This window comes from Pipistrellus kuhlii, unplaced genomic scaffold (assembly GCF_014108245.1).
Source record: "Pipistrellus kuhlii isolate mPipKuh1 unplaced genomic scaffold, mPipKuh1.p scaffold_m20_p_21, whole genome shotgun sequence".
NCBI classification, from domain to species: Eukaryota; Metazoa; Chordata; class Mammalia; order Chiroptera; family Vespertilionidae; genus Pipistrellus; species Pipistrellus kuhlii.
The window spans coordinates 14,446,138-14,587,793 of record NW_023425520.1 but is presented as its reverse complement, the minus strand read 5'-3'; the positions used below and the strand labels follow the sequence as shown (position 1 = coordinate 14,587,793).

The 141,656-nt window shown below is 51.3% G+C and overlaps 3 protein-coding genes and 2 long non-coding RNA genes across 12 annotated transcripts; 3 read left to right on the top strand and 2 right to left on the bottom strand.

Moving 5' to 3' along the window:
* Positions 1 to 6,853: 6,853 nt before the first annotated feature.
* Positions 6,854 to 10,394, top strand: FABP2 (fatty acid binding protein 2). Its single transcript, XM_036450054.2, has 4 exons — positions 6,854 to 7,012; positions 8,425 to 8,597; positions 9,334 to 9,441; positions 10,073 to 10,394. The coding sequence occupies exons 1-4, from the start codon at positions 6,946 to 6,948 to the stop codon at positions 10,121 to 10,123; spliced, it is 399 nt and encodes a 132-aa protein (XP_036305947.1). The 5' UTR covers positions 6,854 to 6,945; the 3' UTR covers positions 10,124 to 10,394.
* A 24,288-nt stretch (positions 10,395 to 34,682) lies between these two features.
* Positions 34,683 to 37,306, top strand: LOC118725875. Its single transcript, XR_004990158.2, has 2 exons — positions 34,683 to 34,973; positions 36,001 to 37,306. It is a non-coding gene; the product is annotated as an uncharacterized LOC118725875 (long non-coding RNA).
* Positions 37,307 to 40,350: 3,044 nt separating this feature from the next.
* Positions 40,351 to 87,474, bottom strand: USP53 (ubiquitin specific peptidase 53). 5 transcript variants are annotated; one of them, XM_045586047.1, is made up of 16 exons: positions 87,270 to 87,474; positions 73,331 to 73,988; positions 70,531 to 70,623; positions 68,105 to 68,239; positions 66,321 to 66,434; positions 66,163 to 66,245; positions 63,636 to 63,741; positions 62,913 to 63,059; positions 62,099 to 62,248; positions 55,932 to 56,094; positions 55,194 to 55,346; positions 53,567 to 53,689; positions 51,408 to 52,107; positions 50,415 to 50,491; positions 42,215 to 42,305; positions 40,351 to 41,554 (listed from the first exon to the last, which is right to left on the bottom strand). In XM_045586047.1, the coding sequence occupies exons 2-16, from the start codon at positions 73,472 to 73,474 to the stop codon at positions 40,618 to 40,620; spliced, it is 3,216 nt and encodes a 1,071-aa protein (XP_045442003.1). In that variant the 5' UTR covers positions 73,475 to 73,988; positions 87,270 to 87,474; the 3' UTR covers positions 40,351 to 40,617. The 5 variants fall into 5 exon arrangements, with proteins under 5 accessions (XP_045442003.1, XP_036305945.1, XP_036305943.1 ...); XM_036450052.2 differs by lacking the exons at positions 66,163 to 66,245; positions 66,321 to 66,434; positions 68,105 to 68,239; positions 87,270 to 87,474 and having other exon boundaries at positions 53,567 to 53,685; positions 55,190 to 55,346; positions 73,331 to 73,350; XM_036450050.1 differs by lacking the exons at positions 66,163 to 66,245; positions 68,105 to 68,239; positions 70,531 to 70,623; positions 73,331 to 73,988; positions 87,270 to 87,474 and having other exon boundaries at positions 53,567 to 53,685; positions 55,190 to 55,346; positions 66,321 to 66,437.
* Positions 87,475 to 87,615: 141 nt separating this feature from the next.
* Positions 87,616 to 96,842, top strand: LOC123652900. Its single transcript, XR_006742458.1, has 4 exons — positions 87,616 to 87,697; positions 88,109 to 88,169; positions 91,740 to 91,921; positions 96,714 to 96,842. It is a non-coding gene; the product is annotated as an uncharacterized LOC123652900 (long non-coding RNA).
* A 9,673-nt stretch (positions 96,843 to 106,515) lies between these two features.
* MYOZ2 (myozenin 2) lies at positions 106,516 to 131,800 on the bottom strand. Of its 4 annotated transcripts, XM_036450411.2 has the most exons (7): positions 131,646 to 131,800; positions 131,035 to 131,128; positions 122,521 to 122,678; positions 119,825 to 119,828; positions 119,317 to 119,446; positions 117,238 to 117,421; positions 106,516 to 106,936 (listed from the first exon to the last, which is right to left on the bottom strand). In XM_036450411.2, exons 2-7 carry the CDS (start codon positions 131,116 to 131,118, stop codon positions 106,702 to 106,704), a joined length of 795 nt encoding a protein of 264 aa, XP_036306304.1. In that variant the 5' UTR covers positions 131,119 to 131,128; positions 131,646 to 131,800; the 3' UTR covers positions 106,516 to 106,701. The 4 variants fall into 4 exon arrangements, with proteins under 4 accessions (XP_036306304.1, XP_036306305.1, XP_036306306.1 ...); XM_036450412.2 differs by lacking the exon at positions 119,825 to 119,828 and having other exon boundaries at positions 122,517 to 122,678; XM_036450413.2 differs by lacking the exon at positions 119,825 to 119,828 and having other exon boundaries at positions 122,517 to 122,683; positions 131,043 to 131,128.
* Positions 131,801 to 141,656: the final 9,856 nt, after the last annotated feature.

Genomic DNA, 141,656 nt, shown 5'->3' with positions numbered 1-141,656 from the left:
TATCGGTGGAGCATGACCGCAGTGAGCATTCACGTGTTCTCCTGGCCGTTCTCTGCGGTCAGCCGGTGACAGGGATGCACGCCCACAGGAACCCCGAGTCCCGGGAGTGGAAGCTGGTGGCGGGCAGTGTCCCGAGCAGTCACAGGACCAGCAGGGTCTGCAGCAGCAGGGACAGTGGGGACAGCGGGGATGGCAGGGACGACAAGGATGGAGGGACGGTTGGGTCGGGGGGACGGGGAGATGGGGAGATGGGGGGACGGAGGGAAGGGGGGGTCGGCGAGGATGGCAGAACGAGGCCAGCTGTTCCCGCACAGACAGGTCTGAAGGCCGGCACTGAGCTTCCCTCGCAGAGGGCGCTGGGACAGTGAGGACGGGGTGTGCCTGGCAGGGATGCACCACCTGGACAACAAAATGTGGGGCGTCCCCCAGGCAGTGTCTCTTCTCGACTCACGTTTCCAAATTTCCGTTCAAAACCGTATCCGTTTCCCATGGTGGGGTGACATGACCACAGTGTCTGACTTAGAACAACCACTGCAGCGTCGTGCCTTTCAGATCCAAACCACACCAGCCAGGCCACCAGCTCCTCTGGGGTCCCCTGCCCCGAGCTCCAGGGCCCTGCTCAGCCTGGGCTCCTCCTCCTCCTTCAAGCCTGCAGTGGAAGCTGCAAAGCCAATGTACCTGCCCTGTCCTCTCCCCCTCTCTCCCTCCCCGTCACTCTCCCTTCTCCCTCTTCCTCCCTCCCCTTTCCTCCCACTCCCCCTCCCTCCCCCCTTACCTCCCTCTCCAACTCCTTCTTTCTCCCTCTCCCTCCCTCTCTTCCCCTACCTCCCTCTCCCTCTCCTTCCTTTTCCCTCTGCCTCTCCCTCTCCCTCTCCCTCTCCCTCTCCCTCCCTCTCCCTTTCTCTCACACACACATGCGCGGCCTCTGCTTCCCCCCTCGTGCTCCTTCCCTGTCCCTCCCAGAGGGCCCCGTGGCAGCACCGGGCCCGCCAGGCCATGTGGACATCCTCCCAGTGCAGACGCTCAGCATCACGCTGGAAGCTCCAGCGGCGTGACAGGTGCCGCCCGCTCCTGGACAAGGCTGGGCTGGGGCTGGGCTGTCCCCCCGTCTGTCTTCAGGACCATGAACTTGGACACAGCAGTTGGCACTCATGCCGCCTGCCCTGTTGTAGGCGAGCAGAGAAAGTGTCTGTGAAACAGCGCACCGGCTTTGGAGCTGTGAGGGCCGTGGCCCTGCCCGCAGTGGCGAGGGCGAGAGGGGCTCTCACTGGGTAGGGTCCTGCCGGAAGTTCTGTCCTGGAAGGAACATGGAAGCTCTGCCGTGAGGAGATGAAACGTGACCATTGGAACCACATCCAGATGAATTCAACCCACATCATGTTTGTGTTTGACAAGCCCCTTCAGGTGGGTACCTGGCGCCCACTTCCCAACATGACTCTAAGCTCCCCCCTCTGTTGATCTCAGAGCCGAGGCTCAGCGCCCCCCACCCTGCCCTCTGATCTCAGCCGAGGCTCAGTGCTTCACCGGGGTCACAGGTGCGGGGCCTGAGCCCTCTTTGCTCCGGTCCGTCCGTCCTGTTAGTCACTGACTTCCCGCCTGAGCTCCCAGGCCTCAGCAGCATCAGTGGAAATGCCAGCCCTGGCCCTGCCCCCTGCACCTCAGTGCTCCCATGTGCTCCCTGGAATGAGACAGCTGAGACACTGTCCTCCCTCTCACTGCCCCTCCCCCCCTCAGTTTCCTGGCTTCCCCTCTCTGTCCATGGGCCCTGGGCAGGGCGATGTGATGGCTATCCCAGGGCTTCCTCTCATCTCGGCCTCAGCAGGAGCTTCCCCCTCAGAGCGGCTGCATCCTCCTAACGGACCACGTCCAGGGTGTCCTCCCCTCTCACCACTCCTCACCTCCACAGCACACGGCGCCCAGCGGGCTGAGCTCTGGTCTCTGAGGTGCCACTTCAGGCCACTGATCACTGGAGAGCACACCCCTTCCCAGCGTGCCCACCCCCGGGGCCTGCACACCCCCTCAGCGTGCTGTGCCGGAACACAGTCCTGCCGCCACGGGAGCTGGGACTAGGGATCAGGCAGGTGCTCTCATGGATGATCCTCCATCAACCTCGCCCACAGCACCTCTCCGTCCCAGTCACACTCAGTCACTGTTCTCTCACAGGAGATAAGGCAGGGCTGAGGGAACGCAATGGCGCTAGGACTTCTCCCCAAAGTCTGAGAGGAAATGGGGAAGTGCAGCAGCCTCGGTGGGAGGGGCGCTGGCCAGGGCCACCTTTCTGCCCCAGCCCAGAGCTGCCTTTCTGCCCCAGAGCCTCTTTCCGCCTTCCTATGCTTCTCAGAGGCCCTGAGCAGCTGGGGGCGCGCAGAATGCATGGGTCGTCACCAGACACAAGCATCCCTGGCTGCTCAGTGCCACATATGCAAATCAATCCACCATCTTTGTTGGGTTAATTTCCATGCTCACTCTTGATTGGCTGGTGGGCATTGCAAAGGTACGATCAATTAGGGTGTTACCCTTTTATTAGGTAGATAATTCATTGTTTTCTGATGAGGGTACATTGGATGTTGAATGTTGGGAAAGAATAGGTCAAAACTTGAAAGAAGCTCAGCAGTCCCCCCGCCCCAGGGCCCCAGGGCAGCTGGGGGGATCAGCAGTGGTGACCACAAGGACAGCTGCCACCAGGAGGCTCAATAGTCCCTCCATTAACCTTTTTTTTTTCTCAGAGAGCAGCGGGGCCTGAGGAGCCATTCCCGTTCCCTGTGAGATGAGGCGATGGGTCACTCGGGGCACGAGGCCGACTGCAGAGTCCGCTGTGGGTCCCTCCTCAGGGCAGCCTCCACTGGAGTCCCTGCCTCCTCCCTACAGTCAGACCCCTCCCCCGCTCACAGCTGGGCCTCCCCAGAAACTGTCCCACCCTGAGGGGCCACCTGGCTCAGGGGGGACCCGGACCGACCCGGTCTAAGTGAGAGACACACTGAAGCCCATCCAGTCCCAGATCCCCACCGAGCACAGACCCACAGGGGGCTCCACGGCCCGCCCGTCCCATGTCATCGAACCCCTCACCCAGGGGCCAAAGTGCCGCCAGCGCCTGTGGAGCTATCTCTGACCATCAGCACCAATAACCGCTCTGTGTGTCGTAAACTAAATAGATAATCAATGTTTATTGAGTAGATTACCGGTTTAGTGCACCAGCTTTAAAAAAAAAAAAAAAAAAAAAAAAAACTTTGAAAACAAATTTCAAAAAATTTCCAGAGCCTACCATTATGTGTCTCTCTGTGTCTTTGGCACGAAGTTTGGTTGCTGAGTTTTTTGCTTTCTACCCCCTTGCATGTGCGCACGCACGTGCACGCGCGCGCACATACACACACATACACACACACACACTCACATACACACACACACATACACTCACACACATACACTCATACACACACACACTCACATACACACACATACACTCACACACATACACACACTCATACATACACACACTCACACACACACACACACACACACACACACACACACGATTCTGTCCTGGAAGTGAATGCCTCGTTAGCTTCCCCCAACGCAGGGCAGGAGGTAGCAACGTGGGGCCCGGGCGCTGAGCAGCTATGAGAGCAGCGGGGTGGGCGCTGGCAGGCACCTCCCCCTCCAGCAGAGGCTCAGCCACCACACGGACACGGGAGGCAGGAGACCAGTCTGGGGTCATCCACACGGAGGGTGACCTGAGAGGCTGCAGGGCTGCCTGGAGTCGGCGGCCCTGGGCTGTGCTGCTGCGGGCAGAAGCCAAGACGCTGGCAGAGAGCACGGGCAGAGGAGGCCTGCTGGTGGAGTGGGCCTGAGGGTCTGACCGGCCTGCCCCTGCCCCTCCCCGCCGGGCCACAGGAAGGACGGTTCGCAGCCCTCTCTCCCTGAGGAGGCCGGGACCTGCAGCCTGCCCACCACGGAGGCCGGTGGGACGAGACATCATGCTGAAGGCAGGGAAAAGCATTCTTTCATGGAGTAGGCAAGTCCCTCCCAGACACGGCGTTAAAAAGTGACTGATTGAGGAGTGAAGCCGTGACCTTGGGACTCCAGGCGGTCGCCCCATCGGAGGCGGGGAGGTCTCAGCGCACAGGTGCCCGGGTCCCGCACCAAGGCCTGTGAGCACCGTTACTCTCACGGTCAGAAGCACCAGCTGGGCCACCGGAAAACACTTCTCCCCGTGGACAAGATGAATGTGCATTTCAGCTCAGCTCCATAGCTGTGCTCTTCACCTTGCGGCCACAGAGGGCGGACGAGAGGTGAAGGATAAACAGACAGAAAGTGAAAGGCCCATTAAGTGGTTAAGGAGAGTGACTCTATCTGAGCTAGACCGAATCCTTATCAGTGGGCGAGTTAAGAAGCAAATTGCTATTGCCAAGGACAGCAGCCTTGCACAAGTGGGAGGGGGGGGGAGGTAGGGGAGAGGCCAAATGTCAATGTCCGATGGACTGAGGTGTGCAGGGGCCTTATCTGCACTCGGAGCTCCCTGAGGCGAGTCCTGTCCCGATGCCGCCGGGAGATAGGGCACATGCAGCCCTGCTGGCACCAGGACAGCTTGCTCAGCGCCTCTGTCCGCCACCCGGGGCGTCCCTACTGCCTCTGCTCCTCTCCCCTCCCATGCTGTGCTCGGTCTTTCTCTCCTGGTGGTCTCCCAAACCCCTCCCGTGTGTGTGCCAGATGGAGCTATGTGTGTCGCACATACACACACCTGTGTGCATGGGACTATATGAAATATGCACATACATGTATGTGTGAGTGTACACACCCACACTTAAGCCAACAGAGTCCTGAACATTACTGCAGTTCTGTCCAGCTGTAGGGTTAGGTCTCCTCGGCTCCTTTTTCTCTTTATGCCTCTTACTATTTTCTTACATGCATTGACCGCTCCTTAGCCTAGAATTAAATTCTTTTCTTTTTTAAAATGTATTTTTATTGATTTCAGAGAGGAAGGGAGAGGGAGAGAGAAACATCAAGAGTTAGAAAAATCATGGATCGGCTGCCTCCTGCACACCCTACACTGAGGATGGAGCCTGCAACTCAGGTCTGTGCCCTGATCATGAATCAAACCGTGACCTTCTGGTTCATAGGTCAATGCTCAGCCCCTGAGCTACACGTGGCTGGGCTAACATGTTTTCTTAATGATGTAGAGGAGTATTTAACGGAATGGGGAAATGTTATGATAGTTGTTCATTTTGAGAGTGTTTACAAACGGTATGTATGCTATGGCTGCGACCAGCTCTGAGGCCGGGTATCTGCAATAGTGAGCCTGTGAAGGGCGCCCCTCAATTTGGCTGCAAGGCGGGAGCCCCCTGGAATCGGAGCAGCCAGCGCGGGCCCTGCTGCTCACTGCTGCTCCCCGGCGGGAATTGGGGAACACAGGCCTATGTCTTCTGCCCAGAATTTCTGCAGGTTTCCTGGCATCTCCGCCCTCAAACCTGGACCTGACACCACCGCCACTTGAGATTAAGACGGGTCTGAGGAGGCGGCAGGAGTGAGGTTGGCAGGCCACGAGCAGGCGGCCCGTGGGAGGCAGGCTTACCGGACGTGGCACTGAGAGGCTTCTTATGGCCACGCGGGTGTCAGGAGAAAAGCAGGGCGAGGGGTGGGGTTTCCGGGCGCAGGAAAGGGGTGCCCTGGAGACCCAGAGGGAGGGGACAGGTGAGCACAGAAAAGGTGCGAGGGCTTCCTGACTGGCACCAGCACCCTGATGGCTGGAGAATGTCCAGAACAGGAGGGCTACCTGGGGGAGGAAGAGGCCGCGCTAACGGACTTCTCCCTGGTGTGCAGCCTGGGAGGGAGGCTGAGTGTGCAGAGCTGTGGCTGCGGGGGGAGGGCTGCCCATGGCCCATGACGGACGGCAGCCGGGGGTCACCAGACGAAGTGTGAAGTGCCAGGTCGGGAGCTGGGAGGCCAGAGGGACAGTGGCTTCCCCACGTGGACATGGGTCCCCTGGGGGTGGCAGTGAGCCAGCTCAGTGTGGATGGCAGACAGCACGATGGGACGACACACCTGGAGAAGGTGAATAACGTGAGGCCGCGGCTGGAAGGTCATGGCCCGTTGGACATGGGCTCAAAAGAAAAGCTTTTCTTAAAAAGAAAAAAAAAGGGGGGGGGGGGCCTAAGGTGTGGATGTGCCCCCGCCAGGTGTGCGGAGTCAGGGCAGGGAGAGGGGAGCAGGGAGAGGGGTCAGTGAGCGGTGGGTGTGACAGACTCGCAGCTGCTTTCTGATGGAGTTCTCATGTTTCCCAGCCTCCTTTCTGCCTCTAGAATCCTCCCATCCTCACCCCCCACCCCCTGGGCCCATCACCATTCAAGGGCAAAGCACCAGCGGCCCAGTCTGCCCAGGGCCAGGCTCCCCGCCAGGTGCGGAGGGCCAAACTCCCAGCAGCCCTGACACAGGGAGGGACACGCTCAGTGCCTTATAACTGGTTTGTTAGTCTCAGTGCCTTATAACTGGGGCCTCGCAGCTGCACTTGGCCAGAGAGCCTCACTGACAAGGAAGTTGCTGTTGGGAACGGAGCAGCCACGGGGTCTCACTGCCCAGCTGTTACTTGATCTGTGCTCCAGGCTATCTCCAACCAGCTGCACTTTGAACCTCGGAGCAAAAAAGCCTCCCTCAGAGCCTATGACTTCTAATTCTCCAAGCAAACGTCCCGCCAACTGTGGTTTGAGAAAGAGCAGGCGTGCTTTCCGGATTCTAATGCAGTGAGTGTTCAGGAGAGGAACTGAGGGGTTTATAGATTTATAGGAACAAAAATTGCTTTGCATTTGAGAAACTTAGGTGAGGTGAGATGACCTTCTGAACTTTAAACTTCCACATCACAGCGCGAGGTTGGCTGTAAGATAAGAAACAGAATAAATTCTCTCCTCAGGGCGGACCTGATCCTGGCAACAAGCTCAGACTCCGGCGGAGACCATGGCGTTTGATGGGACCTGGAAGATCGACCGGAACGAGAACTATGACAAGTTCATGGAGAAGATGGGTAAGGCTTCCCCCGACCTGGTTCCCTCTTCTGCTCCCCACACTCTTCCTCACCCCCTGCCCCGGCAGAGCAGGGCACGCCCGGCTCCCAGCCCCCGGCCCCCGGCTCCAGGCTCCCGGCTCCCGGCCCCTGGCTCCCACTGGAGACACTGTCACTAGTGGAAGCAAAGACCTTGGGTGCTGTCCCCGAGTTGTGAAGATGCAGATGTTTCCTTGTGCTAGAGCTGAACTGCCTTCATTGGGACCGATTGATCCTACTGCAAATGGTCCCACTGGAGTCCCACACAGCTTCTCCCAAAGGGAAGGAGGGCGGTGTGCACGGCCGCTCCCGGCCTGGGACTGCGTTCCAGGACCTGTCCAGCCCCGGCATGGGATGAGTGAGGGGGGCTCTAGCAGGAGTCGCAGGCCAGGCAATGACCTTGGAACAACCTCCAGACAGCCCGGGGTTCCTCAAAGCCCCAGTGTAACTGGTTTTAATAGCTGCTCCAACACTTGGCCACTCACACGCCCAAGAGGGACAGACACACCGGTGACATTACTCAGAGCAAAAAGCTGCCTGCACTGCGACCTGCAGCTCAGGGACTGGAAGCTGGCATTTGTGGAATCTGTAGGCTTATGACAATGACCTTGTCTGTAATAATTGCTGGCTTCCTCATGTTGGTGACAGTCAGAAATGCCTCAAAAAGCAAAGATAAGGACAAAGGTCAAAATCTGAAGCCATTGTGGAAAACAGAATTGCAGTAAGAATAGAATCCTGTATTTGCAGAATTTAAGTTGTATAATCTTACACATGGATGAAAGTCATTTTAATCCTTCACTGATCATATCTGGAATTTGGTTTGACTCTGAGACAAAAAGGTTGGTCACTTCATTTAAATTACTCAGTTCTAAGGTTCTGAAATTCCATGCTCCATTTATTTTTTCTCAAATTCAGAGAGAATAGCTTGTTGGGGCTGAGGACCTGCTGGGCGGGGACTTTTTCTGCAGAAGCACCTGCCTGGCTGCAAGGCCAAGCCCTCCGGCCTTCTACCCCCTCCCACACACAACCACACAGACACACACACAACCACACAGACACACCCACAGACACACACCACACACACACACACACACACACACACACTCACACACACACCACACAGACACACCCACAACCACACACACACACACACACACACTCACACACACACACACCACACAGACACACACACCACACACACCACACACACACCACACACAACCACACAGACACACACACAGCCCACACACATACATACCCACACACACACCCACACACACACCACATTCACCAGACACACACAGACACACACACACCACACACACACACACACACACACACACACACACACGCACGCACACACTGTGATGACCTCAGGCCCCTCCCGCCCGCAGGCATCAACATGGTGAAGAGGAAGCTGGCGGCCCATGACAACCTGAAGCTGGTCATCAGCCAGGCGGGAAGCAAGTTCACCATCAAAGAGTCCAGCGCCTTCCGCACGGCCGAGATCGCTTTCGAGCTGGGGGTGACCTTCAACTACAGCCTCGCGGACGGCACGGAGCTCACGGTACGATCAGGGCGAGGCCGCTGCCGCCTCCCCCGCCCAGCGCTGCGCCCCGTGTGAGCGCAGGGGCTGGTTCACCTGGCGTTTACCACCCTCCCTGTCCCACAGCGGGAGGGGCTGGTGCACCTTCATTTCCGCCCACAGCTGTGAGGAACCGGCCTGAACAAGAATTAGGAAAAGCATTGACTGGTAGACCTAGTCATAGATAGCTTTCCCTACCTGACTGCAACCGAAACGTTTAGCTCTCTAGGCAGGCAGCATCTAACCAGTGTAATTAAGTGATAAAATGATTGTGAGTGAGAGAGGGCAAGGCCGCCTGCTCACCATGGGTCACACCGGGTCACGTTTGTGACACTAAGTTCTAAGGAGTCATGTATCAGCTGATGTTTTGGAAACTTGTACGTCCTCAGAATTTTCCTGGTCAAAAGCTGTGCTTGCAGTGACGGGGAAGTGTTGGCATCTGGCCGCTGAGTCCCTTACAGAGCTACTGGAACACGTTCCTGGCTACAGCCAGCAGGGTGCCGGGCCCGGGGGGACCAGAACCACCGAGAGGTCCCGGCGCTCTGCCCAGGAGGCCTGTAAGCCAGGCGTGGGCTGAGTGGCCGCTGGGCCGGCTCCCGCCGGGGTCTCCCCCGTGAGACGGAGAGCGGGACCACCCACGGTCATCGGGAAGATGGGAGATGCCCCCCACCCGGCTGGGAGCAGCGCCTGGCATCCCTGTGACTGTCCTGTCCTGCAGGGGACCTGGAGCCTGGAGGGAGACAAGCTGGTCGGGAGATTCAAGCGGGTGGACAACGGGAAGGAGCTGAACGCCGTCCGAGAAATCGTGGGCGGCGAGCTGGTCCAGGTGAGCTGTGACAACGCCACTGCTTCCCCCGGTGAACACCTCCGCGACCGTCACTCATCCTCGGGGCTGCCGGGTTACAGCTTCCGTAGCCAGATCATTACTTTCCTCAACAACCTTCTGGTTTTAACAACATACATTTCTTCTGACCCCTGTTTATTGGAGCAAACTTACATTCATGTCCAATACATCAATGCCTATTTTAACTGAAATGTGATGGCAAACTGAATGTTTCTAGTTTTTACTTCTTAACATATTTTTATTGATTTCAGAGAGGAAGGGAGAGGGGGAAGAGAGAGAAACATCAATGATGAGAGAGAATCATTGATGGACTTCCTCCTGCATGCCCTACACTTGGGCATCAAGCCCACAACCCAGGCATGTGCCCTGACTGGGAACTGACCCTGGGCCCTCTTGGTTCATGGTCGATGCTCACCACTGAGCCATGCTGGCCGGGCACACTGCATGTCTGTAGTAGATGTGGTCTGTGTCTGTACAAAGCGCTGTATGAGGAACAAGGAAAAGCACTTCAAAGCAATAATATTACGTGAATCTATTGATAATCTAATGTTTTTCTTAATTTATCCTTAAATCTTAATGCTGTTAACACCTCCTGTCTGTCACCGCCTTTCAGACATACGTGTACGAAGGGGTGGAAGCCAAGAGGATCTTCAAAAAGGAGTGAGCGGTGCCCGCAGCTCAGCTGGACCCACAGGGACGGCGTTGTGTCACCACCGTTGTGTCCCCCCCGGGGCAGTGAACTCCAGGCCGGCCGGCCGCGCGCCCCCGGCTCCCGCATCCAGCCTCCCCAAGCCCAGAAGGGAAAGCTCATTCGGGCTCAGCAGGGCGCCCTCTCTGAGCTGTGCCCCGATGGGTGTTCTGAAAGAATCTGACCTTTTGTAAAAGATGAATAAACATCGTTCCCACATCACTTTACAAGGAGCCTCTCCTTTAAAGAGGAAAAAGCTATGTCGCAGTGTGTGTGGACAGGCTGTTTGGGTTTTTTTTGTTTTGTTTTTTTTCTCACATATTTGGTTAATTCAAAGCATAGCCCACACAGGGTCTGAACAATCCTGCACTGGTTTTAAATATTTTCTTTTGTGAAATGTATTATTATAAAAATAACATATACTCGCCCAGAAAGCTTACAAGTAGAAAAGCAGGTGGAGAATTCACATTCCCACCAGCCCTGGGCTCAGCGCTGGTCAGCATCCTGGTCTTAGCTGCCCTCTCCGGCCTGGTCTCCGGAAACAGGCATTTCTCCCCAGGGTCACTTCCACAGCACGGCCGCGTGCGGGTGAGGCCTGGCCTGCGTGTCTGACTGCCGGGGCTCCAGGCCCGAGGGCCTGGGAGGTTTCCGTCCTCCTCTCCCCCGGCCTCGGGCGGAACCTCTGGGCTGGCGCCAGGACCTGAGACCAAGGAGCACAGACACCGGCCGGGCCCCCACCGCCCTCCTTCATCAGCACCTGCACCGCCAATGGCGTGGTCCAGCCTCTTCCTTTCTCACCTCCTCACATGACATACCACATTCCCATGTTCTCACATGACATACCACTTCCTCCTGTTCTCATGTGATGGACCACTTTCTCATCTTATCATGTGATATACCATTTTCTCATGTTCCCACACACTGTACCACTGTCTCATCTTCTCACACGATGTACCACTTTCTCATCTTCTCATATGACATACCATTTTCTCATGTTCTCCTGTGATGTACCACTTTCCCATGTTCTCACAGGATGTACTACTGTCTCATGTGCTCACAGGATGTACCACTTCATTTCCTTCCAGCAGCTGCAGTACAGGAGGGTGTGCATCAGGGTGGAGAGGGGTTGTTATTTTGTGACTCTCTCCGAGCTTTAGTTTCGACTGCCTTTTTCATACCATGAAGGTAACAATCACCGCGTATTTCATCCTGGTCGTGACCCAGCACTTCCTGCCGTGGGTGTACACATGGCAGACACATGAGAACTGGAAAGAGATGTGAGCACAAGATGCAAATGCACAGTTTGGAGAACACCTACCCTTTTGCAAAAGCGAGTCCTCAAATCCACTGTTTGCTTATAACTTCATTGGAAACTTCATAAGACATGGGATTTAGATTTTTACATGCTTTTTTGAAAATCAAGGCTCTGAGTACCTGTCCCTCGCTCAGCTCACCTCTGCGTGTCTGAAGTGGGGGGGCAGTGCCTGCCAGGTCGGGAAGTGGAGAAGCTGCCAGTTTGCTCCCTGGCTTGTCTCCTGTGTCGGAGACCCTGACCCTCAGTTGGTGCATAGATCTGTGCTGCTACCTGCCAGCGTGAACACCAATATCTTAAAAACAAAAGCCCCAGCTCCTCAGTGGCCCCAGAACAGCGCTCCAATGAGCCAGGGCTGATTGTCCAGCAGCGGCAGTCATGCTTGGGCCCTTGTCCATGACCATGGCTGTGACCGCCTGCTGCACCTCTCTTAGGGAAACTGACCTGAACTGAGCAGCTGTGGCTGGCCAGGGCCACTGTGGCTGGCGTGTGGCTGGCTCAGGGCTCCATCCATGGCTGGCTCAGGGTCTCCATGGCTGGCTCAGGGCTCCATCCATGGCTGGCTCAGGGCTCCATGCTGGCTCAGGGTCTCCATGGCTGGCTCAGGGCTCCATCCATGGCTGGCTCAGGGTCTCCATGGCTGGCTCAGGGTCTCCATGGATGGCTAGTGGCTGGCTCAGGGTCTCGATGGCTGGCTCAGGGTCTCCATGGCCAGCTCAGGGCTCCATGGCCAGCTCAGGGCTCCATGGCTGGCTCAGGGTCTCCATGGCTGGCTCAGGGTCTCCATGGCTGGCTCAGGGTCTCCATGGCTGGCTCAGGGTCTCCATGGCCGGCTCAGGGCTCCATGGCTGGCTCAGGGCTCCATGGCTGGCTCAGGATCTCCATGGATGGCTAATGGCTGGCTCAGGGTGACTGTGGCTCGTTAGGGTTGGCATGGCTGTCTCAGGACCTTTGTGGCTGGTCAGGACCACTGTAGCAGGAAGTGGAGCCCCCAGGGCCATGCACAGCCCATGGCGCTCCCTGTGAGCAGAGAGAAGGCAGGTGAGCCTGACTAGAAGGCAGGCGCCTGAATAACCAGCAGGAATGGGAAGGAGGAGGGCAGCCGATGTGGCTTAGAATGTGGGGCGGTTAGGTGCTGCGGCCCCAGATGGATATGGACAGCACGACTGGCGGGGGGTGAGGACTAGGCTCCCACAGAGGTGGCGTTCTGGGGGGTGGCCCTGGATTCATGGCATCCAGGCATGGTTTCCCGTGCGGGGCAGTGGGAGGGTGGGTGTGCAGGGCGGTGGGAGGGCGGGTGTGCAGGGCGGTGGGAGGACGGGTGTGCAGGGCGGTGGGAGGGCGGGTTTGCTGGGGGTGAGGGGGTGGGAGGACAGGCCGGAGGGAAGGGAGGGCAGGCCCCTGGGAATGCAGGCTCACCAGGAGGGGTAGGAAGAGAGGGCCTGGGCCGGTGGACAGGGCTGCTGAGCAGGAGGCGGTGGAGGGCAGAAGGCAGGCACAGGCTCTGGGAGGTGGAGGCCGGGCTCAGACCATAGGGTGTGTGGCCATGAGCGGCTGCAGAGATAGAGGGCAGGCGAGGGGACAAAGAAAACGGGAGCAGACGCAGACGGTGGTAGAGACAAGTTTGTGTGGAAGAGAGAGGAGACGCCATGAGGGTGCTGCTGAGTCAGGAGAAGGTTCTAAGGGTTGGGAACTGAGAGGCCAGAGGGACAGTGGCTTCTCCACGTGGAGGCAGGTCACCTGGGGACGGCAGTGAGCCAGCTCAGTATAGATGGCAGACAGCACGATGGGACCGAAGATGATGACACGCCAGGAGGAGGTAGATAACCTGAGGCCGTGGCTGGAGAAAAGCTTTCCTTAAAAAAAAAAAAAAAAAAAAAAAGGCGGAAACCTAAGGTGTGGGATGCGGTCTGGGGAGCAGAGAGCATGTGACCCGCCAGCCTCTGTGTAGGTGCGCATGTGCGGGCCGGAGAGGAGCAGCCCCCTGTTAGGGAGAGGCAGGGGGGAAACCCAGAGCTTGTACAAGCATCTGCAAGGTGGGTGGTGACAAAGATAGCTGGATAGCTGGCGCCTTCCTAGGGCCTTCCTAGACCCCTGGCCTGAGACAGGAATTCCACCCCTCTCATGCCCTCCACCCTCCCCTACTATAATAAACAGCTGTATGAAAGAAGTACCTGGGCCACCTTTTGGCGTGAACTTCCCTGGCCCACCCTCAGACCAGCAGACTTTGCCCAGGAGCTCAAATTAAAACCTCCCCCCCCTTTTAATGGCCTGGCCTCCATGACTTGCTTCTGCATTGCAATCCTCTCAGCTGGAACCTTACATCTTGGTGCGAAATCCGGGCATGGGGTGTGTGCCCTGTGGGACCTTTCCCAATTTGGGGTGCCCCTGTGCCTCAGGAACCCTCAGGCTTCTCTCCAGCTCAGCAGCGGGTGAGTCCCAGGCCCTATTGATTCCTAGGTCATCCTTCCGGAGTCTCTATCTGTAAACCGTGGCCCAAGTCAGAGATAGCCTCTGGGCACAGCCCTCCGGGTCTCCCAGGGAGTCAGGGGAGGCAATGAAGACGTTCCCCTTGCTCTCCGGCCTTTTGGCCTCACTCCGGACCCAGTAGGTGGGGGAGATGTCCCCTGACGTCCCTTTGGTCCCCGGTCCGTAGCCTTGCCTCAAAGATTGGGACGCCAATCCTTGGGCCTCTGCTACTGACCCTAGGTGTCAAAATGGGCAACCAAAAACCGAACTTAGATCCAAAGACCCCACCGGGGTGTCTTGTCACCAACCTGCCTAAGTTAGGCCTGTCCCAGGATCTGCGTCCTAAACACCTCATTTACTTCTGTAACATGGCATGGCCTCAGTATGAATTGGACAATAGGTCAAGATGGCCTGAACATGGGACTTTCGATTTTAACATTCTGACTAACCTCAACAATTTCTGCCAACGAGCTGGAAAGTGGTTGGAGGTTCCATATGTCCAGGCCTTTTTCTATCTGCACTCTTGTCTCTCCCTCTGCTCCTCCTGTTCCACTGCCCAGGTTCTCCTAGTTTGTGAAAAACTCCCCCTGCCTACCGACACGGCTCCATTTTCCGCCTTATCTGAACCCCCTGAGAATCTTTCCCCCCCTCTGACTCGCCCGTCTCCTTGCCTGCCTCCGTATGACAGGGCTCCTTCTGCAAGGCCCTCAGTTCCCTCCCTTCCCCCATCCTCACTCCAGACCTCCCTCCGCCCCCTCCCCCAGCGCCTTCTCCCTTACCTGCTGACCTTCCCCTTCCCCCGCCCCTCCTGCTTCTCCAGTCAGCAGGCACACCCACTCCTGGGCTCCTACTTTCCTCTGCCCCCTCAGGGAAGTTCAGGGGCTGAGGGCGTGGTCAGGGTTCATGTTCCCTTCTCTCTGTTGGATCTCTCCCAGATTGAGAAGCGTCTGTGGTCTTTTTCCACCAACCCCACCGCATTCATTAAGGAATTCCAATACCTTTCTCAGGCCTATGACCTCACCTGGCATGACATCATGCCCTTCTCTCTGCCATCCTAACATCAGATGAAAGGGAAAGAGTCTTAGGAGCGGCAATGGACCTCGCAAATCAGATCCACCTTACAGATGCCTCTATGCCTCATCAGGAACCAGGCTGGGAGTACCAACTAGATACCCCCAAAGGGCGAGACGGGCGCCGAGGTTGTGACCAGATGCTCCAATGCCTAATAGCCGGCCTTCAAGCTGTCTCCCACGAGGTAGTTAGTTTTGACAAGCTGAGGGAAGTTACTCAGGGACCAGATGAGAACCCCGCAGTCTTCCTTCACAGGCTGACGGAGGCTCTGACTCACCTGGACCCTGGGTCCCCGGCCGGAGCAACTGTTCTAGCCACTCACTTCATTTCGCAGTCAGCCCCAGATGTTCGAAAAAAGTTAAAAAGGCAGAGGATGGCCCTCAGATTCCTGTCCGGGATCTGATGAATATGGCATTTAAGGTTTTCAATGCCCGTGAGGAGGGGACAGAATCAGATCGGGAGGTCTGCCTTCGACAAAAGGTGAATGTGCAAACTCAAGCATTGGTAGCAGCCCTAAGGCTGGCAGCCACGCATGGTCCAAGGGGGGCTGTGCGTGATGGGGGTGCAACGAAAGGACTATAACCACCTGGAGGATGCTTCAAGTGCGGAAACGAAGGCCATTGGGCTAAACAATGCCTACAACCCCCGACACCAACCATGCCTTGCCTGGCGTGCGGTCAAAGCGGCCACTGGAAAAGTGACACGCCCTCTGCGTCTCAGTGTGGAGGGGCAGTCCTTCCAGGTCATGACCCACTGCTGGCCATGCTGGGACTGGCTGAAGACTGACGATGTCCAGACTTGACCACCCCCATTACCCTGACCGAGCCCTGGGTAAAGCTCCAGGTAGCGGGTAAGCAGATCTCCTTTTCTGTTCTGCCCTCTTTTTCTCGGCCACTGTTCCCTTTCATGATCTTGGTCATGGTATTGATGGCAAATCCACCTGCCCACTGGCCACCCGGCCCCTTCCTCAACAATAGCTCTATAACCCACTCGTTCCTACTCATGCCTTCATCCCACCCCTGGGCCCACTGGGCTGCTTTCCTCCCTGTCATGTTGGGGGTAAGTATTGCTGCTCAGGATTTCAGTGACAAACTCCAGATAGCCTTGGAGTCTATCACTACCTCCTTAGCCTCCCTGCAGCGGCAAGTAACATCGGTAGCCCAAATAGCCCTGCAGAACCGAAGGGCCCTAGACCTTCTTACGGTGGAAACAGGAGGAACCTGCCTGTTCCTTCAAGAAGAATGCTGCTACTACATCCACGAGTCCAGAGTGGTGGAGCAGAATGTGCAGACTCTGACTAAGCTGAGTGAAGAATTATGTGCAAGACACTCCCGGGACAACTCTCTTTTCGGCTGGCTCCAAAGCCCTTTAGCTGCCTGGATCCTACCCTGATAGGGTCCCTAATTCTCATCTGTGTCTTTTCTCCCTAGCTCCCTGCCTCCTCAAATTCATCCGCTCCCAGATCGCTGAAATGTCTTGGGTGACTGTAAACCAGCTCCTGCTCCATCCCTACATTGAGCTATCTTTCAACCTGCCTCTGCCTGACTCTGGCCTTTAACATCCCCCACCCTCTTCGCCCAGGTCTGCAGGATGTAGCCAGGACGATTTCAACGCCTCCTATCACCAAAAGGCTGCAATGTTAGATCAAGACAGGGGGAAGCCCAGAGCTTATACAAGCATCTGCAAGGTGGATGGTGACAAAGATAGCTGGCGCCTTCCTAGGGCCTTCCTAGACCCCTGGCCTGAGACAGGAATTCCACCCCTCTCATGCCCTCCGCCCTCCCCTACTAAACAGTTGTATAAAAGAAGTACCTATGCCGCTTTTTGGTGTGAACTTCCGTGGCCCACCCTCGGACCAGTGAGCTTCGCCCGGGAGCTCAGATTAAAACCTCCCCCTTTGTAATCAATCGCCTGGACTCCGTGTCACAAACCTCTTAGCTGGGACCTTATACTTTCTGCCTCTTGAATCCCCCCATCCTCTCCCCCCCGCCCCCGGGCTCATCACCATTCAAGGGCAAAGCACCAGCTGCCCAGTCTGCCCAGGGCCAGGCTCCCCGCCAGGTGCAGGGGGCCGAACTCCCAGCAGCCCCGACACAGGGAGGGACAGGTTCCAAGCAAGTGGGTGTTCAGTCTGTGTCTTATCACTGGGGCCTCGAAGCTGCACTTGGCCAGAGTCTTGCTGACAAGGAAGTTGCTGTTAGGAAAAAGTAGCCATGGAGTCTTGCTGCCCAGCTGTTTCTTGATCTGTGCTCCAGGCTATCTCCAAGGCAGCTGCACTTTGAACCTCAGAGCAGAAAAGCCTTCCTTCAGAGCCTATTGAGGAGAAAACTGGTCATGCAAGGCTTGTCAGGCATTAAAAACTGTGAACAGTGCACTGCGGGGTGGGGGGGTTGGTTCTTACTGCTGCCCCAGGACAGTTCATCCAAATGGCCTGAGGACCCCAACAACAGGGCCTTCCTATAAGCCCAGGAAAGGGAGGGAACCACATCTGCAAGTCAAAGACGCCAGAAGGTTATAAAAACTGAGGCTCTCTGCCTGTTTCCTCACTCTGATTTGGGAATTATTCCCAGAGACCCCTGGTATTAATAAATGGGTCCCTCTCTTTCTCTGGGAAGTATGCTTGCTATTTCTTTGGTCTTCTGTAAAACTCTGCCTTCTAATTCTTTTTTAAAAAAATATATTTTATTCATTTTTTACAGAGAGGGAGAGGGATAGAGATTTAGAAACATTGATGAGGGGAAAACATTGGTCAGCTGCCTCCTGCTGCTGGAGATGTGCCCGCAACCAAAGTACAGGCCCTTGACCAGAATTGAGCCTGGGACCCTTCTGTCTGCAGGCCAATGCTCTATCCACTGAGCCAAACTGGTTAGGGCTTTCTTCAATTCTTCAAGAAAATGTCCCACCAGTTGTAGTTTGAGAAAGAGCAAGTGTGCTTACCGTGCTTTAAGGCAGTGAGAGTTCAGAAGGGGAACTGAGGGATTTATAGATTTATAGGAACAGAAATTGCTTTGCATTCAGGCAACTTAGTGAGGTGACCTCATGACTTTAAACTTCCACATCACACTGCGAGGTTTGCTCTAAGATAGGAAACAGAATAAATTCTCTCCTCGGGGCGGACCTGAGTCTCCTGGAACAGCTTGGACAGGACCAGAGATCATGGCGTAAAATGGAACTAGGAAGGTTGGGCAGAAAGAGAAGAATGACAAGTCCATGGAGATGGGAATGGAACTAGGAAGGTTGGGCAGAAAGAGAAGAATGACAAGTCTGGGTAAGTAAGGCCTCCCTCCGTCATGGTTTCTTCATTTGCTTCCCACCAAAGGCCATGATGTCTAATGGGGCCAGGAAGGTCGTGCGGAAAAGGACAAGTTCATGGAGAAAAGGGGCAAGGGCCTCCCTCTTTCCTGGTTCCTTCTTTTGCTTCCCACACTCTTCCTCACCCCCTGGTCCTGGGGGTTCCGGCTGATGCTGGCACAGAGCAGGGCACCCCTGGCTCCCACTGGAGACACACTGTCACTAGTGGAAGCAAAGGCCTTGGGTGCTGTCCCCTGAGACACAAAATGTTGTAGTGTACCCCGAATCTCACAAAGGATGTCTCAAAAAGTCGAATTATGGAGTCATTTATTCAAAGGCCGGTGGCTACGAAGGGCAATAGCGCTCCAGATCTCGCAGCCCCGAACAGCTCACCACACCTGGCTTATATAGGCAGAATGTCACAAAGGTATCGACTGCATCTTTGGGTTCAGACTGAGGAACCTGGTTTGCACAAAGCAATGACAGAAGCGAAATGGAGCAAGTTAGTTCTCTATAAAGATTAAGTATAGTTTTGGGTCTATGGATCACTGGATCAACAGAAACACATTATCTGGAGCCACTGAGGCAATTTAGAAGAATTGTGCTGTCCAGGTCTCGGGACCACTGAGTCAACCGAAACGCATTATCTATAGCTACTGAGGCAATCGAGGGTAATTGCGCTGTCCTGGTTCCCAGGTACAGAGGAATGTGCTTCAATAACCAGTAAGGTCACAGTCAATGGGATATTCAAACCACCATCCATGGAGTATTCAATCGATTCTGATAGCATACATAAGTTTAGAAAATCAAAATAACTTTTCTATTGTTTAGCAAGCAAGTAAGTACAGAGTCCAAACCACAGGGTTAAAGTTAAAACTGCAGTTTCTACCTGAGATGATTGCTACCATACTTCAAAAGATGCAGATGTTTCCTCACATTAGAGCTGACTGCACCATTCTTTTTTTTTTAATTTAATAAATATTTATTGTTCAGATTATTACAATTGTTCCTCTATTTTTCCCCCCATAGCTCCCCTCCATCTGGTTCCCACCCAACCCTCTATCCTTAACCTCCCCACCACTGTCCTCATCCATAGGTGTACAATTTGTGTCCAGTCTCTTCCTTCACCCGCACTCCCCTTTCCCCCTGAGAGTTGTCAGTCCACTCCCTTTCTATGCCCCTGATTCTATTATATTCACCAGTTTATTCTGTTCATCAGATTTTTAATTCATTTGATTTTTAGGTTCACTTGTTGATAGATAAGTATTTGTTGTTCATAATTTTTATATTTACCTTTTTCTTCTATTCCCTCTTCTTAAAGAATACCTTTCAGCATTTCATATAATACTGGTTTGGTGTTCATGAGCTCTTTTAGCTTTTTCTTATCTGTGAAGTTCTTTATCTGACTTCCAATTCTGAATGATAGCTTTGCTGGATAGAGTAATCTTGGTTGTAGGTTCTTGCTATTCATCACTTTAAATATTTCTTGCCACTCCCATCTGACCTGCATAGTTTCCGTCGAGAAATCAGCTGATAACCCTATGGGTGCTACCTTGTAGGTAAGTAACTGTTTTTCTCTTGCTGCTTTTAATATTCTCTCTGTCTTTTGCCATTGGCATTTTAATTATGATGTGTCTTGGTGTGGTCCTCTTTGGATTCCTTTTGTTTGGGGTTCTGTGCACTTCCTGGACTTGTAAGTCTGTTTCTTTCACTAGGTGGGGGAAGTTTTCTGTCATTATTTCCTCAAATAGTGTTCAGTATCTTGCTCTCTCTCTTCTTCTGGCATCCCCATTATTTTGATGTTGGCACTTGAAGTTGTCCCAGAGGCTTTTTACACTATCTTCAATTTTTGGATTCTTTTTTTTTTTTTTTTTTTTTTTTTTTTTTTTTGCTTTTCTGGTTGAGTGTTTTTTGCTTCTTTGCATTTCAAATCTTTGACTTGATTCCTGTGTTCCTCTAGTTTGCTGTTGGATCTCTGTATAATATTTTTTTTATTTCAGTCAAGTGTATGTTTAATTTCTAGTTGGTCCTTTTTCATATCCTCAAGGGTCTTACTAAATTTATCAGCCTTTTCTAGGAAATTCTTGAAAAACCTTATAACTGTGGTTTTGAACTCTATATCCAGTCATTTGTTTGCCTCCATTTCTTTCATTTGTAATCTGTTTCTTTGTCTCCACATTTTTGCTGCTTCCCTGAGTTGGTAGGGTAGCTTTGTGGGCCTGGGTGTCCTATATGGTCCAGTGGCTCAGCCTCCACAGTTATCTGAGGTGAACACTCTTGGTGCACCCCTTTGTGGACTGTGTGTACAGCCTGGCTCTAGTTAAGCCTTGATTGTTGTTGGTATCACTAGGAGGAATTCACTCCAGGACAATTGGCTGTGAAGATCAGCTGTGTCTATGCTGGGAGAACTTCTGTGCTGGAGACTGCCTTATGAGACAAGACTTGCAAAATTGCAAAACCTCTGTGCTCAGCTTGGATGTGGCGGAGTCTCAGGGCTAAGCAGACAGTCTTGGTTTCCCGTCAGCCCTACCCTATGAGGCCCCTGGGCCTCAATGTCCCTCAGTAATCACTGCATGCACCTCTGAGAGAAAGCCGCCCTGGAGTTTCTCCCACTGCCAGACAGTCCAGTTTCTCCCCCAATGAATTTGGATTCCCAGTTTCTCACCCAGAACTGGAGTTCAGCATAGGGGGGAGATTCCATTTTCAGAGAAAGCCAGCAGTGCACTCAGCAGTCCTCTCTTTGAGCACTCGCCTCCAGACATTTGCCTTTTGCAGCTCCCCTGAGTTTTCACCTGACAGTCCAGATTCCCTCAATATAAACCTGGGTCTCCAGGGTCTCGCCTGGAACTGGAGTTCAGTGCAGTTGCAAGTTTTTGTCTCCTTCCTGCTAGAGCAGGCGTCTTCAAACTACGGCCCACGGGCCACATGCGGCCTGCAGAGAAGTCTGATCCGGCCCGCCAGGTTTTTTGGGCAGTGAGCACAGCCGAGGTGTTACAGTAGGAATTAGTAGTTCATATAGTCCGGCCCTCCAGCTCTCTGAGGGACCGTGATCTGGCCCCCACTTTAAAAAGCTTGAGGACGCCTGCGCTAGAGAAAGCCAGCCAGGCACTCAGTCACCCACATGTGTGTCTCTGTATCTCAGCCTTTTGCAGCTCCTCTGATTCTCCGTGTGCTTTCCTCTTTTCTTCCAGTTGTAAAATTTCCACTCAGCCAGTTTTCCTGTGGTTTTGGATGATGTTCATTTTTGTCTTTTAATTGTAGTTTTGAAATTGTTGTGCGTGGCAGTTTAGGTGTTTACCTATGCTGCCATCTTGGTTTCTCCACCTTTATTCACTCCTCACACAGCTCCTTTTTATAAAGGGAAGAAGGGTGGTGTGTATGGCTGCTCCTGGGCCTGAGACAGTACGTTCTAGGACCGGCTAAGCCAAGACATGGAATGAGTGAAGGAGGGCTCTAGCAGGAGTCACAGGCCAGGCAATAAACTTGAAACCTCCCGACAACCTGGGGTTCCTCAGGGAGGTCCTGTGGTAACTTGTTTTAATAACTGCTCCAATACTCGGCCACTCACATGCTGCCTAAGATGGACAGACACACTTGTGACATTACTCAGATCAAAAAGCTGCCTGCATTGTGACCTGCAGCTCAGGGACCTGAAGCTCACGTTTGTGGAATCTGTAGGCTTTATGATAATGACCTTTACTGTAATGATCACTGAATTCCTCATGTCGGCGACAGACAGAAATGTCTCAAAAAGCAAAGATAAGGACAAAGGTCAAAAACTGAAGCCATGGCCAAAACTGGTGCGGCTCAGAGGATAGAGTGTCTGTCTGCAGACTGAAGGTCCCAGCTTCGATTCTGGTCAGTGTACCTTGATTGCGGGCACATCCCCAGTGGGGGGTGTGCAGGACGCAGCTGATCTATGTTTCTCTCTCATCGATGTTTCTAGCTCTTTACCCCTCTCACTTCCTTTCTGTAAAAAAAAATCAATAAAATATATATATATATTTTTTAAAAATATCTGAAGCCATTGTGGAAAGCAGAATTGCAGTAAGAAAAGAATTCTATATTTGCATAATTCAAGTTGCATATGCTTACACATGGATGAATGTCATTTTAATCTTTCATTGGACATATCTGGAATTTGGTTTAACTCTGAGACAAAAAGTTAAATTACTCAGTTCTAAGGTTCTGTAGTTCCATGCTCCATTTATTTTTTCTCAAATTCAGAGAGAATAGCTTGTTGGGGCTGAGGACCTGCTGGGCAGGGTCTCTTTCTACAGAAGCACCTGCCCATCTACAGTGCCATGCCCTCAGGCCTTCCACCCCAGCCTGTCCCTACTCCACCATCCCCACAAATAGTCATAAATGGTGATCCTGAATTAAGACAGAACTGGCGCTGACTTCACTGCACCCTTTCCACTTGCAGGCACGGTGGAGCAAAAGCAGGCCAACCACGAGAGCTGGAAGGTGACCACAACCGTGAGCCAGGAAGGAGACAAGTTAGTCGTCAAAGTAATTCAGGAAATAAACATCCAGGAGGCAACAGCCTGGAACAAAGGTTCCGGGAGAGTAGCAAGCCCGGAAAGCGAGTCGATTCAGTCCTGTTACTTGCACAAGAGAGTTGACTTAGTTGAGTTAACTGCCGTCAAGGACTGAAGATGGGTGCCATGCCCAGGCATGCAGACTGGCTCCTCCTGGGCTCAGAGTAGGTGGGGATCCGAGACTTCTCACACTCTGTCTTCCACTCACTAATTCAAATGCAAGTGCCCAGCCTTGATTTTCCTCCCATGAAAAATGGTAATCATCTTGAGATTGTTAATTGAGCAATTGTTAATTGTTAATAAAAGGCTAATATGTAAATCGACCAAACAGTGGAACGACCTGTCACTATGATACCCACTGACCACCAAGGAGCAGACACTCAATGCAGGAGCTGCCTCCTGGTGGTCAGTGTGCCATAAGCTAGGCTCATGACTGGCAAGTGTAATGGAGGAGCAACTCCTGCCTCTGTGGCAGTACTAGGATGTCCAATGGGCCTATGCTGGCAGTCAGACATCCCCTGAGGGCTCCAGGACTTCAAGAGGAGCCCCCTGCCCAGGACCCCCACCTCATACTCCCACCCCCTGCATAAATGCATGAATTTCATGCACTGGGCCTCTAGTTATATATAAAACATCTAGCAAGATGTCCAGCAGTTTGTACTCAATAAATGTAATTCACACCTATGCCATTCTCTTGTAGGAAGAACAGAGCAAAGTGTGTCTGACCGACGGGAAAGCCAAGGAGTGGGGAAACAACCTCAGCCTGGGGCATCACCAGCCTGGAGCCCGGGGAAGAGCCTTACCTGGGAGTGAGAACCCTGATTCCAGGGAAGTCTGTGACATCACCAGCTCAGGACACGGTGAGTCATTTGGTCTCTTCGGAACAGTTCAGTCCTCTTTACGAGGCTCTACGGCAGTGGCTCTCAACCTGTGGGTCACGAGCAGGGTTGCCAAAGACCATCGGAAAACACAGATATTTACATTACAATTCATAACAGTAGCAAAATGACAGCTATGGAGTAGCAACAAAAATAATTTTATGGTTGGGATCACCACAACGTGAGGAACTGTATTAAAGGGCCACGGCATTAAAAAGGTTGAGAACCACTGAACTAGATGGTCCCTAAATCCCCTACCAATGCCAGATTCTATGGTCTGTGAGCTGCATGCAGTGACTGTTAAGTGGTGTGCTGTGTCACAGGAGCTATGATACAGACATGGCTGCTTCATGGCTGTGACTGCACTTACACTCAGGAAACTCTTAAGCAGGGGCCCCACATGTGCCTTTTACACAGGCCCTATTCCTGTGAGCCAGCTGGGCCTAACTGTAACAGCCATTTTCCCTCAGCAGCAATTGCCTGTCCGGAAGCCAGCCCTCGCACCTGCAGAGGGGCAGGGTGGGTGTGATGCTATCTGGGGAGGCAGGAAAAGTGAAGAAGAGGGACTTCCAAGGGTATGAAATGCTCCTGACCCTCTGCTGCCACTTGCTTTTTCTCAACTCTAGGATGAGACTGCCACCTGCTGGTCATGGGCATGAGCTCTTTTAAGGCCTCCAGGGGCAGATGGATTTCTGAACGCTGGACATGCTGCATTCGGCCATTTGCAATACTTGGCAAAGGCTTCTTCATACCAACTTCCAAACAAAACAGAAGCAACGCAAACACTCCTCTGTCCTCCTGAGCAATCCCCAAAGTGGCTTTCATTGGTTTCATAACAGCACTGTGTCAGGCATCAAGTATTCAATAATAGATGCCACTGGTAAGGTAGTTAAGAATGTCATCAGCCCTGGCTGGTGTGGCTCAGTGGATAGAGCATTGTCCTGTGGACTGAAGGGTCCCAGGTTCCATTCCGATCAAGGGCATGTACCTTGGTTGCAGGCACATCCTCAGTAGGGGTGTGCAGGAGGCAGCTGATCGATGTTTCTCTCTCATACATGTTTCTCTCTATCCCTCTCCCTTCCTTTAAAAAAAAAAATGTCATCAACAGATTCATTCATTCTGCGTGTGCTGACGTGCAGGCTGATACTCATTCTACATGTGCTAACATATAGGGTGACACTCATTCGGCATGTGCTAACGTGAAGGGTGACACTGGTTCTTCTGTGCTGACATACAGGGTGATTCTGTGTGTGCTGATGTACAGGGTGACACTTGTTCTGCATGTGCTGATATACAGAGTGATAATTGTTCGGCATGTGCTGACATGAAGGGTGACACCCGTTCTTCATGTGCTGATGTGCAGGGTAACAATCATTCTGTGTGGATGTGCAGGGTGACACTCATTCACTGTGTACTGATATGTAGCATGTACTGACATGCAAGGTGATGTAAACTTATGACTGCCAAGTTCAACAATCACCTTCAGGCTACTAGGTGGAAGAAACATCACAATCAGTAGGCAGAGTCAGCAGGAAGTGGCAGAAGTTGCAAAATGTAGGACCATGGAGCAAATTATCAGAAGAGCGTTCCAAGGGCTTTCCTGGTCCTTCCCCACTTCCACTGAGAACACTGTGGAAGTCCTGTCTTCAGTGGCACTAGGCCACCAGGAAGAGAAGAGGGAAGGTAAGTCCCGCCCAGTAGTAAGTGGGCAGGACTCCTGTGTGGGGAGGAGGAGTGGAGGAAGTTCAGTCCCAATGGCATATTCCAGAGGACAGTGCTGTAAGGGGTTCTTCTCAGACAGTTCTGCTCCACTTCCCACACTCACCACAGGAAGCCCCAGAGCCAAAGAACCATGCTCTCCCTCATTCAAAGAAACACACCCAAAGTGCTTCAGTGCAAGGAGTGTGTGCTTACTGCCATTGCTTGGTTTTCCTTTAGATAATTTTTTACCTCATCTTTAACTCGCTGATTCAGTCCTCAGTTTCTTCTAGTCTACCATTGAAACCTTCTATTATGTTATCAAAGTATGTCATTCTTCACTTCCTCTTGATTCTTACTCATGTTGGTGAAATTCTCATTTGGCTCCTTATAATTCTCATTGAGTTGTATATTTTTTTATCCAGATATTTGAACATCTGTACAACCATTACTCTGACAAATTATTGTACTTGCCTCCATTTCATTTAGCTCATTTTCTGGCAATTCTTCCTTTTCTTTCCTATGGGGATCATTTCTTTGTTTCCCCATTTTTGCTGTCCAGTTGTAATCATTTCTACGTTTGTTTGTTTGTGGGTTTTTTTAAATTTATTTTATTGATTTTTTTACAGAGAGGAAGGGAGAGAGATAGAGAGATAGAAATGTCGATGAGAGAGGAACATCGACCAGCTGCCTCCTGCACACCAACTACTGGGGATGTGCCTGCAACCCAGGTACATGCCCTTAACTGGAATTGAACCTGGGATTTTTCAGTCCACAGACCGATGCTCCACCACTGAGCCAAACCGGTTTTGGCTGTTTGGTTTTTTTTTTAAAAAAGATGTCAAGATAATAAGAATATCAAAGGACAAACATGACTCAGAATGTCTTTGTTTCAACATGTCATTGGGACAGAAACACTGAAATGAGGATGGCCCTGAGTGTGCCTCCTGTGTGCCCACAGCACAAAAGGGCTTGCCGGTATCACACCAGTGCTCTGGATCCAGTGGGTTCACTTGCTGCTTGCAGGCCGTGAGCTCTCTAAGACCAGAATGGTCTCAGTTCTGTACACTCCATGTCCCTCTCACACACAGCAAACTTGTAGCTGGATGATACCTGGGCCTGCAGGCAGTCATCCAGCCTCCCCACCTGTGTTCTGGGACATACACACAGACAGCCCTGTGCTGGGCAACTTTGCCCCCTCCAACTAATCTGAACTCAGTGATGGATGAGGCAGACCCGTGTAGTCCCCACAAGAGCTTCAAATCCAGCCTAGGCCAGAATCTGGAGGTAGAAACCAGCAGAAACCACTGTGATAGTGTTACAGGGACCTGGCTGAAGCTCTCGACTCACACAGCATCTAAACTCATGTTTCTATGGGCCTCCTTCCCCACTCACCGGTTATGTGGCCTCCCCAAGTTATAGGAGGCCCGCTGCACACTTAATAAGGATGTGTTCATTCCATCCTTATTTTAATTTGTAACCGGACATAAAAAGGCTGGTTTCCAAGACCTAAAATATCTTCAAAATTCAAAATGGCTCCAAAATATGAAGAGAGCATTGTAAACTATAAATAAGTGTTTTATCCACAGAACACAGCACTAGCTAAGGTGAAGTTCAGTGCATCTTGCCCCACCTTTGTGATGTCTGTAATGAGCAGATGCTGTTGAAGTGCCTCTTAAAAATCAACACGTGTTAATGCTCACAGCTCCTCACAAGAACAAGCAACCCTCACTTAACAGATGGGGAACTGAGGAAGAGGGGTTATGGAACTTGGCCAATACAACAGCCAGGAAGTGGCTGATCCAGGACTTGAACCAGAGTAGTCTGGCTCACTGTCCCCACAGCACTGTGCCGTCTGACAGCCATTACCTGTGGGTGCGGATCCAAGCTCAGGATGCCAGGTTTAGGGAGAAAAGAGGATGTAATGTATAAGCACAGCCTCTCGCTTGCTGGGAGCTGGGATCTGTGCAGAAGTCTTTAGTGAGCTGGCAACGCTGAGACTTTATAAAGTTTATTTTTCCCGCTTTAGAAAGCTCATGCATGACCTGTCCGGTCATTCAGGCTGCTGAGTAGTGGAGCATGGATTCTGGGGCTGCTGGGCACAGCTCCACATCTGTCAGTCTGGCAGTCACAGTGCCATTCAAGTTCCTGCTTTCTTACCGACCTTCTGTCTGGATGTTGTAGCCATTACTGAGAGTGGGTGTTGAACTTTCAACTGTTACTGCAGAACCGTCTGTTCTCCCTCGATTCTGTCCATGTTTTCACGTCATTGACTCCGTGTTGGCTCAGGTCCGCAAACCTCTGACTGTGCCGAGTCCGGACAGCTGCTCGGGACAGGCCCTGCTCCTTCCCCTGGTCTCTGTGGAGGGAGGAGGTGTGGAGCTGCCTTCTCCCCCATGCCCAACCTGGGTCTCCCAGGGACCTTCTGACACCGAGGTCACCAGGCTGGAAGGGAAAGTCAGTCTGTTTCCTCATGGGGACATTTATAGGTGTGGATGTCACACTTCCTCTGGGATCAGAGCTCCAGGAGGGGCAGGTTGACGAGCAGTCACCCCTCACAGCAACCCCACAGACACGCCTCCTGCTGGGATCCCACGTTAGAAATCACCAAGAGAGTGGGCCCAGGGGGCCTCCTTTATTTTCTAACTTCCTTTCAAAAAACTGTCTCCCCAACTTCTAGTTAATGTATTTTCTTTGATAAAGTTTAGAAATTATGAAAAAGCACAGCAATAATGTGACCTGTGATCCCATTTCCTGAGGTAACTGCTGTTAACATGCTGACCTCTCCCACACTTACACCAATGCCCAGTTCTGGTGAGTGTCTGACCACCTGCCATCCACTCAGCTCGCAGTTATTCTGGATGGCACCTATGGCATTGGCACGCCCTCGCCTGGAAGCCCATGCCATCACTGCATGAGAGCAGATGGGTCCTGTGCTGACTCACCTCCAGTCTCCACCCGCCGAGACTGTCGCTCCGCCTCCCAATAAAACAAAAGCTGGTTGTTTGCTCTGCTGATGAGCATGAAGGTATTTTAAAGTTGTGGGTTCCACCATCTTTGTCATCTATACCAGTGTTTCCCAACCTTCTCTCATGATGAGAATCACCTGGTGGAGTTGTTAAAACACAGATTCTCGGATCCCAACTAAGAAGTGCTAAACTAGAATTTTTGGGAACATATAGGTAAAATTGTATACTTAACTAGTGCTCTAAGACAGATTTTATATACAGAGCACTAAGTTAGGTATGCAATTTTACCTATATGTTCTCAAAAATTCTAGTTTAGCGCTTCTTAGTTGGGATCCGAGAATCTGTGTTTTAACAACTCCACCAGGTGATTCTCATCATGAGAGAAGGTTGGGAAACACTGATCTATACCTCCTGCCAATTAAGTGACCTTTGCCCCATTGAGTAGTTTTTAATCCTTAAAAATTTAGCAGCAGAATGTCCCTTTAGTTTAAAATGAAATCTCCTCTGAACCCTGTAATATGAAATAAATGAGAGCGAGCTCCCCTGCGGAGGTCTGTGAGTGCGTGGACAGCAGGTGGAGGCCGTTCATTCACAGCCTGTCCTGCGTGGCCCTTCCGCACACAGGCGGGATGCCCACCTCGGCTCCAGGCCAGGCTGCTGGCCACCCACCACGGCGCTGTGGTGGGGGCTGGCTCTGCTGATGCGCCGGGGCACCCTGCCCGTGTCTCCCGGGCTCCTCAGTGCCCAGCACTCGGACACGGCTTCCTCGGAGCCGTCCACCGCAGCACGTGCGTGTCCGTGGCAGCAGCTGAGGAAGCCTGGCGGGAGGGACCAGTACGCTGCTCAGCCAGGAAGAGACCATCAGCAAATACTTGTGAACAGGACCGTGTGGTGGTTGCTAAAAACAACAAAATATAACTGGATAAATACGGACTTTCTTCCCTGCTCAAGGCACTGCCCGAGGGACTGTGGAGGCCGCCGCGAAGACGGTAAAGAAGACAGCTCCTCCTAAAGAGCACTTACTACTCTGACAGGGGAGACGATTCACGTAAGTTAGTGCCGCAAAGCAAGTCAATGCGCAGGCTGTATGGTAAGGAAATTCCAGTATTTTTTAGCAGAATGTACATCAATTTTGAAAAGTGACCCATCCAATACAGCGGCATCAATAGGAGGTGCTACAGACCAAGAAGGCGAAGGACACAGAGGAACGTCACCCCCTGCCTGGCCTTCAGGACACAGCCTGCCCAGGAAGATAGCACCACACCACACGATGGAGAACATGAATGAGCCGTGTTTGCAATCAGCACGTTAGACAGACTGAGAATGGGGGATGGGTGTGAATCGCAGGGGGAATGTTAGGAAGGTGTGTTTACATTGAGAAGGGATGGATAGGGCTGGGACAGGTGGGGAAGCACATAGTTGAGTGAGAACAAGAAGCACCATAGCCCGCAGGCCAGAGAAGGGTGTCCACAGGAAGACAGAGATGGAAATCTGGCTAAGGGGGGGAGGCACTCTGGGCCCCTGGGGGGGGGGGGCGCTGAGTGGCTGAGCAGGGGTGCCCTGGGCATGGGGGCAGGGGCCGGGGCTGAGCAGGGGTGCTCTGGGCATGGGGGGATGGGCTGGGTGGCTGAGCAGGGGCACTGCTGGGCACTCGGGTGCTGAGTGGCTGAGCAGACATGCTGTTGGGCACTGAGCTGAGGGGGGCGAGGGATGGGAGTGCGAGAGGCTAAGACGAAGACAGTAGAGAAGCTGCAACCAACAGCATTGGTTACAACTGTCCGGCTCTCAAAGAGAACTGTCAGGGATGTAAAGCGGCAATGATGGAGAAGGGAATGGGACAGAGGGGCCTAAGGATGCTGGGGTGGCCCAAGATATGGACCATGAGTAGGCAGCCCGCAGAGGTGCCAGGAGAGAGCGAGCCTCGCTCAGGATGCGGCTGACGCTGCGCCGTGCCCAGGAAGCCCGTCCAGTCCTCTGCTGAGGCCAGTGGTGAGCTCTGGGTGCGACTGAGGCCCAGATGACCCTGTGCGTTGAGGGGTGCTGTCCGCAGAAGGCAAAAATGAACCCTCTGAGGGTACTGGGTCTAGAGGTCAGCTGTTAAGCCCCCCTTTCCTTACAGCCGTCAGAAATAGCAACAGGAGTCCTCATAAGAGAAAGACCGGAGTCACTCTTCCTGAGGACTGGTCGCACGTTTTCTCTGGCCACTCTGAGTCCAGAAGGGGCGTGGCGAAGACAGACTGGTCACTCCGCTTGGTCGGGCCCTGCAGGCAGAGCTGGAGACTGACACAGGCCAATCCCTACCTTCTGCAGCTTCTGTCCAAGGGCCAGGGCCATCCGCCCTAGTTCCCAAACCCGGGGTGAGGAAATGCAATCCTTACCCCACTGCCCATGCGGCACTAAAAGCAGACCCCAGAGTTGCCTCCACTGTGGGCTCTTCCCACTGGTTCTGGCCTGTACATTTGGTGGATGGACTGGGGAAAGGACTGGTGGACGGACGCCACAGAGGCGGAGAGATGTGCGCAAAGGGCCCCAGAGGCGGGGAACATCCAGACATGATGTTCCTGGATGGACTGACTCAGACCCGGGAGCCCATTGTACAGCAGAAATAAACCACTTCCTTGCAAAAACGCTGGCGTACCCACCAATATTTCATTCCCAGCACCAACCCCAATCCTCAGGGCAAACGGAACCAGAAGTCCAGGAATCAAGGCTTTATGGAAACTGTCAGGACCTGGACTCACCGGCCAGCGCGCTCCCCATGGTCCTCACAGAGCCCCGGGGGATAAGACATGGGTGGCCCTTTGGAAGACTGTCTGGTTGCCTGTGCCTCCTGGCTTCTCTGATCCTCCCATTCCTGGCGTCAGTGACTCAATTCCATGCTGACCAGCGACATGCAGGAACTAACTAGTTTACCTGTAAGATAGCATCAACAGGCAAAAGGGCGTGGCCTCCACTGACCTTAAGCCCTGCCATCCCTTTTGACTTGGAGATGGGACAGACATCACGGCTATGAAGAAATCCTTAGGAGATGCTCACGACCTACTGCCATCAAAATGAAGAAAACAGCACTTTGGATTCACATAAGCCACACTGGCTTGGTGTGGCCACCACTCCCAGAATCATTAGAAGACTATCAAAAGGTGGCCTTGAAGTCAGGACTCCTGGACCAATTCCCACATCCCAGGGGCAGACACAAGATGGAGCAGACAGCTCTTCCCAAGATCACAGACCAAGAAACTTCGCTTCCACCTCCTTCCTCCCCTATTGGGTCTCCGTACTTCTACAGGGAAATACAACAGGGAAGGATCTTCCTTTTAACCAAACCTCCACTGCCTTCAGCCTTTTATGAAAAGGCTGACATGACCTTGCTGGTCTCAGTCTATCCTGTTTTCCATCTGGTTCTTCACCATGGCTCTTCCCCAAGCTGTGTCTCACTCTTATGAACTTAAACTCGTACTGATTTCTCAAAAGGTCAAGCACAGACACCCCCTGTACCAACTTTCCAAACTCTGGCCACATTCGCTAATCAGTCTGAGTGCTGGCTATGTCAACACTTAGACCACTGGCAGGAGCGAAAACACTCATTTGTGTTCCTGCCAATGGCGGGACCTGGAGGACCAACTCTGGAACCTGGATGAATGGCAACGTGTGGCCTCCATGACCAAAACAGCGTCACTCCTTCTTTTGGTGAGCCTATTGTACACACACACACACACACACACACACACACCCACACACACACACCACACACACACCACACACACACACCACACCACACACACACACCACACACACACACACACCCCACACCACACACATACACACACATACATACACACACACACACACCATACACACACACCCCCCACCACACACACACACACATACATACACACCCCACACACACCACCACATACACACACACACACACACCCCACAACACACACACCACACACACCACACCACACACACACACACACCACCACACACCACACACAGCACACCACACACCACCACACACCACACACACACACCACACACACACCACACACACCACACAACACACACACACACACACCACACCACACACACCACACACACCACACACACACCACACAACCACACACACACACCACACACCACACACACACACACCACACACACACCACCACACATACACCACACCACACACACCACTCCCACCACACACACCACACACACCACACACACCACACACACCACACACCACACACACACACCACACACACCCACACACACACACACACACACACACACACACACACACACACACACACACACACACACACACCACACATACAGAAATGCCTTTAGAAGCTCAAGGACTGTCTCAGCTCGGCAGACACATTAGAAGGGCATTTTCTCCTTTGCACTGAATACCGCACGGTGCTGGGCCTTGCTTGGGTCGAGTACCAAGGCAGCACTGCAGCCACCCTGGGTTTGATTCCACAGGGAGCATCCCAAGCCTCTCATGAAGGTCATGAACAGTCTGTGTGGCTTCTTACGGTATGGACACTTGCCAAATCACTGGCTGTGACGTGTGGCTCTCCAGCCATGCTTGTGCAATCTTAGGTAGCTCAGTGGCTCCCCTGACTAGTTGCCAAAAAACCAAACATTACCTATGGGTAGACCAACAATCCCGACTGAGATGCTCAGGTAATAAATCCAAGCCTTGTAGCTAGCTCCCATGTCATTATTCCACAGCCTGCTCTGCTCCACACACAGGGACGGAGACGTGCAGATGCCAGCACGACAGGTGACAAGGCACACCACCCCAACCTGATGGTCACCCGTTCCTGTCGGATCTCAGCCATGAACAACACTGGCCTTTCATCTCCTGTGCTGACAAGCATACAGAGGTCCCCGCCCAGATGGCTAGGACGATATGGACTCGGATTCTTGACGCCCTTGGTCACCAGGCACTCCGCCTTCAAGATCGGCTAAATTACAACCTGAATCCTTTGTCCTTAAAGTAGTGCCACGTAAACATACAGAGGAGATGTTATAGGAAACTGGCTTGTGCCTCACAGTCCTAAGTTCTTTTCAGCATTGAGATCCCTTTTCCCAGGCTTGGGAACCCGTCAGTCAGTAAAGGCAGTTCTACATCTTCCCAGAGAAACAGAGCAAGCTTGCTATCATTGTGCACATCCTGGGAGCACAGTGCTCAGAGGTGTATAGTCAGCCTTGCTGTCCTCCACATGCCCCTCGCCTGGTCACTCGGACAGCCCAAAAGAGGGGCTGTGCAATCTTGGGGGGACACTGCTTCTGTGCAGAAGAAACCACCGACAGGAACCCTCTGAAGGACAGGGTGAACGCTCTCCATCCGATAAATGGGCCTCCCGGGTCGGAGGCTGGATCTAACGGGATGTGGGGAAATGTGCTCAGATCTGCAAGTTTCCACTTTACTCTTTCCATTCTAATCTGAGACCCCTTGCCAGCAACCTCACCCTCTGTCCACAGCCACCTGGTCAGCCGCTCTGACCATCGGGAAGTGGAGGAGTCCAGCGCTTGTCACCCCCAACGAGGCCACTGGGCAAAGGGACTATTTTGAGCTCAACGCTCTTTAGAAACAGCAGGTGCACGGAGGGCATTCCTCTTCCTGAAACGAGATGAGGTGCCCCTGGCCCAGGAGGACAGGGGCGAGGAGTGTCGTCGAGGAGAAGCCCGTACAGGCAAACCCGCTCTCCTCCCGCGATTCACCGGCGGCGGCCCAGGTGAGGAGGCCTCTGTCCGGCCCTTTGGGGGCGGACCCCGTGAGGTCTGTGCAGGAAGACGCTCTTCGGGGCGCCCGTCACCCGGCGGCAATCTGGGACCCAGAGGGGCGGGGGTTCCTGCCGCCGGTGCAGCGGCCAAGCTCCGTCCTGGGCGCCCCCAGCCCGGGCCCCAGGCTCGCGCCGGCCAGTGGGATTCCAACTCCTCACAAACCCCAGAGCCAGCGGGCGGGGCCGCGGGGAGAGCCCGGAACCGCCCCGCCGCCCCCGCCCGGGATGGGGGGACGGAAGACGCGGAGGGGGAGCCGTGTGCCGCGCCGCTGGGGCCGTCACCGCCGGGAACGGGACGTGAGGGCTACTTCCGGTCCGGCCGGACACTTCTTCTAGGGAAACCGGAAAGGCCGGCTTCCCGCCCGGAGGCCTCGGGCGGCGGGGCGGGCCGGGAGGAGCGGCCGGTGGGCGGCGGCCACCCCACCCTCCGCGCTGCCTGCGGGCGGTCACGGCCGCGGCGGCCGCGGGCGGGGCCGGGGCTCGGGGGCGGGGCGGGGCAACTTCCGGGGCGGGGCGCGGCGCATGCGTAGGCGGCGGCCCGCGCGGGAGGCGGAAGCGGGCCGCGGTTTCCGGCTGCGGGCGGAGGCGCCATGGAGGGGCGCGCGGCGGCGGGGGACGGCCGGAACGGGCCCCGCGAGCGGCGAGGGCCGGGCGCCGCGGCGGCGCCGCAGCAGAACCACCAGGCCCGGCCCGCGGCGGCGGCGGGGCGGCTTCCCGCGCACTCGTACTGGCTGGACCTCTGGCTGTTCGTGCTGGTGGACCTGGCGCTGCTGCTGGTCGTGTACCTGTGGCCGTGGTGAGCGGGAGGGGCGGGGCGGGGCGGGGCGGGGTCCGAGTGCGGCCCCGGTGGAGCCGGGCGCGGGGACCCGGTGCGGCCCCGGTGGAGCCGCGGGGGTGGGGGGCTGCTCGCCCCGGAGACACGGAGGCCGTGCCGCCTGGAGCTCCGGGGCCCACCGCGGGGCCGTGCGAGGGCGGCGGCGCCAGTGGCGGGTCTGCCTGCGGGCGAGGCCCCCGCGCGGCTCCAGGCCCCGGGACTGTCCTGCGGCCGCACCGGGCCCGCCGCGCGGGGGCTCGGGTCCCAGGCGAGCTCACTCCCAGAGCTGCCACGTCAGTGGCGTTAGCTCCCTCCCGGACCCGGCCGGACCCCCGCACACCCCACACCGCGGGCAGAGCTCCGAGCTCGGGTTCCCCAGGCCAGTCCTCTTCCCAGCCGCCCCCGAGGGCAGTGCCGGCCGCGAGGGAGGAAGGAGAGGAGGAGGGGGACGCAGGACTGAAGGGGGGCGCGGAGGGTCCAGTGGAGCCCAGAAGCCGGAGCGGAGGCGCCTATGGGCGAAGGGATCAGGCCACCTGGTCCGGGGTTCTTGATCCCCTCGTCATCACGCTGGGAGTCAGCGCCCTGGATAGGCGGCTGCCCACGTTTTGGCAAAGATTGGGGAGCGAAAGCGTGTACCCGAGGCCCCTGTCTCCGGGTTCTTGGCTCTGGCAGGTGAGCAGGAGGAAGGTGGGAGGCGGATGGGGGAGTTGGTGATTCTGTGAAATCCTCCGTGGGGCCACTTGTAAAGAGGGAGAGTGTCCACTCTTTGCCGCCGCCCCCTTTTGGTAGAGATGTGCCCCAAGTGCAATGATTTTTTTTTAATCACCTGAATTTTCAGCTCTGGGTAGAAAACGAAGCCTTTTGGTCAATGGCTCTGGCTATTGTTTGCTCTTCTCAATGTCATTCATCCGGAATAGGCAAGTCACCGAGACAGTCAATTTCAGAAGTTGGCTTAAAGTGTTATGGGAAGAAAAAGTAAACACTGTTGACAAATACTCGGTTTTTACAGATGGATTGCCTGGTATCGACATCAAGAAGGTGGCTCCTGGACTGAACTCTGAACATGACTTACAACTTCTTGAACAAAGAGGATTGTGCAACAGAAGAATTTCAAACTCTTAAGGGACCTTCATTCCTTTTACACATTCCTTACTCTTTGGGGGACTATAATAGATGGGTAGTGACCTCACCCATTCATAACTAAGTCCTGAAAACTAGATTCTTTGATTCATGTTTAATAACTTTCTTCAAATAGCTGGTGGCTTTTCGGGAGCTGAATTAAAACAGTTGTACAGAAAGGCTTAGTGTATTCATTAAGAACTACAGCAATGACTCCCTTAACATTTTAAGGGTTGACCAGGGTTTACAGTATGATGCAATATTATATATGGTGAATTATTAAGGTGAAGTATCTAAAATTCCTAGAAAGCAAGGGGAGGATTTTAGAAAAGAATTAAAATCTATACAGAAAATGCAGGTCTACAGATAACTGGCTGTAAGTGTTGTAGATTGAGTGGGCCTCTCTCTGCCTGGCTGCCAGGCCGCCATGACCCTGGAGAAGGTAGGTAATAGCCAGTAGTGGAAAGCTAATGGGCAGCTCTTCCTGCCCAGTGCTCCCCCTCTTCCTTTTAAGCTCTTGAACTCCTTAAAATAGGACAGTGTGTTTCAGTCCTTTTATTTATTATTGGGGTTACATTAAGAATACTTGTGGCCAAAACACCTTTGTTTTTATAATTACTGTAACTTCTGCAAAATCAGCATATTTATTCATTCAACAAACATTTGAGCACTTGTATGGATCGGGTACAGCAGTGAACAAAACAAAAATCACTGCCTCCCTGGAACTCAGCACCTTGGTTTTTATCTAAATAAACAAGAATTTATGTTCTCGGAGTGCACAGCTGGCACTGGATGAGAGGGCCGCACTCGCAGGGCAGCTACAACAAACCTTTCAGATGTGACAGGATACTCCCGTATAGAGCCGGGAACAGCCTCTTGTTGAAATTAGGGATGTTTGATGTATGTGAGTTGCCTACATTTTGGGGGATATGCCCTCTTTCAAATCAAGGCATAGATCTGGTGAACTCTGCGTCCTCTACCGTTCAGGATGGCACTTGGGGTACAGTGGGATCTGTCACGTACAGGTTAACAACAGTGCCTCCAGGCACCGTTGATATGTCTGAAGAAAACCTCTCGGGCAAAGATTGTAGCATCAGAGAAACAAACGTGAAATTTCCTTGCGTATCCAAACATTGTATGAATTGTTTCTGTGCTGCTGGCTGGTAATTTTGTCTAATAAAGTTTATTGTGCAGCTGACTGGTCTGATGTACACGTGAGGCTGTGACAGGATGGAAGTTCTCATGTAGCTTGCTTACGGTTGTCACACGTGGGCTTGCACTGCATACTACCTTTCTGTGCCTAAAATCAGCCTCCATCCATCAATGGCACCTTCGAAGCATTTCTGCACAGGTACACGGAGGCTCTGAACTGGGCCTGGCTGTGAATGGCACCAGAAGTGGCAGGTGAGGCGGAACCTGTCCTCCAGGTGTTGAGTAAGAAATGGCACTACCGCTGAGCTGTGGCCTCAAGCAGTGCCGCCTTCTCAGCCTCCACCCTGGTAATGGGACGCCAAGAACGCTGGCACACTTGCTATGGCAAGGACAAAGACACCACAAGAATGACAGCAATATGACTTTAATCTGATAAATTTCACAAGCTTAAAAGTAAAACGATTGTCCACAACCATTTGAAATGAACTGGCACATCAACAATTGTGAGGAAGGCTGTTAGCCTGAAAGCGGGGTGTGAAGGTCTGCCTGTGCCCAGCCTCGAACTGCAGACTCAGAGCCCACAGGTGCCGAGGGTCAGGAGGGCATCCAGTGTGGATGATGCTCCAGGACACGGCTCATGAAACTGGCCAATGGGCTGCCTCTCTTTATAAGGCCCATGAGCTGAGAAAGCAACGGGGGAGAACAGATTATCTCCTGACATGTAAAAATTGTATGACGTTCAAGTGTCAACATCCACGCTTCCCTGGCACACGCCTGCTTCCCTGCGGCTCTGGTGGAGTTGAGCTGTGTGCCACAGAGCCCTCATCACATGCCTGGAGTGCTACCTGGCTCCTCACCGAGCCTGCCAGCTCCCGTGGGGCTGTTTCCGGCGTCACTGCCCTTTCCCTTGGGAGCCTCCCGTGATGACACTTGGTCATTGATATTCCATGTCCCCTGAACTTTACATTGACATATTTCACATAAAATACATAATCTACAATACATGGGGGAGGGGAGAGAAGAAAGTTCATGAATGCAAAGATCCAACAAAGAACAGCTTTTCTAAAAAAAAAACTCCCAAAAATTTGAACTGGAAAAACTCATTTCACATGAAAATAGAATATTTGGAAGACAATTGGTTGCATTATTTCAAAAGTTACCATAGTAAGTTTATAAGCAGAAGACACCTATAAAAAATAGGCACCCTAAAAAATAAAAATTGTACATGTGAATTATTAGTTACTAAGTAAGCACTCAAACTGTGTTTGGAGTGTTAGATCACAGAGAGACGAACGGTCATTTCTAGCCTGTCCGAGCTGGTACATGACTCTGGATGTTCCGACTGGACAGCACTTACGAGCCAAAGGGGACATTTCTAGTTGATGTTTAAACTCAATTGTGAGTGTAAATTCAAATCTATGAGATTGTTGTTAAATATCAGAAATTGCTTTAACTATTTCAAATCTCAACTGAACATCTTGATCAGTAGAATAAAAACCTACACAAAAGGTTTTGAGAGCCATTAAAAATACTTGAAGCCCGTTTTCTAGTATTTTACAATGTTATAAAAGCACTATTTATATACACTGACATTTCAAATACAATTTTACAAAGTTTACAATATTTACAAATGCTCCATACTCAGTCATGTTAAAATAAGCTTTCTTAAAAGATAAAATTTAATTCAGTTGATATTCAAGTATTTCTAAATGAAGAGAGGTGATAATCACTGTCATGGTTAGAAAAGGCTATTAAAACCCTTCTTGGTGAAAGACAACTGTAAGATTTGAAAACTGGGTAAGTTAGACTTTTATAAGCAATTACTTCCTATTTGGAAGTATTGTTAGTCATTTACACTTTGGAATACTTTAATTTTTGGAATTGGTCAAAGTATTAAATTTAGTAATCAGCTTCTAGAGTGACCAAGTCCTACCTATAAACTACCATCGGCAAAGGAAGAACAGCTTTCGGTGTGTCATTCTCTGAAGCAGACACTGTGAAACTCGGCTGAGCCAGTTAGGTTCCTCAGAACAAAAGGACAACTAAAGAAAAGTAACAGACAATTAAAGTAACTCCCACTTGTGAGTTCATCGTGATAATGGAAGATTATTTTTTTTAAAGTAGAGCCTTCTCCATGAACGTAGTTAGGGTAAAACGACATTTCATTAAAATTAAACCCTCTAAATCAAAGGCAACAATTTTATCTGGAAACCCAGTAAGATTTTCAGATACAAGAATCAGAAAATCAATAAAACAGGCTGCCATCCTAGATTCGGAAGAGATGACGGCAGGGAAGTCCAGGCAGTCACAGTGAGGTCCCCAGGTCAACTGCCCACACTGGTTCCTAGCAGCCCACAGTAAACCTACCCAAAGTAAAAACCGTTCACATTGCATACAAAAGCTTAAAAAAGTAACACGATAAATAAATACTAATGCTAAGTACTTTATTATTTTTAGCTTACCTGGCTGAAGTATTGTTTATTGATAGGACAGTCAAAGGCCAAATTGATGTTAACTAGGCATTCTGAAGATAAGAGTTCTAGGAGCAAAATTAAGTTTCTCCTGTTTTGACCTTGAGAATTGAATTTAAAATTTTTTTTATTGCCCAGCAGTGTGGCTCAGTGGTCGAGCATCGACCCATGAACCAGGAGGTCATGGTTTGATTCCCAGTCAGGGCACATGCCGGTTGCAGGCTCAATCCCCAGTGTGGGGTGTACCGGAGGCAGCCGATCAATGATCCTCTCTCATCATGATGTTTCTATTTCTATTAACCTCTCTCTTCCTCTCTGAAATCAGTAAAAATATATATATATTTTAAAAATGTCTTTATCATTAAGGCTTTTCCCCCAAATGCTATCAATTTCACGAGTCGGTATTTTCTAAGACATGGAGAGGTCACATGTAGCCGACTATCCCAGAAGTCGGAACCCATGGGAAGGCGAAGTGTCCTTTGGCCCCATGAGAAAGTCCTTGTTCAGAAAGCCCAGCCTGTTTGCCTACCGAGTACACCCCCGGGCACTGTTGCGTCAGCCGGTGTAGCCATCTCCACACACGAGGTCTGACTCTTCTCTCGGGGTTCTACAACCACAAAGGGACAGGCTCCATTTTTAGTCAGCCACACCATGCAATAAGTGACTTTTTGCACATCCCTGATTGTTTTTCGAGGCAAGCCAAGATGACTCAACGGGATTTCTAAAACCCAGTAAGTTGATTGTCTCGAGGTACAACGTACGAGAGAATGTTAAAGTGACGGATGACTTGGAAACAGCATGGCTTTAACCTCATGGTTCACTAAGTGCGGTCCGTCCATCTCCCCATGCTGTGATGGCCTGAGTGTGAGGCTGCGGGTCGTGGTTCACCTGTCACAGTGGACGCTGGGCTTGTGTCTGTGCTCAGGAGGGCAGCTCGTCCCGAGACTGTCCAGCAACGCAGGTCCCGGGGCCGAGTTCCCGCAGCCGGAGCCCTCCGGGAAGCAGAGCCTGGGCCGCTGGTGGTACTTCAGCCTGTACGTGTCGGTCATGCAGCTGTCGACGGAGAAGTAGGTGGTGAGGGAGACGGTGTCCCCGGGCCAGGCCGGGCTCCGGTCTGCTGCTGGTTGGCACAGAGCAGTGCCCCCTGCACCCAGACCTGCTGGGGCACAGTTGGCCGCACTGGCCGGGTGGCTCCGGGGGGTGCCCACGCGCTCTCGCACTGGGACGGGCTGCTTGGGCCTCTCGTCCCTGGACGGGGCGCTCGCCGTGGAGCCCGGTGCGGCCGCCGTCCCAGCACGGAGTGGTGGAGGGCCAGCAGAGCGCGCTCTGGGCGCCTCTGGGGGCCTGGCATCTGGTTCAGGGCCGGTTTTCCCCGGCTGTGGCACGCCGGGCACAGCATACCTTTTTGGTGGCAAAGGGGGGGGTGGATTCTGGCAAGTGAGTGTTGGCACCTGGCAATCATCGGCTCTGTGAGTGGACGGAGCCCCGCGGCCCCTGGACGGGGAGGCCTCTGGGTGACACGAGTCTGTGGCAGTGCACTGCCGGGCGAGGGGGGCAGCTCTCCCGGGCACGGGCCACACCGAGGCTGGTGAGACCTCATCACTGCTCGTTCTCATTCCAGAAGCAGCACTAGCATCAGTGTGAGCACGTAAACCTGTCCCCTCGGAACTGCCTCCATCTGGCCGCGCGGGAAACTGGCCCTCGCTGGCCTGTTCAAGCTTCTGCTCCCCCGTCGGGGGGTGCTCACTGGCTGCGAGGTCCCGGAGGACAGGTGGGCCCGGCGCAGGGAGCAGCTTCCCGCTGGGCTCGCGTCCGCGGGGCCTGAAGTGGAAACACAAAGGGAAGCTACAGCCCCACGTGGCGGCATGCGGAGTGGAGGAGCTGGCTGCTCACCTCACCGCCCAGCAGACACGTTCGGTGACTTCAGGAAGATAATCCCAGCAAACACTTCCTTCCCCTTAGACACTTCCCAACCAGCACTGCAGAGTTCATAGTAACGGAGGGACTTTAATCTTGACACGTAAGCATAGGGCACTAATTTAAAATAATCTAGTTCACCAAGATAACGTCTACTTAGGTAGTAACTAACATCCCAGGTGGAGATGATAATACTTCTGCTCACCCGGCCATTTTTATCACGGGCCTTACACAGTGAGGAGCTGAGGCTTTGCTAGGCAGACGAGAGCTGCAGTCAGGTTTGAGCTCCCTACTCTGGACAAATTACTTCATTTAAGTCCCAAATCTTCTCTTGCAAAATACCACCCACTTTGTAAGGATCTATGAGGATTGAAACAACTGTGTAGCACCCGTGGCCCCTCTCCTTAGTGTACGTCCTGCTAGCTGACCCCAAAAAGATGGGCATCACCATGCCGCAGACCACGGCTGCGGATGGCAGTGTGCACTGGGCCTCTGGTGAGCACAGCGTTCCTCTGATGCACCCCCTTAGGAAAAGACATTACTGTTCCCAATGCCTCTCCTTACCTCTTTATCACAGGGGTTTTCGTTTGTGGATGGGATTCTGGGTCATGAGACTTACAGCCTACTTCCAAGTTCTTGAATTCTTTTCTACAGCCTGGGGAGGGAGGAAAGGGGGAGCATTAAAAAACCTTCCGATTAACTAACAAACTGATTCCTCAGCACTCAGCTCAAACAGCACCTCTTTTCCGGCCCTTTCCACAGAATGGCTCTTCCCTCAACGTGTTACCACTTCCAAGTGTCAGGGATGCCTGAATTATGCTCTTCTCCCTGGTTGGGCACAGCCTGGGGCCCATGTCCCAGGTGCTCGAGGCCCAGGTGCCTGTGTCTCAGGTGCCCGTGTCCCACGTGCCTGAGGCCCACCTAAGGAGGTACAGAACCCTCACTTGGAATACAGAGGGCTCGGTGGGAGCCTGGAGTCACGGCTGACCGGGCCCTCAGCCAACAATGCCGCTCCCTTAGCACTGAGGCCACAGGACTGATTTCCCTGCCTCACAGGTAGGAGTACCCCGGGGGCCACGATACACCACCACCCACCACCACCACCGACTAACCCCAACCCTGACCGCCACCAACTACCACCACCGACTAACCCCCACCCTGACCGCCCACGTGGGTTGTGAGAAGTGGATAATAATGACTTTATTGACTCTCTACAAGTGAACACCATTTTTACTGAAAACGATGACAAGTGTGGGTTATCAGACTTGGTTATTTGGCAGAAATTTTCTTGAATGTTAAAGAAGTGAACATGTGACTCCAAGAAAACCAACTGGCAGTGTTTATTGCCAATGATGAAATTCAAGCTTTTAGATCGAAGTAAGACTTTTGAAAAACTTATTATCTACCTCTGTGAGTTTTTTAGCTTCCCAATAACTACAAAGACTTTCTGCTAAAGTCGTGGGGATATCAACAAATAGGGTTTAAAAAAGGATATATAAAGATAGTATCAAAATAACACCTGAAGCAAGGAGGCATGGAAGAGACTGACATACCTCGATATGGGGGTGGGGGGACAAGAAGAGACACCAAAGAGCTTACATACTCATATGCACAGCATGGACGGCAACAGGGTGGTAAAGAACTGGGGGGGAGAGGGGGAGTAAGGATGAACTATTCCTAAAAAAATAAAAGTGTCAAGGACTAGAAGACTTACATAATTTAGCAAACCAATAAATCCAAGTAAAGATCATGGCTGTTATAAAACCATGTGTGAGTAAAGTAAGACATACTTCGAGTAAATAAATGTTTAAAATGTTTGGCCTAATGCCTACTAGAGCAAGTATTGATAGGTATGACCCAGAGGTCCTTGGTGTTTTGTAACAATATGACATGCGGTTAAAAGGCTTGTAAACCACTGCTCTCCATTCAAACAGCTGGCGTCCTAAGAGCTCCGGCAGCCATGCCCTGAGACACTCCCCTCTCCTGCCCAGGAAGGCAGGCGGCCCAGCGACGCTCCGCTGTGGGCAGGCGGCAGTCACAGGGGGCTCCCAGCGCCTGGAGCCCTCGTGGGCATGTGCCCTCAGTTCAAGGTCATCCACAGCATCTGTCTGACGAAGTGGGCCGCTGGTTTGAACATCGAGTCCCACGATGTTGGTGCCCACACAAGGTGAAATACATGGCATCAGCTTGCATTTTCAACTAATTGCCTATAGTCTGTACAGTTCTACTAAGTTTTTGTATTCTCCTTATTTTAGGTGACCTTTTCATCATGTTCATTTATCTCAATTTCCTCTCCTCATGCACACCAAATTAAAGATCAAAGAAAATGAAACAAAGGTATTAAAACAGAACTTTATTTTTTAAACAATAATATAGAACTCTATCATAATATAGAACCCTTTATCCCTAAGTTGATCTTCAGGGTATATGTATAAAAACTACCCTGTCCCTCAGAATTCAGGTGGAATCCATAGTTGATCCAAACATCTAAATATTACCCTACCAAAAACTCTGTATTTGACTTTGATCAGTTCTGCAAGTTAAATCCTGAAGCAGTTCCCAAGCAAGAGCTGTGTACTATTCACGGGATTCAATACTTCTCTGCGACGCTGCTCACACGTACTGACACCTCCCAGCGGAATGGGGAGCCACAGGTCTGGCTCCCACCAGACCAGGAAGCTCTTCACTTGTTACTGGTTCCCAGGGGCCAGCTGTGTCTAGCACACGGAGGACACACAATGGAAATCCACAGAACCAACAAGCAACTGCCTGGGCATCGCCGTTTTCCTCCTTTAGGTCAGCCCCCCATCCACCGTGGCCCAGCTCCTGGGCCCGGGCCAGGGAGTGGACCCTGAGCCGTCTCTGACCTCCCCACCTGTCAGGTCTCCATCGAGCACCACGCTGGCGCCGCCTGAATAAAAGGGTGTGACTCCCCCAGTCTTAGTGCGGAAGCAAGCTGCCATACGTTTTTTTACCTTCCGCCACCCCAGACGTCTGATACTAAAAAACTAAGCCTCCCCCCCTCCCGTGCTACTTTATGGTTAAAAAGTAATGTCAAAAGAACCTGGCTAATTTTTCAATATTTAAAGCCTGAAACATTTGTAATTTAAAATTACATTATAATTTCCTACCCATTTTGATATTAACTTTAGAATATTTATTTTACTTTTTAGCTTATACATAATTTCAAGTCTAACAGACTCACACACACACAAGAAATAAACAATTCTTAAAGAACGCTTTCCTTCTGCCCAAGTGTCCACACTCCCCAGGCAGCAGCGGGCAGCAGAGGCTCTGTGAGGGTGTGGAATGTCCGTCACTATGGCAAGCATTCAACCAAGCGGTCTGACTTCAGAATTCCACTACCTTAAAAACAGATGCGTTATTTTCCTCTCCTGCTGACAGACATCCATGTGTCTTTACGGGCATTTTGGCTCCAGGTTCTTTGCAAATCTAAAACAGACCGACGTTAGCACTGGCACGGATGATGGCAGGGCAGAGCACTTTAACTGAAAATGCTAACTTTGACGCTGTATACAAAACAACCAAAGCCCAGCCAAAGCCGGTTTGGCTCAGTGTAGAGCGTTGGTCTGCGGACTGAAAGGTCCCAGGTTCGATTCCAGTCAAGGGCATGTACATTGGTTGTGGGCACATCCCCGATAGGGGGTGTGCAAGGGGCAGCTGGTCGATGTTTCTCTCTCATCGACGTTTCTAGCTCTCTATCCCTCTCTCCTCCTCTCTGTAAAAAATCAATAAAATATATTAAAAAACAAACAAACAAACAAAAAAAACCAAAAACCAAAGCCCAGCACTCAGGAACAGACTTAAGGAGCCATAAAACCAAACTGCCCTCTCGCTGTCTGGAGATTTCAGCACGAAGAGAAACACTACTGTTACAAAGCCTAACCATTCAAGAGCAGGCATATACTAATTAATGACATGGTCTACAATGATAAGACATGCAAATATGGTCTGAATACTTTAGAAAAAGCACAGAATTTCACTGGATAACTATTTCTGCCTAAATTTATCCTGCAGGAATGAGTGGCTACTTAAAAAAAATTTTTTTTTATTCATTTTTTACAGAGAGGAAGGGAGAAGGATAGAGAATTAGAAACATTGATGAAAGAGAAACATTAATCAGCTGCCTCCTGCACACCCCATACTGGGGATGTGCCCGTAACCAAGGTGCATGCCCTTGACCAGAATCAAACCTGTGACTCTTCAGTCCACAGGCCAACGCTCTATCCACTGAGCACAGCGGTCAGGGCATGAGTGGCTACTTTACCAACACTCCCAGGGAACTAAATATTGGGATGATACAAAATAAAAAGACAAGAGTTGGAAACTTTTCTCACTGGAATTACAATTTAAACAAAAAATAAATAATGCTATTTTGCAACAAACTTAATTTCAATACCAAACGCTTAGTTTTAAAAACGACAACAACATGTGGTCGTGCTGTGTGCCATCACTACCCTCTGCAGCCGGGGACACTCAGAAACAAAATAAATGTGGCATCACAGGAACCAGTCAACAGGCGAAAGCACCTCCTCCAGATACACACTCTGATGCCGCACAAAGAGCCATGCCCTGGGGGAGGTCCCTCTGCCCAGCCTGCCCCCTCAGCCCAGGAGCCCTCAGGGGAGGCAACCAGTGGATCACTCCGTGCTGCTGCCACTGCCCTCCCAGCTGCCGCAGCTTTGTCTGGAAGGACGTTTGGCTGTTCGGTCTAATTAGCATAGTATGCTTTTATTATTATGGGTTGTTTTCAATACACTGCAGTTTTTTTTGGGGAAACCTCAGAGAAAGTGAACAGGCACATGTACAAACTCTTCCAATGAAATTTTTTTTCATTTATTGATTCTGGATTTAACACTATTAAGGGTAGTCTCTTTCACAGTATCAACAGAGTGGAAGTAGACTTTTTTGTAAGAAAGTCAGCGAATTAACAGATTTTTTAAATGACAGATTAACTTGTCATTTCCAAGATCCAGATTCTCAGCTTGAACTAAGGCTGAATTCTACCCTCAACTGAGACTGAGCCAAGGATTGCTGACTCCAAAGTTGGTGGCAAAAGTTTTCTGAAAAGCCTAATAATCCCTTTGAGACTTATTGTGTATAATCTGTAATAGCTGAGCATACATGACTTAGCAGATACCCTCAGCTCCTGGAGAGATACCACTGGGCGTGACTTCCTGCAACACCCCACTGAGCACAGCACAGGGAAGGAGGCCCCACGTCCTTCCACCCAGGCCTGCCTCCTCCTCGCTCCCTCCAGCTCTCCCTCCAGACACCTCGCCCTGGCCATCCTGCCCCGCCCAGCTCCCGCCCTCACACCTCCTCCTCCTAGGGCATCCTTATTCCTTACTCTTGACGCGATTGCCAAACTGAGCTCTGGCCTTCATTTTCCTCCTCCAGGCGCTGCTGGGCTGTTCCCAGCCAAGGTTGGACAGACGTGGTAAAGCCACATCTCTACTTCCCTGTTATTTACTTTCAATTCTACTGGGAATACTTTTTATTTGAAAATAGAGGCCTGGTGCATGGATTTGTGCACCGGTGGGGTCCCTCCGTCTGGCCTGCAGGTATTGGGCTGAAAGCAGCTATCCAATATCCTCCAAGGAGTCCTGGATTGTGAGAGCACGGGCCAGGCTGAGGGAACCCGCCAGTGCACGATCAGGGCCAAAGAGGGGCTGCAGGAGGGCTCCACGGCATGTCCAGCCTGTCTCACCCAATCCCAATTGGCTCAACTGGAATCCAGCAGCAAGCTAACACCACTGGTCAGAGTGTCTGCCCTCTGGTGGTCAGTGTGCATCATAGTTACTGGTGGAATGGTTTAACGCAGGCGTCTTCAAACTACGGTCCGCGGGCCACATGCGGCCCGCAGAGGAGTCTGATCCGGCCCGCCAGGTTTTTTGGGCAGTGAGTGCAGCCGAGGTGTTACAGTAGGAATTAGTAGTTCATATAGTCTGGCCCTCCAGCTCTCTGAGGGACCGTGATCTGGCCCCCACTTTAAAAAGTTTGAGGATGCCTGGTTTAACGGTTGCTTAGGTATACACACACACACACACACACACACACACACTAGAGGCCCTGATGCATGAAATTTGTGCATGGGAAGGGGGATCCCTCAGCCTGGCTTGTACCCTCTCCAATCTGGGATCCCTTAGGGTAGGGGTGTCGAACTCAATCAGAGAAGGGGCCAAAATCTAAAATCCAGCCTAAATCGCGGGCCGAATGGTTTACTGAACAGTCATAAACTGTCATTGTGATGGAAACGCAGCGGAGTGCAGTGATGACAACGCGGTGCGGGCCACATTGCAAGGCCTGGCGGGACGGATTTGGCCCGCGGGCCTTGTGTTTGACACATGTGCCTTAGGGGATGCCTGACTGCTGGTTTAAACTGGCAGTCAAATATTCCTCTCACAACCTGGGACATCAGTTCCTAACCGATCACCTACCTGCCTGCCTAATCACCCCTAACCACTCTGCCTGCTGCCTAATTGCTCCTAACTACCTCTGCCTGTCTGCTTGATCACCCCTAACCACCTCTGCCTGATCACCCCTAACGGCTCTCCCCTGCCAGCCTGATGGTCCCTGCTACCATGCTGGTCTGATCACCCCTAACCGCCTCTGCCTAAGCCCCCTGCCACTGTGGCTTTGTCAGGAAGGAGGACTGGACAACCAGATGTTCGGTTGACCCAGTCTGTAGTATAGATAATTTCAGTGAGTTCAGAAAAGTTGAAAGATTAAGCCCTGTACCCTTCCCAGATACCCTCTGGTGAACATTCCCCCGTGGTCTGACACGTGAGTGAGCACCAAGAACACTGCCTACTTCCCAACGCTTCACTCTGCTGCACGTCTCATGTCCGCCAGCCCGCTAGCTCTCGGGCTTCCCTGAGGACCACTGCTGAAGTGGACATCTAACCCTACTCTGCTCACTGCGTCCCTGACCCCTCAGGAAGCTCCCCAGGTCCCCTAGGATGACCTCCTGCTGGGTATTCTCAGCATTCCCAGCTACTCCTCACATTTCCCCAACATGACTCCTTCTCCCTGTCCTGGTTCACCTTTCTCACCCAGCAAACCCCACCCATATGTGGAATCTAATGAACAAAATAAACTGATGAATGAAAGATCCTTCCTTTCTTTTTCTATTGTTTGCTTCCACATCTCCAGTTCTGTTGAGTGCTACAGCTCATGCCCATGCCATTCAGCTCCCATACGTGCTGACGAGTCCAAATACAACATCTGTCCTGAGATCTAGGCATACATCCCTAACTGCCTAATAAATCCACTTCCCAGGCCTGTTTGCGACAAACTTAATTTCAATACCAAACGCTTAGTTTTAAAAACGACAACAACATGTGGTCGTGCTGTGTGCCATCACTACCCTCTGCAGCCGGGGACACTCAGAAACAAAATAAATGTGGCATCACATTACAGAGATTGCCAAACTGAGCCCATTAGGGCGTACAGGAGACAGCCAATCAGTGACTCACTCTCCCATTGGTGTTTCTCTCTCGCCCTGCCCTCCTCTCTGAAACCAATGCAAATTATGCAGAGAACCATGTTCTAAGGGCTGCCTGCCCTCTCAGAGCCCCGGGAAACCCAGGCACACTCTCACGCTCTCACTCCAGGCCGCAGGCCCCGACCTGTGAGATACACTCCGGGAGGCCAGCGCCATTCTGCCAAGATCCTGCACTGGGGTCATTGTTCACGCTCCCCACCTCGCCGTGGCCTCTGGCCAGCCCTTCCTGCAATACTTGCTCACCAGACGTTATCAGACTTGTTAAACAGGCGAGACATTTATATGGGAAAGGAAGGTTATTTCCTCAGTATCAGTGTTTCCTTCTGATATTATACCCTTATGCAAATAAAATAATAGCATTTAACCACATTCAAAGTTTGCCACCTGAACAATAACCTCCACAACAGCCTTCAGGATGATAAACACTAAAAAAAAGCTTTAAAGTTTGATTTTTATGGCTATTCTTTATTTTGAAAAATTAAATCCCTTTTAATCCTCTGAATTTTACCATTTCTACTGTCGGTTCCTGCAACCTCAATGGTAATTGCTCATGGTTCCCCGAGCCTCCCAGACACCGTGGGCCCCTCGGCAGCAGTGCCGAGTTCTGTACATGATACACCCCACCCCCTGCAACATCCTTGGCTTCCGGGCCACTACTCGCTGCTGACAGGAACTGGAGTAACTCTCCCACCTGCCCACTGTTTCCAGAGTGAACTTGCCGCGCAGCTGCTGACCAGTTTCTCTCTGCCCTGACCCTGTGGTAGACACCAGGGTGTCGTGCAAACGGCAGCTCAGCGTTGGCCCTGTGACTGGTCCCTCCCTCTGCAATCAGGCCTATGGCCGAGGCCTGCCTGGCCAGTGCTGTGAGTGCAGGTGAAGCTTTAGGAACAAACACGTGATTTTCTGCGTGGGGGGGGGGGTACCCCCATGCCCATATGGCGGTGATCAGAGAAGCATCAGTACCGATGGGATCCTGTCGCTGGGGCCCGTGATCACCGGGTCCAACAGCAGGCTGGTGGTCCCGCACACGACATGAACCACACACACTGCGCTAGGACCCTGTTCCCTGGACTCTGCTGTCCTCACCGAGCGGACACTCCCCTTCCTGTCTCCTCAAAGGCTCCCAGCACGGGCTCCGCCACTTCCACCTCAGGCTCCCAACTTCTCAGGGACAGGACTGCTTTAGCTTCCTTACTCTTAGGACCACAAGTGCAATCTATGTGAATAAAAGCTTACCTTCCAGGTGGCTTTTACTCTGCTGGGAGGTACCGTTCACACGCTCTGCAGTTCGGTTGCTTATCTTACTCTGGTCACTAAAAAATAGAACAAAACACACACTAGACTCATCAGCCACCATGAATTATTATTTCAGTTTCCTCTGAGACAAAGAAAGAAACAACACCCGTTAAGCAATGGTTTACGCATACAATTTCACTTACCTCTCAGCAGACACTCACCGCCCTAGCACTTCAGGGCAGAGCAGATCAGGGCGAGGAAGGAAACTTAATCTGCCCAATAATTAAAACCCAAGGCTACGAAGCCCTGAACCTTTCTACCTCCCTGAGCAACCCCTTCCCAGAGCAACCCCTTCCCAGAGCAACTAGGCTGACAACAAGTTCCCGGCCATGGTAATGGAACATGGGCAGCTGATTTCTGCAAATCTGGCCTTTTAGTAATGCAGGTGGTAGAACACCATCTAATATCAAATCAGAATGTTTTGGATGAATTAAAAGCAGAAACAGTTGCTAGTCTGACCCACAAAGCCAGCTGCTGAGCAGGCTGGGGACAGGGTTCCCAGGACAGCGACAGCACAAACCTACGGCCTGGCTGCATGCTTCGCTCTGAGGAAAACCACACTCCACGGCAGGGGTTGTGACAGTGTGAAATATCCCCACTTCCGAGTCACACATCAGAGAGGGAGAATAGCCATGAACTAGTTGGAGGAATTAAACAACCCACTTAAAGCTGTGCTTTACGCCCTGCGGCATCTTCCAATAGTTTCCAACGTGCTGACCATGAGAATGCATTCCTCTATCTCCATTTCCTACACAGCTGTGTGTTGGGATCGGAAAGAACCATTGAAAATAAAAACTTGACATAACGAACAAAGAGTGTCCCCGGGGGTCGTTCCTGTGAGCTCACGTTCTTCCCATCACACCTCACGAACCTGGACTTTGGAAACCACTTCGAATAATTAACGAGAGCCGGCGGGCTCCGTGCCCGAGCTACCTGGGCTCCGCGCTCCCGGCGCCGTCCGTGCCCGGCGAGTCCAGGCTGGCCGAGCCGCTGCTGACGTGGTCGCTGCTCTCGTAGCCGGACTCGGTCCTCGGCCCCGGCCACACATCGGCAGGGACGCCCGTGTCCACGAGGCCTTTCCCCGGGCCCTGGAGGGAACTCCTGCTGCCCAGCTCCTGCCGCACTTCGTCCTCGTAGATGGTCATCAAGCTCGTCTGCTGGGGCGGCTCCGTGGGCCAGCGGCCGGGACCCTGGTCCCCGCTGCCCCTGGGGGGGTGGCTGGTGCCGGGCTTGTGCCGCGGGCTGTGCTGTCTCCTCTCGCTGTCGCTGAAGACACTGTCCACGTTCAGCGCTTCTCTCATGGGCTTCCAGCCACGGCTCCGGCTCCTGCTGCTGCTGCTGCTGCGGCGGCTGCTGCCTTTACCCCGAGAGTCCAGGCTGCTGTCTGTCTCGTACCCGGGGCCGCTGTCGCCCTGCTCCGGGCTGGCCAGGGGGGTCTGCTCCGCTGGACCCGGAGCCGGGGGCCTCCCCACACTCGGGCCCTGCACAGGCGCCCGGCTCGGGGTGGGGGGGGCCTGTCCGCACGGCACCCGCCCCTGACTGGGCGATGCGGGGCGACTGCCGAACTGCCGCAAGCCATTCGGGGCAGGAGGTGATCCAGGCTGGACACGTGGCAGGTCTTCATCCAGCGCATCTTTAAAACAAAAGGGAAAGACACATGCTACTCTCAGGGCCACTCTGTCACAAGCCACTCCCACCCAGATTCTACCATCCAGAGCGCTAGTCCTGCGCTAACTGAGGCATTTATAAATTAAACTAGAGGCCCAGCGCACGAAAACTTGGGGCCTTCCTTTCCCGGCTGCCGCACCGGCTCCCAGCAGGCACCCAGGACATGGGCTGCTTCCCTCAGGCCGTGGCTTCATCAGGAAGGATGTGCGGAATGACAGCTGGTGTAATTAGCATTTTACCTTTTATTATTATAGATGTTACATACTGGTTTTTAAAAGTATCTCTCAAGTAGATCATAGGATAATTTTTTAAAAAACAGTATTCAACCTCATTCATGGTTAATGATTATCATAAAAAACAAAAATATGCCGAAACCGGTTTGGCTTAGTGGTAGAGCATCGGTCTGCGGACTGAAAGGTCCCAGGTTCGATTCCAGTCAAGGGCATGTACATTGGTTGCGGGCACATCTCCGGTGGGGGATGTGCAGGAGGCAGCTGATCGATGTTTCTCTCTCATCAACGTTTCTGGCTATCTCTCTCCCCTCCTCTCTGTAAAAAATCTATAAAATATATATTTTTTTAAAAATGTTCTATCTCTTATGCCAGCAGACTGTCCAATGTCTGTGAGAATGATTGCTGTGGAGGGGGAGGGATAGACGCCCAGTCGCTGTGGGGGGACCGTGGACGGGTTCCCATTATGAAAGCAACTGAGCCACAGCAACCAAGTCCAAAACAGACCCTTAGCCCAGCGATTCCCGGAAAGGACTCTGCTGTGGCTGTCCACACAAAGGTTAACCTCGCACTCTGTTTACAGGCTGCAGCCTCGGTGAGACCGGATGGCCACAGGGAACACGCTGGGACAGGCAGGCTGGCGGTAAACGAGATGACGATGGCGACCAGGGGAGGTCGGGGTGCCAGGAAAGCGAGCCCGTCACTGAGGGTACCACCAGTGGGCTGACAATAATTTTAATGACAATTTAAATAAATTGCCCAGCCAGTGTGGCTCAGCACCAGGAGGGCATGGTTCAATTCCCGGTAAGGGCGCATGCCTGGGCTGTGGGCTCGATCCCCAGTAGGGAGAGTGCAGGAGGCAGCCAGTCAATGCTTCTCTCTCATAATTGATGTTTCTCCCTCTCCCTCTTCCTCTCTGAAATCAATAAAAATATATTTAAAAATTTTTTTTAAATTAACTTTTATTCATTTTTTAAAGCTAAAACAGCGAAGTATGCCAGATTAAAATTAAACAAGAATGAAAATTTTCTACCTACAGGTCCAACAGGAGTATTAGAGAAGCCATATTACCGTATGCAAACAAACACATAGGATGTATTTAACATGGCTGAACTGTATTCAGTTGCACAATGCAGTGTTCACATAAGGCTACAGCGGCCCTTCCCAGCAAGCCTGCCCGCCCCCGCTCCTCACCTGGGTGCCGACCCGCATCCCTCCGTGGTGCACACAGGAGGCGCCTCTGCTCCAGCGCCTTCAGGGCACACTCCCTGGAGAGGCCCCTCATCTTCTCCCGGGCGTCGCCGGGAGCCGGCCTGGCTGTAGGGGAACCAGGCATCCGGTCAGGAAGCACATGGCTTTCTAGCTGCTCACTACGTGCACACACTGAACTGCATGGAACGTTTAAGACCTCTGTGTTCAAACAAAGCACACATGTCTAACTAAAGTTAGTGTGATTCTCTTGACAACGGAGACGAGTGTTACTAAAACACTTGTTGTAAAGCACCTGAAGTGGGTGTGCGAGGGAAGTGAGCTTCTGTTGAAATGTAAGAGCTAAAGGCCGATGACGGTCGCCATGTGTCCTAACTCACTTCGTTGGTGAGAGGACATAAGCACAGGCACATTTGCCTTGGGAAGCAGAAGTAACAAGCTGCCCAAGTTCCCATCCCTCACAATGTAGACACAGAGTGTGCCGAGCTGCCTGATGTCATGTTTGTGTTCACACACACACAGTTCCTGGGCTCAAACCAGGTATCTTTAGGAAAACAGATAATGGCTTAATCTAAAAGTATCAACAATACATAAGAAGGAAGGGGTATATTTCCATTCAGAATTTTAAAAAGCATTTCCTGTACTTTGTTGATGACTGTTAATTCTGAATCTCACCTTCCTTGATTATGGGCTATCTTTTTTGTTAGACATTATTTCACTAATATATTAAAAAGTTGCCGGGCTGGTGTGGCTCAGTGATTGAAAGTCAACCCATGAATCAGGTCATGGTTCGATTCCCATAGGCTTGATCCCCAGGAGGGGGGGCATGCAAGAAGCAGCAGATGGCTAATTCTCTCTCTCCTTTCCTCTCTCTGAAATCAATTTTAAAAACAAACAAAAAAACAGCCCTAGCTGGTGTGGCTCAGTGGACAGAGCGCAGGCCTGTGGACGGGCGGGTCCCAGGCTTGATTCTGCCAATGGCATGTGCCTCGCTGCAGGCCTGATCCCCAGCCCTAGTCGGGGCTCATGTGGGAAGCAACCGATTGCTGTGTCTTCGTACATAATGTTTCTCTGTCTCTCCACCTCCCTCCCACACTCTCTAAAGATCAATGAAAAAATATCCTCGGGCGAGGATTAACAACAACTAATTTTTTTAAGTTGCTTACAAATCATCCTGAACACCTACCCATGTGGAGTTTAGGGTACCTCTAAGCTGTGCTGCTGTGAAAATCAAAGTTGCGGATGACAATAATAGGATAACAATGCGGTTAGCAATAAACTATAACAGTAGCTGTTAACTACCACTGCAGTCACGGAGTGTAATTTGGTGTTGGCGTGTGAGCCGAATGTTAAGTCGTGTCTTTCCTCTGGAGTTGGTAACGGACACCATGAAGGCAAGGCCAGTGTTTGCTAACAGCCCAGACTGCCTCCACCACGAGGGCTCGGAGCCATGAGCTCGGGCAGTGGCGAGTCGGGCTGTCCAGATGAGGCTGCCTGTCTGAGACCCCATCAGTGGGAAGGCAGAGCTCTGCTGCTGCTGTTACTGTCGCCTGGCCCCTCCCGGGCAAGCTCGCCTCCTCGGGGCCTGCGAAGACGCAGTCAGAACACTTACCTGCTCCTCTGCCGCCGCTCGCCTGGCTGTGGCTCCGACTGAAGGATGAAATGTCATCTGTCTGAAATTTCTGGCTTTCTCTCGGTTTGGCCTGACCACCAAATCCATTCTCTTTGGGATTCTCTGACTTATAAATCGAGGGCGTTTCAGATCCTACAAAAGACAAGCACAAACGCATCATCCCTTTCCTCCTCCTACCAGAGGAGGCGCCAAGTCATCCTTTCAGATATGCTTGATGCTGTGGACAATTGCTAACTCAGAGGCGTGACATCTCCCAAGGATCTCCACGTGCTGTGCAATGCCCACGGACTCCCCGCTGCTCTGGACTTTCCCAGGGACCAACTCGCTTTGCATCCCAGCTTCCTGCTAGGAAGAGCTCACAGCTGGGCAGCCCCTCTGTGCCCACGTGACCACTGTCATGGGTGGCTCCCAGGGTGCCTGTGAGGCCACTGGTCAGGGAAGATGATGATGATGCGCTGCCACAGAGGAGGGAGAGGCTCCTGCCACTGCTGCTGCACTCCTGCCACAGCCCGGCTTCTGGCTGAATGGCGCGCACTGACCACCAGGGGGCAGCTCCTGCGTTGAGCATCAGCCACCTCGTGGTCCTGTTAAGTGCACAGTCATAGCAACCTGTAGTCCCGCTGTTCAGTCTATTTGCATATCAGCCTTTTATTATACAGGATATGAGTATTCCTAGTGTGACTGTGAGAAAGAAAAACACTAAACATCGAGACTTACCCATACTGTCCGCCCCGGGTTTCTGCTGCGGCCAACTGACCACCTGCCTGAGCGCGTCTTCGGTGGAAACGGCCGTGCCGTCGGGGTTGGCATAGAACAGCAGCAGGGGCTGGAAGTGGCCCCGGAGGCACTTGGAGACCACGTCCTTCCACCGTGTTCCTACCTTTAAAACCACAGGGAGCAAAACCAACCTGTCAGCAGCCTGCTATCCGGAAAGGTAGGGACTGAATTGATTTGCATATTAAAGATGTTTAACAACATCCAGATGCTAGCCAGCCGTTCAGCTGTGCGTTGTATTATATGAGTAACTTTATTTTATTTAATGAGTCTAAGAACTCTTCAAACATTAACATTAAAAAATTGATGGGCTGTCCTAGCTGGTTTGGCTCAGTGCGTATAGAGCATCAGCCTGCAGACTGAAGGGACTCGGGTTCGATTCCGGTCCAGGGCACATGCTTGGGTTGCGGGCTTGATCCCCAGTAGGGGGCGTGCAGGAAGCAGCCAATCAATGATTCTCTTATCATTGATGTTTCTATATCTCTCTCCTCCCTTCCTGTCTGAAATCAAGAAAAATATATATTAAAAATTGATGGGAAAAATTATACACTCTATATCAAGATTTGGATAACAAATTTTAGAAAGCTTTCCATGCACATGGTCAACTGCCTTTTGACAAAGATTAAAGGCATTTTAATGGGAAAATATAAGTCAATTCCACAAATGATTCTACAGCAATCGGAGGAAAAAGAAAAGACACAACTACACATGAAGCCCAAAAATGAACTCAGGAGTCACGTAAAATCTCTACAGTTTACACAAGAAAATGAGAGAAAACATTAACCCCAAGGAAAGTAAAAATATCTTACATAGGACATCAAACCAAAGAAAACATGTAAAATTGGATTCCATGAAATGAGTAAATTACTTCTGACCCATGAAAAACACTATTAACAAAATGGAAATATAACGTAACAAAAACCCCACCCAATAAAGGGGCACTGTGCCAGGTACAGAATTCCTACAGCTCATTAAGAAGGGAATAATCCAATATGAAAAATGGGCGAATCATCTGAACCGACAGGTCACTGGAGACATAAGAATGGCCAGGAAGCAGATTCCTGCTGACCAAAGGGAAGAGCAGGGAAAACCACAGTGAGCCCCGGGTTCCTGGAAGGCTACCTGAGACTCCCAGCAGGGGGTGCTATGCTCAGTCTCTGTGGACAGCATTTGTCAGGTCAAGTACAGCTGAACACACGCAGCAGACACCCAGACACCCCCCTGGTCCTGGGAGCAATGGGAAAACGTGTTCACTCCCAGACTCTTCCCACCTGAACAGGACCCCTGTTCTACACAGCCGCGGGACGGAACGCCGCACGCGAAAATCCTAAAAGGTATGTGCTTGATGAAGCATCCAGCCTCAGAGGGATGTGTACTGGGAAGGCCATTCCCACGATGGTGAAGACGGAGCAGAACAATCCACAGAGCATCAGGATTCCTGGGGCGGGGCGCACGGAGGGGGGATGGAGGGAAGGGGCCCACCAGGAATGTGACACCATGCAGGGGAAGGGTATGCTTTGTGCTATATGGTGTGGAGATGTGTATACAGTTGCCAAAACACTTCCATGGGTGCACTTTAATGTTTGTAAGTTATACCTCTACTAGAGGCCTGGTGCACAAAATTCGTGCACTTGGGAGGGGATGTCCCTCAGCCCAGCCTGCCCCCCTCCCCAATCCCCCACAGACTAGGAGTCCTCAGGAGATGTCCTACTGATGGGGAGCAGGCCTAAGGCAGAGTCTGGCCTTCCTCTGCAGGAGGTGACTGGGCTGATCAGGGGAAGGTGCCAGTGCCATCACCCTGCTGCTGCTGCCACTGTCACAGCTGCCAAGGTTTTTCATCAACACCAACTCTAGTCCCTTCACCAAGAAAAAATGACAACTTTGTTTAGGCGTTTTTAAGATGTGTCTTTCATAGGATATGACCTTTCTCTTTTATCCTCACCTGAGGATATGTTTCCACTGCTTTTTAGAGAGCTTGGAAGAGAGAGGGAAAGACAGAGAGAAACATCAATGTGAGAGGGATACTTCGACTGGTTGCCTCCTGCATGAGCCCTGGCCAGGGAGGAGCCTGCAACCTAGGTACATGACCCTGATCAGAATAGAACCCAGACTCTGTGATCAACAGTCTGAAGCTCTATCCACTGAGCCAAACTGGCTAGGGCAGGATATGACACTTCTTAGCCCCTCCAGCAGCAGACCTTAGTTTTCCCTCCAGGAATGAGGTGGAAAAACCCCTAGACCACCTTCTTGCATTCTTATTACCCAAGTCACAAAGAACACTGAGAGGGAGCCTGCAGGGAGCTTAGCCACTGAGTCCTCAGAAAAGGTGTTTCCTCTGCAGCTCACGCACAGAGGACCCCTGCATTGTGTCCGCAGGGCTTCTGTCCACTGGCTGGGGCTGCTGGGGACTGCTAGGGCCAGCAGCCCCGCTGTCAGCTGGGCTTCTGTCTGCTGGGCCGTGGGCATGCCCCAAGCTTCACAGCAGCAGCTCTGAGCAGCACCCAGCCCAGTGGCCCGGTTGTGTCAGCTGGGCTTCTGCCTGCTGGGCTGGAAGCGTGTCCCAAGCCGCGTGGCAGCAGCTCAGAGCACGCCCCCAGCACAGCAGCCCAGCGATCTGACCACAGCCTTTCCTCCCTCTGCGGTCAGCACCCCACTCTACTATGAGCTCCACCATCTTTGTAGCAGAGTGATGGTTAATTTGCATATTACTCTTTTATTAGATAGGATAATGTTGATTTAAAAACAAAACAGAACCGAACGAACAGGAACTAAAGCATTCTGGAATGGTGGCTTTTGCAGGGAAGGAAGGGCTGTAAAAATGTCTGAGGAATTTTTTAAACTACCATATTTTCCAGCGTATAAGATGACCCCCTAATTTTACAGTTAAAACATAGGTTTAGGCCTATATTCGCTGTATAAGACTACCTCCCACTTCAAAGAAAAGACTTACTTTGCCGTCAAGATCTGCAGGTAATTTTTGTGCAATTTTGGTCTTTTGCCCCTGAGTTTTGGTTGACTTTTTTTCGTTTCAAAAGTCGTCTTATACGCCGGAAAATATGATACACACTTAGCCGCTGACCCTCCTCATCTGGGACGCTGACATACTTGAGGAACTAGTGTGACATGAAAGCAAAACAAATATAAAACTCACAGGGTGACTGCACACCCAGGTCCTCCTTCAAGCTTTGACAATTTAAAGGACGTGGATGCCAGTAGGATGGCCAAAGGCGCTGCGCACAGAATCAGGCGGAGCCTCTTAATAAGCTGCTACAGCAAAGCCTGAAGGAATCCGAGCGAAGCTGCTTTTAGAACGTAAGTACCAGAGTTCCCCATTGGCTTCCTAAGAACAATCATGAACTACGCTGGTACACTGTGCAAGCCCCTCGCTCTGACGTGCACACAGACTTGCGTGCAGCCTCGCTCCTCGCTCCCCTCTGCAGTGGCTTCCGTCATGCTCTCCTCCTTCCAGGGGATTCTGCGTCAGTGGAACTGGTATTTGGCCGTGAGTCTCGCTTCTGTCATCGGCACAGTGGTTTGAGATGTCCCACACCTGTCAGCTCACTGCTGTCTGAGGGGCATGAGGCTCCACTGCGCTTGGACCACGCGGTGGTTATCTGCTCACGCACTGATGGACATTACAGGATAAGACTCCCACGGACATTCAAGGGAGACTGTGTGGGGGCACATTCTCAGGGAGGGGTGCTGCTGGCTGCACGGTAAGGTTACACGTGCAAGACGCTGACACACCTCTAAGGTGGCTGTTCCATGTGGCACTGCCACGCGCCTGCATCGGAGATCTGGCTGCTCGATGTCCTCCACCCTCCGGGTGAGGTCGGCACTGCCACGCGCCTGCGTCAGGGATTGGCTGCTTGCTATCCACACTGCCAGTGAGGTCGGGCTTTGGGATTTATCCTCCTAACGGCTGAGTCTGAACCTCACTGTGAACTGAATGTGTCTCTTTGTGCCCAATCATGCCAAGTATCATCACAAGAGCTATTCACCTATCTCCTTTGGTGAACTGTCCAAATCTTTTGTGTACCAGACAGAAGGATGGTACATATGGATCCTTGGTGGCTACACTAACATTTATTTGTCGATCTTTTATTATTCTAGATATGGATTCAGCTTAGAAAAAATCAGATTTCAAGTTAATAAAAGGATTCCAAGAATTGTCATTAAATTCACTTATTTTATAAAAGCATTTACTTCTAATAATCATCCTATCTAATAAAAGAGTAATATGCAAATTATCACTCTGCTACACCCATCAGCCAATCAGGAGCCAATATGCATGAAAATAAACCCAACCAAGATGGCTACAGCCACAGAGAGCAGGAGGGAGACTTGGATTTCCCCGGCGATGGAGGAAGCCAAGCTTTCCGCATACCCTGGCTGGCCCAGACCTCTGCTTCAGGCTACAAAGTTTCAATTATAGAAGATACATAAATCCCAACAGAGCAAGCAGAGGCTGGGTTGAGGGACACCCCCTCACCCCGCATGAATTTTGTGCACCAGGCCTCTAGTTTTATATAATTACTAGAGACCAGTGCACGAATTCATGCATGGGTAGAGTCCCTCAGCCAGGAGGAACCACAGGAAGTTGGCTGTAGGAGCGCACTGACCGCCAGGATACAGCCCCTGCTTGAGTGTCTGCCCCCTGGTGATCAGTGCACATCACAGCAACTGGTCATTCAGTTGTTCAGTTACTTAGTACATATGTGCTTTTTTGTTTTTTATTATTTATTTAACATAAGTAAAGGTGAGGAATTATCTTTTTTTAAATATATTTTATTGATTTTTTACAGAGAAGAAGAGAGAGTGATAAGAGTTAGAAACATCGATGAGAAAGAATCATCGATTAGCTACCAGGGATGTGCCCGCAACCAAGGTACATGCCCTTGACCAGAATCAAACTGGGACCTTCTAGTCCGCAGGCCGACGTTCTATCCACTGAGACAAACCAGTTTCAGAGGAATTATCTTTCTTTTAATTTTCTGTTACACTTTCACTTCATTACTGCTGTGTATGTGCTCCATATGAGTGACAAAGGTACTTATGTAGGTGGGTTCCAACTTATGGAGAAATTGAGTTATGTTGCGCCGTAGGAATGGATCTCAGATGTAACCTGAGGACTGCCTGCATACAGAAACCTTTATTTTATCACTGTCACTATTATATCGATACTAGAGGCCTGGTGCACTAAATTCGTGCACGGGTGGAGAGGGGATGTCCCTTCAGCCCGGCCTGCACTCTCTCCAATTCGGGATCCCTCAGGGATCGGGCAGTTGGACATCCTCTTGCAATCCAGGACTGCTGGCTCCTAACCGCTCACTTGCCTGCCAGCCTGATCACCCCTAACTGACCTTCCCCTACTGGCCTGATTGTCCCTAACCACCTCTGCCTCCGCCTCCACCACCGTGGCTTTTCCCGGAAGGAGGACCAAACAACCAGAAGTCTAATTAGCATATTACCCTATTATCAGTATAGATTAGAAGCCCAATGCACAAAGATTTGTACAAAAATGGGCCTTCCTTTCCCTGGCTACCGGCCTCGGGGCCGGCTCTTTCAGCTCCAGCCTTGGAGCCATCTCTTTCCGCTCTGGCCCCGCCTTCCCAGGTTGCTCAGAGGCCCTGTGTGGCTGGGGCAGTGCAGAACACCATGGCAACGATGCAAGCATCTCACCTCATCCCCAGCCACTTGGCACCTGCGTATGCGAATCAACCCACCATCTTTGTTGAGTTAACTTGTATAACTTACTCCTGATTGGCTGGTGGATATAGCAAAGGCACAGTCAATTTGCATATTTCTCTTTTATTGGTGTAGATTAGAAGCTGTTGCATGAAATTAGTGCAAGAGCAGGCCTTCCTTCCCCTGGCTGCTGGCACCAGCTTCCCTTCGGTACCCAGGACCTGGGCTTTCCTCTGGCTGTTAGCAAGCACCGGGGACCTGAGCTTCCCTCGCAGACCCGGCTTTGTCTAAAAGGTCGTCCAGAAGGATATCAGGCCTAATTAGCATATTATGCTTTTATTATTATAGATTATTATTACAACATTTATTCCTAAACAGCGTAAGTCACAGTAAGTATCCCAGTTCACAGAAGTGTCACCTACCTCTTTCACATTTGCGTCATCGAAAAACACCCACTTGGAACTCTTGGTGTGAAACGTGAAGGCACAGTAGTGCCGGCTGGTGTAGCATATCAGACCAACAAGGTGAAGTTCACTGTTTTTGGCATTTTCATCAGTAACCCTATAAAACAGCTGTTGGAAAAATTAGCAATGCACAGTTAGGACTGTATCCTCAAAAGTGAAGAGCAGTGATGTGCTATCATGTATCTGACGCCCCATAAACACACCTCCTGGGCATGCTGCCCACCCAGCGCTGCCTGGTGTGAAGGCACCACGGCCCTGCATGCCCCCAGTTACACTTCCAATCGCCTGCCAGGGCATTACAGGAAGGCCCTAACTTTAGCCCAGTAATACAGTGTCTCCAGAGAACAGACACGTTACATCTACAGACTCAAAATATGAAATAATCCCCCACTTTCTGATAGTTCTTGATTGAATCACATATTCGAACATACATTAAAACTTGTGTCACCTAAAAGATGATTCTCTAAAAAATTGTAACATCAACCAATTCAAAATAGTTAACTAAGATGGTAAAAGCATATAAGCAAGCAGCTCACATTTACAGTTACGATCACATCTCCATCACTCTAGAGTGGTAAGAGACGCAGCAGGAGACAGAAGTGAAAACCGCTCCCGGCCTGGGCTCTGAGGAAGTCCAGCTAGCCTGACTGGGTCAGCTCCAAGAGTCCATCTGAACCTCCTTCCCCTTAGAAAGAGAACTTCGTTCTGAGAAACCAGCTGATGAAAGTGTGTCCCGAGTACAAAACGAGGAGGAGAAGGAAAGAGCGGATACCCCGGGAAGAGAGAGATGAGTGGCCAGACTCCGAACCACGTCGCTGGTCAGGTCCGAGTGCTCAGAGTCCCAGACCAGGCCGATGGTGACGATCTCCGGGCAGTTCATCAGGACGCGGCGGATCTTTATTTTCTGGCCACAGTTACTCTAAAGGAAAACACAAGAGGCAAGTTTAGGAATTACTGAAACATATTCCACAGGTGGCGCCTGTGACATGATGCAGTGACACTCTTTATATTGCAAATTTATTTATTTAGCCTGTTAAAATAAACTTCTAACAAACTAGTTCTCTTAATTATTGATTAAACAGGAAGTTTATTTTAAATCAAAGTGCTTTCTTCAATATTTTTGTTAAGTATGTTAAAACAAGAATTCAGTCTAAAAAAATCAGAAATAGAACCCCTGAAAATGATTAATAATAGTACATCAGAAAAGAATGACACCATTTGGGGAAAAAAAAAAGAAATTGATTTTGTCTTTAGTGAAATGATAGATTTCTGAACTTTAAAAAAAACTGACATATGCTACCTTAAGTCCTTCTAAAGTTGAGTGTTTAAAGAACTAGTGCTGAGATAAATAGCTCACCTGGTATAGTTACCTAAAATAACATTGCAAAAACAAATTCTTATAAGTAATTCCACAGACAATCAACATTACATAATAACTCTGGGTGTCTCCTTTAAGCGCACACACAAGCCACTGACAGTCCAAAACTATGCTTACGGGGCACTTCCGATAGTCATCTGTCGTATTCGCTGCTTGCAACAATTCCGCAAACAATTCGGGCTTCACACGCTCATGCCTGTCCGTCATTCTTCCAACTTCGTTGCTACAAAAAAAAGAAGCAGTCCTAAATTTGGCCTATGTATGAAATTACGTATGAAAAATATTAAGTTATCAATATATGCAGGATCACTTTTTTCTGTCTTAAAACATGATTTTGTGTAAAAAAAAAAATTAACCATGAATTTCCATAAAGTGAAAACCATGAAATCTGGCAGGTATGTGATAAAAAACCAGGGCAAGAATGGAATAGCACAAAAATTATAGCACTATTTGGAACCGCATGAATGAGGTAAGCTCCATAAACACACTAAAGGTAGCTGTAAGTCCAATATCTGTTTTACATGATGACTTAAATTATGACCAATTACTGAGGGGCATGAGCACAGGTTGGGCCTAACCGACTTCGGGGAGGCTCCCTCTCGGACCCCGGCTCCAGGGGCAGCTACATGAGTCAACCTTTTCCATACACGTACCAAGCCTCTTTAGGCAAGTGTTCACACATTTCCAGAGACTGCGATGCGCTCAAAACCCTTACTCGTTTCCATTCCAGACTCTCTGTAATGTCCGTGTCCAGGGCTGGACACAGTGGACGGTTCGGCGGAAAAGCATACACTATTCAGTCACGGCTCACACACCCTCCTCCTAACGCACTCCACCCGGGGACAGAGAGCACAATCAGACCGGCTGTCGGGGAGTGCACAGCCAATACTGAATGAAATGGAACCCACCTGGCTCTCTATAAAAACCTATGTCTGCATCAATGAAATGGTGGTGTTAAGGTTAAAGTGACCATTTATGTAAAGCCTGGAACATAGTAAGCATGCAATAATTAATATTCAATCCTCAATACCCCCAAAAGGGACGATCAGAATTCATAGTCTGGGCTCTTGAGATCTGGGGCGTGGGCCAGGCACACGGATGGAGTGCCGGTTTGTGTGACCTCAGTGCCTGCTCAGGCGCCTGCACAGGAGCTTCAAAGCGAAGGCTCACCCTCACCCTTAGCGCAGGCTCTCCTGTTCCTACCACCCTCCTCTTCACACAGAGAACAAAACGAGCCACAAATGACTGCAGTTCAGGGAATGTTTCTTTAAACCGACGTTCCCCCAACTCTGTCCACACAAGAAAGATGCTAAGCACACCAATAGCCCAGTTGCTATTACCCAGCAGTGTTTAGAATGCTGTGCTGCACCCACAGAGGAGGAAGTCTGAACACGGAGTGGGTGAGTGAGGAACACGAGCCTCACTCTGCAGAGCAAACACTGGGCCCTGAGTGACCAACCAGCGGACGGATCTGACAGGATCACCGACCACCTTTGGCTCCTGCACTAGAACACCTGCAAGCACCTGTGACCTAAGCCCAGTAGTCAGCAAACTCATTAGTCCACAGAGCCAATATCAACAGGACAATGATTGACATTTCTTTTGAGAGCCTAATTTTTTAAACTTAAACTTCTTCTAACACCACTTCTTCAAAATAGACTCGCTCAGGCCATGGCATTTCGTGGAAGAGCCACACTCATGGGGCCAAAGAGCCACATGTGAGCCACAGTTTGCCAACCATGGCCTTAGTAGTGTGTGCACACAGCAAATAGAATTCTCTCCACTGCCTGCGGGAGTGTTCAAGTGATGGCTGTTGTGTGAAGTCTGGGGATACTTCTGGGTCCCTAACTAGTACTGTGTCCTGGGCAGGCAGAGTGGGGCAGGCGGGCAAGCCAGGCCAATCCCTATGCCAGTGATGGTGAGGCCTGAGGCCGCAGACCCCGAGGAGGCTGTGTTCACTGTTTTCTTTCTTTCCTGCTTCCCGTTTCCATCACCACCGGGCACGTGGCCACTGCAAAGTCACACCTGCCGAAGCTAGGGGGTCAGGTGCAGCTTCCATCACCACAGAGGCACACGCAGTGCTGACAGGGGACACGGCCACTGCAAATGTGACACCTGCCAAAGTTAGGGAGTTGGGTGCAGCTCCCTGACCACTCGCTTGTCATTTTTTAAAAAATATTTGTTTTTTTAGAGAAAGAGAAAGGAGAGAAACATCGGTGTGAGAGCAGAACAGTGAGCAGCTGCCTCTTGCACGCCCACCACAGGGAATTGAGCCCACACATGTGCTCTGACCAGGAATCAAACCAGCAACCTCTCTGTGCATGGGACAACGCCCAACCACTGAGCCACACCAGCTGGGGCTGCTTATCATTTCCAGCCCTCCTGCCCTGTTCCAAAGACGGGCTCTCAATGTGAACAACCGTGAATTTTGACTCGTGTTTTGCACATTTCACTAAGTGGTAGATGCATCGGGCTAACTTAGAAATATCCAACTGAGACAGATACCACTCAGTACCTCTGACGGTCGCAGCCTGAGTCCCAGACAGAGAGCAGATACTCACGGGTGCCGTGGCTTACAAAGTAAATGCTCGCTGTGCCTCGCTGCGCTATTAAATCTTTGGTGAAGGTGCTTTCCGGTTCTTACCACAGGGCTGTCGTCGAAATGTACCGCACAAATTCTGTGAAAGGCAGAGGGTCTGATGAGGCCCCACAGCTACGACACACGCACTGCGGCAGAAACAGACGCTTAATGCACGGCTCGTGGAACACAGACGGCATTGAGGGGCGAGGGCGGCGCCTCACCTGCTCGTACAGCGTCATGGCGAACTTCCGGTGCGCGACACAGCACTTGGAGACGCACATGTCTGCGTCCCGGCTGGGCACGATGTGGAAGTGGATCCTCTCCAAGATGTTTTCCTGCGAAAAGCAGAAGACACGTGAGCGGTCAATCTGGCAGAGACACTTCCAAACACAGACAGCCTTCACATTCTCCCAAGCGTAGCCTTTCCGGTCTCCCGGGGCCAGATCTAGGCGGTCCCGCCTTAGTGCCAGCTTCCTGCTCAGTGACACCTCGAACGCTGTCAACTGCTCACCTCGTGGAATCAGCCGACAACAAATCGAATAAACTTCACAAATTTAACAAAAGAAACGTGTGGTTTTAATAAAGATTTTAAAAGTCCTTTTAAAATTCAGGTTATGGTAGCTGACATCTAGGACTTAATACCAGAAAAGTTTCCTATGTTTCCTGTTAATTAAACACCATTCTGAACAGTCCATGTGACTTACATCCACAGACGTATTGTGCCCCGTATGTTTATGTTTAGAGCAATGGGTGGATTATTAAGATGAGAACTGTAAAAGCCTATTTCATGATGTGTCTGCTGTTTTGGAAGTTTAGTCAACATGGCCAGTGTGCTGAGCAGTCCTCCGTCAAGGAGCTGTCGCCCTGTCCAAGGAGCAGAGAAGATGCTCGATAACAACAATGACAGAGACAGGGAGCACTGAGGGGGCTGTGACCTGCCGCATCCAGCAGGCACGACTGGGCTGCACCTGGACAACTGAATACATCAGAGTCATAGTATTTCGGGGCGGGAGCAAAGGCGACTGTGATCACTCATTCACAGGACAGTCAGGGACGCAGAGCCAGGCCTACAGTTCAACTGAAGGGCCTTACGTGTCAGGAGAGAGTTTGGATTCGAGTCACAGAAATATTAGAAGAGCAAGCAATAGACTGAAGAAAATGATATTAACCAGGGCCATTAAAAAAAACCTGTAAGGCCCCTGCTGGTGTGGCTCAGTGGATAGAGCATTGGCCTGCAGACAGAAGGGTCCCAGGTTCAATTCCAGCCAAGGGCACATGCCCAGGTTGTGGGCTCAATCCCCAGTAGGGGGAATGCAGGAGGCAGCCACTTAATGGTTCTCTCTCCTAATTGATGTTTCTCTCTCTCTCCCTCTCCCTTCCTCTCTGAGATCAGTAACAGCATATTTAAAAAACCAGACTGCAAGGGGCTAGGCTGAACGGCCTCAGGAAGGAGCTTCCCTGGAGTCTGAGAGGAGGGGACCGGAGAACTAAGGCCAGACCCTCACAGGGCTCTGAGAAGCACAGGGACTTGCTGACTGGACACAAGCCGGAGAGAAACGGTGCGTCTGACGTACAGGCAGCCTCTCTCTCAGACACTGAGGAGGTGCAGAAGGTCCGTGACGGACGGACCACGAACGCTCTGCTCGTCCACACGGCGCTGCCCAGGGCCTCTCGGCCTGCCACGAGGTGGGTGCCAGCCCTGCTGCCCGAGAGCTCCCACAGACAGGCTGGCAGGCTGCACACCTGCAGGCCGGGAGGCAGGGCGCCAGCTTAAGTGATGTCTTTGCCTGAATAACCTTTTGCTCTAACAAATACATTTTAAATACCCTAGGGCCTAGAGCCTAACACTCAGGTCAGCGCAGAGCAGCACGAAGGGCAGAACCAGAGGTCCAGGAGCCCCGCCGGAGCCGCGCAGGCGCTCGGACCCCGCCGCGCTCTGCCGTGTCGCTGTCTGTGCATCGCTCTCGGGACGCGCGCCCTCGCAGGAGGCGGCCCAGGTCCTTACGAAGCACTCGGCAGCGTCGTCCATGAGGCCCAGCTGGAACCGCTGCTCGTCCCGGAAGCTCTCGGCCAGGGCACGCCGCACGTTGTCCGACGGGAGGGCCTTCTCCCGGCTGTGTTGAAACTGAGCAAACATGGTCTGCGAATCCACAAGCACATACGTGAGCTCAATGCCAACAACTCAGAAACACGTCCCTATTTCACCCGAACACGGTGACACAAAACACTACCTTGGGAAACCAACACTGAACTGCCTTTTGTCCTGAAACTCCACAGTAAAGCCCTGCGGGAGGTGGCTGCCCGGCCTCTCAGGTAAGTGGCAGCAACAGGACCAGCACCTCTCGGCCAGCCTGGCTGCTCCTGGCTGCGTGTGCCTGAGCGAGGCCCGCGTTACATACTCCCGGTGATGCTGACCGGGTCTCAGGGAGTGTTGTGATGAGTTGCTTTGAATCAAAAGTGTACTACAGGAACTGAAATTATGTTAACCAAGAATAAGCATCTAATCATATGAGAAATAGCAGGAACTCGATAGTGTTAAAATGTGTTAATAACCTGGACAGTGTGGCTCAATGGTTGACTGTTGACCTATGAACCAGGAACTCATAGTTTGATTCCCGGTGAAGGGCACATGCCTGGGTTGGGGGCTTGATCCCCAATGGGATTGTGCAGGAGGCAGCCAATCAGTCATTCTTTCTCATCACTGATGTCTCTCTTTCTCTTTTCCTCTCTCTTCCTCTCTAAATCGATTTTTTTTTAAAAAGTGTTGATGAAAACTTTAGATTCCTGGATGGGATTTCAATTATGTAAATGAGATGCTTAATCTGTATAGACTCCCTGCCTCTGTCTGCTCATTCCTGCAGTTAGTCCAGTCCAAACACAGTATCCAATTAAAACGGCGTCCCCCCTCTATGCCAAGGACCCCAACTCCTGGCATCACGCAGGAGAAAAGCCGAGGTCCTCTCAGAGGCTAGAAGGTCCCCGTGCCCTCCCCCCTGTGCGTTACCGACCACTCCATGACGAAGCACCTGGCTGTGACCAACAGTCGGCCTCACTTAGGGCACAAATCTGAACTTGGAGGGGACAGCTCAGCCCTGCTCTGGCAGAGGCCTGTGGCACAGCCTGGTGCTAGGAATGCACTCATGGAAACCGATGCCAGGAAGCTGCTAGTGCGGCCCCCTGCCGGCTGTGGGGCCAGCCTGGCCTCCTCCTGGGATCGCAGCCCCTCGGAGAACAACCACTCGTTAGACAGAGCCAGGGGGAGCCAGGGTGCCCTCTCCAGGCACCTGACCTCAGGGCTGCAGCAACTGCAGCCTCAGGCCATGTCATGGCTGGAGCCCACACCGAGGCCTCTGCAGGCGGGTGTGATCACTGCTCCCCACACTGAGCTCCTGGCACCCGCGCCCACACAGCGGCTGCAGCCACGTCTCCAGGACCTTGTCATGCTCACAGCCCTCAGGGGCCTGCCGCCTGAACATTCAGGCCACGGTCACCCTTTCATGTCCTAATGTAAATGCCACTTTCTCCGCGACGGCTTCCTGCAGCGCGACTCCATCCTCTTCTGGCCCATTTCTCTCGTTTGCAGTCACTGCCCCCCGAGATACTCCCACAGTTCTGCTCTACTGCCTGAGATACTCCCCACAGTGCTCTTTCCTGCCCCTGAGATACTCCCCACAGTGCTCTTTCCTGCCCCCGAGATACTCCCCACAGTGCTGCTCTACTGCCCGAGATACTCCCCCACAGTGCTGCTCTACTGCCCGAGACACTTCCCCACAGTGCTGCTCTACTGCCCTTGAGATACTCCCCACAGTGCTTTCCTGCCCGAGATACTCCCCACAGTGCTCTTTCCTGCCCCTGAGATACTCCCCACAGTGCTGCTCTACTGCCCGAGATACTCCCCACAGTGCTGCTCTACTGCCCGAGATACTCCCCACAGTGCTGCTCTACTGCCCGAGATATTCCCCACAGTGCTGCTCTACTGCCCCTGAGATACTCCCCACAGTGCTGCTCTACTGCCTGAGATACTCCCCACAGTGCTCTTTCCTGCCCCTGAGATACTCCTCACAGTGCTGCTTCACTGCCCCTACCTGGGACAGACGTTCCCTGAGAGCAGGCTTATCACTCTGTTTACTGCTGCCTCGTTGGCAACCAGAATTTAGTAGCAGTTCAAAAAACAGGCAAAAACTAGTAATTCCAAAATAATGTAAAAGGTAATGTTCTCAACAACTTCATACCATGTATAGTATTGTCTTTGTACAGAAGTGAAAAATGAAAACATAAACCCAAATAAGTCATACTTTAAGAATTCATCTTCAAAATTATAAATCGCTTGACAATGAACTTTAATTACATGTGAGCTAATCAAATATGGCAAACAGTCAGGTAAAATTAAAATGTGGAGAGACAACTCGAGTTGTGGGAGCTGTAGGTTACCTTCAGCGCACAAAAGATGCAGGCCTCGCCCTGACAGACGTGCCCCGTCAGGGCCCGCAGGCTTCTCCGAAAGATGTCCAGCTGCCACAGCACCTGTGGTGGGAGACGGGAGACCGTGAGACTCTCGGCGAGAGGAGGCGGGAAGTCTTAGAAATTGCAGGCTGTGACGGCCTTAACCTCCTGCACATCAGATACGCCCCCGCCCCCCCAGACAGCACTAGCAGGAAGCACGATGCCAACAGGCGCCCGGGGAGCCCGGGAAGCGCCGAGCAGGGAGCCGAGGCCTCAGGTAAGGACTCTGAGCAGCACACCGCGTAACTGCAGGGACTTGACAAGCGACACAAGAGGAAGTGATTGCAGTACTTGGAAGGAACTGGAACTCAGAGGAAGTACACCTGGACTTGAGACCACGGTTCAGGTCAGTGAGGGGTGGATGAGAAGACAGGCGAGCAGCGGCCTGTGTGCTCACCCCACCCTGAGGGGAAGGCGCCTGGCTGGCATTGGGGTGTAGGAAGCGGAGTTAGAAATAACCCGATACTTTCACTACAGCTATCCAGTCATCATTTACTACTGACAGACAGACAGACAGAGAGCACTGATTTATTTAAACCGGCACTTAACGTAGGTCTGAAAACCCTGGCCTCTCCCCCGTGGGGACCGCGCTGCCTCGCCCTCACAGCGCTCTTGATGAGGACCCACACTCAGTTAAACCTTTGCAGCAGGAGAGCAGTGCCAGGCCTAGCCGGCAGGCAACGAGCGCCAGCTGCTCCCTGCCGCTGTCGTTCCTGCCATAACCGCCAGATCGTTACGTGCAGCTCCACAGGAGGGGACAGGACAATCTGAAGGCTTAATGGTCAGAGTTTCCCAATTTGATTAAAATTATACATCAGTTCTCAGCAAACCGCATACAAGCAGCATGCAGGGGACAATGTGGAAGTACTCCACGCCCTGGCCTCCTGGGGACAGAGAAGAGGGCGTGGGCAGAGGGATGGGTGAGACCACAGCGGCTCAGCAGAAACAACGCGAATGAAGGGAGTGAGAGCGCCACAGAACTGAAGAGAAAATGGCAACTCGGAAGCCTTTCACAAACAAAACGAAGTCCATTTTTTCCCCAGACACACAAAAACTCAAGAACTCATGGCCGACATCCTGGACCACGAGAAACGCTGAGAGGTGCCAGCAGACGCCAGCGGGGCCTGCACACAGATGCCCGCAGCAGCGAGGCGGCTGCGTGGGAGCAGCTCCGTGGCAGGCCAGGGCGCCCGAGTGCATTCCTGCAGGAGCACCGCTCCACTTCCTTCACCGCGTCCTCGCTCAGCCGTCTGAGCGCCCAGAAAGGCTCACTGAAGGAGGGGCTCACAGCCAGTACTGTCTGTCTGCTCTGAGCTGCAGGAGGAAAAAGCAGCATTGGAAAACATGTCAAAGTGGTTTATTTTCAATCAATTCTTCTAAGGAATATTCTGGGATCCCCAGAGTAAGAGCCTCTTCAGTGGTGGTGGGAAGAACACAGGATCCGCCAAAAGCTGGGATGGTGAACAGAAACCATGCCACACATAGGACATTCATCTGACACAGAGAAGCAGGCTAATATACACATGTCAGTTATAAGAACTGCAACAAGGACGGAGGCACACTGGACCAACACCCACAGAGGTGGCCAGGGCACAGCGGGTGAGGAGGCTGGAGCACTGCGATGAAAAACCCAGCCCCCGCCAAAACTGGTTTGGCTCAGTGGATAGAGCGTCGGCCTATGGACTGAAAGGTCCCGGGTTTGATTCTGGTCAGAGGCATGTACCTTGGTTGCGGGCACACCCCCAGTAGGAGGTGTGCAAGAGGCAGCTGATAGATTCTCTCTCATCGATGTTTCTAGCTCTCTATTCCTCTCTCTTCCTCTCTGTAAAAAATCAATTATATTAAAAAAACAAAAAACAAAAAACAAAAAACAGCTCCTCTCAAATGGCTCGTTTTCTTTTATGCTGACCATGGGTTCTACTGGATTTCCTTTTAAAAAAATATGTGGATGTGTGTGCGTGTAGCGGGCACAGGAGGAAATTAGCGGATTCAAAAACTATTTTATGTATTTGAGAAATATACTCTTAATATACTAAGTAACCACTATAAATCAAAATATGTTTTTATATCATAGTAATATATGACCCTGCTGAAAAAATTCCTTCTGGTATAATAACCAAAGTGCCTACTAGCGCCCATATATTGTCGCCACCATTAAAAATGATAAAAGGCCGAGACCGGTTTGGCTCAGTGGATAGAGCGTCGGCTGTGGACTGGAGGGTCTCGGGCTCGATTCCGGTCAAGGGCATGTACCTTGGTTGCGGGCATAACCCCAGTGGGGATGTGCAAGAGGCAGCTGATCAATGATTCTCCCTCATCGATGTTTCTGACTCTCTATCCCTCTCTGTAAGAAATCAATAAAATATTTTTAAAATAAAAATAAAAATAAAAGTGATAAAAGGTCATTGCAGCCAAGAATAACTTTATTCTTGCCCTGGACTGTTTGGCTCAGTAGATAAAGCGTCGGCCTGCAGACTGAAGGGTCCCGGGTTCAATTCCAGTCAAGGGCACATGCCCAGGCTGTGGGCTCAATCCCCAGTAGCAGAAGGCAACCAATCAATGATTCTCTCTCATCACTGATGTTTCCATCTTTCTCTCCCCCTCCCTTCCTCTCTGAAATCAATAAAAATATATCTTAAAAAAGCATAACTCGATTCTTATGCACAAGTTAAAGCAACACCAGACGAAGCCTCTGCTGAAGGCTGGCCTGCGCTCGGGGGAGGCTCACCTGCACGGCGCTGTTGAGGAAGCAGCTGTTCTGGCCCGGCGCGTTGAGCAGCCCCTTGGTGGGCGCCAGCGACAGCATGCTGCCCGGCTGGTACGCCTTGCCCAGGTTGCCACCCGGCTTCCGCAGGAACTTCACCCACGCCATGCTCAAGCAGCTCTGTGGGCATCAAAGCTGAGAACGGTGTGCTCGTGTGATATTTTGATGAAACGGGTGCTGTCTTGACTTCAGTGTACAAGGAAATGTACTGCAGCCTATGACAATGCCATGACCCTCCGCATCCATAGCTTTCCTGCTGCTGGATACTGTGAGGACTGCGCCAACTGAAACAGGGCACATGAACATTAAGTTCTGAAAACGAAGAAGGAGGCTATTTTGAACAAGGCCTTAGAGATTTTTATGTTACATTTAAAAAAGATTTGTATAGCTTAAGGTGAAAACGATTTTTTCTTAAATGGTAAAAATAATGTTGATGAACAAATTTAAAGTTCAAGCCATTTGTCTTGATGGTTTGAAAGCGATGTAGCATTGGCATCTGGCACGATTCCTTTGGTTGTTTTCCTCACGGCTTTTAATAAGGAAGAAGGCTCTCGCCTTCCCAGGTGAAGTTATCAAACGTGGCCGACTCCATACCGCAGATCCATGTGACCGCAAAGCGACTCTACAACAAAGAATAAGAGTTTACATAAACGTAAAGGCAATCAACAAAGCCCTACTTCACTATGTGAACACAAATAGTGAATACATATTGGAAATGCTGAATATAATCATAAAAAGACTAAAGCTAATGTTCTAAAATATGAAAATGAAAACAGTTTACCATTAAAATTGTTTAAATATCAATGTGACATCAAACCCTATGGAAACAGGGGAGAGGGGACATGTGCAAAAAGGTGCAAACTCCCAGGTCTAAAATGAGTCCGGAGTGAAGGAATAGCACAGAGAATCCACTCAGTAACATCGTAATAATCTATTAGGTCTAGTAATAATTAATGTCGTTTTCTAATACTTTTTTAAATCGAATTTATTTAAACAATACAACAAAATTTAATCAACAATATAGTTGCCGTTGTTTTCTACTACTTGTGCCCAACGCTCAGGAAGCATTTTAATCCCTCTGTTGTAAAATTCTTGTCATTTTGATGCAAAAAATTTGGTCAATGCATTTTTGAGGCATTCTTCATTATTAAATTTTTTTCCAAGAAGAAAGTTTTGCAAAGAACGAAACAAATGGTAATCGGAAGGGGCAATATCAGGAGAATATGCAGGTTGAGGGAGAACTTCCCATTCCAACTGGCGCAGTTTTTCAGCAGTGATTCTTGCAGTATGCGGTCGTGCGTTATCGTGGTGAAGAATTACGCCCTTCTGATTAATCAGCGCGGGTTCTTTTTCTCTTAAAGCTTGGGCTAACCTTTCCAATTGGGCACTATACACTGCACTTGTAATGGTTTGGTTATGGTAAAAGTTCATAATGAAGAATTCCTTTAAAATTCCACCAAACACACAACATCACTTTTTTCGCATGCAAGTCAGGTTTTGGCATGTGCTGCGGAGCCTCATTTTTGTCCAACCATTGAGGCCGCCTTTTCAAATTAACATACAGCACCCATTCTTCATCTCCGGTAACAATTTGCTCTAAAAACGGCAAACGGTTTTGACGAGAGAGGAGCGAACTGCAAATTGTGACTCTTTGATTACGGTTGTTGTCGGTCAACTCATGAGGAACCCATTTTCCAAACTTTTGGACTTTGCCAAGTGCACGCAATTGATTAGAAATTGTTTTTTGGGAACAATTTAAAGTTGTCGCAAGCTCTTGTTGGGTAATTTGAGGCTTTTGCACCAAAAGAGCTTGAAGAGCTTCTTGATCAAAATTGGACACACGGCCTCGACCACTCTTGTCATCTAATGAAAAATTCCCCTCGCGAAATTTCTGAAACCAACGCTGGCATTTTCTGGCGCTAACTGCATCTTGACCAAGAGCACTACAGATGTTTTTTGCAGCCTCACTTGCTTTTCTTCCTAATTGGAACTCGTAAAGCATGCAGTGCCGAATATGCTCTTCATCTGCCATCTTCTTAGCTCTAGTTTTGCAACAAAAAACAAACCAAACACAAACTTTTTGAAGCAAAACTTATTAATTGCACTTCACACGTTCTGTAGATACCACGTGTTTGAAGGTTATGTCAATACAAGTCAACGCCAAGCAAGATTTTAAACGAATGTTAAAAAACGACATTAATTATTACTAGACCCAATACTCAGCGCCAGATGGTCACTAGATTTAACATGATCACTCGTAAGAGAGAGAAATGTCAGATTACTGTGTTGTACACCTGAAACTAATATAATTTGTGTCAATTACAATAAAAAAATAAATGTTTTGCACATTGACAATAAGTGGGAGAGATTATTTGGTCCCCCTTGTTCAGGGGATAAAATTTGCACAATATCCAGCATAAAGCTTTTTTGTAGGTGTTAACATGCTACATAACTTTAAACTACTGAAGCTAGTATGAAACCAGAATTTTCAGCTCTTAATGTAAATCAAAAAGCTTACACTTCCCAAACACTGTGTGTGTGTGTCAAACAGTGGAATATTATTCAGCCATGAAAAGGAATGAAGGACTGACAGCTGAACGACATGGAGGAACATTGAAAACACTGTCACTACAGACCACACGGCACACAATTCCATTCATTCAAAATGGCCAGAACACAGCAATCTAGCCAGACGGATGCTGGTGGCAGCCTAGACAGGAAAGTGAGGGCTGTGGCAGTAAGGACATTGTGGTTCTTTTGGAAGTGATGAAAATGTCCTACAGTTGTGATGTACTAAAATCCACTTTAGATGAACAATCTGTATGGTATATAAATTATCCTATACTAGGGGCCTGGTGCATGAAATTTGTGTACTGGAAGAGGGGTCCCTTCAGCCCAGCCTGCCCCCTCTCACATACTGGGAGCCCTCAGGGGATGTCCTACTGATGGCATAGGCCAGCTCCCTGGGGAGCGGACCTAAGCCGCAGTCTGGCCTCCCTTTGTGGGAGACGACTAGGCTGATCAGGTGAAGGCGCCAGCCCTATCACCCCGCTGTTGCTGCCACTGCCAGTCACTACAGCCACCAAGGTGTTTTCATCAACAAAGACTCTGGTCCCTTCACCATTTTCAAGGTGTGTCTTTCATAAGATATGACTTTTCTTTTCTCTTCTTTTCTTTTTTCTTTTCTTTTCTTTTCTTTCTTCACTCTCTCCCTCCCTTTCTCCCCTGAGGATATGTTTCCATTGATTTTTAGAGAATGTGGAAGAGAAAGGGACACACAGAAACAAACATCAAAGTGAGAGGAACACTTTGATTGGTTGCCTCCTGCATGAGCCCTGATCTGGGCCCCAGCCAGGGAGGAGCCTGCAACCTAGGTACATGCCCTTGATCAGAATCTAACCTGGATCCTGCAGTTGATAACAAAGGCATTATCCACTGAGCCAAACTGCCTAGGGCAGGATATGACATTTCTTAGCCGTCCAGCAGCAGAAGTTCATTTTTTTCTTCAGGAGTGTGGTGGAGAAGCCCTAGATCACCCAAGTTACTAAGAATATTACCAGTGGCATACAGGACGTTAACCAATGAGCAGTCAGAAAAGCTGTTTCCTCTGCAGTTCACACCTATCTCCTCAGATCTCTGACTCCACCTCCACTCTGGCTGAGGCTGGGGCCCTGGGCAGGGGACCCCCAGCTGGCTCCGATCACCTGACTCCAGGGAAACCCAAGCCTCCCTCCTGCTCTCCGTAGCTGCAGCCATCTTGGTTGGGTTTATTTGCATATCCGCTCCTGATTGGCAGGTGGGCATGGCTTGTGGGTATAGTGGAGGTAGTCAATTTGCATATTACTCTTTTTAAAAACATATATATATATTTTATTATTATTTTATTATTATTTTTTTTTACAGAGAGGGAGGGAGGAGGATAGAGAGCCAGAAACATCGATGAGAGAGAGACATCGATCAGCTGCCTCCTGAACACCCCCCACTGGAGATGTGCCCCCAGCCAATGTACATGCTCTTGACCAGAATCGAATCTGGGACCTTTCAGTCTTCAGACCCACACTCTATCCACTGAGCCAAACCGGTTTCGGCTGCATATTACTCTTTTATTAGATGGGATAATAAAAGGCTAATATGCAAATAGACTGAATGGCAAAACGACCGGTTGCTATGATGCACACGGACCATCAGGGTTAGATGCTCACACAGGAGCTGCCCCATAGTCAGAGTGCTCTCAGAGCGGGTCACTGCTCAGCCAGAGCCAGGCTCACGGCTGGCGAGTGCAGCAGTGGTGGTGGGAGCCTCTCCCTCCTCCGTGGCAGTGCTAAGGATCAGCCAGCCCAGCTTCTGGCTCAGTGGGACAAGGCTTGGATGGTGTGGCTCAGTGGTGGAGCATCAACCTATAAACCAGGAGGCAACTGATCAGCGATTCTCTTTCATCACTGATGATGTTTCTATCTTTCTCTCCCTCTCTGAAATTAAAAAAAAAAAAATGTGCCATGGATAGGCACACTACAATATTAATAAAAAATAATATTGACAATATATGCTTCTAAAATAAAAGTACTTTATTGAGATATATTAGGTAGGTGCAGTGAATAAAAGAAAAAACAAAACCAACATCCCTAAATAGAGACTTAATATAACTTTTTAGTGACAAGGGCAAAATGCAGAAATGTAACATGACCCCACTTTGATCATATGTGGGGAAGTATTCATGCTTTCTATGAGCCTCTGAGCAGGGAGCAGTGAGTGTGTGTCTAACTGAAATAGGGGTGGACAGCCAAGCTAGAGGATAAACATAGAAAACACCTGCGTGAAGAAAAACTATAGCATGTATATTCATCTCTGTATGTATGCATCACATGAGTTAGGAGTGTATGCATACGCAAATATACTATTAAAACAAAAAACGATACCGTGGAAAGATTACAGTAAGGGAGATATTAATTGAAGAATAGATGCCCTTTGATATACAGAACCGTTGTCACTATATATGGAGGAACTGGAGAAGACTGGGTTAGAAAATTTATAAAACTAAAATAAGTAAGAATACATAAGAATAAGGAAATACTCTGCCACCACAAACAAAAACAGCAGGCTTTAAGTAATTTTCAATGTCCTGCACGTTTTGCTCCATGTCTTTGTGAAAACAGAGGACTGTGCTGTGACCTCCCCTACATGCTTGTCTCCACAAGTGACTTCGGACGAGCCTACACGTGCTCCCTGATACGGAACAGGAGCACGGCACCCTCTGAGACGGCCTTCAGAGAGGAGCTGCGGCAGGCACTGGGCGCAGCCCCAGCCTGAGCTCCGGCTTGGCCTCCCTGCGTCCCCTTCTCGCCAGTGACTTCATCCCCGAGCAGCTCAGAACAGCATCTTGGCATCACCTCTTCCTCCTCTTCTTACCGAGTGAAACCTCCACCGACAAGCCCTCTGCCATCAGGGTTCCACCTGAGCAGACCGAGGCACGAGGGTCCAGGACGGGTCCCCACGTGGGCAGCAGAGACAGGGCCAGGACCAGGCTGAGGGGGTGGGTGCTCTCAGGCTGCAGAGCAGTACAAACGGGGCACACCTCCAAGGACCCACTCAGCCTGCTCACCTGGAGATGGGCGCGGCCACCATGAGGGCAAGAGTGCGTTCTGCAGGCTGACCAGCTAAGAAGCCCACGTGTAGGGTCTGGTGGGTTCCTGATGGCCCTGACAGGCATGGAGTCCACGCTCTGACTCAGGATTCCCAGTTGTTGACTCCACCCCAATAGCTCCAGCCACACACACACCTCTCAACCACGGAATCATTATAGGCACCCAGTTGCTACCATCACAATCTCTGTAAAAGGCTCAGAGAGTTATAGTAGGAATCATAAACCACGGGTAAGAGACCTAATAAACACCCAAAACATAGTAGGCATTCAGTAATGCAAGCATTACCAGGGTAATGACAGAACACACGATCTTTGTTGTAAGTGATTTTTAAGAACATAAACATTGAATAAAGGAAAAGCTGTACTACATGGTATTTTATATCCCACTTTGCCATCTTTCTCCATTTCTTTAAGCTGCTGTATCACTCTTGACCATGGCCTTCATCCAGATTTAGTGTGGTCAGATGAACTGTATAATAAAGTATCAATTTCTAAATTTTAAAATTTGTTAATAAGCAATTTCATTTATAGAGCTGTATATTACTATGTAAAACCTTAACATGTGAAAAATTCTAATTTACAGAAAACCAGGTATGCTTCATTTCAAGTGGAATCACCATCAATCACATTGTTTCAAACTTTCCTTTGCAAACTGGACTACAGAAGAACTGAATGAAAACAGTAGAAAGTAACACACCAGAAATACTCGGGCAGCTACTCAAACAATCACGTAAGCAACGGAGAAGATTCCATTTAGAAAAATTCAATCTATGTGGTCCTCTCATTATATGTGTGTGTGTATGTATACATGTATACATATATATAGATATAGATACACACACACACACACACACACACACACACTGCTTTTTCCTATACACATATACCTATGATAAAGTTTTATTTATAAATTGGGCACAGTAAGACAACTAATTATAAAATAGAAAAACTATATGCTCAGCTGGTGTTGCTCAGTGGCTGAACATTGACCCATGAACCAAGAGTTCAATTCCCAGTCAGGGCACAGACCTGGGTTGGGAGTTAAATCCTCAGAGAGGAGCAGTAAAAGGCAGCCGATCAATGATTCTCTCACATCATTGATGTTTCTATGTATCTCTCTCTCTCTCCCTTCTTTTCTGAAATCAATATACTTTTTATTTTTTTATTTTAAATCTTTATTGTTGAGAGTATTACAGAAGTCCTTCTTTCCCCCCCCCCCCCCTCCTCTGCCTAGTTCCTGCCCTGCCCCCCGCCATCACCACCCTATTGTATGTGTCCTTAGGTAATGCATGTATGCATATAAGGTCTTTAATCTTTTCCCACCTCTCCTTCCCATCCACCCACCTTCCCTCTGAAATTCATCATTTTGTTCCATATTCCCATGCTTCTGATTCTATTTTATGCATCAGTTTATTTTGTTCATTAGATTTCTTGTTCACTTATTTTGATACGTATTTATTGCCATTTTATTGTTCATCTTTTCTCCCCTCCCTCCTCCTCTTCTTCTTTTTCTTAAAGAATACCCTTCAACATTTCATGTAATACTGGTTTGGTGGTGATGAACTCCTTTACCTTTTGCTTCTCTGTGAAGCTCTTTATCTGACCCTCAATTCTAAATGAGAGCTTTGCTGGGTAGAGTAATCTTGGTTGCAGGTCCTTGCTATTCATCACTTTGAATATTTCTTGCCACTCCCTTCTGGCCTGCAAAGTTTCTCTTGAGACATCAGCTGACACTCATATGGGTACTCCCTTGTGGGTAACTAACTGCTTTTCTCTTGATGCTTTTAAGATTCTGCGTTTAACCCTGGGCATTTTAATTATGACTATGGGCCCAGTGCACGAATTCAGAAGGAACTGTGGGCCGTGAGGCTGCAGTGGGCAAAGGGGTGCCCCACCTTGGCCCCTCCCGCTGCAGCCCCCAGTCCCATCTGCTAGCAACCCTGCTCCGACGGCCGCTGCTCCCACGTGCTGACGGCGCGGAGCAATTGGAGCCGGTGCCATCAGCGGGTGCGAGCGCGGCTGCTGACTCAATTGCCCCTAAGGAGCAGGGGGAGGTGGAGAAGTGCTCAAGGATGGGTGGGGCCGGCAGCCTCTGCTGAAGACGCCAAGTGATCAGGACCAGTGCTAGGAGCTGGCAGCAGGTGTGAGTGGTGGCTGCTGCCCTGATCACCCCTCAGGAGCAGGGAAGGTGGAGAAATCCTGAGAAACCATCAGGGCCAGGCACCAGCAGTGGCTCTGGCACTGGTAGAGGTGTGAGCAGGGCCAGTGCCCACAATAGGTGTGTACGCTGGGCAGGACCACAGCGGATGGGAGCAAATAACTTTCAGTAACCACCAGAGGCTCCCCCTGATGACAGCGACCGGCACCCCGCCTTGGTCTGACGCCCCCACTCACATGCTCCACCATCCCGCCATAGCCGATGTCATAGCGACTGGTTGTTCAGTTGTTCCATTTGGTCTATTTGCATATTCGCTTTATAATATATAGGACATATCTGGTGTGGGCCTCTTTGGGTTTCTCTTGTTTGGGACTCTGTGCTTCTTGGACTTATAAGTCTATTTCTTTCAGCAGGTAGGGGAAGTTTTCTGTCACTATTTCTTCAAATACGTTTTTAATGTCTTCTGTCTTCTGCTTCTGGCATCCTCACGATGCAAATATTGGTGAACTCGAAGTTGTCCCAGAGAGTGCTGACACTATCCTCATATTTTTGGATTCCTTTTTTTTTACTCTTCTCCTTGGGTGTTTTTTACTTCTTCAAATTCCAAATCTTTGATTTGATTCTCAGAATCCTCTACTATACTGTTGAATCCCTGTAAATTATTCTTTATTTCAGCTAATGTATTCTTAATTTCTGACTTTTTTGTCTTTGACATTTTCATTAAAACCCCTGAAAGTCTCACTAAGTACCCTGAAGATCTCATTAAGAGCCTTGTGTAAACTTTATATCCATGGTTTTGAACTCTGTATCTAGTAGTTTGCTTGCTTCCATTTTTTTCATTTGTGACATTTCTTTGTCTTCACATTGTGGCTGTTTCCTGTGTTTGATTTTATGTATTAGATAGAGCTTTTATGTCTCCTAGAAATGGTAGAGTTGCCTTGTGTAGTAGGTGTACTGTAGGGCCCTCAGCCTCCTGTCACCTGAGCTGGGCACTAGGTGCACCCCCGTGTGGGTTATATGCATAGTCTTGTTGTAGTTGAGCCTTGATTGCCGTTGGTATCACTGGGACAAATTCACCTCCAGGCCAATGGCTGTGAGGACCGGCTGTGTCTACCATGGGAGAGCTGCTGTGCAGGAGACACCCCTGTGGAGCAGGACTTACTTCAGTGGGGCTCTGGTGCTCATGAGTCTACCCCTTGACTGTGTCGCCTGTGGATGTGTAGAGTTGTAATCTGGTGTGGTCTGAAGCTGCCCACCGGTGCACTGGCTCTGGGGTCTCTTGGGAGGTGCAAAGTCAGCCACTGCCTGGGGCCATCCAGCAGAAGCTACAGAGAGATTTGCAGATGGCTGCTATTTGTATTGGGCTAGGAACTGCCCAGGTGAGGCCCAGGTGTGAGGCAAGACAGGCTAGTGCTAGTGCTGGATCTTTGTACTTTCATTGATAGGTTTGAGGCATGCTGACTCCACCTGCTGTTTGTTTAAGATATTTTAGAAAATTCTGAAACGAGAGCCAGGACTGGCCATTCATGTGGAAAAGCAGCTTCGAACAGCTTGGGTGGAGCTGAAAATTGGATGGGGCGGGGGTCTCAGGGAATCACCAGGATGGGCCATTTTGATGGAAACTCAGATATGGCTGCCAGTCAGCTCTGTGATGGGGGTGGTCCCAGCACAGGAACAATGAGCCCTGCAAGCACGCCTGTCTGGGAGAAAGCCGCCCAGCATTCTTGCTGCAATGCCAGTTCCTTCCCATGTGTCCCTGGACTCCCCCAAAGCCTCTGCCTGGCTCTGGAGCTCAGAGGAATCGGGACCACGTAAGTTCACAGCCGGCCCTTTAGGAGGAGCACCTGGGCCTCCGGCAGCCTCCATGTCCCTCAGCTGCAATCCCTGCTGGTTTTACAGCCTGAAGTTACAGGGACTTCTCTTCCCAGCTCTGGAGCCCTGGGCTGGGGGCCTGGTGTGCTGCTGGGATCCCTTGCTTCTCACGCGAGGTCTTGGAGATATCACCTTCCGATTACAGAAACACTACACACGGGTGTTGGACCAGCCTGTTCCATGCCTCCCCCTCCTACCAGTCTCAATGCACTTCCTTCTTTACTTCTCTAGTTGTAAAACTTCTGTTCAGTCAGATTTCAGGTAGTTCTAAAAACTATTGTTCTGTATTTTAGTTGTAATTTGATGTGGTTGTGGGAGGCAGCGAATATTGTTGTTTACCTACACCAACATCTTGGTTCTCTCAATAAAAACATGTTATTTTTAGCCCTAGCTGTTTGGCTCAGTGGATAGAGTGTCGGCCTGAAGACTGAAGGGCCCTGGGTTTGATTCCGGGCAGGGGCACATACCCAGTAGAGGGTGTGCAGGAGGCAGCCAATCAATGATATTCTCTCATTACTGATATTTCTATTGCTCTCTCCCTCTCCCTTCCTCTCTGAAATAAAAATATTAATATATATTATTTTTTAAAAATTGTAAATGTGTCTCACTGTTCTCCACCAAACCAGCACAAATTCTTTTCCTTCTTCCCAGTTCCACAGATAGAAGAGTCCCTTCCACAGACCTGGGCAGCCTCAGTAGCAGATTTCTTTCTTTCTTTACTAAGTTGTGAAAATTCGCCTTTCACTTAAAGGAAGCACTTTCTGACTTCTCTTTGGCACGTCTGAACCATCCGTGGCTACTCTTGTGCTTTGGGGCCGTATGAAGTAAAATGAGGGTGACATGAACACAAACAAGCACTGTGATAGCCCAGACGGCTGACTGGCGGCAGGGGCGTTTTCAGAGCAGAGATGCTGAGCCACCCTGGGACAGCAATGGACAGCGCGAGATTTCGTCACGCTGCTGAGTATGGTGCACGACTCAAACTTAGGAACTGTTTATTTCTGGGATTTCCATTGAGTATCTTAGCCCGCAGGTGAGTGCATGTATCTGAAACGGAGAGAGCTAAATCAGATAAGGGGACTGCTGCCTGTAAAACTTGTCCGAAAAAAACCCCCACAAACATTCCTACTGGCCATTTAAATTCATAAATAACATGAAGACCCAGCCGGCCATAAAAAAACGAGTGACCAAATGTTACCTTGACATTGGGGTCACCTGGTCTATGCTGAGAATGCTCCCCATGCCTGCACTCCTGTCCCCTGGGGGGCCCACCCAGCACTCTCCTGACACGTTAGATGACAGTACCTGCCATCATCTTCAGGTGCCCGTAATGATCTGTCCTCCCTGTGAGATACAGTATAAACCCTCAACAACAGAATGTGCGAAGTGCAGTGAGTGGTGCCTAATGCAAGGATGAGGTGCTCTCCGATCCTTTGCTGGGTCAGCACACACTTCCAGGCGCTGTGTGGTCACGGGAGTTGAAAAGGGAATGGGAAGAGAGGAGAAGCGGCATCTTGTGAGGCGAGAGAAGGCGGAAAAAAGGCTATTTTATCTTTAGGATCTCAGTGCAGTTGGGGGAGGACTGGCAGGAAAGGGATTGGAGGCTCAGAAAAGGAAGCACTCACGCGTCTGATCACTGTAACCCCGTGCTACTGGTTTTTGAGTCCCTGGCGCCTAGCATACAACTTACAGGCCAATAAATGTTTATTGAACAAATTTGCTAACTTGGCAAAGCACAAAAAGTAAATATAAAAGTTCCAAATTCCAAAGGAAAAGTATTTCTTCAAACTGCTTTCTGCAGGTTGATATTTTCAAAATAGAAAGCTAATGTAATGATTTCCAAAAAAATAAATAAAAAGTACCATGACAATGCAGCGAACTAATTTTGTTCACTGAAACGGCTAAGATATTCAAATATGGTTTATGTTGCATAACGTTTTATTTTCTGATAAATCACAAAGGTGAGCATACGATATAGCTTTTCTGAAGTGACTCATGTAAAACTAAAATTGTTCAACCGGATGCAATGGTTCCTAGCGTTGGTGTGTCACAGCCACCTTTGGTAGCTCATGGGCCTATGGACTCCTCAGAATAATGCTTGTTACTTATGTTAAAATTCAGCTCTAACCACAGGCTCTGGTTTTAAACATGGAGCCCAGTTTAAGAACTCCTAATAGAAGATACAAGTTAACCTGGAAAAGCAAAGAACAGACACTTTTTTACTAAATATTCTAAATATGTAGTATTCCTAGTATTAAAAAAAAAATCATAGTAACTTGCCAAGATAGCATTTTATATAAAGTTACTTAAAGCTTATATAATCTTTGAAAGTTTTCTCCGTGGTAGTATACAGGTTGCATCCGCTTCTGGCTCTATTACGCGCATATACTGCAAGGCAGAATCTAAAGTCATTACAGCTATACTACATTAATAATATAGTAACGCCACAGTTGTATCACCACTAATTTCTAGCTAGCTCTCCACATATGACAAACTAGCTCATTCCTCCTTTTACCCAAGAGCTGGTGAGCAGCATGAGGCTGGATGGACAACCTTTTGGGCCCAAGCACACCAAGCCGCTCTGGTCCGAATGCTCCCGGCCCCGATGGGTAAGCTGCCTCTGCGGTCTGATTGAGAAACACCTCATTTAGGGCTGTCAAATAAGAAGAGCTGCTAGGTTGTTCGGCACTTCAGCGTCTCTGTGGGATAGCTTAACCCACCACTTCACAGACTTCAAACGTGTTTTCGGAAAATTGGAGGGCAAAGCACTGTCCTCTGTGGAAGAGTAGGCCAGTGAATTCCAAACAGTTCCCGCAGGCAAAATGCCTCAGACTTTGACTTGTAAATGTGTATATCACCTTAAAATAGGTCAGATTTTCATAGTTTAACTCTGTCCTGCTGAAACAAACTTCTAAACCATATAACTCTAAAATTTATTTCCTGATACTACGGTTTAAAATAAACATTTACGTGACACTAAATAACATAAAAGATCTTGAGTCACAGAACATACTAAATTATGAGTTTTGTGATTTTCTTTTATTTTTAAGGGAAAAAAAGTAAACTAGGGGGAAAAGGTGCCTCTACCCCATTAACATAGCTATCTTTCTATAACCTACTTTTTGTACATCTAGAGGAAATAATAGTATTAATGGATTGCCTATTAGTATCAAGTTCTATTAACAACTTACCACCTACAAAAAGTTTTTCAAAAATTAAGAGGGAAAAAGAAAGGTCTATTCATGGGCACTCATTTTTTTACACATAACCACCAGTGAGTTTCATTTGTGAACATATTTCAATAAATCACTTTCATGACTTAGGTCCAGTAATCATAAGCCTAGTCTCGTCGTCCAAACAGCTAATTTCAAAATCCTCTAAAACGTAAAACAAAAACACTTGTTTTTTCAGGCCACGCTTAACTCCTACCTACAGTGAGGTAGTTTACTTGGAATTCCTATGACAATGGCAGATAAATCACACACTGCTTTTGCAAAATAAGTTTTGTTTAATTTCTCTGTTAACAGGGCACCGGATCTTTGCCTAGACCCTATCACGGAACGTTAAAAAGAAGGAAAATAAGACTAACAAGTATCAATTCGGCCGAGTGCAGTCTGTGTAAGCACTTGCCACCCCTTTTAAACGCTGGGAATCGCGGTGCTTTCCCCTGGAGGCCAGACGGGCCGCGGGCCAGCCCCTCCGCAAAGACCCTCCCGCAAACCGCAGCCCGAGCGCTCCCGGCGGCCCCCGCCCCGCACAACTGGTGTTTCCCCAGAAAGCGGCTTTGGCCGCGGCTGGAGGCTGGGGCAGGCCGGCCCCGCGGTGCCTGTGCAGCCTCCTCAGACCTCCCGGTGGACACCCTGGCTCCGGGCTCCGCACCTGCGCGGGCGCCTCCCCGCGTCTGCGGCTGCGGCCGGCGCCCGGGGCCGTCCGGAGGGAACGTTAACGGGAGTGGCCGCCGCCAGCCGCTCGCAGCCCGGGGACCCGCACCTGCGGCCGCGGGCCCCTCGCCGCGGGCCCCGTGAGGCCGGGCCGGGCAGAGACGGCGCCCGGCCCCGCGGACCGGTCCCCCGCCGCTCGCCCGCCCCTGCAGCGCCGCCGCCGCCTCCGGCCGGAGGAACCCCGAGCCCGGCGCGGGCCGGACAGGGCTCGGCTGGAGCCCCGAGTCCCCGTCCGGCCCGCGGGTCACAGGTCGCCGGGTCTCCGTCCGGAGGCACGTCCCGGGGACTCACCTGCGCCGGCCCTTCCTCTCCGCGGGGCGCCCTCCCGACGGCCAGCGCCGAACGCGCCGCGCGCACGGGCTCACACGCCGGCCGCCGCCTCCGCCGCCGCGCGCGGAACTGGAGCCCCGGCGCCCGCACTCCGCCGCCCGGGGCGCGACCCTGCGCACGGAGCATGCGCACACGCGGCGCCCGGCGCGGCCCCGGGACACCTGCGATCAACAGGTCCCGGCGGCCCCGCCCCTCGGCCGCGCTGCCCCGCCCCCGGGCTGGCCCCGCCCCGCGCTCCCCGGCGGCCCCGCCCCGCCCCGAGTTCCTGGGTCGGACTCGCGGGGCGGTATTCCCGCGGGGGTTCAAGGGGCGCGAGATCCCGCGAGAGCCGAGGTCGGAGCCTCTTCGGGAGGCGAGCGCGGGCTCGCGGCCGGGCTGGGTGGCCACAGGTGGGATGGGCGGTGCGGGGCGGGCGCGGGAGGGGGCGGTCGGTGCGGGTCACTCCTCGGGGTTCGCAGGGGTCCGCCGGAGCGTCCTGAGCTCCGGGAGCGGGTGCCCAGCGCGGGGCTCCGGGCCCGGGTGGCCTGGGAGCCGCGCGGCCCGCCCCGGACCCCGTGCAGGTGCGCTGCCCCCGGCTGCGGCGGCGAGCGGTCCCGGTGCAGGGTGTGTACCCCGGCCGGCTTTTGTGGCTGATAGTAAATTGAAGCTTTCCCAGGCCGGCTGACCCGGTTAATGGTTAGTGAATTGTGGTTAGAAAACTGGCCGCCTCCTTACCCTGCTTTCCAACAGGGTTTCCATTACACGCTGCTTGCTTCTTGGGAATTATGCTAAAGCTGATTTCGTAATAAATCGTTTCTTAGGAATAGCAGTAAGAAAAAAAACTCACAACCCACGGTCGTCTGGAGCATGACCGATGCCTAGGTAAGTGGAGAATGGTTTTGGAGCTCATTCCAAAGTGGGGCAGGCAGGCACTGAGGAAGGTAAACTCTAGGTAAAGCCAAGTTTATTTGAGGAAATAGGATGTTGGGGCTAACAGTGCGTCGAACTGAATTGAGAATTCCTTGAGCACTTACTGTGTTCACTTTACTGCATTAGGCACTGAAGGAAATTCAGTGAAATTTAAGACATGGTTCTTGCCTTCAAGAAATGTAAATCTGAAGAAGAATAAAACTACGCTTTAAAAACAACAACAACAACAACAATAATAATAACACCCCGAACTCTGGGCTTCCCCGGTGCCCGTCTCCTGGTTCTGGGACTACCTGGCTGATGCGTGATTAATGCTCCTCCCTCGAGCACCCTCTCTAAGCAAGAGCATCTTCCTTCGGACCACACCCAGGTGCCTTCAGTACGCCCCACCTTGACTCAGGCACCTACCATTTATTTCCTACTCTGCTGCAGCCTCTCTCCCCACCCGCCTGGAACCAAGCCCATTTTCATTCCCTGTTTCAGATACTGGCACCCAGTTGGCAAAGTCAGAAATCCACAAGTTCTCTCAGTTGCGTTTCCTATTCCCTCTAGCCTGTTATCCAGTTCTGTTGGCTCTTATCATCTGTCGCACCCGCCCATCTTAAACCTGCACTCTCCCTTCTTAGTCTATCAAGTAGTCATCCTCTCTCCTGACTCACTGCCCTGGGACCATCGCAATAGCCTCTAGTCAGTCCCACTCCTGCCCGACCTCCATGCTACCAATAATCTAGCATGAAAATATGACCATCAGATTCCTCTGCCAAAGTTGTGCCGGGCGCCCCGTCACCTGCAGAGTCCCTCATGGCCTCCTCCTTTTCCTTGCTCCTCACTCCTGGCTCTTTTTCGGTCCAGGGCAGTTCCCTCGGGACCCTCCGGGGCTCAGTCCAATCCCTGTCTCCTCCATGGATCTTCTCATAACTTTCTGAGACAGACTTGCCCTCCTTTCCTCTATTATAACATCGATATTGTACTATAAATATCTCTGTGCAAGCATAAATGACGGAGCACCCCCCACCTCCACTCTTGAAAAAATAATTTGAACTGTGGCTCCATGGACTCATCCTTTTTGCCGTCCTCACTGGGGGATTGCAAAAGAATGCCCACACAGTCCACCCTGCTCAGCAGTTTGACTAAACCCTGACTGTACACTTTTTTAATCATCATTTCAAACCTCCTGCCAGTTCTTGGCATGTCTAAGTATTGGGTTTTAAATGATGGATGTGTAATAGGTCACAAGTTCAGTGTCAAGAGGTGAATCTGAAGCAAACATGGAGAAAAGGAAAATTGTCCTGCATATTAGGACAGAAACAGGCATTTTAAAATGCATTTGAAACCTATGTTGTGACATTCCAAACCGCTAGGGTCCCAGAAAACATTGTAGTTAGGACTTCACAAAATAGATTTTGAATGTATTGCCTCTGAGAATTGCTATTTGTCCTTGATGGGGCGGGTGTGTTTGGTGGTTTGATGCAATAGTTATTTCTGGATGGGCCCAAATTTACGAAGAAGGATCTCTGTATATCACACTTGCATAAGATCATACAAGGGGGTGGGCTTGGCATGCCAAAGACCACCTAATGCCATGGCTGGTGTGCTCAGTGTTTAGAGCGTCGGCCCACGAACCAAAGGGTCATGGGTTCGATTCCCTGTTAAGGGCACATACGAGGGTTTCAGGTTCACTCCCTGCCCCCAGTCGATGTGTCTCTCACATCAGTGGTTCTCTCTCAATCTCCCATCTCCCTCCCTTCCACTCTTTCTGAAAAAAGCAATGGGAAAAAAATATCCTCTGATGAGGATTTCTAAAAAGGACCCCCTCACTGTTCAGCTGAGGCATAGCCAGAGCCACCACCCGCACCGTCACACGGACACACCTGTTACAGGCGTGAGGAAACTCAGACGAGGGGAAATGTGCCGCCTGTGGCTGGCCCCACCCTCTCGCTGATGGCGCAGGTGCAGTGTGCTCCACCCTGAGGCGCTGGGGTGCTGTAATCCCGGGAGGTGATCCCCAGCTCAGGGCGCGGCGAGCCAGGACGGAGCCAGGACGGAGCCGGGAGGGCTGGAGCAGCCCGGCGGGAGGAGCAGCGGCTGAATGGCGGACTCCGGTTCAGGTACCAGCCACACTGCTGCTGACAAGTGTTACTTCCTCACTGGCTGCGGTCCCGGGGCAGAGACCACGCTTCTGCGCTGTTTTATTTCCAGGCTCAGCGCAGAGCCGGCATTGATGCTGAGCGAGTACGTGCTCAGCGATGGCGTGAAAGATTACGAGTTTCATTGATCTCTTTGGAGAAGAGAGACATCTGTGTGGGACAAAATTGTTGGGGGGCAGGGTGGGGGAGCTTCTGTGGGGAGCACACGCAGGCCTCGGCCTGCGGGGTCACGGTGGTTGTGCTGAGGGCATTAGGGAAGAGACGGGGCTCCTTCAAGAGCAAACTTTCAGAAACAGGAATAAACAAGGCCGGCGGGGGGCGGCCGCAGGAAGCCTCTGTGTGTTCTTGGACAAGATGATTACTGTGGGATTGTACACAGAAGGTTTGTAGGGGAAATCATGGCTGAGCAAGAAGATGAGCTAAACAGAACGATTCCAGAAAAGTCTCCAGGCGGTGACTTGGTAATGAGGTCACCGGAACAGGGCCGTCACCGGCCACCACTCCCTCCGCGTCAGCCCGGGGCTGCGAGGTCTCCTGCCTTGGCCCCGGGCGCTGGCTGCTCTTCAGCCTCCTCCCAGGCGGCCCGAGAGCTCGCTCATCCTCGCTGGTTTAAACCCATTTCGCACACAGGAGCCCAGGGAGTCTGTTTTGAATATAGACATGATACTCCCCGACTTAAACGTGTTCAATGACTTGCCGTTTATATGAAATAAAATCCAAATTCCTGCCAAGGCCTGTGGACCCGGAATGATGTGTCCTAGCTCCCTAACAGTGTCTCATACTGTCTGAAGCTTCGCATTCTTAATTCCCTGTGTCCACAGCAGTGGCTCTCAGGTGGGAGTGGGGGGTATCCAGGGGGTAGGGCTCTCAGGGGACCTTTGGCAATGGCCAGAAACACATTTCGGGGTAGGGAGGGCATCGCTACGGGTATGCAGTGGGAGAAGCCCCTGCTGCAATGGACAGACAGTGCCCACCCAGGATTCTGTGGGCTGAGGTGTGAGCAGTGAAGTTGGCTGACAGCACCCTTCCCTGCATCTCCAGTGGCGGCTCCTTGCCATCCTCCATCCCAGGCTTAGCTTCATCTTCTGAGGAGAGCCGTCCTGGACTTCCTGTGGACCGCGGGTGCCCTCATGCTTATCACAGCCTGGGACTGTTGTGCTTGCTTTTTGGCCTGCTTGCCTACCAACTTACTCAGTGTTTAGGGAGAAAACCCCTCGAAGGCCTGTCTCCCTTGGTCCTTCTGTCTGTGAAGTCTGACACTGTGGCCTGGGATAGGCGTGGGCAGAGTTGTTCAACACTGAGTTAGCACCGGCAATAAGTCACGGAATGGAAATGTGACAATAAGACCTATTTCTTTTTTTCCTGTCCAACTGAGATGCACAGTCACCAAGAGAAGAGGGTGGGGACCCTGGAAGGCTGCTGGTCACTGTTGGAACTCAGATGCCCTCTGAATACACCCCGAGTAGCTTCTCACAGTTGGAACCGGAAGTACAGCCACGTTATGGGCAAAGTAACTGCTGTCTGTGAACTGATCAAATCGGTCAGAAGGGAAAGAAGGTAAGGGAGAAAAGCACCCCAAAATGAGATAAAACTACAATTTTATTTATTTAGCTATTTATTTTGTTAACCCTCACCTGAGAATATTTTCCCATTGATTTTTTGGGGAGAATGGAAGAGGGGGGGAAAAATTGAGAGAAACATCGATGTGAGAGAGACACAGCAATGGGTTGCCTCCCGCACGAGACCTGACCAGGGCCCGGCCGGTAGGATCCTGCAACGGAGGTGCGTGCCCTTGAGCAGAATTGAACCCGGGACCCTTTGGTCCACAGGCCGACGCTTTACCCACTGAGCCACTCTGGCTAGGGCAGGTTATAATCTTTTTATTAAGTAATCTCTTAGAAAGTTCGAAGACCTAATTATAATTATTGATTATGTAGACTTCTGATGGAGCCGCTAAGAATGTCTTTGGAAACGTGCCTCACGTACAGGTCCATGGAGAAAACGTCTGTGGGGGACGCGGGTTGCTTTGTCTCCTGCTCTCAGTAACAGCGCTGGGCCCTTCACCACGGCGTGGGCATCACGCCAGGGGATCTCTGCCTCTTCTGGCCACGGCCCTGGGGAGGAGTGACTCAGGCTGCTTAGCGTCCTCTCCCAGGAGTTTTCACATTAGAATTTGTAGGAAAGATCCCTTTTTTCTCTGCAAAGCTGTGAAGAGGCGAGCTCCGAGCTGCTGAGGCGCTGGGCCTTGCCAGGGAGGAGCTGGGTGGGAAGAGACAGGCAGATGTGGGAAGGAGAAAGCCTGGAGGATCCTGCATCCTCTTAGGAAATGGGGGATCCAGAGGTGAGTGTTGACTGGACCCCTCCACACTTAGCAGCGTGACATCTTGTCACACCTCAGGAGATCAAATGCAGTGTCTGTGGCGTCTTACTGACCAGCCCGCATTTGCTAGTTAACCACAGTTAGTGGTTGAACTAGTGGACTCCGTAATTTTTGCTGACTTCCTGTCAGCTTAGGCGATTTCATTGCCCTCCTGTGTTATTTCACGTGGAAACCTTCCAATTGTCTTATCTGCCGAGTGGGGTGAGAAGTAACACTTACACCGATGTCCTCTGACAAGGCCCAGATGAAAGCAGCTGTCACGCCTGCGCTGTGTCATTACGGCCATGACTGCTGCTCTGAGGATGGCTGCTGTTGCCGATGATAACGTGGTGCTCTCAGACCTACATATGGTCTTCCTCGCGGTGGTGTGTGCTTACGACAACCTCAGAGACCCGGGAGGGAGGCTTCAGGCGCCCTCTGGCCCGGCCTCCCACCCTGATGGGCCGTCCCCGCCTTCTGTGCAAACGTAGTGACAGGGCCGGAGACGCTGAAGTTCCAGGGCCGCCTATTCCTCTGTAAGACTGCCTCAGCGCTTCCGAAATGTTCACCACAGCGAGCTTCACCACCTCCGTCATGTCCACAGGCTGCCTCACTTCTGCGCTTTGTGGCCACAGAAATCTCTACCTGTCCTCTTTCCTGTGAGACGCTTCAGCTTGGAAAACATCTCCCGTGCTTTCCAGCTACAAACACTCAGTTCTCTCAATTGTCGAAGGCCTGGTAAATATTAAACTAATCAAACCAGGTTCACCTCATCCTACAAAGGACTTAAAGGACATTTTTAACAAAGTAAAGGGAAACAAAGCGAATTCTAGCATACACTAGAAAACAGTGGTCAACTATTAATCAGAGAGGGAATCAGAGCTCCGATTTAATCGGGCAATTAAAATGCAAGTGGAGCCGAAACCGGTTTGGCTCAGTGGTAGAGCGTCGGTCTGCGGACTGAAAGGTCCTGGGTTCGATTCCGGTCAGGGGCATGTACGTTGGTTGCAGGCACATCCCCAGTGGGGGGCGTGCAGGAGGCAGCTGGTCAATGTTTCTCTCTCATCGACGTTTCTAGCTCTCTAGCTCTCTCCCTTCCTCTCTGTAAAAAATCAATAAAATATATATTTTAAAAAAATGCAACTGGAATGAAGAGAACGAAATCAAAAGGACAGACATACGCATGAGCCTGTGGCTTCACCCGGTTTGGCTCTGAACCGAGATCAGCAGTGACTGTGACATTGGAGTTATCAGTAACAGGAAGGCCTTTTTCTGTCATCACCTCACACACTGCCTTCCCCCGCGTGGGCCTGGCCTCTGTCTCAGCAGGCTCTTATCAGTGCGTACAGACAAAAATGTGGTGTCCAGAAATAAAGGGAGGATTTTACAACCGCCAGGCTCATGCTTTGGGGGAATTACACCCGCTCTGGGTGTTTTTATCGGGACAGTTTAAGATTGTTTTAACTTGTTTTGCAACTATGTCACTTAGTTAGCCAATGGAAGTTTATGTTCAGAATACTGGATTTTTATTGTTTGTTTGTTTTTGTGTGAATTTATTTTAAGCCAGGTTCCCCAAATCTTAATGCTGTTGGTTTTTTAGACACAAATGTTTATACTGCCTCAGAACACAAGCAACCTCGTCCTCTGGTTCTTTTCTTTAAAGCACCCTATTAGATCTTGAAGGTTTTTTGTTGTTTTTTAACATATTTTTACTGATGAAAGAAAGAGAAGGAGAGAGAGATAGAAGCATCAACGATAAGAGAATCATTGATCGGCTGCCTCTTGCACACCCCCTGTTTGGGATTGAGCCCACAACCTGGGCATGTGCCCTAACCAGGAATCGAGCTGTGACCTCCTGGTTCATAGGTCACACTCAACCACTGAGCCACGCCGGCCGGGCAGATACTGAAGTTTTAACCATATTGCACCGGTTCACTGCTCTGCCTGGAGTTTGTGTCGCCAAGTTAGGGTCTTCTTTGGCTTCAGATGTCGAAGAAGGCTGGGCTCCTGACACTCAGCTTGAGCTGGAGTCCACTTCCACCCGGGGGAGCATTAAAACTGTTTAGAAAGCCAAGAGACCATGTCCCAGGGCAGCATGGCGCTGTGAGAACACGCCTCCAGACCCCCTGGCCTTGCCACTTAGATTCTGCATGGCCCCGAGCGGCTATTAGCTTCTCCTAACTGCGGTCTCCTCTTCTGGATGCTGCCGCCGGTCCCAACTGGTCCCCAGGACTGGTAGGGTTGCCAGCCCTCTGTGGTTTTAACTTCTTTCTGGCAGTGTTTGTAGCCCAGGAGGAAGGATGAAAGGGACAGCTGTGGGGTCACATGTGTTCAACAGCAGCCTGATGCCATAGGACGCTGGAGAGACTGTGGGCGTCTTACCAGGTAGCTGCCTGGCTGCTGGCTGGTGACTCCAGCTCCTCTAACCGCTCTTCCCTGATCCAGAAATGGAAGGGTTGTATGACAGACTTCTAAATGCTCATTAAATAACCACTGGGGACAAGGCCCCTGCACTTCTGCTCCCAGTCTTTATTTCACTCCAAAATGTGCGTCAGAAACCAGGTGCCTCATGCAGACTGTTTTACTTACCTTCCCAAACGGTCCTAGGCAGTACCACTTAGCTATATGACATCCTTCTCTTAGGACAGTGCCGCGAGGGCCCAGCACACGGCAGGCAGCAGGAACCTGCCTGGTGACGGCCGTGGCGGCTCCCTTAGCAGAAATGAGTAAGGCAGTATGGCTTCCACTAAAACACAGAACTGAAACATCCAGAGAGTTTGTCATTAAGCCATTCCCTTGGATTTTTGTGCATAAATATCTCCATTTATAAAACACATTTTATAGCATATCCTGAGGGAATGTGCTAATTGACCATCAATCAACACCCTCACAAATATGGTGGTGTCCACAGCCAATAAGGAGGGAGTATGCCAATTGACTGCCATACCTTCAAAGATGGTGGGGTCCACAGCCAAAAGATGGTGGTGCCCAGTCCCCTCAGCCCCACCAAGGTGGCAGGTGCACAGCACGGCTGGGTCTGCCCCCAGGTGGGTCCGGTCCCTCTACGTGCCTGCCTCCAGAGTCCCCTAGTCCCTGCAGCCACCTAGGACCAGCCCGAGGAGCAGGAAAGCCTCAGATGTTGGCTGCACCACTGCCCAGGGCCGGCCCTAGGTGCAGGCATGTCATGGATTGAGGGTTCCCAGTTGTCCAGGGCCACCTGAGGCTCTGGTAACCAGGGCTGGCCAAGGCTTGCACTGCCAGCAGTGGCAGCAGAAGAGGTGTAATGGGGGCATCACTTTCCTCTGATTGTCAGGTCGCCTCCTGCCCCTGAGGGCTCTTGGACTGTGAGAGGGTGCAGGCTGGGCTGAGGGACATCCCCATGCACAAATTTTGTGCACTGGGCCTCTAGTTTTATATATAAAAAATTGTTAGATCATAGCAATGGGAAAGATCTGAGAGACTAGTTTTAGATCTCTCACTGTGTGGAAAAGCAAAGTTAAGTTCATGGAGGCAGACTTACCCAAGCTCATGCTGCACACAGTAAGCCAGGACTGTGGGCCAGTCCTAAACCCTCACAAGGGCCTGCTGTCAAATAAACTCGGAAGTTTCATGGGAGATGGTGTTGTTTCAAGCATAGTGACATCTTTCTTGTATTTGAGTTTTGGCACCTGGGTGCCCTCTGAAAGTCCAGGGGAGGGGATGTGGGAGAAGTCAGACTGAGACCGCTTCTTTCTGAACAGAGATGTCCAGGTGTTCTCTTACTGGAAACCCACAAACGAGTTTGGAAATTTACCAGATGTGTTTTCTCACCCCTCGGGAACCTGACCAGGCTAAGCCTCTGTGATAAGTGCATACATTCACTCACACACACACACACACACACACACACACACACACTCACACTCACCCACCCACATACCTCTCCCACTGGCTTGTTTTGGAAGCAGCTCTTTGGAAATAGGAAAATAACACCTTGTCCTTTGCTCACAGCTATTGGCCTAAGGGCTGAACCCAGCAGAGGAAGCTGCCCAGAGAGCATGTCTTTGTAAAGGGGACAGAAGTATTCAGGGCACCAGTGTTTCCAAGTTGAACTTCCTTGTTGAAATTCACTTCGCACTCTGCACCGCTCGTTTTTGATAGAGTAATAAAATTGCTGGAAGGTCTCAGGGATAGAAGGACTTCAAAGAACTACATTCCGGAGCGATGAGTTTATTTCTTACGCTGACCTGTGAGTGCTCAAGCCTTTCTTCTCTCATCCATGAAACAAGCCCTAAGCCCGAAATTGCACCGGAAAAATAAACAACAATTAACTCTTGGCAAACAGTATCCCTGGATTGTATGTGAGAGCCTCATTGTTCATTTTAAAGTCAAAGTTTTCAGGTTAAATGGTTTTTACAAGTTTTGTCCCACTGTTTCAAATTCCAATTCAGGAGAATGCTCCTTCTCCTCGAATTGGGCATAGTAGTTTTAATGGGATGGAGAGAAGCCGTTTCAGTCCCTACAACACTGCTAACACTCGAACTTTCCACTAGCAACAGCAGCTTTCAGCCAAGCAGCATCTTTTACATTTTGATCTTGCTCACATGGTATACATAAAACAAATCAAAAGTTTATGAAACAGGGGGCAATGGTAAGATATGTACACATATAATACCTTAATAAAAAATGAGAAAAAGTTCATGAAACAACTCTGCTATTGTGAGAGGTGTGCTCTGATATTTTATTTTACTTTATTTTCCTCATTTGAAAAGCGGCATCACACCCGACTGAGCTGCTTTCTAGACCCCTTAGCAGAACACAACTAGGGTTTGAGACTCAGAGCAGAAGGTTTTTCGAGGAAGGACACGCTCACTCTTCAGTGCCCTGTGGGAATTTGCTCCCTTCCCCTGGAACCCCGTGTGAGGTTTTCCCATGAACAGTTTTCGCGGATGGAAGTCAGACTTCTGGCATTGTGAAAAGGGCACCTCGTGGTGCTAACATCGCCTCTTCTTCGGTCTTCATTCTCTGTGGTTAACACACATGAGGCTGTATCCAGACAGACGATCATCAGTACGAAACCACGTCCTGCGTGTCCGCAGAGGATGTGTGGAGCATGGCCATGGGGGACTGTGTGGCCGAGGCAGCACCAGAACAAGAGAGTGGGGGGTGGGGGGTGGGGGGTGCGTTAGACCAGAAGCGAGTTCCTGGTCCTCACGTGAGCCGTGCAGTGTGAGATGGGGCTGGTTTCTTAGCTTTCAATTCCCGTCTGTGAAAAGGAATTGATGTAAAATATCTTAAAATAGTGTCTAATTCTAAAATTCTTCAATTCAAAGCAAATGGTTATTTAAGCCAAAGAGAGTATTTCGTTATGCTATTAACATAGTATTAGTGAGTTATATTGGACAAGATAGTAACCCATTCTTTGCTTATTATTATTATTATTATATCCAAAATATTAATATTCTCTGACTCCGCTGACAGGGCCAGTTAAGTCAACATCAGGGTATGGATAATACAAATGAGATGGTCTGATGCAGTCGGTAATTATGATATTAACCATAATTGATGCATGCATATGTAAATGCATCTGGCACCATGGTAATGTTAGTGTTCTAGGCATCTTAGACTGTACAGGCCACTGTAAACAACAGATATTCATTTCTCACAGTCTGGACGCTGGGAAGTCCAAGATCAAGACCCTGACAGATTCCTGTCTGGTGGGGGCTGCTGTGGGTTCAGAGGGCTGCTGTCTGTGTCCTGTGCAGGGGCAGGGGCGGGGAGGGAGGAGAGGCAAGGAGGGCACTAATCCCATGATGAGGGCCCCATCCTCCACCCTCAAGACCTCATCGTCTCCCAAAAGCTTCACCTCCGAACACCATCACATTGGGAGTTAGGGTTTCAGTGTGCCCGTTTTAGGGGAACACACCATCAATCTGTGGCATTGTGAGTTTCTTATGTTCCTAACAGATTTTGATGCGTTTGTAAAGAAGCTTACTGTAATGAATCACACACCATGTTCACCCCTCTTTCCATGTATCAGAACCACTGAAGCCCTAACCGGTGTGGCTCAGTGGAAAGAATGTCAGACTGCAGACTCAAGGGTTCCGGGTTCAATTCCGTCAAGGGCATGTACCTTGGTTGCAGGCACATCCCCAGTAGGGAGTGTCCATAAGGCAGCTGCTCGATGTTTCTCTCTCATCCATGTTTCCAATAAATTTATAAAAAAAGAAGAAGAACTGAAGAATACGCTTATAAGTAAATGCAGTCTCTTTGACTTCACGCTCCCAGAGAGCTTCTGAGCCCGGTGTGCGGTGTGGCCGCACGAGCCCTGCCCAGGAGGCGGGACCTGAGGCACATCTGCTGTGCTGTAGAATCTTTAGCAGCCCAGTTTTGCATGCAGGGAGAAGTAACGTAAAAGGGAAATTAGAAACTGAGTATTTTAATTTTATTTTAAATTATTTTTTTATTGATTTCAGAGAGGAAGAGAGAGAGAGAAACATCAATGATGAGAGAGAATTATTCATTGATCAACTGCCTCTTGCACAGTAGAATGGAGCCAGCAACCTTGGCATGTGTCCTGACCAGGAATCAAACTGTGACCTCCTGGCTCATAGGTCATCACTCAACTCCTGAACCACGCTGGCTGGGCAGGAACTGAGTTTTGAAAGTAAGCTTGAGATTCATGGGAGAAGCTCTAAGTGAGAAAGATGGTTTCTGCCGAATGGGGGATGACTCAGCGCAGGGATTTCAAGGGTTGTCCTCTCTGCTCTCACCCAGCCTCTCCTCATGCAGCCCTCGTCCACTCTGCCCTCCTTTGCCGGAGCCCTGCATGCTTTTCTTAAATCAGTGCACAACTCCATCCTACATCTCCACGGCTGCACTACTGGACTGATACTTGGAAGAGGAAAGGAGGAGGGAAAATGAGAGAAAGAAAGGAAGGAGGAGAGAAACATTGTTGTGAGAGAGAAATATTGATTGGCTGCCTCCTGCACACTTCCTACTGGGATTCTGCTGACGTTAAAATAAGGAAATTGTCCTGTACTGTCCATGTGGGTTCACATGTAGTAACCGGAGCCCTTAGATGTGGAAAGCCTTTCCCGGCTGCAGTCACAGAGATGGGACATAGGAGGCAGGAGAGAGTCAAAGCAGGAGTGGGACTTGACCAGCCGTTTCTGGCTCTGAAGATGGCGAAAGGGAGCCATGAGTGGATGAATGGCTGGACTCTGGAAACTGGAATGGCCGTCAGCTGACAGCCAGCAGGGAACAGGTGAGGGCAGTCTACGGCCACAGGACTGAATTGGCCATTAATACAAAGGAGCAAGGAAACGGATTCTCCCCTCCAGCCCCAGAAGGAAGTGCAGGCCTGCGGCACCTTGAGTAAGGTGACCAGACGTCCCGCTTTTGTCGGGACAGTCCTGATTTTTAACAATTTGTCCCGCGTCCCATGGCTTTTTAAAAAAGTCTCGATTCTTTCCAAAATCTGTATGTCTGGTCATCTTAACCTTGCAGTTAGCCCAGGGAGATCTGTGTTGGACTCTGACCTGCGGAGTGGTGCAGTTTAAGGCAGGGTCAGTCCAGGGAACATTCGTCAAGGCTGCTGCGGGATGCTGGAGCCCAGTCAGCTGCAGGAGGGGTCCTACATTTTCCAGAAACAGGTCTGCCCTAATGTCACTGCCAAGGTTGGTCTCTGGCTGGGAGCAGGCCATGAAGGGCTGTGCGAATATGATCTCTAGCTAATCCCTTCACCTTCTTTGTTCATTTTTTATGTTGCTAATAACAGTAACGTTTACCAAGCCCTTGCCACATATTGGGTAATGCATTTTAGAATGCAATATTTTTAAGGTAGATACTAGTATGCTCCCCGTAACTCAGATACATTTATTTACTTAACAAGTGTTTGAGATTTGGCAGTTAATAGAAAGGCACGTCCCTGCCCTGGGGGCATTCATTCTGGCAGGGGAGATAAGCGATAGGGGAGTAAACCCCAGGATTCTGTGTGGCGGCCAATAGCCCAGAAGCAGGTCAGCTAGTATGTGACCCAGGCCCAGTTCTGTGCACTGGGACGGCCTCTGTGACATTCCGGCGGAGGCTGCCCTTCGCGGTCTGCTCCCAGCTGCCGGGGTCGTTCTCAATCTGGAGAAGGGGCTGCGAGTAAATGAAATAAACTAGACGTGAAGTATGAATTTGGAAGGCATTTGGAGGAGCCGGAGGAAGCTTAGTTCCAGTGACTAAGTTCTTCCAGTCCCAGCACCCAGGGCTTTTTATTCACACATTTTCCCCTCTAGCAAAGCAGATATACATATCAAAGGTAAGGCCTGGCAAACAGAAAAAGATTATCAGGTTGAGGCCGGTGGTTGGCAAACTGCTGCTCCTGAGCCACATGCGGCTCTTTAGCCCCTTGATTGTGGCTCTTCCACAAAATACCATGGCCTGGAAGAGTCTATTTTGAAGAACAGGCGTTAGAAGAAATATAAGTTTTAAAAATGTGGCTCTCAAAATAAATTTTAATCCTTGTACTGTTGATATTTGGCTGGTGAGTTTGCCGACCGCTGTTCCAGCAGCAGCCAATAATATATGCAGATTTTCAGCCCTGCTGAAGCTGTCCATTAGCTTTCTGATGAACTCCTCACATTTATTATGCTAATTACTGGAATTTGCTTCCAGCACCCAGCCACAGACTCACTGGGACAGGCCTGATTCTGGAAAACACAGGACCCATCCTACAGCTGATGGGCTCCAGGACCCCCCAGCGGCCTTGACAAATCTTCCTGGGACTGCACAGCAGACTAGAACCTGCCTACTTCTAGAACACACAGTGTCTAGAACACACCCATGTCTAGAACATGTCTACTTCTAGAACATGCCTGTGTCTAGAACACGTGTAGAACATGCCTACTTCTTAAAGGTGCCTGTGTCTAGAACACATCTATGTCTAGAATATGTCCATGTCTAGAACATGCTCAGGCCTCCGACACACCCATGACTAGAACAGGTCTATGTCTAGAACACACCCTCAGGAGGTCTCTGGATTCTCCCCCACTTTCTCTCCTGTGGGCAGCTTTCCCAATATAATCTTTGCAGGTTTGACCCATCTTGGCATCTGCTTCTCAGAGGTTAGGGAGTCAGGAGTGCTGTAGAGAAAAACACAGCAGTGTGGTCTCTTCAATAACGCCGGCCAGAGAAGGTTTCAGGCCGCGATGGCCTGTGAGCCACTCAATAGAGCTGAAGAAAACTCTGACTTTTAGGGGGAAGTACATTGCTTAAGAAAATATCCGTGATTTGCGGCAGATCAGTAGTAGCTGGCACTTGCTGCAGGTGAGTTTTGGTAAAGTGTAACGAGAATATCTATTTGGGAGACGGCTCCCATCAAGCAGATTGCACGTACGTGAACAGAACAGCTTCCGAGGGGCAAGGCCAGGGGCCGGAGCGCAGCGGAGCGCTGTGCACGGCGGGCAGTGTCTCTCAGCCTGCTTCTGGCGCCCCGCACCCGGGCCTTGTGCATTTACGTATTTTGCTGGCGCTGCAGCTTCCAAACCAATCCTCCCCTCAGCAGTTTTAAAATAGGGCATGACATTGAATTGCTCTTTTTTTTTCTCCTAACTTTTCCGGTCCTGTTTCCTGAACCGTCTCTATCCCGGCCACTGCGTAAGCTGTCATTGAAATGTGCTTCCAGCTGTCACACAGGACTGAATAGCAAGCACATTCTTTTTGGACCTAAACTGTCACCCCTTAGAAGCAGCTGGCTCCCCGTCCCTTTGCCCAGGGCACCGAACCTCACCCCTGAACCCCGCTGTGCCGAGAAGCTAGGAGAGCTCCTATGAGGCGGAGAGCTAGCTCTCCTGTTGAAGGAATTGAATGAGGACACACCCCTTCACTTCCCTAATCACACTGCAGCCTCAGCCACTGAAACCGAGGCAAGGCATCGTTTCTGCAAACCCAAACCCTCGGGTGCATCGGTGAAGCCTGTGGTTGGTGAGTGGGGACTAGGCCCCTGCTCTTCTGGCAAAAGCCTGGCCCTCGCCCGCCTCCCCCAGGAAGGCGCTGCCCCTCCTGCATAGGGCAGCCTGTGGAGGAGGAGGAAGAGAGGGGTGCTCGGAGCAGCACTGTCCTCCTCTCTCTCCGTGAGAAGCGGCTGCGGCCAGACCAGGTGATGTCATGCAGGCTTTATCTTGCATCAGCAGCGCAGCGAGGAAATTCCAGAATTAATCAGCGTGCCCGGCTGGAAAGTTCACCGTGTTCCTTCCACGCTCTCGCCCCGGGCACCGGGCTCCACGCGGCCTTTGTGAGAGGAACTGGCTCCCTCCCGTCCAGGCTGCGCGGCGATTATAAATGTGTCCTGTCAGAGAACGCAGAATTTTAAATGGATGCAGCGAATGGTCCTTTCCACTGAAAGACAATTGCCCATATTTGCACTTGATCTTGTAACAACCAATAATTAGTTATGTTTTATTATCAAGTTCTTTGGAATATTAGAGAATGGAAAGTGAGATCATCAGAGTCTGGAGGAATACTGGAGTCTGATGAAGGGAGGGGAGGGTTGCACGCCAAGAGGGCTGTTTTTCCCAGCTTGGTTCTGGTTCATTGGCGTGCTGGTTGGAGAAGTCGCCAGGTGACCTTGGCTAAGTCAGAGAGGAAATGTCACTTCGGGGCCAGCAGCGCCTTGGACAGGACAGTGGGGGTGGGGAGAGCTTCCTCTAAAGCTTTGAAAGGAGACAACACCTTCGCTTAAAGGGGTGTTTGGGGTGCGCGCTCAAGCTGGGTGATTGCCTTGGGGTGTCACTGTGGTGCCTGTCTGCCCCCCAACCCCACCCCCTTTTGCCCCAGCACTGGCTCCATCAGCCCTGGCAGGAGGCTGTGCAGCCCGGAGCAGCCTTCCGCTGGCCTCTGGGTCTGAGGCCGCGCCAGGCCTGTGCTCTTAGGTCATCAGCACCGTCTGAGCGGCATGAGTCAGAGCGCCCGGGTGACCTTGGGTGACCCGAGAAGGCCCCAGTTTAGCACTGTATTTGCCCAGTGAAGACCATGGAGGGTTTTTCTGTGTGTTTTGTTTTGTTTGTTTTGTCTAGTTGTAATAAAATAGTTTGGCGCTGAGTTTGATTCTGAAAGAGAAGCGATGAACACGAGTTCTTACCCATTTTTCAGTCAGACTTGCCAAGCTCTTCCCATTTTGAGCCAGAATCAAGCGACTCCATCCCCTGAGTTCTCTGAGGCTCGGTTTTCTTATGTAAAATGGAGCTTATTTTGAATGCCTTCCTCACAGGCTCACTGTGAGAGGAGAATGCTGAAGTGTGTGTCCAGGAGCCTGTGTGAAGCAGTGACTGTGGTGTTCGGCGTGTAATAGCCCACCCAGTATTTCCACCCTGCGCTCGGTCTCTCCCCTGCTGACTCCTTTATCCACGTTTCACGTGAACTATGTGGGGGCACAGATCCCCTCTCATGGTCCCCCCCCCACCCACCCCATCTTCTGTTGTTCTAAACTGACTGTGGTAGTCCTCGGGCTCGGAAAGATGTCGCCTCTCAGGTCCCTGGAAACCCAATCAAAATGCTTTAGAAATCTTAATTGTGCAGCAACTACCGTGTTTCCCTGAAAATAAGACCTAGCACATGGAAAGATAAGACATCCCCTGAAAATAAGACCTAGCGCAACATTGGGAGAAAAAAACAATATAAGACACTGTCTTATTTTCGGGGAAACAGGGTAGAGTGAAGTGTTGGCCTTTCTAAAGGAGCCGGACAGCTGAGCGATGGACAGCCACTCGCAGGAAGGGGAATGCGTGGTGCCCTGAGGGTGGTCCCTCACTTTCCGCCTGATCTTAAACACGCGCTTCCCTTCTCCCTTTCAAAGGCTGCTCCCTGGCGCCGGCCCGGCTCTGCAGCTGCCATTTCATTGCTGGTCCTGTTGGTGGTGGATTGGCTGGTGATTCACGTGGTGGTAGGGAAAACCAGGCAATAAAATTCCAACTCAATGAACGACAGTAACTCATTTCACGCTGCCAACGGAAACAAAATCATTTCAGCAAATGCCTAATAGAACAGGAGTAATTTTTATCTTTAAAATGAACCATAAAAATGGTGAGCCTCATACCTAGCGTTTATCACAGGTGCCAAATCACTTTAAAATGGATAAACACCAAAGCATAAATAAAAATGATATAAAGTTACGTTTTAAATTACACCAATTACTTAAATTATTCCAGTGACAATATGGATGAATATAATATATTGATGTCATTTCTAGAGATTGCGTGATTAAGTTTTTTTAAATTCCCTTACCAGGCAAAAGGCTGGTTAAAACAACCAGAGTCTCGCCGAAACCAGTGTGGCTCAATGGATAGAGCGTCAGCCTGCGGACTGAAGGGTCCCGGGTTTGATTCTGGTCAAGGGCACGTACCTTTGTGGCTGGTGCATCCCAATAGGAGGTGTGCAGGAGGCAGCTGATTGATGTTTCTCTCTCATTGATGTTTCTGGCTCTCTATCCCTCTCTTCCTCTCTGTAAAAAATAAAATGAAATGAAATGAAATGAAATAAATAAAATAAAAAAGATTGGGAACAGATTCTCGTGCTCTGCTGTGCACACTCCCTCTCCACCTCCTGAGCTTCATCTCCGGTGGCTGCCTGTGGTGGGTCAGTCTCCATCTCGGCACATGTCTGACACAGAAATCTTTGCTGAATTCAAACGGGAAGAACTGGTGTCTATGTCTTACCAGTGCTGTGCTTCCTCAGTCCTAGTGTAAGACATGTCTGTACCTGTATGTTAGTTTGAGTCTCCTATTCCCGTGTATTCACAAATTTCATGGCGGATGTGCGTGCGCAACATTATTTTCAGAGGTCTTAGTGTTCTGTTTTTTTTGTTGTTGTTTGTTTGTTTTTTTACTTCAGAGAAGAAGGAAGAGAGAGAGAAATATCAAGGATGAGAGAGAATCATGAAACAGCTGCCTCCTACACGCCCCACACTGGGAATCCAGCCCCCAACCCAGGCCTGTGCCCTGACCACAAAGTGAATCCTGACCCCTGGTTCATAGGTCGATGCTCCACCACTGAGCCATGCTGGCTGAGACTCCTGTTGCTTGTTTTTATTTGTTTTATAGATATACTCCCTAGTGCTTAAGGATTTGAACAGAATTCAAGGATTCATCAAAGACAGATACCAATTCAAATTTCTCTCTCCCTCTCGCATACACATCTGCTTAGGTGTATAGTAGTGTGCCCTGCATGTGTTTTTACACTCCTACAAATGTGCACATGAACTTGAACCTCATCGGCACACAGCATTGGGTGTGAGGAGCTTGAATTGCAGGTAACCTTGGCATTTAAAACTAGGTAGCAGGACGTTCCCTGAGTCACTGTCTCCGTCTCCTTGGTGGAATGTTAAGCCGGTGTAACAACCCGGTTGAACTCTGGAGAATGTCTGGAATAACTACCCTGTGATTCAGAGCACGCGGAAGGAGACAAGGCCTGAGAGGAACGGTCAGACCGTCTCCTGCAAAGACTCCATCCAGACAGGCTACTGTCCGTGGTCACCAGGAAGGCCCAGCCCAGCCTCTCCCATCGCGATGTTTGCTCTGCCTCCTCCACACCCCTCACCTCACCCTTACATCCCGCATGGAATGCGTCTGAATATGTTGACTGCGTGTTTATTCTAGGTGCACTTGAAAAGCTTCGTTTGGGACCAGCTGGTGTTGACTCATTCATTTATTCACACAACAAAGGAGAAAGGCTGGAACTTTTGTCTGATCTTCTGGGCTGCCCCCGTCGAAGGGAGGGTTATTTGGGCCACGCAAAAACAAAGGGAGGAGTAAACACAAGTGAGATGGAAGTTTAAAACAAGATTGTGAGTTGTTTATTAGTATTTGCTCTGAGGCTGAGGTTAAACGCCATGGAAGGAACAATGCTAAGTTACGGCCGAGTTACTGCTGCTGCTGCAGTGTGAGTGGCTTTGCCAGCGAGTGGAATAGCAGAAGCGACATGAGTGTGCGGAGGCTCCGAGGCCGTGGCTGTCTGCTCAGAGGTCTTCGGACTCGGGGACGGCGGGGCCCTCAGGGGCCTCGGTGGTGATCACTATGGGGATGTTCTCGGATATCCACCCCTTAGGAGTCCTGTTGAAGGACCGTCTGCCAGAAAGAGGGTTGGCAAAGGCCATGAACCTGGAATCTGTTAGAAGTAGTAGCTCAAAATCTGGGACCTTGAACTTCACCATTTTTGATGCTTTTTCAAAACCTCCAAACGGGGTGGCAACTCTGTGGGGAATGAAAAGAAAAAGAATAAATCAGTTTCCAAATGTGTCTACTGGAACAGAGAAAGACAACTTAGTTCATCATTTTATGGGCGTGTTCTGCCGTATTCTTAGTGTGGCTGTCAGTGTTTGCTCTCTGAGACAAGTATTTCCGTCAGGGACCGCGGACCTGTGTGAAGTCCTGCTCATGCACTCTTGGTTTGGGACTAAAATCTATTCCCCGCACCTGGCAGTCAGCCCGATCACTTCTTGCCTTCGGGTCTTGGCTCACGTTTCCCTGCAGAAGACGTGTCCTCCCCATCTCCACCCACCCGCGGCCTGTGAGCCCTAACTTCCCAGCCACTGCCCCAGCCCCACTCCCTCGCCGGTCCCCGCAGCACTGCTGGGCCATGTCCACCGCCAGGGCTCAGGGAGGGACCTAGGTCGGCATTGCTCCTAGCATTTAACCAGGAACGGGGGGGTCATCAGGCAGGTGCTCTCCGATCACGCCACCTCAGGAGGATAAAGATGATGCAGGTGGGACGGGGTGCCATGCCCCGGCCACCGTTGGAAGTACTGCTCACCGCGGGCCCTCGCTGGAGTGCAGATGCTGGTTGAGACACGCAGGGCGTGTTGGAGAGTCTGCACCGTGCCCACTGCCAAGGCCTGACGGGCTTGTCTCCTGATATCCTCACAAAGACCTCAGGAGCTGGTTCTGTGAACATGCCTACGTCTTGGGAGACTGGAGGCGTGCTCTAGCACGTGACTTGTTCAAGGCCCCACCTATGACGCTGTAGAACCGGGACTTGAACCCAAGCCCCCGGAGGCCTGCTTTTCCAGGGACCAGCCTGTGCCACACCCTCCAGAGATGCTGCGGACGGAGTGCTGGGCCTCCTGAGGGCACTTTCCAAGTGCAGCGCGTGTAGGAACGTCCACCTGCCAGGGCTGTGTCTCACTGATGTCCAGCCGTGCTGCTGTCATATTTCTGATGCCACTATCTGGCCATGCCCTGCATTTGGTCATTTGATTTAATGAACTGAAGAGTCTTTAACACTCAAATTTCATTCTGTGCTTAAGTGACACCTGCTATTCTTGGATGTCTGAGGTGTGCAAGACAGTATGTTTTCATTTTAGAAATGTGCCATTGTATGTGCCATTTGTTGACTCATTCATTTATTCATACAACAAAGAAGTGATTGCTTAAGATACCTGCCCTGCTGTGTGTGAGGAATTCGCAGATGAAGAGGCCGTATTATTATTAACGTCAATGAGTTCCCAAAGCAGTGTAGAGTGAGGCATGAGGGAAGTATGATCGTCAACCTGAGGGGAGGATATCCTGAATAGAGTTGCTCAGGGTGAGGTGAAGCACCTGTAAAGTTCAGAGCCTACATCAGGACCAGTTATGAAATTTGTAGGGCCGTACAAAATAGAAACTGGGGAGCCCTTCTTAATAATTGTTAAGACTATCATCCTGCCTGGCATTGCTCAATGGTTAGAGCATCAGCCTGCAGACCAAAGGGTCTCAGGTTCGAGCTTCAGTCAAGGGTATGTACCTGGGTTGCAGGTTTGTTCCCAGCCCCCGTGGGGAGGTGGGGGGTGGTAGGCAACAGGTAGATCTCTCACATCAATGTTCTCTTCTCTCTCCCCCTCCCTCCCTGCCTTCTACTCTCTCTAAAAAGAAAAAAAAATCACTGGAAAAATATCCTCAGGTGAGGATTAACAACAACAACATTTAGACGATCAAAACAGAGACAGCAAAGCCTCATGGCAAGCACGGCTCTCCTAGCTGGAGCCACACCACTGCATGGGCTGCACATGTGACCGGATTGTGCCAACCCACCCACCATTCTCCCACATTGTTTCTGCAGATGCTGACTCTGACTAGTATGCAGCGTGTAGATAAAAAGCATATTTGTATAAGAATCCAAGGAGCTAACTTCAGAAGATACAGACTCTGACCTTTAGTCATCGTAGCTCTAGGTCAGTGGTCAGCAAACTCAGTCAACAGAGCCAAATATCAATAGTACAACGATTGAAATTTCTTTTGGGAGCCAAATTTTTTAAACTTAAACTTCTAACGCCACTTCTTCAAAATAGACTTGCCCAGACCGTGGTGTTTTGTGGAAGAGCCACACTCAAGGGGCCAAAGAGCTGCATGTGGCTCTCGAGCCGCAGTTTGCAGACCACGGCTCTAGGAGAATTGCTGACCTTCAACTGTAAAACCAGGATAAGGTAGAACCAGGATGACAAACACCAGGCCACCACTTGACCAGATTCAAGATCCTTATCAGAGGGGACTGTGCTGATCGGCAGGTAGAAAACCCGATTTTTTTGTCCTGCTTTCCCTCTCCCTCCTTATAGAGGCCTCTGCCTCCGCTGCGATGTTGAGATGGGCTTTGGACAAGAGTCCCCCGTCTCCTCAGGTAACCGGCTCTTAATAAACCTCTCTGCCTTTTCACTGGCATCTGAGTTTGGTTTTTGTGATGACAGGCAGCCAAACTTACACGCATCCATCCTGGGAGTTTAAGAACATATCGTTTCCACTGGATACAAGATGCTGGACTTCATTTCTAGATTTAGGTTGAATCTGGTCAATCTTATGTTTATGAATTCCAGATATAAATTTTACTCATTTAATTTTTTTCTGCATTAAATGAAAGAAGAAATGTTCCTCTGCCACTGAACTCCAGGATTTGGGCTTGGTGCTGAGTGTGTTGCTTTTTCCCTTTCGGTCCAGTGCTGTGCTGTTTTTCCCTCCCGCTTTGCAGGTCCTTTTCTTCTGCAAAGGAAAACATTCCCTTCCGCCCCATCGCTGGTCTTCCACCTCCTACCTCTGGCCCAGTGGAAGCTGCTGTTTGAAAGGCAGCCTTTCTTTTCTTTGGCACCACAGAGGCTGTATCCTGTTTGCTTGGATTTTTATTGCTCTAGGCGCACAAAGTAAAACAGTCCATTCACAGAGATGGTAAACAGTCAAAGACGACTTGTAGGATATTTAAGGTCTCTGGAAATAGTGTTAAGTTTTAGTCAAAGATAGTGAAGCAAAATGTTCTTTTTTTTTTTTAAGCAAAATTTTCCACTAAAAGATTTGGACTAGCCAAAACCAGTTTGGCTCAGTGGATAGAGCGTCGGCCTGCAGACCGAAAGTCCCGAGTTCGATTCCGGTCAAGGGCATGGACCTTGGTTGCGGGCACATCCCCAGTAGGGCGTATGCAAGAGGCAGCTGATCGATGATTCTCTCTCATCAATGTGTCTAACTCTCTATCCCTCTCTCTTCTTCTCTGTAAAAAAATCAAAAGAAAAAAAAAAAAGATTTGGACTAGTCTACAAGGGATAACCCTGCTTCCCTTTAATTCCCACATTTCTTTAAACATAGATCTGATATAATGTGACTTTACACCTGGTCATTTATGGAGTAAGGAGCTTGTTCCACTCAGATTCACAGTTAATAGATGCTTTCTTATTTACTTTGATTAGTAATGGGATTACATTTGTACTAATTAGTAGTGCTGGAATTGTAACCCTAATAATTACTGATTGTTTTGTAAGGTAAAGAATCTTGTAAAGAGATTGTATAGAAATTAAAATAAGTTATTCAATTAAATACCTAATGTATGTGATATATTTAAAGGTACTTAGTCATATAATCATAGACAGTTTAAAAAATATTTTTACTGATTTCAGAGAGGAAGGGAGAGGGAGAAAGAGTTGGAAACATCAATGATGAGAGCAAATCATTGATCTACTTTCTCCTGCAAACCCCCTACTGGGGATTGAGCCCACAACCCAGGCATGTATCCTTGGCTGGAATCAAACCCAGAACTCTTCAGTCTTCAGGCCCACGCTCTATCCACTGAGCCAAACCAGACAGGGCAATCATAGTCGTTTTTTACAGATGAGGAAATCAGTACAAGGAGGGTTAAATGGCATCGTCACCAGCTTTTTGAAGCAGAGCTAGAAACCTTCTAGTTCAATTTTCCTCACATCTTGCATGGCTTTAATATAGTGTTATTTAAATATCTATCTGTATAAAAGGCTAATATGCAAAGTGGCCTCGCGGGAGTTTGACCAGGAGACTGGGAGTTCTATCACTTGCTATGACTTCCACTGACCACCAGGGGACAGTATGGAAGGAAGGAAGACCCTGACCAGCAACCAGCAGCCAGGGAAGAGAAGCCCTGGCTGGCAGCTGGACTGGAAGGCCCTGGTGGGCTCTGATCATCCCTGGTCACTGGCCAGGCCTAGGGACCCTACTGATGTACATATTTCGTGCACTGGGCCTCTAGTAGCATAATATTTAAGTGGTATATTCAAAATGAGTGCAAGAATGCAAAGTCATGCTAACTGTGGGCTATTTTGAAGTCATGCTTAGACTTGGGAACACTTCTCATTGATCCTATCCCTGCTGAATGCTATAGGACTGCTTCTCACCTTCCCCACATCACTGGCAATAGATGGGGTCACCAAATAACATTATGTTACTCTTCACAAAGGACTCTGGGCATATTTGGAACACCCCCCTCCCCTCCAGCTCTCTTGTTTTAGTAAAAATGAACACAAAACAAAACAAAACACATGTATTAGAATAGCGTCAATATAATAATGTTGAATTATTTAAGAAAAAAATGTACTTTTTATTTTATCTTCTTTTTAAAGTGTATAATAGGCCCTAGGTGGGTTACCTCAATGGATAGTGCGTTGGCCTACAGACTGAAGGGTCCTGGGTTTAATTCTGGTCCAGAGCATGTACCTCAGTTATAGGCTCATCCCTGGCCAGGGTGTATGTGGAAAGCAACCAATAGATGAGTATCTCTCACATAAATCTCTCTCTCTCTCTCTCTCTCTCTCTCTCTCTCTCTCTCTCTCTCTCTACCTCTATATCTTTCCCCCTATCCCTTCCATTCTTTTTAAAAATCAATGGAAAAATATCTTCAGGTGAAGATTAACAACAACGAAAATAAATAAATAAATAAATAAATAAATAAATAAATAAATAAAATAAAAGCAGTGTTTTCTAATCTGCTTTATATAATTAAAAAAAAGTATAATAGTTGTGTGAGGAACTAAATTTCTGGTCAGATTATTTTTTCATAACCTTCAGTTGTTTGATAAAATAAATACTATTAAGTAACCTACTGCAGGAAAGATATTAACCCAATTCGTACCTAGAAATTATGTTAACCTTTTTTAACTGATTGGAATGTGTTCTCAACTAATTCAAGGAATGGCTTTTATCACTTTCAACTTCTAAATAACTATTGAGATTATTTTTTAAATAAAAATTTATTCAAGTATAAGATACATTAAAAAAAGTATATAAATCCTAAGGTAAAACTTGATGAATGTTATTTATTTTTTAGTTACTTGTTGCTGGTATATAAAAATGTTATTAATTTTTATGTTGATTTTGTACTCTGTGATCTTACTAAATTTCTAATTCTAACCTGGAGCTCCTTTTGAATTTCATGGGGACATGATCATGTCATTTGGGAATAAGGACAAATTTATTTTTCCTTTTATATATTTACTAGAGGCCTGGTGCACGAAATTCATGCACTGGGGGAGAGGGGTGTTGTTTCTCAGCCCAGCCTGCACCCTCTCCAATCTGGGACCCCTCGGTCCCACTGCTGGTTTAGGCCCAATCCCACAGACAGTCGGACATTCCTCTCACAATCTGGGACTGCTGGCTTCTCACCTAACCACTCTGCCTGCCAGCCTGATAGCCCCCTAACCACCTTAAAAAGAGTGTTTGCTTTTACTGGATATGGACTTACAGGCTGGCCATTATTTATTTCAGAATTTTAGAGGCGTGATTCCACGAGCTTTAAGATGCTTCCATTGTCTTTGGTTTTTCCGCTGATTTGCAGCCCTGACTTTGTGTGGTTTCCTGGGTCGCATAGTACTTCCTGAATCTGAGGCCTGATGTGTTTCGTCAAGTTTGAAATTTTCTGGGCCATGAATTCTTCAGCTATTGCTTCTACCCCACTTTCCCTTATCCCCTCCCGAGCCTTTAACCACACCACATGCTGGCATTTTCATTGCCAAGTGTGTTCTGCTCTTCCCAGCAGTGGGAACCCCGCGTCTCCTCTGCTCCAGTTTGCACACTGTTGACTTCAGTCTGTGAGTCCTCCCCGCTATGTTCAATCTGCCATGAAGTTTATTTGTTTATTTTTTTAAAACATTTCTGTCACTGGATGTAGCACGAGTACAGAAACCTCATAGACAAGCACAGAAGCTTATTCAGAAGTGAACCACCTTGTCACCAGCACCCGTCCTGAGTCCCTACAGGAGCACCGAGGGGCCTGCCAGTCAGCCCTCGCCTGCCTAGGGGTCAGCGGTGTTTTGACTTTCATGTCAATATCAACTTACAAAATATGTTTTAAAACCTTCTTCCTATGGTGCCCTTGCTGGTTTGGCTCACTGGATAAAGCATTGGCCTATGGACTGAAGCGTCCTGGGTTCAACTCAAATCAAGGGCATATGCCCAGGTTGTGGGCTGGGTCCCCAGAGGGGGGCATGCAGGAGTGAGTAGATCAATAATTCTCTGTCATCATTGATGTTTCTATCTCTCTCTTCATCTCCTTTTCTCTCCAAAATCAATACAAATATATTAAAAACAACAACCAACAAACAAACAACAACAACAAAAAAAACCCACCTTCTTTCTATGGTAATAACCCAAGTGTGCGTGTTTAAGTACAGTGGATTAGTTTTGCCTGTCTTTCAAAATTCTCTTTCAGATCATTTTTATGCTACAGATGTCCCTCTCATCCTTCTCTGCAATTTATTACTGAAGACACTGAATTGTGTGTCCTACAGACCGAACTGTACTGGTTACATTCACTCTTTTGGTAAAATGTTAGCATTTCTCTGTCCTCTGTATTTCCTGCAGATCTTATATGGATCCAGTGACTTAGCACTTTGACTTCTAAATTTCAGTTGCTGTACCAGTATTTTTGTTTTTGTAGAATTTCCATTTGACACTTTATAAAAACCATTCTTAATCGGCTGGAATTCTTCACTTTTGTCATCTCTTCTCTCAAACATGTTTCTCACAATTGCTTTAAAGTGAGTGTCAGATATTACAATCTTTTGTGTTTCTGTCTCTGTTGTTTATTGTTTTTCTCTTCATTTTCAGTCATTTTTGTCATGCCTGGTAATTTTGAACTGACTGGTGAGCTTCTTGAATAAACATTGTAAAGATCATTTGAGTCTGTCGGTGGTGTCATCTTTGTCCATGGCAAGCAGTTTGATTTAAAGGAGGTGACCAGAGAACCCAAGATGGCGGTGTAGGTAAATATCTAAACTGCTGCCTTGCACAACAATTTTAAAACTATAACTAAAAGACAAGATGTCTATCACCCAGAGCCACAGGAGGGCTGGCTGAGTGGAAGTTGTACAAGTAGAAGGAAAGAGAAAAGAGCATTCAGTGCACAAGCACTGAAAAGCTGAGGTATGGAGGCGTGTGTGATCCGGACTGGTGGCGGGTATTGCTTTCTTCAACTCGAAAGGAGACAAGCTCCCGATTTCTCTGAAATCCAGTTTCTAGGGAGACACTTGGGACCCAAACTCCTAATGGGAGAAGCTGGACTGTCTGCCATCAGGTCAGAAAGTGAGTGTGGCTTGCTTGCAGAGCTGCGTGCAAGAATAATTGCTAGCTATGCTGGGGCATGAGGCATGGAGATGCAGTCGGAGGCATGGGGACAGTTGGCTGCCAGCCATAGCTGTTTGCTACACTCTAGCCTAGTGACACCCTGAAACCCTGCCCCACACAATCTACAAACCCACCCAAGCTCCAAGCAGTGACTTTTGCATATGAATGGCCTTCCTCATCACAGCTTAACCTAGCAAACTTGCAACCTGGTTCAGACAGCTCCAAATTCCAAGCAAAGTGGAGAAAACTGTGGTTCTCACTGTAGCTCCTGCAGGGTGGCCTCAGACAGTAGCTGACCTGCACCCCATTGGAGATCCAGAAGCCAGTGTACCTAGTGGTCAGTGTGAGATACCAGATTTCAACTCCTCACATCCATAAACGACACATTTGGGAGGCAGACTCAATGAGCACCAAAGCCCCACTGAAACAAGTCCTGCACCATAAGAGTGTCTCCAGCACAGCAGTTCTTCCGTTATAGACACAGCGGATCCCCACAGCAAATTGGCCTAGAAGACAATTCCTCCCAGTGTACCAACAACAATAAAGGCTTAACTACACCAAGACTTTGTACTCGGCCCACAAAGGGGTGTATCAAGAGCGTCCACCTTAGGTGATTGGAGAGGCTGAGCTACTGGCCCCTATGGGTTACCTACCACACAAAGCTGCTCCATCAACACAGGAAGCAGACAAAATGCAATGACACAGAAACATATCACAAATGAAAGAAAGGGAGGAAAGTAAACTACTGGATAACATAGAGTTCAAAACCACATTTATAAGGTTACTCAAGAATCTTCTAAAAATGCTGAGAAACTTGATGAGACCTGCAATAACCTTAATGAGAATGCCAAAAATATGGAAAAGGACCAGTCAGAAATTAAGCATACACTGTCTGAAATAAAGAATATACAGAGACTCAACTATAGATCAACATACTCTAAGAATCAAACCAAAGATCTGAAATATGAGGAAACAAAAACACCCAACCAGGAAAACAAAAAGAAAAAAGAATTCAAAAATATGAAAATAGTGTAAGGAGCCTCTGGGACAACTTTAAGCATACCAATATCCAAATTTTTGGGGTGCCAGAAGAAGAGAGAGAGCAAAATATTAAAAACCTATTAGAAGAAATAATGACAGAAAACTTTCCCTACCTGATGAAAGAAACAGACTTACAAGTTCAGGAAGCACACAGAACCCCAAACAAGAGGAATCCTAAGACAATCACAGCAAGACACATCATAATTAAAATGCCAAGGGCAGCCGAAACTGGTTTGGCTCAATGGATAAAGTGTCGACTTGGGGACTGAAGGGTCCCGTGTTCGATTTCGGTCAAGGGCATGTACCTTGGTTGTGGGCATATCTCCAGGAGGTGTGCAAGAGGCAGCTGATCAATGACTCTCTCTCATCGATGTTTCTAACTCTCTATCTCTCTCCCTTTCTCTGTGTACAAAATCAATAAAATATATTTAAAAAATAAATAAATAAAAAATAAAATAAAATGCCAAGGGCAAAAGACAAAGAGAGAATCTTGAAAGCAGCAAGAGAAAAACAGTTAGTTACCCACAAGGGAGTACACATATGACTGTCAGCTGATTTCTCAATAGAAACTATGCAGGCCAGAGGGAGTGGCAAGAAATATTCAAAGTGATGAACAGCAAGAACCTACAACCAAGATTACTCTACCCAGCAAAGCTATTATTTAGAATTGAGGGTCAGATAAAGAGCCTCACAGACAAGGAAAAGCTAAGGGAGTTCATCACCACCAAACCAGGATTACATAAAATGCTGAAGGGTATTCTTAAAGAAGAGGAAGAAGAAGAAAAAAGTAAAGATAAAAATTATGAACAAGAAGAAGACATCAAATACATACCTACCAACAAGTGAATCTAAAAATCAAGTGAATAAAAAGTCTGAAGAACAGAATGGACTGGTGAATATAATGGAATCAGGGACATAGAAAGGGATTGGACTAACAATTCTCAGGGGGAAGGGGGTCTGAGGGGTGTGGGAAGAGACTGGACAAAAATCTTACACCTATGGATGAAGACAGTGCTGGGGTGGGGTGGGGAATCAGGTGGAGGGGAGCTATGGCGGGGGAGAGGAACACCTATAATAATCTGAACAATAAAGATTTATTTTAAAAAATGAAATAAAAATAAAGGAGGTGACCATTATCCAATCCAGGACTGTGTTGATGGGCACAAGCACTTATTTTCATGAAGGCCCTGGGTTCAACTCAAATCAAGGGCATGGGCCCAAGTTGCAGGCTGGATTCCCAGTAGGGGGCCTGCAGGAGGCAGCAGCCAAGCAATGATTCTCATCATTGATGTTTCTACCTCTCTCTCCCATCTCCCTTTCTCTCCAGAATCAATACAAATATATTAAAACAGCAACAACAAACGCCTTCTTTCTACGGTAAGAACCCAAGTGTTGACATAGCCCTCACTCACCTCTACTCCAGCGGGATAGCCGCCAGCGTCCCTGTAGAAGATTGGAGTCCCCGGACCCTCCTCCCAGGCCCCCTGGGCTTTGGGGTTCTCTAGCAGATTTTGCAGACCCCGCAGGGCGCCCAGCCCGGCAGCGCCCGCCCAGGGCGCCCAGCCCCAGCCTGGCAGCACCTGCCCAGGGTGCCCAGCCCGGCACACCCGCCTGGGCGCCGGCAGCGCGGTCACCTGTTGAAGCTCCGGTAGTCTGGCAGCTCTGCCTGGCCCTCGGGCGTGAGCAGCTTCGGGTACAGCCCCTCGAGGAGCTCCGGGTGGCCGCTGACCGCCTGCTCCCACGGCGACTGGTAGGACCGGGGCACGGCCGTGGTGTTGAACCTCTCTGGAGGGATCTCCTTCAGGGGCCCGGAGTAGCCTTCAGGAGAACACGGCAGCGGAGTGAGCACGGAGCCCGCGTGGGGAGCACCCCCGGGACTCAGGGAGCAGCGTGGAGACTGTCCCTGGGCCGGCGGTGTTGGGAGTAACACAGGGGGTGTCCCTTCCAGCACCGGCAGCTGTTCAGGCTTCACCGTGGGGGGCTGTGTCTGCACCCCTTGTGGGCCTGGCCTTCCCGTCCCTGTGGACGTTGTCCCTGACTCTGCGGCTGGCCTCACCTCCCGCCCGCTCCTCTCACAGGGCAGACCACCTCTGGGATGCCATGGAGCCTCACAGCAGCTCGCATAGACTACGCCGCTGGCACACACGCTGAGTGACCGGCTCCATGTCCTCACGGAGCCCCTCACCCTCCATCCACAAGCCACTGACTGCCGTGACCTTCCTGCTAGTCTCTCTTCCCTACCAGGCCCTCACCCAGACCTCCCAGGCCCTGACCCAGACCCTCACCCAGACCTCCCGGGCCCTGACCCGGACCCTCACCCAGACCTCCCAGGGCCCTGCACACAGACCTCCACAGGCCCTGACCCGGACCCTCACCCAGACCTCCCAGACCCTGCACCCAGACCTCCCGGGCCCTGCACCCAGGCCTCCCCCAGCCTCCCAGGGCCCCGCACACAGACCTCCCACTGCAGCCCCTGCTTTTGGTCCCCACGCTCTTCCCATCGCTAATACCACCCAGTGACCTACGACAGGAAAACTTGACCGTGTCACTCACTTCCCAGGACAAAAATCCCAGCCACTCAGCATGGCTCACCTGTCCCCACACCCCTGGGCAGCCTCGCCTCCTGGTACCGTCCTCACATCTGTACTCCAGACCCAGGCTCTGCCTGAAGCTGGCATCTACCCCCACCGCTTTCCCCGCCTCCCCTTCCCTGTGCCCCTGGGCCTGCCTGCACCCTCCTCACCTGTCAGGCCCTGCAGAAGCCTGGGTGTGAGGTGACCTCTCTGACCCCTGGGGACAGACTGGCCATCCTGCCTGTCCTCTGTGTGGGGTTCAGTGCTTCAGTGTCACTGCCCACATCTATTTCCTGTTCCTCCTGCAGCTGATCAGAGGTCAGGCACGTGGAGACCAGACATTTAAAATTTTATACCTTCTTAAATTTCTCAAACCCTCACTACTCCACACAAGTGCGTAATTTCTGTGTGCTTTCCCCGGTGTGTCTTCACCCATGGACGCAAGGACCCCGTGACTGTAAGTCTGGGACCGGAACTGACACATAGCCACTCGCAACCTCGGTTTCTTAATCTCTAAAGAGCAGGTTGTAGTGAAAATGTCGTGGAGTTACTGTGAAATTAAGGAAGACAAACATATATCATAGCGCTCCACAGGCTGGATAATTTTACACAAAAGGAGCGTTAATATAATTACAAATGACTTTATTTTTAAGGTAACCGGTGGTTGCCAGCAGATACAGCGAGCCATCTGAGACAGGCTCCTCAGGTCTCCGTCTGACATTGACCTCAGACTTACCCACACACAGATGGGGGGTGAGCCTATAAAAACAGGCCTGCAGTTGTTCGTATGGAAAATACAATCTATAATAATAAAGGGTGATATGCTAATTAGACCGGACGTCCTTCCTGACGAAGCCGAGGCGGAGGGAAGCCAGCTGGGTCCTGGGCGCCTGTGGGTGGCCGGAGGAGGGAGCCCGGGTCCTGGGCGCCGGAGGGAAGCCGGTGCTGGCAGCCGGCGGAAGGAAGGCCTGCTCTTGCACACATTTTAGTGCCTCTAGTAATTAATTAATAAATAAGAACACACCATAATGAGGCCAGCAGTCTCAACCTGATACCATTTATAAGGAAGGGTCCACGTGACCCGAGCCGCACATTTAAACGCACAGAGACTATTGTTTTATCTGTAAGGCGCTGAGTTACCTGGTGCAATGTTTTCTGGATTCGGGGGGCTCCTCGGGTCCGGGGTGTTGGGAGGAGTGAACGGGGCTTGCTGTGACCCCCCTTCTGACAGGCTTCCGTCCAGCTTCCCATTCTGCATGGCCAGGTTGTGCTGTATTGGTCAAAAGCAAACTCGGCTGAAAACTCAAAAATATTAGACAGGCCAACAGGAAGTGTCCCCTGTGCTGGCCCCTCCCACATTTAGGGTTTAGCTGCAATAGCGCGTCTCTGTCTCATGGGGCATCGATAGTGTGCACGGTCATTGGCTGAGCTGGGCACGGTCCTGGGTGAGCTTTGGCTGAAGTCACTCGACAGCCACCTCATCACCGTTTTCTGAGCCTCACTGTGCCAGGTGTGGTGTCACGGGCTTTGTCTCAGACATTTCGCTAATCGTCACCACCTCCCTATGAGGTGAGTATGATTAGTTCTGAAGACTTTACTATCCTAACACAGAGCATCCTGGTCAGGCACTGGCCTTAGTCACTGTCACATTGCTACTCTATTTATAGCTGGGATTTAGTTAGATTCTTTCCTTTGTCTTGTCTTGAAATTTAATCTGACATTTGAACAATAGTCATGTGTAACACAAAGACATTGTCCTTTAAGTTGAATAAATTTGTAGAAGAAAGAATTTGGGATTTCTAGAAAATAAAATGCTTAAAAGATGCTTTTCTTTGAAGTTTTAGGTGAATTTCGTTTATTATTATAACGCAGGATTTATTCTATGGCAATAATAAAACACTTTAAAAATAGCCAATTTGCATTTTAACAGAGAAAATAGAATTGTAATCGGTTATGTCCTCAGAAGTATGGCTGGACTTTCTCTCTATAATAAAGCGTGTTTACTTACGTGTGGGAAAGATGTGTGTTTTTAAAAAGGCCCATCTATATAAGAAGAGTATAAAGTCAAATTATCTTTTAAATTTAGAAAGAAAAATTCGGTAATGAGCATATCAAATAAAGATCAATTTTGACTTTTTTTGGTATGACAAAAGCAGAAAATATTTTAATGCTCATATTTATTTATAAGGTGATGTAGTAAAGTACTGTTTTACATTTTAATACGTATTTACCTTTATAGAAATATAAGGATAAAAGACCATTTTGTCCTAAAATCCAAATGTTTATCATCACAGAAGGCCATAAATTAAGGGTCTCAGGTGAGGTGTTCTATCATGTGTGCCAGATACATAGTAAAAGTCATTTTTTGAGCAAATGAACACATTCTCAGAATCCCGGTGTATTTGGCTTGCTGTTATCTCCGAATTACTGTTAATGGCACACCTTCCCCTTCCCCAAACACTGTTTAAGATGCAAGGGGCTCACAAAGTCCTCGTTACTGGAGGCACTGGTAGTTTTAACTGTGAGACGTGGCCATTTTGCTGAATGCCCTTTGCAGCGATTTCTGGAAGGTAATTGTGATCCGCCTCCTGTTGTGTTTCCCGGAGGCCCTCTCCTTCGCCCTGTCCCTGTCTGTCTTTCTGTGTGACGGGAGCCAGAGAAGGGAGCCCGGCTGTGTCCCAGCCCCAGGCCTGCGGCTCCTGTGGAGGCAGTGCGTCTCCCGTGTCAGAGGAGGTTTGTGCGGCTCCCTGGGGCAGTGCTGAGCAGCAGAGGAAGCCCAAACTGCACCTACATTTTCTATTTTAAAAATGATAATATTTGAGCAAATGGCATTGAGCACCGGGGAGTATGCTTGTTTACTAGTGTTATTTGTTTTTCATTTTTAAATATAATATTATAAATATCTCCCATTTCCTCTTCCCTTTTCCCTCTTCCTCTCAACCCCTACCACACCCTATGTCTTCTCCACTCTATGGCCCGTGTCCATGGCTATGTATATCTCTCTATATAAAAAGCCAGTGGCCATAACAGCCATAATGACTAACAACTGGTCCCTATAATGCCCACTATGGCCAGCGAACCAGCCTGATCAGGGGGTGGGGCTGGGCGGCCAACCTCCTGTAGCCAATCCCAAGGCCCCAGCCCAAGGCCCTAATCCTGATCACACACCTCCAATAGGGGCCAGGGCTGGCCAGCCAATCTCCTGCAGTCCTTCCCCGCAGCTGGCCATGCCCCTGATGGGCCCCCACCACCCTGATCAACCTGAGACCCTCTCTCTGGCCAGCCCCACTCCTGACCCCACCTCAATAGGGTGCAGGGCCGCTAGCTAATCTCCTGTAGCCCCTCCCCCTGGCCAGACACGCCCCCTGAAAGCCCCCCACCCCCTTAATAGGGAGTGGGGCTGTCCAGCCAATCTTCCTGCAGCCCCTCCCTCTGCCTGGCCCTACCCTAGATTGCCCCCCCCCCCCAATTAAGGGCGGGCTGGCGGATCAACCACCCATGGCTTCTCCCCCAGACCACTGGCCCTGATTGGCACCCCCCACCCCAATGTGGTGGCGTCAGCTGGACCACAACCCACAGCCCCTCCCGATGGCCATCCCCATCCCCAATCGGCATCCAATGCCAATCAGGGGGTGCATCCCACTGGCCAATCACCGAGGTCCCTTCCCCCAGCTGGCCTGGCCTTGGTTGACCTATCAGGGCATTCCAGCCAGCCAGCCAACCTCCCGCCATCTCCTCCTCCTGACAGGTCCAGCCCTGATCTGCCCGGATTGGGGCCGTGCAGGAGTTTGTGCACCGGGCCTCTAGTAGGTATTTAAGGTCTGTGATTTATCTCTTCTGGTGTCCCTGCCCTCACGTCAAGGTGTGTCAGTCTGTCCCACGCCTCCCTGTCCCATGTCTTACTTTACCGGTTACTGCCTTCTACCTTAGGAAAGCTTTGGTCCAAGGAGCTTGCCCTCGATGGCACTGAGGTTAAGAGCACGGCCCTCCCTACCCCACACACAGTCAGTGCTGGGGACCCGAGTGTCTGCAGCTCCCGGAACCTCCCCGCCCTGCGGGGCGCCCTGTGCCCGGGAGTGCCCCACCCACACCGAGCAGCCTGATAAGACCGCCACCTCCCCCGCCCCTGGCAGGCCCGGCGGGCTCAGTGCCTCATGCACAGGCTCACCACGTCCCCGCCGAGCTCCACACTCAGCCCCACAGCTCCCCTGGACCCATGGAGAAAGGGTCTCCCCAAGTCGGAGGGAGGACCGCGGAGAACACGTGTTTGGGAGCCTGGTGATCCCACGCGGGGGGAGACGGGCCCATGTGTGCACACGCCCATGGCCCAGGCTACGTACGTGCATCTGCGCTCGCGACTCGTACTGGAGGTTCTCGAAGGTGTACTTGTCGGAGCGGCGCTGGCGCATCCGGAAGAGCCGGGCGCCGCGGTTGGCCAGGTGGGTCAGCTCCTCCAGCATGATGTCCCGCGGCACGCTCACCTTCCGGCCCAGGTCCATGCCACCGCCTGCAGAGCGACACCACACGACTCAGGCGCCTCCCCACTCCGGCCTGTCCCGCCGCCTGCAGGCTGGGGCCTGGGTGCTCTCCTTGGCCCGCTGCTACCTGGCTTCCCTCCATGCCAGCCACCGGTCACGGGTACGGCACTGACCTCCTGCCCTCACGCCCGGTCTCCAAAGGGGTCCTCAGACCCTCCGCACGGGCTGGGAGGAGGACTGGGAGCAGTGCTGCAGGCGCCGTCTTCCGCGTGGCGCGTGGCGCGGAGAAGGGTGGGTGTGAGCTGTCACGGGAGCGGCAGGGTGCTGACCCCCACACTTAGTGCCGGCAGCACTGCCCAGAGTCTCCTGATGAGCTCCGTGTTCTCCCCACTGTGCAGGGATCAGTCTGAGCTGTCCCTCCCCCTGGAGTGCCACCCCTTCACCCGTGCCACCCTGTTTCCCTGTCTCTGTCAGACACTATCATTCTGTGCCCAGCCCGGAGGCACCCAGCCTGAGGCACCCAGCCCCAAGGCCCCAGCCCCAAGGCCCCAGCCGCGAGGCCTTCAGAGCTAAAAGGCTCCGCTGGAGAACTCTGTCTGAAAGTGGAAGGTGAGGGAGCACTTCCCAATTCATTGTTAACTAACACAACCCTGACACCAAACCCAACCAGGAGAACACACAGGAGGCCAGGACCAATGTCCCTCCCCAGCAGGAGCAGAGGTCCTTCGCAGTTTTCACGAGTAGAATGCCACAACGTGTGGACATGGTTCTACATGAGCCAGTGGGGTTTATGCCATGGAGGCGAGACCCGTTCAATATTCACACACACACACACACACACACACACACACACACACACACACGAGGAGCAGTGACGGGCAGGAGTCCTGACCAGCTCAGGGTGGTTCCTGGCTGTGGGGTCCACTCTCATTTAGGAGGCGTTATCGCTGGGGGACCCTGGGGCAAGCCCCAGGGGGCAGCTCTGAATTAGTTCTCATGTTTGCATGGGAAACTATAGTTATCTCAAAATGGAAATTCAATGAGGAGCCACCCAGCTCAAAAGGATCACGTTCTACATCGTATACTCCTTTTCGCTGTCCGTGTGCCCTTGATGGTAGCTCTCTGCTGGATCTGCTCGGTGGAACCCACACAAGGTCCCTTACTGCACCTCTCTCTCAGGCCGGCCTGCAGTGACCCTGATGGCACTGAAATCGGGCACCGAGGGAGTGCTTATCCCTCAGAAATTAGCCAACTCTGCAAACCGAGGCATCCCCCCGTGCCTCCCCGCCCCCCCCCCCCCCCCCCAAAAAAAAAGAACCAGCAGTTAGATAGTTACTAGCACACTCCTAAGCACAGGCATAGGCCAACATATTGTGCATAAACAAACAACCAAAGACAAAGTGAGTTCTCCGAGGTGAGGCTTTCTTCCCAGACCGCCTGCCAGGGGAGAGCCTACGGTATGGACTCGGCCGCCTGAGGCTCAGCGTGCAGAGGCTGCCAGCTGGGCACAGGCGGCCCCGTCAGCTGTCCCCGGCCTTGGCTGCACAGCCCGGGGGTCTCAGCCGCCGGGGGAGCTGGATGCCTGGTAAGTGATACAACGCGTCAGGATACACACACATCCTTGACCCGTGGATTAGAAGGCTGTCTTTGTGGCATTAGGTCACCCAATGAAAATAATATCGCTGGGCGTACTTTCCTACTGATGTCATTGACGCTGAGGCAGGACTCTGTTTATTCTTCAATCATTTGATGGGACTTCATCTATTATAGTTTACTGTTCTTTCAAGCAGATTAAGGGTTTTCTTTGAATAACTATGTAATTATGAACTGATAGATATCATATAACTTTAGGGTCTTGACCATAATCAAATTAATTTCCACCAAAAAACTCACAATTTTTAATCTACTACAAATATTAAATAATTGTTATCAATATTCTTTCTTGTAATGTCTTCAAATGTACAATCTCTTTGTAGTTAAATTAAGATTTAAAGTCTTACATAGAAATCTCATACTGTGGAGCCATGCTGCTCTGGATTCTGGGAGCCAAAAGGAAAATCACATTTTATTGGGGAATATGAGTCATCATTGGAAATGTGATCAGTTCCTTTTTCGAACCTCACTTCCATGTGTACTCTTCTGAGTAGGCCCTGGGCTTAAATTCCTCCAAAAGGAAACATTCTGGTGTGTTTTTTTTTCACATTAGTTTCATAGGTTAATATCCTGAAATTAAGTTAACAGTGATTTATGTGTGCCCAAGAATGTTGTATTTTAAATTTGAAATTGTGATCCTGCCAAAGTGACAAATTTAAGAGAAGTAAGTGAATTCCACTCATACTTTGTGAAAGTACCCACTTACACATAACCTCTTTTTACAGATGTTTCCCATGATGCCTGGCAGCTTCACTTCTGGTGGAGGGGGCACCCCTCTGAGGAGAGCCCCCAGAATGCCCAGCTGCAGGGGGGCCTGGGACTCCCTGAGGAGCCTGGCTGAGGCCTTGAGGTTTTCTCTGCCCACAACAGGACTGCCTGCAGGTGGCCCATGTGGATTGCATATGCCCCTAGGAAAGATACATTGTTGCACAGTATACTGTGTCACATCTACACTAATAAAAGAGAAACATGCAAATTGACCATAACTCTGCTATGCCCACAGCCTCGTGGACCAGCCAATCAAGAGCAAGCATGCAAATTAACACAACCAAGATGGCTGTGGCCACCGAGCGAGCAGGTGGCTTAGGTTTTCCCAGCAATAAAGGAAGCCAAGCTTCCCGCCCTGGCCTCCACTCAAGGCTACAAAGTTTCGATTATAGAAGAAAATAAATCCCAACAAAAATGGTGGCAGCCATGGAGCTGGAGAGAGCAGGAGGCTTGGGTAGCCCCCAGCGATGAAGGAAGCCAAGCTTCCTGGCTGGCCCTGGCCTCTGCTAAAGGTTATAAAGTTTTAATTATAGAAGATAAATAAATCCCAGATACCAGGGTCTCCATTTGGGTCACCCAGGGGAGGGGTGTGGCAGGCCCGCCAATGACCACAGGCCCCTTGCCCAGGCTGCCCCATGCCCCAAGGGAACCCACACCCTAATCCAGGACACCCTTCAGGGCAAACCAGCTGGCCCCCACCCATGCACCATGCCTCTATCCTATATAATAAAAGAGTAATATACAGATTGACCATCACTGCAACACACAAGATGGCTGCCCCCATATGATCAAAGATGGCTGCCTCCATGTGGGCACAAGATGGCTGCCACAAGATGGCCAGCAGGGGAGGGCTTTTGGGAGGAACCAGGCTTGCAAGGGAGGGCAGTTGTGGATGATCAGGGCAGCAGAGGAAGAGAGTTGTGGGTGTTCAAGCCAGCAGGGGAGGGACCAGGCCTGCAAGGGAGGGCAGTTGGGGGGAACCAGGCCTGCAGGGAAGGGCAGTTAGAGGTGACCAGGCCAGCAGAGGAGGAAAGTTGGGGGACCTACAAAGAAGGTCAGTTAGGGGGGACCCAGGCCAGCAGGGGAGGGCAGTTAGGGGTAATCAGGTTGGCAGGGGAGCAGTTAGGCATCAATCAGGCTGGGAGGGGAGTGGTTAGGGGGTGATCAGGCTGTCAGGCAGAAGCAGTTAGGGGCAATCAGGAAGGCAGGCAGGAGAGCAGTTGGGAGCCAGCAGTCCTGGAATGTGAGAGGAGTCCCAGATTGGAGAGGGTGCAGGCTGGGCTGAGGGACACACACCCCATGCACAAATTTCGTGCATCGGGCCTCTAGTAAAAGATAATAATGCAGCCTGTGATTGTGCATAATGCCTACAACTGATTAAAAGTTTAGTAATAATTTTCTCTACACTAATAAAATTGATATTGAAACACACGTGCAACTTTTTTGATTTTCTTATTTTATATCTCTTTGCCTTGATTTGAGTTCTAAGACTTTAAAGTTCTGTTAATAACAATATCCTCTCTTAATGGCTATGTAAATCTATAAACACTGAGGAAATGAGATTACCAATGCATTAAATGACACAGATTGTGTTCCACAAACAGGACTGCGTAGAGCTGCTGTTAATGGCATGGGCAACAAAGGCACCGGTGAAGGAATCGTGTGGCTTCAATGAAACACTGGTCAGAAACTACACTGCTTTCCAAATAAAACATCTTTCTTGTTTGGGGGGCGGGGGTGATGAGAAATTTTAACCCAAAGAAAATGAGCAGACTTGTATACTCAGGCATTAGGCTAAGTGATTTTTCTGCCTCGGACTTTCTGATCTGCTGTCCTTGTTTTAATAATGATGACGTGATCACCTGCAGTGTAAGATCTGCTGAGACGGGAAAAGGAAGAGGGTCTTCACAAAATCTTCCATCTGAAATTCAAGCTGTTATGCTCCGTGCATTTTAGAGAGCTCCGCAGTCTGTGTTAATATTGGTGTGCCTCTGTTATTGATGGAGAAACTCCAAACACGATGCTTGCTGCTTGCACAAACACAGCTCCGTAACAGCGTCAGGGACCGAGAATTTAACGTGTCAGCACGCCCAGCCTCCTCGTTGTCTGACGAGGACTCTGATGTGTGTGTGGTCTGGACCCCAGGGCTCCTGGGACACCATTGGACACGCACCCCATGTGGACCTGGGCCCCCCACTTGCACAAACTAAGCCCTTCTCTTGGAGTCACAGCAGTCTGCCCAGCCCAGTCCTCTCCCTGGTGCTGGGAAAGCGGCTCCCAAGTTATGAGGGAGAAAACCCAAACCAAAACCATTCCAAGAGGAAAGAAACACCAACAAGCCCTCACAGAGCCCGGGTGAGGGAGCTGGAGGCGGCAGAACAGCCTCAGGGGGGGTCCCCCCCGCTTCTGAAGCTCCTAAGCTACTGGCAATGTCTGTGCCTACAATCGGGGACACGGGCCCCCACCTCCCGTGGCTGTTCTGCTACCTCTGGGCACCAGCCAGGGTGTCTGGCCTCTCCATCCATCCTGCCCCCCTAGTCCCTCTGTCAGTGACCTCTGACCCTCTTCTCCCCCCTCTGTCCTCAGTCTTCGAGGTGCTGACAGGGGAAGGTGGCGGTCACTGCAGAACAGGACACAGGTCACAGCTAACTCAGGTGCACATGCTGGAGTCCCTTCGTGGTGCTGTGGGTCTGAGAGCCGCACCTGGATGGTAGCATCGTGGCTCTGGTACTTCTGTGAAGACAGGGACTTTGTACCTCCGCATAACGGGGGCGGCTGCTCCGTGGGCTGGTGCTGGTGCTGGTGCTGGTGCTGGTGCTAGTGATGGTGCTGCTGATGGTGCTGGTGCTGGTGCTGGTGATGGTGCTGGTGCTGGTGATGGTGCTGGTGCTGGTGCTAGTGATGGTGCTGCTGATGGTGATGGTGCTGGTGCTGGTGATGGTGATGGTGATGGTGCTGGTGCTGGTGATGGTGATGGTGCTGGTGATGGTATTGGTGCTGGTAATGGTGATGGTGATGGTGGTGGTGATGGTGATGGTGGTGGTGATGGTGGTGGTGATGGCAATGATGGTGATGGTGATGGCGATGGTGCTGGCAATGGTGATGGTGATGGTGATGAGTACAACAGCGGTACCTGGGCCGGGGCCTTCTGGTCAGCTGTCCGCCGGTGTACCATGTCTTTGTCCAAACGTGGTTTGACACCAAGCACCCTGGGCCCAGGGAGACGACTGGGGTGGGTTAGCAACGGCAGTGCCTCGGTCTGTGGTTCCTCCTGGGGAGTCCATGTGGAGAGCCTCCGCAGTGGTTCTCTGCGGTCATTTCTTCCTCATGATGGTGAAGGCTCCGATGTAAAACTCTTGTTTTTTTAGCTTCATCTTTCCCACGGCTTCATCTCAAAGGCACACCTGCTGGGTCTCCCCCAACAGGAACAGGCCGAACCCCACCCCCCTCCTGCTAAGAAGAGACTCGCTGAGCGGTCATGACCACCTCCCATTGTCCTGTGGGCTCCGTGTTTGTTGAAAGGGGAATGAAAAAACACGTGACGGTCATATGTGAAGGTCATGCTACAAAGAGCCTGAGGCACAGGGAGGGGGCTCCGAGGGCGTTCCCTCTTTGCTTTTATGAAGTCGGCGGTCTGAGTGACTGGGTCAGCCTGGTAATCAGTGGGAAGCAGTCGCGTGCTTGGTCTGAAGTCACAGCTCCGGCTGCTGTGCGGTGTTGGGAGGTCTGGAGGATCGCGCCCAGAACGGGTCTCTGCCGTCCGGGCCTCCAGCCGCTTCCTCAGACAGCGAGCCCCCTGGACCTCCAGGTCCCGGAGGCCAAGCTGCAAGCAGACAGCGTCCCCAGGAGACACGGGGGGAGCCACAGGGGTGGCTGAAGCTGCTCCTACACAGAGCTGCTCTGTGGGCGGGACTCAGGGCCACGTGGCCACCCTGCCAGCTGGCACCGGGAGCCGGGAATAGGGCTGAGCCCGTGACCCCGCTACGGGGTGGACTCCCTGTGACCCCAAGGGGGGCTTCGGGGACCCGCATCGCCTGGGGTGAGGCAGCAGTTGCACTTTTTAAATCTTTGATAAACACCAATGTTACACTATAAAGGCAAGCTATTCTCATCCTTGTAGGTGTGTGTCTGGACTGGCAGAGCAGGGCCCACGCAGGATGTAAACTGGGATTCAGGAAATGGGTCTGACAAGCGATTATGAGGATTATGAGGAATGAGAAAATGGTCACGCTGCTCAGGTCTAGTGTTAAGGGAAGCAACTTTGTCTCACTCAGTGGCCACCTGATTTTGCCGCATGGTCAGGAGAACGGTGAGAACCGTGTCGGAGATGCCCTGAAGCAGGAAGCACACAGGAGGAAGCCTGCACGTGGACCTGGGCACTCTGGGTCGGTGTCAGTTCTGGAAACCGAGTCCGGATCCTCCTCACATTCTCCCAAGCCGTTCGACGCCGTGGACCACGGGCAAGGAGCCGGGTCCCTGTGCCGACTCATCTCTTGGGAACCAGGAAAGGACCGGCCCGGCACCCGCTCCCGCCTGCGCTGTCGGATGATCGACCCGGCTCCCTGTCCCCTTCCTCCCTCAGGGAAGGCCAGTGGCCACGCCTCTCCCTGCCCGCCCCAGACCTCAGGCCTGGCCGCAGGGCTGTTTTCCGGAAGGCGAGGCTCCTCCTGGCGGAGCCTCCGGCAGAGCCCCAGTCTGCCGGAACCGCTCAGCTCAGCCCCGAAGGCCCCCAGCACGCTGCTTTGTCTCTGTGACCTCCATGCCACCCTTTGCCCGGCAAAGCCGCTTCTTTACAACAATCAGCGTGCAGGGAGGAGCCCCTGGGTCAGGAGGGAGCGTCGGCACGTCGCCCGTCACTTCTCCGGAGAATGGTTTGCATCGTGAGCGCTGAGATGACGAGAGCTTCGTCTTTTCCCAGGAATCACGAATAAAAGATTCCCAGCCCAAGTCCTCGCTGAGTATCACTCAGGATGACTCGGCCTCAGGGGGAGGAGTGACCGTGACTATGGATCCCACTTCCCATCTGTCTTCTGTTGTTGGCAAGGAAGGGACGGCAGGGCCTGTTGGAGTGATTTGTGGGCAGAAGGGAGAGTACGTCGAGCTTTGCCCGGGGTGGACGTGAGACCTCGGGAGGCCTGCCCAGGGGAGGAAGAGCCGAGCTGGTCGCTGCTCACGGCAGACCCCACGGAACGCACATCAGCTGTCGGTGCCGCATTCCTGCCGGGCAGCCGCTCCTCTGAAAATAGCTTCCAGATGAGGGCGACTACAAAGGCTTAGCACCGGCGGCTCCCGCCCGCTGCCCGGAACGCGAGAGCCACGGAGGCCACAGGCTCCTACCACGCCGGGGGCCCCTTAGTGCTGAGCCACGTCCAGGCCACACGGGGGGGGGGCACCGTGTCCCTCACTACGTCCCCTCCACACGGGGGTGGGCACCGTGTCCCTCACTACGTCCCCTCCACACGGGCGTGGGCACCGTGTCCCTCACTACGTCCCCTCCACACGGGCGTGGGCACCGTGTCCCTCACTCTGTCCCCTCCACACGGGCGTGGGCACCATGTCCCTTAGTATGTCCCCTCCACATGGGGGTGGGCACCGTGTCCCTCACTACGTCCCCTCCACACGGGGGTGGGCACCATGTCCCTTAGTATGTCCCCTCCACATGGGGGTGGGCACCGTGTCCCTTAGTATGTCCCCTCCACACGGGTGTGGGCACGGGGGTGGGCACCGTGTCCCTCACTACGTCCCCTCCACACGGGTGTGGGCACCGTGTCCCTTAGTATGTCCCCTCCACACGGAGCGTGGGCACCGTGTCCCTTAGTATGTCCCCTCCACACGGGGGTGGGCACCGTGTCCCTCACTACGTCCCCTCCACACGGAGCGTGGGCACCGTGTCCCTTAGTATGTCCCCTCCACACGGGGGTGGGCACCGTGTCCCTTAGTATGTCCCCTCCACTCGGGGGTGGGCACCGTGTCCGTGGACCTCCTGCATGATGGCCGAGGCCTGCTGCCTCCTCTGCCTCCCCGTGGCACTGTGTGACAGCATCGCGTGTTCCCTGTGGAAACAGCCGTGCTGAGGCGGCGGAGGTGCTGGGGCGGAGGTGGGGGGGCAGGTGGTGCTGTCCTGTCAGAGCCTTGTTTCCCTGGAAGTATCCGCCCCCCCCGCCCGCCGGGCCGGAGCCTGTCGCCCTGGACGGCAGCCGCAGTGAGCAGAGGGGACGCGGGCTCGGTGGTCTTGTCTCCGCACAAGGACCCCAGGCAGCGGGGACCGAGAGAGCTGCCCTCCCAGCTCTCCCCGCTCAGGCTCACTGTCCCTGCGCCCTCCTGGCCCCCCGCGTCCCTCTGCCCCCCGTCCCTCTGGACTCCCTGTGTCCCTCCGGCCCCCTCCCCAGCATCCAGCCCCGGCCGCAGGCTGCACAGGGAGGCCGGCACGCAGACCAGGCCGACACACTGTGCGGGGGCGATTGTTTAAAATTGGCATCCACAGCTGTCCCTTAGGGGAAGAATGCTCATTGTGAGCCACAGCCCCGGGTGACCACGGAGGGAGAGCTCGCTCAGGAAGCCTGCACTCACCTTGCCCTCGCCCGTGCTTCCCAGCAGGACGGCCCGGTGGCGGGAGGCCGCGGCGGGTGGGGTGCTCCTGGGCCGAGGTCTACCCCTGAGCCGCTGATGGCATGGTCCTCGCTCCGCTCCTCCGGGGACTGTGCCTCCGAAGCCTGGCGTCCGCTGACGTCAGGGCTATATATAGCTCGGACACTCAGCCTCAGCCTCCTGGCGGGATGGAGCGGAGATTAGGGCTCTGCACTGCGATCTGGGGGTGCGGCGTGCAGGGAGGGGCAGCAGGGCTCTGGCCGCCTTCTGCGGAGGAGACAACGGCCCAGGGATGGGGCCGGCTTAGGAGGAAGGGCTGGTGCTGCGTCCTGGCTGTGATGGCGAGGCGGGCACGGATTAGAGTGGATGGTAGGGTGTCCGCCCCTGAGAGGGAGGTGTGGGCACTCACAGCCGTGGAACTCAGGAAGGGGGCTAGCGCTAGGCCCGTGTGGCTCAGCGGTTGAGCGTTGACCTATGAACCAGTAGGTCACGGTTCAATCCCAATTAGAGCACGTGCCCAGATTGTGGGCTCCATCCCCAGTAGGGAGCATGCAGGAGGCAGCAGAGCCATGATTCTCTCTCATCACTGATGCTTCTATCTCTGTTTCCCTTACTCTCTGAGATCAATAAAAATCTATTTAAAAAAGGAAGAAGGTAAGTGACGCACTGGATAGGAGGCCAGCCCTGGCTGGGCCGGGAGGATGGGAAATGTCCGTCTGGGGACAAGGGAGCCTTCTGACATGGATGTTGGATACCGAGCTGCAGGCAGCTCTGAGCAGAAGCTGAGCCTCCTGACTGGGTGGCGCTGTTGGAAGAGACCCTGTGAGCGCTGGGGGTCAGGATTTTGGGGCGGGTGGCGGGGAGGCAAGGAAAGGGAGTGTGGGATCTGGCTGAGACACAGCGGGCCCCCATTCCTGGATTCCTGCTTTTGTCACCCCCTCCCACCCCCCACTGGCTGCAGCTCGCCCCCTCCGCCTAGGGCTCTCTGCACCAGGACTCTGACCTGCTCCCGAGACCTTCCTGCATCCCCTGTCCGGAGGCCACAGGCGCCCTCGGTCCTGCCTCCTGGTTTTCTGTACGTCTGTCTACCTTGTCGACTTTGGCACAACGGTTTCTCACCGGAATCTAATCAATACCTTCAGTGCGGACATTCACTGAGACGTGACTGCACTAGGCCAGCTCCAACCGGCCAGCTGCCCCTGTCCTCTCAGTGCTCTGACCGCCCGTGCCAATCTCCCACAAAGCAGCTTCACTCCCAATGGCCGCTTAGCGGATCTGCGTCCGACGGGAGGGACAGGAACCCCCCCACAGGAAGTACACAGGAGCAATGTTTGCCCACACCAGCTCGGTCCAGAGGGAAGCCGTCTAGGGTTGGGGATGGCCGTGACCTTCGGACTGGCTCCTCTGCCCCTGAAACGCGACCCCTCTGCCTCCACAGGCTCCGGCTCTGGGGCAGGAGTTCTCACTTCAGCCCGCAGGGCAGGTCTGGAGCTGGGTACAGCGCCTCCCTCAGAGCGCGGCCATGGCCCCCTTCCCCTGTCACTCGAAGCTCCGAGAGCCGTATTTCACTCGAGTGAGGTAGGTAACGCTGACCTCCTTCTGCGCGGCCGTGTGGCCGGCTAACACTCAGAGCTTAACTTGCCGGCAAGGCCGATAGGTGGTGAGTGGGAGGAATGGCTTTGTTTTTGGCACAACAGCATATCCTCCGTCACCATCTACCTGTCCGGTACCTGCTGGCCTCCGCCGGGGCCTGGGCGCTGTCTGTGCGGTCAGCAGCCGGGGCTGTGCGCGGCCCAGGGCACTCGCTGTCCTCGGGATAAACGTGTGGCCAGAGGTGAACGTGGAATGCACTGCAGGCCTGGCAGGCGATGGGAAGCCTCTTCCTGTCACATCAAGCCTCGAGGGCATCGGGTCCTGATAAGTGAGCAGTCACTCGATGATAAGAAGACGTGGCCGCTGGTGAGAGAAGTGGTCTCACACGCGGCTGAAACAGGTGGTAGGTCTGGTGTCTGAGCCTGAGGGGCTCGGGTGAGCTAAGCAACTGCAATGGCTTCTGAGCAAATGTCTGTGTGGAAGGTGCTCTCAGCTTCCGATGAGAAACCCATCACAGTCCCCTCTGCGGGCCTTCGGCGGTCTTCCCGGGCTGAGTTAGCGTGGCTGCAGCTGCCACTGGGTCTCTCAGGCCTCAGTTTTCCCATCTGTGAAATGGAGATGCCGTTTCTACCACGTGGTGCCGTGGACACTAGGCAGGTCTCGTTTAGAGTTGCCTGGTCTTAGTGAAAGGTTCACACTGTTATTCAGTCCTGCTGCTTATGATGCTCTCCCTGCAGCGGGAGGGTGTAGGACCTTCGCACCATCACCCTCATTCTTCCGTGAACAATAAAAATACACTCAGAAACCAGCCCGCAGCGTTCCTGCGTGGCCACCTGCATGTTTCCAGCTCTCGGCTGTTTTCAGTTCCACAGGTTAAAATGCTCACGTTGATTTTGGTTTCCAAATTGAAAAGGACATATTTTAAGTGTTTTTAAAAATATATCAACTTACTCGGTTTTGTTTATTTTTTCTGTTATACTTAACATTGTTTTGCCTTATTTGGGGGGGCTCATTTATACCTAATAGCTTATTGGTTCTGGAAAGAGAGAGACAATGGCTGCCTGTAGTTTGAGTTTGAGACTATCTATGCTGTTCACGGGCTTGGGCCCCAGAGGACACGTCTTAGCCAGAGCTCGGATGCTGCTCACCAACACCATCCTGAAAGCCAGTGCACTTCCATTTTATTTTACATTTTTATTGATTTCAGAGAGAAGAGAGAGAGAGACACACATCAACGATGAGAATCATGGATCGGCTGCCTCCTTCTCACCCCACACAGGGGATCGAGCCTGTGACCCGGGAATCAAACTGTGACCTCCTGGTTCTTAGGCGACACTCAACCACTGAGCTGCACCGGCCGGGCTGCCCTCCCAGTCAATGCACTTCCATTTCATCTTCTCAGAGAGCTGGTTCCAGTCAGACTCCTCAAGGTAAAGGCCTTCAAATGGGTCGTGTTGCCTAACCAATGTCACCCCAATACACTTCACCTAAGAAATGGTCCTATTGCCATCCTGCTCTGTCCGCAGCCCCCACCCTCCGATCCCCAGACTCAGGAGTCCCCTCACACACACTGCCCAGGGGAGGACCCCCTCCCTCCGGGCCCAGTCCTGCCCTGTTCTGCCCACCGAACCGTCCCGTCCCCGAAGCTCCCCCCCCACCTCACCCAGAGGAGCAGCCGCAGGTCCCTGGGCCCCGGTGCGTCCTGTCAGTCGGGGCTGAAGACACAGCCGGGTCTTTTCTGCCGGGCAGCCTAGCGGGTTCTGTGGTGGCAGCTGGGCCTCGGAGGCCAGTGGGCAGATGTCAGTCAGAGCCTGTCAGTCTCCCCACCCCACCACGCTGCCCCCTGCTGGGCTGCTGGGCTCCCTGCACCGCTGCACCACATGCTAAAGAGGAGGCCCTTCAGTAAGGAACTTGGCTGCCAGCAGACCCCTGCCAGGATGCCACCGAGGGCAGTGTGCGCCCAGGCTGTGTGCCGCCCCACCCCGCCGAGGCACGTGGCTCCGATCTGATCCATGGCTTTCTCCCTCCGGGTTCAGTCTGTGTTCGGTGGCTGTGACAGGCAGAGGTCAGGGCCGGGGCCGGGCCAGGGTGTGGGGTCGGAGTGTCCGGGAGGTGGGCAGGCAGCGATGGAGGCTCAGCCTGGCCCCCTGCACACATCACCCAGACAGGCTGCTGCCGGGCCTAATCTGAGAGGCCACACGCGTGCTGACCGGGGGAAGGGGGACAGCTCACGTCCCCGAGGCGTCCGTGGCGGCGTGGGCATGGCTCACAAACGCCCTCCGTTCTCCTGGATGGCCGGACGGCCACCACGTCACATGGCGCCCATCTCCCCCGCGGCTAACCCCTGAGCTCCCTGGTGCCCATCTGGAGGCCGATGGGCGTCAGCAGGGCTGGGAGACTGTGCACTGGCCCTGGTGGCACAGGGTGAGACAGAGGGGCGTGTGCGCTGGGCGGGCAGCGCTGCCGGAGGGCAGACAGGTGAGGAGGAGCAGGGCAGGCTGCAGCCAGCAGGCGGTCTGGCCCGGGCTGCAGGGACGCTGGGCTGAGAGGCACCCACTCCTCGTCCTTAGAGGCTCCAGGGGAATGCACCAGGCTCTGCGGACCGAGGCCTCCGCGCGCACGGAGCTCTGCACGGCCGTGTGGACAGCTCATGACCACCATGCAGCGGCCGTGGCCGGTCAGGGGTCGTGCTGGTCCCTTCTCCGCGAAGCCCTGTGGCTCCGCATCCGGCACCGTTTGCTTTGGCCGAGGTGGTGCCTTTAGACTTCCATGCCCTCCCCAGGCCTGTTTTTCTGGTTTGCGAACCCCTGGCGGCCACACCGGGGCCTTCCTCCCCGCAGCTGTGCAAACACCCGACTGCTGCCCCGCTGAGCCGAGCCGGCAGGTGGAAACACACAAACACGCCCGCCTGCGGTGCAGCCCCTTCCTTCCCCGGACGGCACCCCTCAGACCGCCCCGGGCCAGGAGTAAGGCCGGGCCCACGCCACCAGAATAGCCCGTGTTTAGGCGAGCCCGCGTTTCACGCCTCTTTCTCTGCAAATGTGTTCCTCCGGCCCGGCATTTCCTCCCAGACTCCCAGTTACGCCTCCAGGTGGGCTGCGGGGGGGGAGCCGGGCCAGCTGGTCCCGGACAGGAGCTGACGTCAGGGTCGGGAACCTGGGAGGAAACCACGCTTCCTCTGCAGGAATATGAAGGAACGAGCTGCCAAGGAAAACCCGCAAATCATTTCCCTTTCCTCGCCCGACCCCAGCCTTTACCCAGAGCGCGCTCCCATTTCCCTCCGCGGGCGTGCCAGCCTGTGCTTTTCCTCTGGGCGTGGGGGCTGGCCTCGGGCGGGGTCCTCCCTGCGGGACAGCCCTCCTCCACGGGGAGAACCGTCCTCTGAGCAGGACAGCCTGCTTCCACACGGAGGACCGTCCTCCCTGCGGGGCAGCCCTGACGCCCACAAATGACTCCTTGTCATAGCAAATATTTAATGCATTTGTGGAATCGCTGTTCCCGTAGGTTCTGTCCACCTCTGTTTGTCTGTTTGTTTGTTTGTTTGTTTTTCCCTTCATCATGTATGCCCTCTATGCCCTCTCCCGCCTCCGCCATCTCCTCTGCGATCACCATGCTGCTGTCCTTGCCCATGAGTTCTCTCCTTTCTTTCTTTGCTCCGCCCCTCCCCCACCCACACCGGTGCACCTTGCTTTTTTTAGGAGAAGAAAAGTTAGGTTGTGCTCGTTAAAGAAGGCGCAGTTCCTGGTGATTCTCTTCTTGGTGGCGATGGTGTCCCAGTCGACCAAGGAGCCCAGACACCCACCTGAAGCAAAACCTCTCTGGTTGGTTAGCATCTGCCTGGTCCAGAAGCACCGGTGCCTGCATGTCCTGCTGGGTCCTCATGTGTCCTCAGGGGTCCTCACAGGTCCTTGTGGGTCCTCACAGGTTCTCCTGGGTCCTCACAGGTCCTCATGGGTCCTCATGTGTCCTCATGGGTCCTTACAGGTTATTCTGGGTCCTCACAGGTCTTCTCAAGTTCTCCTGGGTCCTCATGTGTCCTCATCGGTCCTTACAGGTTATTCTGGGTCCTCACAGGTCTTCTCAAGTTCTCCTGGGTCCTCATGTGTCCTCATGGGTCCTCATGTTTCCTCATGGGTCCTCACAGGTCCTCCTGGGTCCTCACAGGTCCTCCTTGGTCCTCATGGGTCCTGTTGGGTCCTCATGTGTCCTCGGGGGTCCTCACAGGTCCTCCTTGGTCCTCATGTGTCCTCAGGGGTCCTCACAGGTCCTCCTTGGTCCTCATGGGTCCTGTAGGATCCTCATGTGTCCTCAGGGGTCCTCCCAGGTTCTCCTGGGTCCTCACAGGTTCTCCTGGGTTCTCACAGGTCCTCCTGGGTCCTCACCGTCCTGACAGGCTTGCTGATTGTTAGCGGCTCGCAGGAGCAGGGAGGTCACTGATGGTGACTCTGATAACCAAGGACGCACTGGGCCTACACTGTCTACACGCTGTGTCATCTGACCCGGTGGGTGGGCCTGGAGGTGAGCGGCCTTCCCACAGCCCCACAGGAGCCCTGGAGGGAGCCTGGGGCTCACCCCCGACGCTCGACTCTAGCTCCTATGCCTGCTCTGGCCAGCGGGCTCCTTTCTCTGTAAAACCTGGGTTTTCTTAGGGAATAAGACCAGGGTAGAGGATTATTTTCTGTGTACATTTACACACCTCTTGCCTGGCTATTATAGGAGTGCTGCTAATGGATTCCATGCACAGCAAGTACCAGCATGTGAAAGTGAATTAGACAGGAAACTCAACAACGAAACATTGTAAACTATAACAAATGTATACCACTTTATGCCGTTTAAGAGAGTTCCTATCTTCTTTTTTTTTTTTTTTTTTTTTTTTTTTTTTTTTTATTGCTTTCAGAGAGGAAGGGAGAGGGGGAGAGAGACAGAAACATCAATGATGAGAATCATTGAACAGCTGCCCCCTGCACTCCCCACACTGAGGATGGATGGAGCCCACAACCCAGGCCTGTGCTCTGACCGGTAACCAAGCTGTGACCTCCTGGTTCATAGGTCGGTGCTCAGCCACTGAGCCGTGCTGGCCGGGTGCTTTAGAGCTATCTTCGGGGAACATTGCTCCGTTGCCTTTTCGAGGGCTGTGGCCGGGGTGGAGTGCTGCCTGAGAGAGTGAACAGGCCTGGCGTACAGGGCCCGCACAGTCATTGAGAGCTGGCCTCCGAGGCAGAGTGCCCGGAGGAGTGGGCGCCAGAACCTGGCCCGAGGACTCGGCTCCTCCCAGACCAGGCTTTCCCCGAAGAGGGAGGGAAGGAGCGGGCGGGGGGTGTGTGTGTGTGTGTGTGTGCAGGTGCTGATCGCTGCGGAGGTGCAGGCCTGAGGTTGAGGCCCCTGTTGGGAGGGAGGCGGCCATGGCAACGTGGGCGAGTGTGGGTAGGAGGCTGTGCTGTTCGGAGCCTGCAGGAGGAGCCCATGGAGACACAAGCCCGGGCTCAATCTCGCCCGTGGCCAGAGCTGGGCTGAGTCCCGGCCGCAGCAGAGGCTGGGGACCTGGTGTAAACGAAGGAGAAGCTGTGTTAATCGCTGCACAAGCACGGAAAGCAGGCGGTCCAGGGTGCGGGCGGAAAGGGGCCGCACGCTGACCGGACCGCTCGGGGAAGGCCTGCCCGGGGCCCGCAGACTCGGAGACCCACAGTCAGCGCAAGGGCGGTCTGAAACTAAACTTCAGCCAGAACCGGTTGTGGCGGGTCGTCGCACCCTGGGCCGGTGTCCTCCCTGGCCAAGGTCCGTCTTTACCTTCGCTGAGCCTGTCTGTGGTCTTCCTGCATCGACGATAACACATCGTTGGAAGGTCAGAGTATTTCCCCCTTTTTCAGGGCCCCTCAAAGCACAGGGACATCTCCGCCGAGACCACAACCCCCTCGTTGTTACTGAGTTAACTGCAGACTGTGAGCTACCTGCACCCACCCGAGTAAGAGCAGCATGAGCCTGTCACTTACCCTTTATCCAGCCCAGCGGTCTCCCCGCTCCGCTCTCTCCCCCTCCCGATCCGTCACCCATGGAGTTCACGCAGCCGCTTCGGCCTCCTCCTCGCCCCCCTGGCCGGCTGTCAAACCGCCTTCCCAGGAGCACCGTCCCAGGGCTGAGGTTCTGCTTCCCGGCAGCTGCCCACCCTTTGGCTCACACACTCAGAAGTTCTTACAGAGTGAGTGCATTCTCACGTTCACAGGGAAATGACTCACTTGATGGGCATGAGGCCCGGGTCCGGAGAGGGCGCTTCATCGCACCCGCAGGCGGAAGGGCCGTCTTCCTTCAGGCTCAGGGCGTCCGGGGAGCGGGCCTGGCGCACCCAGCAAGAATCCGGTGAGTGCGCCATGCTGGCTCTCTGCTGGTCTGGGAGCCGCTGCCGCTGGGGGCGCCCTTTCCTGAGCGCACTGGTTCCATGTGTGTCTTTCGGCATTTGGACCTGAAAGAGACATCAGTGATACAGGGGACACACGGAGCCCGCTGCCACCCTGAGGAGGGTCATCTGACTGAGTCTCCAGAAATCAGAGAGGGCTTCCCAGAGGAGGCGGGCTCTGTGTGTGTGTGGCGAGCATGTCAAACTCGCGGCCTGCATGCCTCGTTTGACATGCTTGGTGCAGGGCATGCCCAGGCCGAGGCGGGGCTGTCTTATTTTCGTCAGGATGGGCTCAGGTGGACTAAGGTGGGCAGGACTGGCCCCGAAAAACCCGCCCCTTCTTCTGAACCCCTTCACCCTCCCGCCAAGAGAGAAGCTGTGCAGGGCAGGCGGCCTGAGGGATGATCGCAGTCCGAGGACCTTCCACACGTTGGTTCTGAGCCGCTGGACCGGGGGCCTGCGTGTCAGTCCCGCATCAGCGGCCGCCAGCAGGAGAGACGGACACACACACACACATCAGCGGCCGCCAGCAGGAGAGACGGACACACACACACACACACGCCCAGACGCATGTGGAAGACAGGCTCTGTCCCCCCCCACCCCCCCCACCCCCGCCTCCGTCAGCAGAGAAACTTGTATTGTGGCCCACGTGTTTAATTGGTACAAAAAATATGGACTCAGCCGAAATTGGTTTGGCTCAGTGGATAGAGCATCGGTCTGCGGACTGAAAGGTCCCAGGTTCGATTCCGGTCAAGGGTATGTACCTGGGTTGCAGGCACATCCCCAGTGGGGGTGTGCAAGAGGCAGCTGATGGATGATTCTTTCTCATTGATGTTTCTAACACTCTATCCCTCTCTCTAAAAAAAAAAAATCAATAAAATATATATTTTTAAAATGGACTCCGACTGTGTGGAGTAAGGAGTCCCGAGGAGAACGTGCTTTCCCATTCCACAGAAACACCGCTACCTTCTCCAGAAAATGCCTTTTGTCGTGCTGATCCGTAACTGAGACAGGAGGGCCAGCTGTCCGTTGCTTACGAAATAAAGTGAATTTTGTTTCTCCTTTGACTTGATGTTTTCAATGGTTGGACCTACATCTGGCTCATGTGTCTGTTTACATTTGACCTGGTGACCTTGAACCAACCTGCTAACGCTCAGGTTGCTTCCCCAGGGCTCCGAGCGTGCACCTGGGATCCGGGGTCTCCGGCAGGTCACACCAGCTTCCAGGAACCTGTGAGTCTGGGGCCAGCTCTGAACAGGTGTTTCTCTGTAAAGCATTTCACATGTTCCAGATGCCTCATCAGCCCTGAGGGCTCCTCACAGTCACTCTGAGTGAGTGTTACCATGTCAGCCATTTCACAGTGAAGAAAGCAGGACGGGAGGGAGCGGCCTGATGCAGGGGCTGCGGGGGCATCACAGGAGGGCTGCCTGGCCCTCGGGGGCATGTTTGTGCGAATCTTGGGAAGACCCCCTCCAACATGTGGTCTTACTGGGTACTGCCCCGTCCCATGTGCCTCCAGCTCCTGGATGTGCTGACTGAGCTCAGTGGCCACATGGCCGAAGCGGAGCGTCACCCCTCTGTGCTCCCCCCCCCACCCCGAGGACAGTGTTTCCTCCCTGAAGCCTCCTCTCTGGTGGGAGCTGGTCCTGCTGGAGCCAGAGGAAGCCATGGAAAGTCGTCTCATCACCGTAAGACATAGGGCGCTCTGGGCCTGGGAAGGAAACTGGTATGCAAATGAGATGCCCACAGGGACCTGGCAGCCTTCATGGCCTGACCCACTTCCTCGATGACAACTGTGGTTTTTGTCCTGCTTGGCTGGTGTCCTGAGCTTAAGTTAATTCTTTGGTTGTTTTTTGTTGGTTGTTTTTTTTTGTGTTTTTTTTTTACATGTTTATTACTCTCAGAGAGAGAGAGAGAGAGAGAGAGAGAAATAGAGAGAGAAAGAGAGAGAGAAACGTCAATGATGAGAGAGAATCATTGATGGGCTGCCTCCTGCACGCCCCACACTG

Coding starts and splice junctions, on each gene's coding strand:
- MYOZ2 (XM_036450412.2), bottom strand. CDS start 131,118: ATGCTGTCACACAGTGCCACGGGGAGGCAGAGGAGGCAGCAGGCCTCG. Junction 122,679..131,034: donor TCCACGGACACGGTGCCCAC/CCCCGAGTGGAG, acceptor TCTGCAGGCGGT/GGCATGGACCTGGGCCGGAA. Junction 106,937..117,237: donor GACTACCGGAGCTTCAACAG/GTGACCGCGCTG, acceptor CATTCCCCACAG/AGTTGCCACCCCGTTTGGAG.
- USP53 (XM_045586047.1), bottom strand. CDS start 73,474: ATGGCGTGGGTGAAGTTCCTGCGGAAGCCGGGTGGCAACCTGGGCAAG. Junction 63,742..66,162: donor ATTTCGACGACAGCCCTGTG/GTAAGAACCGGA, acceptor TTTTTTTTGTAG/CAACGAAGTTGGAAGAATGA. Junction 55,347..55,931: donor ACCCGGGGCGGACAGTATGG/GTAAGTCTCGAT, acceptor TGTCTTTTGTAG/GATCTGAAACGCCCTCGATT.
- FABP2 (XM_036450054.2), top strand. CDS start 6,946: ATGGCGTTTGATGGGACCTGGAAGATCGACCGGAACGAGAACTATGAC. Junction 7,013..8,424: donor CAAGTTCATGGAGAAGATGG/GTAAGGCTTCCC, acceptor TCCCGCCCGCAG/GCATCAACATGGTGAAGAGG. Junction 8,598..9,333: donor CGGACGGCACGGAGCTCACG/GTACGATCAGGG, acceptor CCTGTCCTGCAG/GGGACCTGGAGCCTGGAGGG.